Raw genomic sequence first — 144,179 nt, forward strand, 5'->3', positions numbered from 1 at the left:
GTAAGGAGCACGTCTACCCCATCCCAGTTCCCCAGACAGAAAGAGAGCACTAGAGAAAGTACTGGAGGATGTGCCGGTATCCAAGTGCCTTGCCTTAAGCCTGGGAAGTTTTTAAAAAAAATTTTTATGTAGGCTCCGTGCCCAATGTGGGGCTTGAATTCAGACCCTGAGATTGAGAGTCTCGTGCTCCACTGACTGAGCCAGCCAGGTGCCCCAAGCCTGGGATTTTAAAGGGACAAATTAATTCAGCCATTCTGTCCAAACTTACCTGGAGAATAAAATGAAAGCATTTCTCTAATAAGCAAAGGTGTGAAACATCTTATTTCCCATAAAATTCTCATTCCTCCCACCAGTTTTTTTCTCAGTTTCAGTGTTTCACCCCATTTTATTTTTTAAATAAGTTTGAAAGCTCTTAAGTATTTGACTTATGTTTTTTTATCCAATCAAGGAACACTTATGGGCTTGTTTGCTGTCTTCTTAAAGTTATATACCCTTACTTCTGAACTAACTCTCTAGGAAGTTTTAAGTGATCTCTTATCTACATGTGGTATTATTAAATCACCCAATTTCACATTTATAGATTTCTTAACCAAAGAATTCATAGGCAAGTTTTCAATTTTAACATGTAGAGCTATACGTGCCATATGGCTATTTGTTCCAAAATAAAGTTATAATAATGGACGCCACTCCTGGATTCTACGTTACATCAGTGATATATAGTAATATATGCTTTATTCATACTCAAGAGTGGATACTTCCATTTTTCTAGTAAGTGTGGAAAAGATTAAAATAATCAATTTGGAATAATGGAATTCAAATTCTATTTTTGAAACTTAAAGACAACACTGGAACTTAGCCAAAAGTGGTAGATAATATGGTTGTTAATAGAATTTATCAAAAGGTAGATAAAGTAAGCATCCTGAAGCTATCTACTTCTGAAAACAATAACAGGCAGACTTTTGGCAGGTGCTAATTTGTCTTACTATGTCGATTCAAGTTTTATTAAAATTCTGTTGTCTCTTCAAGGATGAGCATCAGTGGTATATAGAATAGTGAAGCCTTATTCAGGGTGCTGTTTACTCATGAATCACAGCACACACTAGCAGCACTGCTTTGACAACGCAGAACCTAAAGCATCTTTTCCAAATATCTTAGCCAACGGTACCTTTGTCTATATTTCTCTGTATATGGAAGTTGACACTTGTCTTGTGTATTGCTCCTTAGTATAATCACGTCTGAAAACTTTTCAATGAACTCTACTATTTTAAATATGTTCCTTTATAGCTGAACCTCCCACCAGTTTCTTTTTTTCTTTTTTTAAGATTTTTATTTATTTATTTGACAGAGAGACAGCCAGCGAGAGAGGGAACACAAGCAGGGGGAGTGGGAGAGGAAGAAGCAGGCTCCCAGCAGAGGAGCCTGATGTGGGGCTCGATCCCAGAACGCCGGGATCACGCCCTGAGCCAAAGGCAGACGCTTAACGACTGCGCCACCCAGGCGCCCCCTCCCACCAGTTTCTTAATTGCAAAAAAACCCACAAATCTTACCACTGGTTGAAATACTCCTTTTCAAGGCCATGTTTGCAATGAATTTTTCCTCTTCCTCTTGACTAGTAGAGACCTAACAGCTACTTGGCAAGTTTAACCTTGCCCTCCATCTCCCTAGAGGACCCTGAGGCACCAGTCCCGGGAATGGTAGTTCTGCTAAGATTTCCTAGCCACTCCTCCTCATTTACAAATCTTATACTTGGTGTTTACACCTGTAGAAAATTATTCTTTGAAAGCCGCTTGCAGTTATGAGCCCCTTTTATAACTCATTGGGTAGCAAAAGTGTTTCCTAGAACTACCAACGGTCTCTGCACCCCAGCCTAGTATATTCTCTCTCAAAGGGCTAAACCCAGGTCATCTCTAGGCCAGGTAAGGGGCAGTGATGGTCTATAACCTGCAGCATTTAATTCCAAATTTTCCCCCTTACTGGATGTGACCATTTTTCTATTTTGTTTGTCACCTTTTAGTATACAAATATTATAATAGAAAACCTCCTTCAACACATTTATCAAATTGGTATGCTTTTATAATAAATTTGTGGTTCAAACCCTGACTTAATGACATACTACCTTTACAAAGTTTTGCAAAGGATCTTTTGTATAATGTTTTATTTAAATAAATGTCATGAAACAAATAGTAATTACATTCTTGTTTACATTAGGCCACTTTCAAATAATTTCCTTTAATGTCTCTTACAAACAAGAAAAAGGTGATTTCTCTCAATAAGTTCTAGAAAACATTCACAACTTGCTTCCAAATGCATGTGACAGCACAGCATGAGGAAGCCCAGCAGGCTGGTGGCTTCCCAACCCCACTTGTGAGTAAGGACCACCACCAGCGTTTCATTATCTAGACAGCAGAGTGTCTGATTATCAAGAATCCTTTGAATTCTTAAAGGACTCAGTACTGGGAAATATCTTTTGGGATAAGGTTTGTGGAATGTCACAATCTGTTTTATGGAAACAAGTGAGGGTTAAGGTTTCAATACATAACTAGGTGATAGATGATCAGTCAACTTAGAAACGTCCTAAAGGGGCTTATAAATTCGCAACCATCACATGTGTTTTCCAGAAGCAGGAACAACTCAGATCAGTTTCTGACCCTTAGTCTTTTTTTTTTTTTTTGTCTGCAATTTTTTTTTGAAGTGTTGTTGACATACAATATTATATTAGTTTCAAGTGTATGACATAAATTGTGAAAATGTAGTGATTTGGCAATTGCATACATTACCAAATGCTCACCTTAGTCACCATACAACACTGTTAAATATTACTGACTATATTCCCTATGCTATACTTTTCATCCCTATGACTTATTTATTTTACAACTGGAAGTTTGTATCTCTTTATCTCCTTTGCCCATTTCACCCATCCTCCCAACACTCCCCTCTGGCAACCACCAGTTTATTCTCTGAATTTATGAGTCTGTTTCTGGTGTGTTTATTTGTTTTGATTTTTAGATTCTGTGTATAAATGAAATCACATGGTATTTGTCTTTCTGTCTGACTTATTTCACTTAGCATAATACTGTGTAGGTCCATCCATGTCATGAATAGCAGAATTTCATTCTTTTATGGCTCAATAATATTGCATTGTATATATGTGTCACATCTTTTTTTTTTTTAGTTTTTTTTTTTTAGTATAGTTGACACACAATGTTACCTTAGTTTCAGGTGTACAATAATAATGATTCAGCTTCTTTATACTTTATGCTGTGCTCACCACAATATACCATACCTTTATCCATTCATCATCTATCAGTGGGTACTTGGGTTGCTTCCATATCTTGGCTGTTGTAAATACACTGCAGTAAACATAGAGATGCATGTATCCCTTTGAATTAGTGTTTTTGTTTTCTTTGGGTAAATACCCAGAAGTAGAATTATTGGATCAAATGGTATTTCTGTTTTCCACAGTGTTTTCCAGAGTGGCTGTACCAATTTATATTCCCTCCAACAGTGCATGAGGGTTCCATTTTCTCCACATCCTCATCAACACATATTGTTTCTTGTCTTTTTGATACTAGCCATTTTGACTAGTGTGAGGTGATATCTCATTGTGGGTTCAATTTGCATTTTCGTCATGAATAGTGATGTTGAGCATCTTTTCATGTGTCTCCTGGCCATTTCTTTGGAAAAATGTCTATTCAGGTACTCTGCCCATTTTTTATTTATTTTAATTAATTTTTTTTAAAGTAGACTCCATGTCCGGTGTGGAGCCCAACGTGGTGCTTAATCTCACGGCACTGATTTCAAGACCTGAGCTGAGACCAAGAGTTGAATGCTCAACGAACTGAGCCACCCAGGGGCCCCCTTCTGCCCATTTTTTAATTGGATTTTTTGGGTTTTTTGGTGTTGAGTCTGATCCTTATTCATTGTTAAAGAGTTTCCATGTATAATTTATATCCTTACCAGTTAGTTTCTGAAGGACCTGCAGGCTTGCCTGGGATCTTTGCCCTACCTCAAAGCATGTTCTTAGCCCTTAATACTAGATTAATCATCTTCTCAAGAGCATTTGTGGTTTTTAAGCTAGATAATTGATAAACCACATTTTGTCTAGATTTGGGCAGGCCTACATCTCACCCCCTCCTTGCTGACATTCCTCTCACTCCCCACAACTGGTATAGGAATTCAGCCTGTACCTTCTAAGTGGAGACCATGTCTCTCCAGTTAGAAAGGTGCCCATTTCTTCAGGAGCTGGACGTAATGCCTGAGCTTTGATCTGGAGCCTGCTGTCCTAAACCCTAGCTCCAATTTCTCCCACCCTTCCATCCGCCCAACTCAGATTTTCCTGCTTCCCAGGAGCCACCTCTGTAGGAACTATACAAAGGGAATTCTGCACCTCATGAATGACCCAAATTATGACTTCTTGGCTTTTGAGACAGGAAGAGCATGGTTGCATTTTTAGGCTAAAAAGCAAACCAGAAGATACCATGACAGCCTTTGGAAATTGCACAGAGGGTGTAGATTCCCTCGAAGAGGTGAGCATGTGCACCCAGATGGCGTGGGTTTTTATAAAGTCTACACCATAGAGCCAGAAAGACCTGAGGGGCCACCTGCCTTTTCACAGACAAGGAAGCAAGCATAGCCCATGACCTTGTTGACCGACAGAACCACAGGATCATCTGCAGAACTTCCTCCAGCAATTGATTGACAGCTGTTTAACTTTTAAAACTTAAAAGCTGCTGTGCCATCTCTTCACAAAACCAAGATGACAAGAGTCCGTCTGCTCTACTTCCACAGGTCTGATCTCCACACTACCCGATCGCTGTAGCCGGCAAGAATCTCTGGGCAGCTGGAAGTGCGGGAGTCTCTGCCATCCGGTCAGCCGATGGGACTGGCTTGGCTGCAGAAACGAACCCGCGCAGGCTGCACTCCGCGCGGGGCTCTTTCAGAGAGAACCCGCAGCTCCCTCGCTCACCTGGAGCACCTGAGGGTGAAAGCAACCCGGCCAAACAAATGCAAAACCCTCCTCATCCAGCCCTCCCGCTAGTAGCACCGACTCCACCTCATGCTCATTTTCAATGGATCTGCTGTCGTGTGTGTGTGTGTGTGTGTGTGTGTGTGTGTGTGTGTGTGTGTGTTATTTTTAAGGAGAAAATAAAGTACAAATGTACTTGTCACAGACCGTTTGAATTCACTCATGTCCCTGGTGGGCCCCATCTGGTGTTTAGACATCCTCTGTGCCTGTGTAGCCTCCTGGTGTGAACTTCTGGGAGCGTCACTGCCACAGAAGTGCTAGTCATGGCAAGATTCTGCACCGCAGGGTGAACGTGAATGGACTGGTCTTGATGTCCCATGTCAAGTCTGTTTTGGGGGCGCCTGGGTGGCTCAGTCGTTAAGCGTCTGCCTTTGGCTCAGGGCGTGATCCCAGAGTCCTGGGATCGAGCCCCATATTAGGCTCCTCCGCCGGGAGCCTGCTTCTTCCTCTCCCACCCCCCCCTGCTTGTGTTCCCTCTCTCGCTGGCTGTCTCTCTGTCAAATAAATAAAATCTTTAAAAAAAAAAGTCTGCTTTGTAGGGTTTGAAGAAAACTCCCAACTGGCAATGCACGTAAACTTTATCCATTGTCAGGGGGTATTACTGAAGCTAGGCTTCATGTCTGTTTGCCCCGCTTATGTGAGTGCCTACCTCATAGGCGTAATTAGGACAGGAGACAAAGAGGTAAGGACAAGTGAGAGTGGGACGGGAGATCCAGCATGTCTCTCTAACTGTTTAGAGATGTCATGTAGTGCTGTGCCATTTCCACGGTGCCAACGTGCACATCTTCAGGGATGTTAGGGGGTAGTGGCTCACAGGACATCTAACGGTTTGCAGAAAAGCTCACAAAGAATCAGAACATAAGTGTTTTAAACCAAACCATTTTGGGGGCGTCTGTGTGGGGGATGGGGAGCATAAGCACTCATTTACGGTGGGCTGCGATGGTTTTAGAAAGGCATCCAGGACTGGGAAGAGTCAGGTATGGGGAAAACCCCAAACTGCCTAGAGGAGGGAAGCTCACCTTTGCTGTCTGTCTCTACTACACCTGAGCTCTTCGCTGGATATGTCTGTGTCTTTTTTGTCACTTTCCACAGCTTCTGATTCAACAATTACTTGCCAAACTGAACACTATAAAAATCCAGCAAAGAAAAGCATATGGAAAAGAAGTACATCAAAGAAAATGATACCTAAAAAGCTAAAGACAACAGGAAAGGGCAGGTAGAGCAACAGGGATACTATGCTTTAAAAAAATACCAATCACAAAACATAAGCCAGAAAAAAAAATCAAGGAGGAGGAGGCATGTCCACACTTCGTTTGGGTTTGAAGAGAATTCACGTTGGAAGCGTGGCTCAGATCTCCTGAGAACGTGTAACTCTATTGAAAGGTTTCCCAATCTGGTTGAATAAGGGAGATTTACAAAGAAGAGGAAGAGAAAATGGAGAGTCAATTCAGAAAACAAGACCACTCAGAAGATGTTCCAGGAATATGACTTGTTGCCAGATCTTCTCAGGTTCCAATTCTTTGGGAACTCGAGATTTTGAAATAGTGGGAATCAAAAAAGAATGTTTCACTCTGAGTAAAAAACTCATAGAAAGCTTCATTTGTGCCTGCTATTATGACTCTCTTAAAGAGACAGTAAGGGGAAAGTGGGGTAGACTACAAGCTTTGGATTTGAAAGAAAGAATCTCTGTGACACCCTGGTTACTTGCCCTGGGACCAATAAGGATGGAGTGCTCTACCAGCAGGCCTGCAAAGCTTATAGAGAAGGGAAGAAGGTGTTCCCTAGAAATATGGCAGTGTCACGTTGGTGGGGCAACTGTTTTAGGCACCAGAAAGACTTTGACCTCTGAGCCCAAGCTATGTGGGGCTTGGTTTCCTCAATGTGGTAATTCAGTGCCTCAGGAGATCCTGAGATTAATAGTTCGTGACTCCTGATGTTCACAGAGCAGAATTACTATGACATTTTGTCCAAGGTCGATGTCACGTTAGGGAAAGCTTAGGTACTAGAAGTTTCAGATTCATAGAACCACAGGTTTGTGGAACTGCAAAATACCTCAGTGCTCAAAAACTAAGCCCTTATCTAATTGTTTTGTTTTGTACTGTTTTATTGGAAAAGGAAACCAAGTCCCAGAAAAGATTAAAATACTTGGCTGGCCCTGCAGCCTTCCCCGCAGGCCCCACTCTGGTCCTTCTCCAGTTAGTTCATTCCCATGTCCAATGAGACATGCCCATCAGACCCAGAACTCTGGAATTCCCTCCCCAAATGTTCTAAAGTCTGCTCATAGGGCCTGTGTGGGCCTCTTTCCTGGGTCATAGGTGGTCCTTGATCATGTGGGCTCATGTCTGTCCTTGGCACATGAGGCCCTTTGGGAAAGCAGGAAAGGGAGGTGAGCCATGGGGCAGCTGGCTCTGTGCCAGCGTAGCCCAATGGGGAGCTCCATGGAAACCAAGAAGTCAGAATTTCAATCTACATCATTGTGAAGGTCATTATTTAGTAGTGTGATAGCTTCATTGATATTCTTAAAGAATTGAGACATATATGGCATAAAAGGTACTCTCCTCAGAGCCTTTCCCAAAGCTCACCATGACATACACTCAGCTTTCTGGGCAGGTGCCTGATGTTAAGGTTCAGACGTATATGTCTTGTGGGGCTTTGCCTAAACTAGTCATCCTCTTGATCTTGTACGTGTGTAACTTTCATAAGGATCACAGCTTACTGTCACCAAATCCCATAGTCTTGGGTCATGGTGAGTTTCAGGAAGCACATTTCATCTATAAGCACGGATAGCACCTGGTCAGAGAGCATTAGAGGCACCCAGTTTAGCAGTAGTGCTATGTTTGTTTTCCACCAGATCCTGGCAATCTCTTTGGTCTTGAATGATACTGACTGCTGCCAGAGAGGCAAAGGGGTAACAGAGAAGAGAAAGAGGAAACTGAGGGTGCAAGAGGAACAGAAAAAATTCAATATTCCATTTTCTGGGAATTCAGCTGCAGAGAAGACACAGCCTCTATCTTCATGGTGTTAACATTCTCACGCAGGGGTCAGTGCACTTTCTGTAAAGATAGTCAACATTTTCCACGTTGCAGGTCATACAGTCTCCGGTTGAAACACTCAGCTTGGCTGTTGTGGCACAGAAGCAGTCGTAGGCAATACCTAACGGAATGGGTGAGGCTGGATTGGCCCACAGGCCATTCTGTCCCACCCATTCCAGTGAGTAAGCAGAGTTAGGATTAGAGGGACAGGAAAAGAAGCTCCTGATGCCTTTTAGGGACCCCCCCCAAACCACTTGTTGCCTTTCCCCTCTTATGCAGTAGGGACTTAACTCCAATTGAGCAAAGATAATTCTTAGGATGGAGAATGGGGAAGATTTTCAAGCTCAGAAACTATCATTTTAGATCTCCAGTCTTGATCGATGCTCCAAAATACAAGATGATCCTTATCGATACCAACCGACAGCAGCCAGCCTGCAGGACGGTGTCACTGAGCTTGGCTTTTTACCTGCTTCACATCCACTGCGTCTCATGCAACAAGATACCAATTCCTGCCTCAAGCAGTGTCTAAGGGCCCGGCTCCACATATCCGTGTTTGTTCCCTCAGCTGATGAAAAAGCTCTATAGAAACAAAATAGAATGGCCAATAGATTGTTTAATTTTTAAATTTGGGCTCTCAGGCAAAAATGTCAGGGAAGAACCAGGAAATCTGCTTATTTTTAGTCCCCTCTTTGGAGAAAGTTTCCCTTTCTTGGAGCACCCAGTGTTTTTTACTACTATAAAGATATAAGCAATGAGAACTACTGAATGCTAAGTAATTATAAGGCAATTTTATACTTTTTAAAAATTTTATCATCACTCGCTGAGATTCTGACCTGATCTGTTTTCCTCTATTATAGCCATGACTTTTCTCCTCATTCTCAAACTCAGACTCAAAATCTCAGAGTCACCCTCCTCCTCCTCCTTCCTCTCTTCCTTCACACTCTGCATTTGGCCAGGTGAAGACGCAGCTTCCAGCATCACTACTAGGTCGTTCCCAGCTGTCCTTCTTGTTTTGCTTTTATCACTGCCCTTTCTCCACTACCTTTACTACTTTTTGCCCGAGTGATATTCCAGCTCTAACTGGGCTTGCCTGTCTTCTCTTCCACCCATTGATACTATACTCTGCTTCCTAAAATTGAGCTCTCGAATTCTGTTCAGTAATCACTACTGAGCCACTATTTTGAAACAAGCACTGGGAGACAATTACTGGGAGACAAGAACAAAGCTCCAACACCACTGGTTGGGAAGCTGTCCCAGAAACAAATCAGGTCAATGCAGTAGGGAGAGAGTGCAATAGATCGAATGTTTATGTCCCCTCAAACTTCATATGATGAAATCTAACCCCTAGTGTGATAGTATTCGGAGGTGGTGGGGCCTTTGGGAGGTGATTAGGTCATGAAGGTAGAACCCTCATGAATGGGATTAGTGCCCTTACAAAAGAGACCCTAGAGAGCCCCCCTGCCCTCCTACCATGTATGGTTACAGGGAAAAGACAGCAGTCTGTGAAATAAGAGGTGGGTCTTGACCAGACGCTGAATCTGCCAGCACCTTGATCTTAGACTTCTAGCCTCCAAAACTGTGAGAAATAAATTTCTGCGGTTGCTAAGCTACCCAGTCTGTGCTATTCCATAGTAGCAGTCTGAACAGACTGAGATAGAAGGAAGAGGGAAAAAGAAGGAGAGAAAGAGAGAGAGAATATGAATGAATGACTTACAGGAGCCCAGAGAAAGCCCATTCAGTCCTGACAGGCAGAAAGTAGGAAGGAATAGGGAAGTCTTCCCAAAAGGACCATTCACCTATTCAAGTTTTCAGAGATTCTCATAACCCTCATAATACGGTTCAAAACCCTCACCTTGGCATTAATAGCCTTTCTTTTGTCCCCAGTTCACCCTTTCAGCTTTATCTCTTGTCAGTCCCCATTATATATGTATAATCCAGCCAAACCAAATCCCTACAAGGTCTTCATTTTCCTATCTCCCTGTGTTTGATCACTTCTTCCCTCCTAGTATCCAGATATAAGGAACTCCTAAGATTCAATAAGATAAGACAAACAGCCCAAAAGAAAAATGTACGGGGCACCTGGGTAGCGCAGTCGTTAAGCATCTGCCTTGGGCTCAGGGCGTGATCCCGGCATTCTGGGATCGAGCCCCACATCAGGCTCCTCCGCTATGAGCTTGCTTCTTCCTCTCCCACTCCCCCTGCTCGTGCTCCCTCTCTCGCTGGCTGTCTCTCTGTCACATAAATAAATAAAATCTTTAAAAAAAAAAAAAGAAAGATGAACAAGGAATATGAATAGGCGCTTGACAGAAGAGGAAACTCAGATTGTCACTGAACATATGAAAAGATGCTTAATCTCACTGGTCATCAAGGAAATGGAAACCCAAATAACAGGATATGACTTCACACCTATCAGGTTGACAAAAATTAGAAAGTCAGATAATACTGCTTTCAGTCAGTTTGGGCTGCTGTAACGAAGTACCACGGACTGGGTGACTTATGAACAACAGAAACGTACTTCTCACGGTTCCAGCAGCTGGAGGTCAGGCGCCAACATGGTCAGGTTCTGGTGAGAGCCCCCTTCTGAGTTGCAGACTGCTGACTCTTTGTTGTATCCTCACAGGCAGAAAGAGAGTGAGCTAGCTTTCTAGCTTCCTCTTATAAGGGCACTCATCCGGGGCGCCTGGGTGGCACAGCGGTTAAGCGTCTGCCTTTGGCTCAGGGCGTGATCCCGGCGTTATGGGATCGAGCCCCACATCAGGCTCCTCTGCTGGGAGCCTGCTTCTTCCTCTCCCACTCCCCCCATTCTGTTGAATAAATAAATAAAATCTTAAAAAAAAATAAGGGCACTCATCCCATTCATAAGAGCTCCACCATCAGGACCTAATTACCTCCCAAAGACCCCCACCTCCTAATACCATCCCACTGAGGTTAGATTTCAGTGTATGAATGTTAGGGAAACACAAACATTCAATCCATAAAAAATATCAAATCCAGCAAAGTCATGGGGTTATGGGAACTCTCACTACTGGTGGGAGTATGTGGTGGTTGTCCCCAAGGCCACCCCTGTGTTCAGAGATTGGCTAGGAGGACTTACAGGATTCGGCATATAGTTGTAGTCATGGCTAAGGCTTATTATGGCAATGTAGTGTCCATTCTCTTCTCCCATAATGACAGAGTCATGGCGTGGTGTGTGGTTGTCCAGGTAGGGACTGCATTCCTCAAGACTTATAGTAAGGTGTGGTCTTGTCACTGAGTTCACTCTAGCAGAATGAAGTGGAAGTGATCGTGTGCGCCATTGGAACAGGAGTGCCCCTCCATGCTCTCTTCCCCAATCTGCTGTCTGGGCTTGGTTTTGTGCTACCCCAGCTTCAACCATGGAAACAACCTCAAGGGCTCAGGATGGTAAAGCTACAAGACAGAAGGACTCTGGGTTCCTGAGTGTGTGTATGTGTAAGGGAGGGGGGCGGAGCTACCCAGCAATGCAGCACACACTCCTCCCAGACCATGAAGTGGCCCAAATTAGTTTACGTCTTTGTTATAGCAGCCTAGCTTGGTTGACTTAAGTAATGTGATAGAAATATCATTTTTTACTCCCCCAACAACCAAAACTGAGCCCTTCTAAACTCCAGCCAAGAAGCCAATGCTGTAACAGGCCCCTAGGCCCTGTGCATTGGCAGCAAGTGGTCCTGGATCAACTGCAAAGGAGTTTGCCTTAGAGGGGAAGTTAATGTGCTCTCTATCCCAGTGGGGAAGCACGCTCGCTCCAAAGGAACTCAAGCAGCTGCCTGAGTTTGCTCTCAACAGAGCAAGCCTGGAAACCCTGGCTTAGAAGCACAGATGTCCTCAGGAGAACCCAGAACCCTTCCTGCAAGCCTGGGGTGGGCTGCCAGGAGCTCAGCAGCCAGCCCCACACTAACCACTTGGAACTTTTTCTCTAGGAGACACAGCAAGCAAGATCACTGGACCCAAAAACCAGCTGGGCTGTGTCAGATGGACCAGGGAGAGAGATTGTTTATCAAGCGGGATTGAAACTCCATAGGATTATCTTGTTCCCAAAAAGGCTACAAACAGCTCCCAAGGCATGTGAGTTCCAAATCCAACCAGCTACTCACCAGATAATATCTAGGGATCAAGGATCAGTTGTTACACAACACACACACACACACACACACACACACACACACACACTTTTCTTTGGCAACAGACTTTGGCTTTTATAACCACATTGTACTTGAATTTGCACAGAAGTGTTTTTTTTTATTTTTAATAACTATAAATAATGAATGTCTATTTTTGATGTTCTATAAAAAATAGACCAACTATCTGAGGTGCTCAGGCAGAGGGAAACTAGAGTATCTGACCCTGGACCTTGCAGAAAGGAATGTGGAATTTGCCCAAAGATGCAACTGTGAAGATATTTTCAATGATTAGCATTTTCAACAATTTTCAGCCTGTCCCTAAGACACAGCCTGGACTCTTCGTTAGAGCCAGTAAAAAAGAAAAGATTTAAGAAACTTGCCCAAGGCCAGAGGGAAACTCAATGTCAGAGCCAAAATCAGGCTCAAGTCTTGACGGCCCCCCTCCCGTCTTCAGCCCACGCTCACACCTTCCGCACTTTTAATTAAAAAGAAGAGCAGAGAAGATGGGTATCAAGCAAAGGCCAAAACTGCATGTGGATGCTTGTCAGACTCTGCTCAAAAAGCATAGTATTTCTATAATTACCCGAAATTACTGGAAAGAAGGAAAGAAGGAAGGAAGGAGAGGGATATGTTGTGGTGCTTAAAACACTAATGAGAAGCAGAGCTTAGGATTCGACAGTAGACTAGGTGGAGACAGGATTTGAAACAGTGCTGTAACTGTGACCAGGGAGACCTGGTGGCCGAGGTCATGCACAGAGCGGGGCAGGGAGCATCAGGCCCAGGATAGAAGCTGGGGCACATGGGGACAGTAGTGGCTCATGACACTCCCCAACAGCATGGCAAACCCGATGAACAAACCTTATTTCATTCAACTCTGTGATGAGGTGAAAAGCATGGCAGATACTGACCAAACTTGAAGTGAAGAGACAAAAGGATTTAAGCACAATCAAGAAGTGGAAGTGGTGAGACACTTGGAATAAACACTCTGGAGCTGACACACCCTGGGGCTCCGGGAACAGACTCTATCTGCATGGGGAGGCTGCCCAGGGCCTTCCTGTCAGGCCACAGCTGAAAAAGGCAGGCGGAGGGAAAGCAGGTGGCGGGTGTTTAGGAACCCACGTCTCATCTCAGAGACACCTGCAAAAGGAAAGAGGCTCACCGCCTTAAGAGCGTCGAGAAAGTTTCAAACACGCAAACGCACAGGCCTACCGTTCCGTGATCTGACTCCACATGGGGCACAAGAGATAAAGAAGATGTACGGTTGGGCAGAGCTGAAAGAGGGGTGGTGGCCTCTTTTAAACTCTCACAAAGCCATGGTCAGTAGCAGAGTCCGAGAAGGGAGGCTGGAACCAGAAAGCTTGCTTCCTCTCTCTGCTCTCAGCTATGTGAGATCACAAGACAAGTCAGCAGTGTGCACCCAAGAAGAGGGTCCTCACCAGAACTCCACCCTGCTGGCACCATCCTCTGAAACTTCCAGCCTCCAGAACCGTGAGAAATACATTTCTGTTGTTTTATTTAAACAGGGATGGGGGGGTGGTTAAGACTGTTGTCAAGGGGCTTTTTGATGCCAGGCCCAGATGCCCACCCTCCCGTGGGTGCCATGTTTCCATGAACACACACACAGGGCCCACAACTAGTCTTCAGTGGACTGCCCAAAACAAGGCCTTCATTGTCAAACCTCATCACGGAAGCCTGCCACCCTGTCCCCAGAGCTCCGGGAGGGTGATGCTAGCCCTACCTTTTCCAAACGCCTCACAGTTCTTGGCCCAGTTTTTGTCTGGTTCCTGACTCTTGATGATGGTGGTGTTCACAGTTGCTGCCTTCGGGACTTGGTGACATCACTTGTTCTTAGGAGTGCCAACAATTGGTGTGCCTGCCAAGACTGACCCAGACCTCTGACTCCTTTCTCCTTGATAGTCCTGGGGTACGGCCTCTATCTTAGTTTCAGCCTCTAGGTTCCTGACTCCCAGCTACAACTTACCACCACCACCCCCGCCCCAGTACCCTACCAGTCCAACCCCAGACCTGTAAGCATGGTTTTGCATAGTTTAACCGGACAGGACCACAGTGGGACTTGTCATCGTACCTCCATTTGTAGTTTGTTGTTCATGTGATGCCTGACAATCTCTACTAAAGTGCACATCCTTAGTCTTACTGCCCCAGCTTCTTCTGCATCAATCCCTTTGTTGTCCTTAAGAGAATTCCAGTACCACTACTACTATTTGAGTTCTGTAAGATGTACTCAGCACAGTAGACCCACGTCTCTGGCACCTCTAACTTTAGAACTTGATTCATTTGCAACTGTTCCTGAGCCTCTACTCAGGGCCAGGAAGCATAGTAGCAAACCAGGGGCAAGAGTTGGCCCCCATCGTCATAGTCCAATGGGGAGAAAGACGAGTACCCAAATGGTTATGAGTCAGCATAAGCCCCACAAAGAGGTAAGTACAGGAGGCGTGCCTAACCCAAAGGAGACATGACTGAGTACCTTGTTAAAAGGAATAAAAGAATAACAGAGGGAAGGGGGAGGGGGATTGGCAGAGAGCATGTTCAAAGCAGTGGGAGCAATATGGGGTGAGAGACCCTAATTCTCAGCAGTGCATCAGTTTGGCTAGAAGCAGGGAGTGCAGGGTGGGTGGGTGCTTCCAGGGAGATGAGAAGATAGAGACAGGCAGATCCACATTCTGGTGGGTCTTATACTCCAGGCTAAGCGGTTTGGACTTTATCCTGTAATGTACTATGGTCTCAAACTTTAGTGTACATAAGACTCTCTGGGGGAGGGGCATCTTTGTGGTCAGTCGGTCGGGCATCTGCCTTCGGCTCAGGTCATGATCCTGGGGTTGAGTCCTGTATCGGGCTTGCTGCTCGGTGGGAGCCTGCTTTTTCCTCTCCCTCTGCCCTTCCCCTGCGCCCCCTCATACTCTGTCTCACTCTCTCTCAAATAAATAAAGAAAATATTTTTTTAAAAAAGAAAGAAAGAAAAAGAAAGACTCTGTGGGGGAGTTTGTTTTAACTGTGGTTTAACTGTGGTCCCAAACACTGCACAAAGAAATTCGGATTCAGCAGGTCAGGGAGTGGACCCAGGAACCTGCATTTTAATAATCACTCCCTGTGCTGGGTGAGTTTGTTGAGAGGATGACTGGGCAACACTTTCCTAAATACAGCTGTAGGAGATGTAGAGCCATAGAGGGGTGGCGTGATCAGATCTGTTTCAGAAAAGTCACTCTGGCAGAAAGTACCCCATCCATGCTCACTCAGCAAAGCCCCCTAATCCTCTGATAATCCCCCAGTAACCTCCTGCTGCCCATGGGTTGTAGAGCTCGGAGCTGGCTCTGAAAGAGACAGACTCCCGACAAGAGAGGCCGCTGGGAGGGTCATGCCTGAGTACTCCTGGACTGTTTTCCTTGTGACATCTGTAGCCCCAAAAGCCAGGCAACGAGGAGTGCTGGCTGTGAAAACAGGAAAGCCTTGGGCCCCACATCCACTGAGGGATTTCTAGGTTCTAGAGAATGCAGGCTCTGCTGGGGGCTGGGGCCTGGAGTAAGTCCAGGTCTGATTTCCTCAGTGCTCCAGGAGCTCTGGACAGGACAGGGCCTGTGCTCACTTGGTTAACAAAGGCCCAGGGGAAATTTGGGTGCAGGCCAGGTCAGCTATTTACCTGAAATGCCAATTATATCATTTCAGAGAATGGAACCCACCCTGATTCGTGTAGCCTCGTTTCCTGCAGCCAGTGGTGATGAACACATTGATAAATATTTTGTGGTGGCTACAACAATGACATTCCAACCAAGAGCCTGCCCACTCGCTCCTTGGAACTGCCTGATGGATGGAGCCGGATTTCTGCACAAACTGCCTTCTCATTATCTGGTGATTCTGAGCCTGGTAAGAAACCCAAGCTGACTGATGCTGGCTGACAGCACAGAGGGCTGGGTAATGCTCCCATTACCTCGGTGCTCACTGCCCCCGCGCACCCCGGGATGAACCTTCGGAGCCCAGCACCAGTCCCATCCTCCCTGCCTCTCCCTCGGCAAAGCTGCAGCTCCCCCAGAGTTGCACAATGCTGTAGTCAGTAACATTTCCTTTCATATTCTACCATCTCAGAGGGCAAGAACCATACGTCTCAGGCTTCTTTTTTCTGACTCCCTGCACCAAGAGCAGCCGCTCAGAGGAACAGGTCTGAAACAACCACGAGGCCTCTGTCTGGGCCCGTGTTCAGCCCCTGAGCCAACGTCCTGACAGCTCAGCTCTGCAGCCACCTAGTCACCAGCCTCTAGACCAAGACATCTGTTACCTGAACACTCCCTAGATTTTTTTAATTTTTTTTTTCTTTATGCTTAACTGGATTGCCCCATCACTAGCTGAATCCTGACTGGCATTTGCTGAGACTAAACCTCAGTGTCACTCTGGTGGAACACCATTGAGGATCTAGAGAAGAAAATGGAAAAATAATCACCTTCAGTTGCTTTAAAAAGGCAGCGGGAGATGATTCCATTTATAGCAGCTGCAAGGTAACTAACTCAAATATTTTGGCTTTCTGTGTCAACTTGTCTGTCAGTTTCTAGGCCATAAACATTTAAATATCATTTGCGTGTGATCTAATGATGTTCGTGAGTGTGTTCTCAATACCTAAAAAAATCTAAGAAACATCAACCTGCTATCATCAATCAAAGGTAAGTTTCACTAAAGGTATCAAAAATATTTATCATTAACAATGAGTCTATAAAGAGTCAAGCGTTCGTAACCAACTTTCAATACCAAATAGATAGAGATGGCTATCAAAGATACTATTCTACTCTAAAGAACTAAAAGAATAATGTCATTACAGTTCATTAACATGTGAGTAGTTGAGTGGTTGACCTTAGTGGGACCTGGTCAAGAACCCTATGTCTTGGTACAGAGGCCAAGAAGTCAACACAATCCAGTGATGAACGTCTCTCTGCTGTCTGTGATGTCTGGGGACAGGGGTTTGTGACTCACCCAAATGGCGGTCACTGTCACCACCCACTGTGATCAGGAATAAAGACACCTGAAACCTCGAGAGAACTTTAAGATTTGGGATTCAGGAATTTGTTTATTCTAATTAAAATAAACCTTTAAGTAGTCTTCAGAATGCAGTCTTTAAATGCAGTCTTTTATAGATAGCTATTTTGTCAAAAATAAGGACATGTATGTCAGATTCTTTCACATACACAAAATTCATTCCATGTCATTTAATTCTAGATATTATTATCCCAACTTTTATTAAGAGGATTGACCTGAGGCTCAGAGAGACTCAAGATCATATAACTGGTAAGTCGCAGAGTTGGGATTCACCCAGATCTGTCTGCCCAATTTCCATATTCTTTCTGCTACTCTTTCTATTACACCACACCTATGATACCTAGGTTTCCTCCTTTATCCAGAAGACACAGTTGTTTCTCGGTCTTATGGTCAAGAGTTTCCACCTGGTGTAGACCAAAATTACAAAAAAAAAACTCTACATATTGGTCATATGTGTCCTACTGGTCTAGGATATCCCTAGCATATTTATACCAGTGCCATTAAGGGCAGAACCAAAGGTCAAGGGGCCCCACTGCCACACCTGTATCCTTCCCACGTGCCCTCAGCACAGGGACACTACTAGGAAGCACAGGACAAGCTTTCAGACACCAATGACATAAGTGAGTCTCAGGAGATCAATGTTTACTCGTGTACACAAAGAGCTATGTTGCCCTTCGTCTTACAGCCATATAAAAGGCTTTATATGCACCTGGCTGCTTCCTCTCAGAGACTATATTACCAGACAGGTTGGGCTGAGTCCTTCCCATTTCAAATTGTCCCTCCACTTATAAATTCCAATTGCCCCAGACTGTAATAATTGTATGGCAAAGGCTGTGACTCCCTAACCACCCCACCCCATGGCAGACAGAGCAGGCTAAAGAGACATAAGAGGAATGACGGGCACACGAACATTTGTCAAGTTCCCATCATGAGCCAAAGGTTTCAAAATAATCCTGTGAAGTAGTTATTCTTGCCCTGCTTTTTAGAGGAGGCCACCCAAACTCTGGGAGATTGAATTATCTATCAGGCTCATAGAGCTAATGAGAGGCAAAGCTAAGATTTGAACTTAAGTCTGTCTCTCTTAACACCCATAGGTTTAGAGGACTGTGTTCAGGGCTGTGTTTTGTTGCATATGGGGCAAGCTGAAGAATCACTGTAGACCACCAGGACTGTGTTTCAGAGGGGGCCAGGAGTCTCCTGCCCACGATGTCTCTCCGTACCCCAGGGGGCTGGGGGGGAATGAGTTATGAGTTGCTCTGAGCCCGTAAGATCATTGATGTCTCCTAGCTAACCTCATCAGTGAGGATACCTTATTCTCTTTCTTTCTTTCTTTCTTTTTTTAAGATGGAGAGAGAGCAAGAGAGGGAATTGGGGGGCAGAGAGAGAGAGGGAGAATCTTAAGCAGGCTCCACATCCAGTGTGGAGCCCAACATGGGGCTCAATCTCATGACCCTGACATGATAACCTGAGCTGAAATCAAGAGTTGGATGCTTAACTGACTGAGCTATCCAGGCGACCCTACGTTATTCTATTTCATTAAATGGTTGTGTCTTTAATGGTTTTGAAGTTACCTCATTTCATTTCATTTAATGTAATTTACTCTTCCTCACATTGTGATGAAGGTATTCTTATTCATAACATACATCTTTCTGACCATAGCTAAATTTATGCTGAGGTGGTGACTAGTGGTAGGGCCCTACATAGCTTCAGGATGGGGGCTGGTCACCAGAGGGAGGAGAGATTAGATCTGGGGAGGGGAGAATGGCTGAAAATCAAGTTCAATCACTAATTGCCATGATTTCATCAAGCATGCTTATATAGTGAAACTCCATATAAAAACTCTAAACAAGAGAGTTTGGAGAGCTTCTAATTGTTAAATATAATCACATGCTGGGAGCATGGTGTGCCCTTATTCCAGCAGGAAAAAAACTCCTACACTGGAGACCTTTCTGGACCTCATCCTATATACCTCTTCAGCTGGTCCAGATACATTCTTTACAATAAACTGCGATACCAAGTTCCTGTGATAAATTCCTGAGTTCTGTGTGTTGTTCTAGCAAATTATCAAACTTGAGGGCATGGGAGGATCATGGGAGCCCCCAGTTTTGTAGTCACCTGGGAAGAAATGCTGGTAGCCTGGAGACCCCGTTTGTAGTTGACATCTGAAGAGGGGGGGCAGTCTTGTGAGACTGAGCTCTTAACCCGTGGGGTCTACACTAACTTTGAACAGTGTCGAAATTGAGTTGAACTGTTGGACACCCAGTTGGTATTGGAGAATTGGTTGTTGATGGAAAATGACACACTTATGCTCCTAGAAAAGTACCTGGCACATAATAGGCACTCAATAAATATTTGCTGAATAGATGGATGGAAGGAATGTCATCTCCCCTACTCAGAACTGCCATTAGTGTTCTCCTCTTTTGGCCATCACCTTCTTGGGCATCTGTACATCCTTCCTAATGGCTCTCTGACAGTCTGACAAGTAAATATTTTTGAGGCCCCAGCAAGTGCCAGGTTCAAAGAGGTACCATGATTGATGAAGTTAGCCGAGAGTCATCGAGGATCTTAGGATCTTAGAGCTGCTCAGAACTCATAGTTACTTGCGCACTCCCCCCCAGGGAAGGGCTGGACCTTGTGGGCGGGAGAGTCCCGGCCCCCTCTAAAGTGTAGTCCACAGGCAACAAAATGAACACATCCAAACTTCTGAAGCCTGGACTAACATCACACAGAAAATACTGGCTCTAAAGACACAAAGTTTGAGAGTCATTCTCAGCGGGAAGCAGATGGAGCCACAAGCTGGCCAAGAGCAAAATCCTCTTTGTTTTCAGCAAACAAGCCTCTCCTACACAGGGCATCCAAGAGCTAGCGAAGTCTCTTGGTCTATCTCTTTTATCTTTCAGCTTCTGCACCCAACTTTTTGGGGGATTTTAAAGATTTTATTTATTTATTTATGAGCGAGAGCACGAGAGGAGGGAGAAGCAGAGAGGGGGAGAGACAGAGAATCTGTAGCCGACTCTGTTCTGAGCATGGAGCCTGATGCAGGGCTCGATCTCTCAACCGTGAGATCGTGACCTTAACCAAAACCAGGAGCTGGATGCTTAACTGACTGAGCCACCCAGGTGCCCCTGGGGAATTTTTAAGAAATTCCACTTACCACACAACATTCACAAGAACAATTTCCAGATAGGTGAAAGTGTTTAACTTAAATATATAACTCCTACATTACTAGAAAAGAATATTATTATAGTCTTGTGGTGGAAGAATCCTTAACACAGAGGTAAAAAAGGAAAAATTAGGTAGATCAGACTAAATAAATTGTGAACCTTCTTAAGGACAGAGGATAAGACTAACAATGTTAAAGATAAACTGATACAAATATTCTCAGTGTAGATTAATAGTGATCATACATAAAGGCTAATAACATGCAATACTGATAACACAGAAAGAGATGCTGCAAATTAATATAAACCCTTTGAAGACAAAGAACAAGAAAGAAGAGACTTTTCTTTGTGAGGGGGGCCAGGGGCCAAAAAAAGGGTAAGGAACAGTAAAAAAGAAGAACACCTCCCCTTCCACTTGATGCCCAGACCAACTTTGAGGCCCTTACTGGAGGCATTAGCAGCAGAAATTGATGGGACCATTCGGGAAAGATGTCGAGACTCGGGATTGAAGAAGAGCAGCTTTGGGGCCCCCAATGACAAAGGGTGGTTGGCATGTGGTGAGCAGATGGTCTTCTTCCCATATCTGCTTGAAGCTCAGTGTCCTAAGTCTGCCAACCAAGGACTGGAAACTTTGGAAACATGCAACCCATGACAGGGACTTTGGTGTTCGGCTTCTGTGAATTTCTTCAAGCTTCTCTGAGCAGTGGATACACAAGAAACAGAGAAATTGCTACATGGAGGGACAATTGACAGGTTTATGGACCCAGGTGAGGCACCCTTTTGGGGACTTCCAAAAAGAACTGGAGGACAGTTTAAGGGGCCAGAGAGCCTATTTTTGCATGGGATCCTACAATAGAAGCTATCTGGAGATATAGATATATATACATAAACACACACACACATTCTTTTTAAAGTCTGGAAGGATAATGGTTTTCTTAGGGAAATGGGATTATAAGACGAAGCAGGAAATTCCACTTTCTATTGTATACACTTATGGGATGTTTAATTTTTTGTAAGGAACATATATTACTTTTGTAATAGTAAGATAAAGAAGACAGTCCCATTTAGAAAAACAAACAAACAAGCAATACACTGGACACAGCCCTCGGCTTTCCAGTGCGCTGGTGACAGACGGCACGAGCCTGCAACCACGCCACCGAGTGTGTTGCAGCCTGTGGCAGGGAATAAAGCACAGGGCAGCGGGATTCACGGCAGCTTCCATACCCCAGTGTCTGCAACTGAACCATGTCCAAGGGCAAAAGCTGGTTTGGTGGCCAGCGTGGAGTGGCAGGGTTAGTTATTATCCCTGGCGTAGAGGCCCTGACTTGTTCTGCCTCCATAGTTTAAAAAAAACAAAAAACCACCTTCTTTTGTGGGCAGTCCCCATAGGGTCCAAAGGGTTCGTCTCTCGCACACGCTTAGGCTGCAAGCAAGAGATGGAATCCAGGTCCCACACGCTGCTGCTCTCATGAGAATGTGAGACGTCTTCATCAAGATTCACGAGGCATGGACCCTGACTTCCTCTCCAGCCTATCTCTCCCCTCTTCCAGCTCCTGCTCCAGGCAGTAAACTAAGTGCTGCCCCCAAACCGTCACCTCTCTAACCTGGAGCCCCTCACCTGCCCCTTCACTCCATCTTCCATTCCCAGCTGCACTATTACCCCCTTGCAGAGAGTCCTCCCAGCAGCCCCCCACTAGTGCGATCCCATCAGCTGTGCTCCTGGAACACCCTGGGTCATCCCCGGAAACATTACCACTCTGCAGAATGATTGCTTGATGACATGCCCATGGCTCCCACCAGCCCGGTAGCTGTTGTCCTGGCAAGGGCGATAGACTCACCACAGTAACCTCCAGGTCTGGGCGTCAGGCTCCATAAACATGTGCTGAATGAGTAACCTGCTGGCCCAGCCTGACCTTCCAGACAGCCTCAAGGCAGGCGCCACCGTGCTCTCACCGGCTCATCCGTAAGCTCCTCGGACTCGCCCAGGGGGAGACGGTGGCAAGACTCCAACAAGTAAGCGCACTTCCTAAGGCATCTCGCCTGGAAGAGAAACTGCAACACCAAGAGGGAGTTATGCACCCACAGAGGTGACGGCACTGCGGACCTTCTCCCCAAAGTTCTCCCTGTGTCAGTTTACCAGGAACAAAGAGGAGTTACAGGGCCCTGGCCAGGCAGAGGAAAACATGTACCAAGGGACTGGAGCTGGGATTCTGACTCCACCCCACAGCACTGTAACTTCGGGCAAATCCCTTCACCTCTCTGACCTGTCCCCGGGCCTGTGAAGTAAAGGGCTGGGTCAGGTGCTGGCTAAAATCCTGGGAGGAGAGGTAGGAGAGAAGCTGACCGACCCAAAAAGCACATCAGTTGGGCTCCAACCAACTTTGACCTCAGCCCCGGATACAGCCCAACTCAAATCCTCCTCCCTAAAACCAACCACCCTACAGTCAACATTTATGGTCTGGGCCACCGGGCAAAAATCCCACCAAGGCCCTGCAGCGGCTGCTTTTTACAAACAAGCAAATCTAGACCAGACGGGTACCTTTCCTTTAAGAGGAAGGACACATGCCCCCTCGCACCCCATTCCCCACAGTACAAATTGTGCTCGGACCTTATTCCTACCAAAACCAGGCAATTACCAGCCCCACAGTGCTGGGCTGGGTTACCAGCCTGAGCCTCCCTCCGCGAGACACCTCTGGAGGCAAATTCACGCCGCCTTTCCAAGGCACTGGGGTTGGGAAGCTGCTGACCGCATTATAAAGAAGAGGGGAACACATCTATTCCCACGGATTTCCCCAAGCTGGGGGGCAGGGAGGAAGGAGAGTGTATGCTGATGTTCTTCCTCTGTCCTACCAAATGCACCACTTGGGTGTTGATCGGACACGAGTTCAAGTCCTGATTCTGCCACTCTCTACTTACTTAACTTTGGGCCAGTTGCCAGCCTCTCTGCATCTGTTTCGCATCTGTGGAGTCGGGATATAACGCCCACCCGGAAGGCCTGTCTGCACAGGCCGTTGCAAGCATTAAATGAAATGCCTGTCAAACATCCAGCTCAGGGCCTGCCAGGCGCACATAAGTGCTTAGCAAACGCTAGCAGCCTGGAAATGTCTGGCACGGAGCAAGGGGGCTTAAGTTTCTAAAAGAATTTCCCCCATGAATCATGGTCAGGACCAAATCCTGATCCCACAGCCCGGAATTCAGGGCCTGTCCTGCCCCCTCCCTTCCTGCCCCCTGGTTGCAGCTACTTGTGATTACACAACTGAGCTCAGAATTGTGACAATGAAAACCCCCCTGCAGAGACCGGCTGCTGCTGACCACAGCCGCAGGCCCCCAAGCTCAGGAGTCCCACCGCTCAGATCTGCCCCAGGCGGCACAGCCCTGAGATCAGGCCGCCCAATTTCAAGTTACTGACTTGGAGCCTGTGGTGCCTCTGCCCCAGTGAGCTTTCGCTTACTCACAGCGGAACCTTCAGAATAGTTACTTTTTAACCTCCTGAAAAGTCCCTGCAGCCTGCTTTGTGGGGGAGTGGTGAGTACCCGGAAGTTAGGAACACCTTCGGGGTGCGTGATAACGAATGGCCCTTGGACAGAGAGGTGAGTCCTCAGGCGCCTCTGCCAGCTCTGGGCCAATAAATCTTTTTGTTTTGTTTGGGTTGGCCTCAGTTTCCTATATTTAAATAAAACCAAAGGATCAAGATGGGGGCGGGCAATAGGGCGAATAAAGACTAACGCCCCACAGGTCAGTGAGGGTCCTCAGCCAAACCCTCCTTGGCTTGGTTAATATATAAGCCAGTGATTAAGCTGCTCTAGCACATTCTATTCTGTAGCTCAGAAGGGACCCTCCTCATTGCAAGGGACATGGACATTGGATTAGTAGCTTCAATCCCTATCCAACTTCCCTGTCTCTGTGTCTGCTCTGTGTGGTAGGTGACAGGACCACCCCCGACCCCACAGTCACTTCTGGGACACCTCCAAGATCAGAAAGGATCCAGCGGCCAAAAGAAGTCTCTAGGGCCCTGCTGAACCAAGTTGGCCCATGAGGGCATGGTGTATGCCTGGCAGTATGCCAACCACTTTCCATGTATCTCCTCAGTTAGTCCTCATAACGCCATACTGTGGAACTGTTATTAGTGTGAAGGCTCAGAGAAACCGGCAGAAGGCCTGCTCAAGAAACCGGCAGAAATAATCTTAAACCCCTCAACCTGATGCAGGAGGGTATCCTATAACACTGCCTTTACCATTTTACTACAAATTACAAATGATGTAGTCTTTCCAAAAATTAGGTACTCAGTGAGCAGTGGAGTTATTTGGGAAGGCTTGGAAAAGGGGGAGGATTTGGAGGGCCCCAGGGGAAGGAGAAGAAGCAAGCACCCCCATGTTGGGAAGGAGCCCTACATGTGCAGGAAGCAGGGATAAGACCAAGCACAGACTTTTCTACAGCAAAGTTGGATCTAATCTATAAGTTAAAGGCTACCTGAACGTGTATGAATGAGGGCTATCAAAACACCTGTTAATTTGAGCAGCTCTTATAAATGCCTCGCCCTGGCACCCAGGATGAGAGAGCTGTGGAGCAGGCATGTGTCTTCCCAAGCAGTTCTCCTCAGCCAGCCTCTGCTGACATTCCGTTCCCTCCACAGATGCGCTGCAAAGTGGGGTGGCTCATGAGAGCTTCCTGTGCATAAGCTCTTTAGACTCAAAATCCTTTTTCAAAAAAGTTCCTCTTTCTTTGCTCTTTGGACATTCCACTGTTTAGATGGTTCTGCAAGTTTAATTTCTTCAATTTTTGGCTTTGACAGAAAGTTTGCTTTTGTTTTTAACAGACTTCTACGAATCAAACTCTTCATATTTCTCTTAAATTGAGGTCATCTGGGTGACAAGTTCAAGATTCAGAACAAGACATGTTCCAGGTTGTCCTGACACAACCAGAGAGGACTGTCACTACGTGACTGAGCCCCCAGCTCCCTGTGGGGAAATGTTGAGCCCATGCAGTCAGCCTCTACCTCCCACATAGCGTGAGTCCCTCCCTCCTCAGGCCCTCAGTCCGAGGTCTATGCCTCTCCTGAAGTCTCTGCCTCTGACCTCATGTATCTCTGTGACCAGACCACATGCATGGAGTTTCTGGAGGTGAGTGTCATGCTTCAACCACTCTTCCAACAAGTATGCCTTATTCCCTCTAGGGCAAGGAAATTGCTGGGCCCTGGAATACAGCTGTGAGCAGACTGTCTTGGTATTATTGGAAAGGCATCTTACTTAGGAGTATAGACTCTGGAGCTAGACTGCCTGGATCAGAATCCCAGCTTTCCCCCATGCTAAGGATGTGACCCTGGGAAAGTCACCTGCGTCTTTTAGTTTTCTCATGTATACAGTGGTGATGACAACAGTACCTACCTCAGAGCAATGAGAGAGTTAAGTGAATTCATATTTATGTGGATTCATGTGTAAGTGAATTCACTGCAGACACGTGGGTGGCTCAGTCGGTTACACATCTGCCTTCAGCTCGGGTCATGATCCCAGGGTCCTGGAATCAAAACCCACGTTGGGCTCCCTGCTCAACAGGGAGTCTGCTTCTCTCTCTCCCGCTGCTTCTTCCCCTGCTTGTGCTCGCTGGTGCACTCTAATAAACAAATAAAATCTTTTTTAAAATGGTTAAAAAACTAAGTGAATTCCCTGTGTTCATGATTAGTAGCCAGTGAGTCCTATGTAGACGTTATTACGACAGAGCGTAGTGCTAATGAAACAAACCTATACAATAACATGTAAGGGCTCTCTACAGCAAGGGTCAGGACAAGATGCTTTAGGAGCACACGAGAGGGATGCAGAACCCAGACAGGAGGGCTTCCCAAAAGATGTCACACTTTAAGCAGAGACTAAAAGAATCAGATAACCTCAATAGTGAGGGGATGTGAGGACAGGGAGAAGAGCGCTCCAGAGTGAGGGAAAAGCATGGATGAAGGCATGGAGGCAAAAATCCATGCTTTCATTGGCAAGTTTGCTTCATTTAAAGAAATAAACTGTAAGTCAGTCACTAAATGACCGTTATTACACATTTGTAATGTGTCTTAACCATCAAGGTACCAACAGCAAAGAATTCAGACTCAGATGAGGAAGAGCAAGTCTGAACTGAATTTGTCTTTGAAGGTTATGCTAGTGAGGTCAGCATGGCTCACGAGGTTCTCTTTATTTTCAATAGGAAACAGACATTTGTGGACCTCACAATTCTGGGTTAATTGGATCATTTCTTGGCAGATTTCTGATCATAGCAGAGTCTTGGTTTTTGCTCCCCACCTCTGTCCCCAGCACAGCACCTTGCATGGGGTAGTTACACAACAAATGCCTTTTTTTCTTTTATACCCAAATGCGCTGAATTTTAGTTTGTATTCTAATTTTTTTTTTAACAATGCTTTTTAGATGGCGAATGTTACGAAGAATTTTGCCAATGCCCAGTGCTTCTCTTCCTACTCAAGTCACAGGAGGCGAGTTCGGGCCGGCCTCTGATCTCTTGGAGCAGCAGGCTGATCTCCAAGATGATCTCACTGCAGAGCTGTGTTTTATAATCAGCGAACAACTCTCAGCATGAACTGACAGCGAAGGTTAGAAAGACAATAAAAATACAAACAAGCCATGATTGTACAAGTCAAGTCAGTTCAGAGAACCAGCTGGACCTATGATTAGATTTTAAGAAAACTATAGGAGGACAAACCTTCCCAGTAGGTAAGAATCCTTCTCAGAAGGCCCGCAGTCTTGTCTTGTCTTGTCTTGTCTTTTCTTTTTTTTTATTTTTAAAATTTACTTATTTCCTTATTTGAGAGAGAGAAAGGGGGGAGGGGCAGAGGGAGAAGGAGAGAGAGAATCTCAAGCTGACTCCACTGAGCGTGGAGTCTGTTGCAGAGCTCGATCTCATGACCACGAGATCATGACCTGAGCTGAAATCAAGAGTCAGATGCTTAAACAACTGAGCCACCTAGGCACCCCTTCTTTTTTTATTTTTTTTAAGATTTATTTATTTATTTGAGGGGGAGGGGCAGAGGACGAAGGAGAATCCTCAAGGAGACTCCCCACTAAGCACTGAGCCCGATGTGGGGCTTGATCCCAGGACCCTGAGATCATGACCTGAACCAAAATCAGGAACCAGCTGCTTAACCCACCGAGTCACCCAGGCGCCCCCTGCAAAGCCTTTTTCTTATGAACAAATAAGAATTTGTAGTTCCTGAGATAATAAACAAAGAAAAAGGATTTTAAAATTCATCTAACCCACGGATTTTCAAACAGGTTTTGCCTGAGGGAACCCTTTGTTCAAACTAGATATTACCAACATGTGTAAACAAATAAAACACACCAAGACAGAGCTGCTCTGGTGAAAGGCAGGATCCAGGCCCCAGTTCTAGCTGTGGCCTCGCTACCCTTGAGCACTTCTAAAACCACTCATTGTATTCTAACCCACTGCCCTGTCATTTTTTCAGAAGAAAAGCCTGAGGCTGAGAAGAAAATATTTGACTTGTCCTAGGTCACACAGCTAGTTGCTAGCAGAGCCAAGATAAATTCCTATGTCTACTGCTCCAAATACAGTGACCCTTCCACGACAGCACGCAGATGGCAGGGGAGAGCAGATGAGTTCACTGGGAGCAGCAAAGATGGCCCAGAAGGCAAGACACCTGCGCAGTGTTTCCAAGGGTGAGTTTGTCACCAGGCTGACAGGATAGGGGAGGCTTCTCAATCAGAGTACAGAAACAGGTTTTATTTATTTACTTTATTTTATTTTAAAGATTTTATTTATTTATTTGACAGAGAGAGACCACAACCAGGGGGAGCGGCAGGCAGAGGGAGAGGGAGAAGAAGGCTTCCTGCTGAGCAGGGAGCCCCATGCGGGGCTCGATCCGAGGACTCTGGGATCATGACCTGAGCCGAATGAAGGCAGACGCTTAACTGACTGAGCCATCCAGGCGCCCCTAGAAACAGGTTTTAAATGGAGGCAAAAGATGCCCGTTTGCTGTTGAGAAAGATCACCAAGGTGGCACTGTGGAGAGCCACAGCACGAGGGGGCTTCTGCACAGGATGAACAGAGGGGACCAAAAACAGGGATGGCAAACAGGGGTGGTTTCCACAAAGAAAATCAGCATGAGGGTAGGAGCCATAGAGGAGGACCCAAGGGCTCCCCTGGTTTTCATGGGCCCTGGGGAAACTTCTAGAAAGTGGTGGACCAAGTGAGATACAGAACAGTTTAGGAGGGAAAACAGGGAGCCAGCTTTAACTGCCAAGAGTTGGAGGTGCCAGTCGGCCCTCCAAGGGATGGTGTCCAGCCAGGAGACGGGTGTAGGAATCGTACGATGTGGCACACAGCACAGGGCTCTAATTTCTAAAGGACGGATCACTTGCCTCTTTCCCCTTGTGTGTACAGAGCTTGTTTTAGCCCCCTCTCCAAGGGCTTTTAATAACTAGAATTTACTGAAATTGTGTGTTAGGTGTTTTCTTTTTCCCTAAGCTATCTACCAGAATCCAAACCCTATCAACTTGTACCACAAGTTAGCTGGAGAATGCAGCCAGCCACACCCCAGAGAAACCACTTCTTCCGTTACATCGAAATTAGCAAGCACATTTATTTGAAGCAATAATAAAAACACACAACACTGAAAAGTGTAGAGTGTCCAATTTCGCTTTGTCCCATTCTTTTATGGAATAAAATTATCACCATGTTGCAAGCAAGAAAAGTAAGATATAAAGAAGGTAAATATATAGCGGCCTGAACCAGGGAATCCTGCAATTACTCTGAACTGGATTAAGTAACACCATTACTCACTCATTCTGTCGTGTCCTCACCAAGTAACCTACTGCATTCAAATGGTCTGAAACGCCAGAGGATGGGAGAGATTAGGACAGAAGAGTGTAAGAAATAGCACCTCAGCTCCAGGAGCTAATAATTGATTGGCAAATACAAAAATGAGAATTGAAGAACATACGTGACAAAGGTTAATAGAAATTAAATGTCACAGAAGTTCAGAAGTAGGAAATGGGAAGTTTGGGGGTGGGGTTGAGATCTTATTTTTAAGTCGTCTCTAAATCCAATGTGGGGTTTGAATTTACAACCCGGAGATTAAGAGTCACCTGCTCCACCAGCTCAGCTAGTCAGGCACAAACGTCCCCACCCCCCCCCGAAAGTTTAGCCAGAGTAATGAGGAACCGGTCCATCGAGAAGAGATTCCATGGAAACTTAGTGTGAAAGGAGGAGCTGGGTTCAAGCGGCAAATAAAAGGAAGGGCAGCTAGGGTGGAGGGGAGAACAGACTAGGTGTTGCAGGACACAGAGAAGAGAGTCTGGTTGGAACAGGGTTCCCATGGGGGACTGACCTGGGACAGGACTGGAGGGGGTCTGAGGGCCTTAACCCTCTTGGACATTATCACGGAGGTCATAGGCAATCCCGGAACCAGCTTGGAGCGGAAACGGCACGCGGCCTCGGAGGAGGCTGCTAACCGGTCCTACCCGCGGGGAAGAAAAGAACGGGACCACGGGCAGAGTGGCGCAGCACAGAGGCCAGGCTGGCTTCACGAAGAAGAGGCGTGTGAGATGGCTGGAGGTGGGGCTTCTTTGGATGTTGAGATGGGAGAGCCAAGTCGGGAGGCTGCAAACGTGCACAGAGTCCAGCCGCCTTCGAGGTAGGGTGCACGGAGGAGTCAAAGATGCGGGGCCCGTAGAGAATTTGGATTTGCCCAACAGGCAGTGAGACTCCCTGGAAGTGGGTGGTGAGAGGATTTACTGCATCTGAATCGGTGTGTGTGAGCCACCCTGGTAATGGGGGCCCCACTGCCGTCCCCAGCGGTGGTCGGGCGGTTCAGCTCGGTAGTCAGGAGGATGGTAAGAAGGGCCAAGACAGACCCGGGAGAGGCACCTTGCTGGCTCGCTGGGAAGAGCGTGGGACTCTGGATCTCGCAGTGGTGCGTTCACTCCCCACCTTGTGTGTAGATATTACTAAAGAAATAATGAATGAACAAGCTTTAAAAAACAAAAAACAAACAAAACAGACAGACCAGGGAACGCTACTGAGGTTGGGCAGAAGGAGTGGAAGGAGCTGGACACCAGGCAGTGCTTGCCTAAATCAGAGTGTGGATACCAGGAGGAATGGGAAGGAGGGTTGTGGGGGACATCTGAGGGCCTGACCTGAAAGTCTGAATGTGTTGTGGGAGAGGAGGTTTGGAGGTTTTGAACAAACACCCTCACAGACCTTCTGCTTCTGTGAACTATGAACCATTCCAGAATAATATAATGTTTATGTCCATCTATGCCACCCAGCCTTTCCAAGGACAGTTGACCCTTGAGTAACACGGGGTTGAACTGCGGGTCCGCTCATATGCGGGGGGGGGGGGGGGGGGGGTTCAATAAATACAGTATAGTACTGTAAATGTATTTTCTCTTACGATATTCTTCATAACACTTTCTCTTCTCTACTCACCTTAAGTAAGAATACAGTATATAATGCACAGAACATACGAAATATGTGTTAATTAACTGCTTATATTATTGGTTAGGCTTCTGGCCAACAGACTACTAGTAGTTCAGTTTTGGGGACGCCAATGGTTATGTATGGATTTTCAACTTTGTGGGGGGTCAGCACCCCTAACTCCCCTGGTGTTCCAAGGTCAACTGTATAAGGATCCACTACTCTGGCTATTTTAAAAATCCTCTCTGAAAAAATGCTTGAAAGCTACTCTGAGTGCAGTAAGAATTTCTAAGATCATTCCTAAATTGTGAGACATCTTTACAGAAAAAGTAAGTAAAACATTGGTGTGGCTTGAATTATTGTAAGGTGAACCCCTGTGTAACCTCCCTCAGGTCAGAAAGTAAAATGTCCACAGCATTCCAGAAGCCAGTGGTGTGCACGAGAGCTCTCCATTCACAACCTTGCCCTCACTCTCCGAAGTGACCACTGTCCTGAATTTTGTGACGACCGCTTCTTTTCTTTACTTCCTACTTTTGATACGTACGTATGGATCCTCAAATGGTATGGCATAGTTTTTTTTTTTTAAGATTTTATTTATTTATTTGACAGAGAGAGAGACAGCCAGCGAGAGAGGAAACACAAGCAGGGGGAGTGGGAGAGGAAGAAGCAGGCTCCCAGCAGAGGAGCCCGATGCGGGGCTCGATCCCAGGATCCTGGGATCATGCCCTGAGCCAAAGGCAGACGCTTAACGACTGAGCCACCCAGGCGCCCCATGGTATGGCATAGTTTTATCAATATTAGTGAACTCATACTATGAGATTAAAATAAATAAAATAAAGTAACATGATCGTGTGCCACTGGATGGGAGACAGATAAATAGAAGAGAATTCAAAGACTAGAAACAAACCCAAGAAACAAACCCAAGTTTATGAATTAGATGATACCTATTTTATATACTGTATCCAAAAAAAATCCGAACGAATTAAGATTTTGTGTAGAAATTGTAGCAGTGAAAGTACTAGGAGAAAATAGAAAGAGATATTTATGTTACCTTGTGGTACAAAGGCCTTTCTAAGCATAACACCAAAGGCTGAAGCCTTAAAGGAAAAGAATGTCAGATTTGTTTATAAAGAAACAAAAAGCTTCCATAAATCAATAAACACCGCAACCAAAACTAGCAAGAAAATGCCAAACAGGGGAAATTATATGTGACACAAGACTAACAAAGCAATTAGGTCCTAGTTCTTACAAATCAGTAAGAAAATAATACAGTAGAAAAGTGGCTAGGGCATTGCATCAGTTAGCTTCTGCCACCAAAATCAATCATAAATAGGCCCAGAATTCACTGGCAAAAAACAACATTTATTCTCACTTCTGTTGTGTAGCTCACTAAAGTTGTTTGGGTACTGGATGTAGCTGGGCCTGTCACAGGCTGCAGGTTGGATTGGGTCTGTTCCACGTGTTTCTTATCCTTTTGGCCAGGAGGCTGGCCACGGCGTGTTCTTCTCACAGTGATGGCAGAAGACCAACAGAGCACTCCCCACCACGCAATCACATTTTAGACCTTCAGTCACATACCTTCCACCAACATTGTATGAGCAAGTCACATGCCAAAGCCTAACCTTAGTGGGGTGTGGAAACAGACTCCACTGCTCGGTGGAGGGAGAGCAATCAATATCTGCTGAGTGATCCAAACCGTGCCAGTGCCGCAGACTGAATGCTGTGTCCTCTCCAGATTCATATGTATCCTAACCCCCCAGGTGATGGTATGAGCAGGCAGGGCCTTTGGAAGGTGATAAGTCATGAGAGGGAAGTTCTCATGAATGAGATGGATCAATGCCCTTATAAAAGAGATCCCAGAGAGTTCCTCACTCCTTCTGTCCCCTGAGGACATTGAGAAGAGGGCATCTGTGAGCCAGGAAGCAGATCCTCACCAGACACTGAAATGCTAGTGCCTTGGTCTTGGACTTCCAGCCTCCAGATCTGTGAGAGATAAATTTCTGTTGTTTATAAGCCCCCCCAGCCTATGGTAATTTGTTACAGCAGCCTGATTGGCCTAAGACAGCAGGTATCAATAAGGGACATTAACAGGATACAGAATTATGTGATAAAAGCAAGAATTAAGAAACCTTTTGAAATTGGAGATGATGAAAGAAATGATACTAACCAGTGTTGTCAAGAATATATAGTAAATTTTATGTTGTGTATGTATTACCACAAAAAACAAAAACAAAACTAAGAGTTAAGCAAAGGCTTGGCTACAAAGATAATCATCAATATAACAAAAAAAAAGTCTTCACAATATGAGATTGTTTAAATCAATTATGCCTTCTCCATAAAATAGAATATTATACTATTCCATCACTAAAAATATATAGATGAATATTAACATAAAAAGACTTGCAATATAGTAAATACAAATAGATTACAAAACAGTTCAAAAGTATGTTTTGTTTTAAAAATAAATATGTACAAAAAATAAGTATATATATTATATATGTGCAGAAAAATGTCTAGACAGAGATATATCTTAGTACAATGGTGATTTCTGGAGGATAGGATATGGACTTTATTCTCTATTTGTATATTTTTTCTATAATAAATAGGCATTAATTTTGTCATAAGAAAAAATGATGGTTTAGAAATGTTAATGACGCTTAAAAGTAGGTTTTCAAAAAAGATTTACTTACTAATTTTATATAAAGAGAGCACGTAGGGCAGAGGAAGAGAGAGCCCCAAGCAGAGTCTGAGATGAGCACAGAGCTGGACGCAGGGCTCCACTCGGCACTCGATCTCATGACCCTGAGATCACTACCAGAGCCAAAATCAAGAGTCAGCCACTTAATTGACTGCACCACCTACGTAACCCTGCTTAAAAATTGTTTTAATAACATGGGGAAATGTCTTCTATGATATTAAGTTTTTTTTTTAATAAAGGAAGATAGTTGTTGACAGTATGAATGGATGTCAGGTAAAAAAAAATGTATTTAAAAAAACAAAGTAGGTACCTTTGAGTACTATGATTTTTCTTCTTTCTACTTTTCTGCATAGCCCAAATGTTCTGCAATGAAATTACATCCTTTTTATAACTAAAAAAAAATAAAGAAAAACACTGGCAAAATGATTTGAATTCCTTAACAAATTGAATTGTCTCTGTGGTCAGTTGTCAAAATACATATAGAAGACCAGTGGTTCTCAAATTGCAGGGACCCTAGGAGGTGTATGGAAGACTAAGACAATCCTAACAGTATAATGTGAATACGAATCGCTCAACACAATATCTTCTAATAAGGACCAATTTCTCATTATATCTCTAAGTACTATAATACTGTTCCCTTTTTTATCTCTAATTTTCAACCCTTATGATAATAAACCTTTGTTTTCTCAGTTGCCAGTTACTCAGAAAAGTCCTTCTTTTGGGGAAGTGGCCAGTCCTTGGGAAATAGCATCATTCCAACCCGTTCCTTTACTTCACAAACAAGATTCTGACAATACCTGCCTGAGCTCCCTCTGCTGCCTGCTGCTGAGGCCCCGGCTCCTGCTCCTGTTCCCCAGGCCCCAGAATCCCCAGCAGCTCCGGGCGTTCTCCAGTGCCTTCAGTTTTTCAATGGTAATTCTTCATTTAATGGTAACTCTTTTATTCTGACTGTGGTCTGTGCTCACCTTGGGATGGGGTCATTGTCTGGGACAGTTCAGACAGAATCTAGGTGACCACATTCAGCCGGGCGCTGGCAGCTTAGACTTGACCCTCAAGCCCACGGGTCCCCAGATTTACATCCCGCAACTTAACGAAAGCCCAGAGGTGGCTCAACACTACTAGTCAGATTTTAAATATAGCTTGTACAGAATTAGCAAGTATTAGTAAGTTTTGAATACATTTGAAGGTAATTTCTTTCATCATCTAGTATTTCCTCAGGGATTTTGGAGGAATCTTTGAGGAAGGCAGCCAGCATACCATAGATCATATGAAATAATATATAGAAATAACTAAAACTAGGGGGCGCCTGGGTGGTGCAGTCGTTAAGCATCTGCCTTCAGCTCAGGGCGTGATCCTGGCGTTCTGGGATCGAGCCCCACATGGGGCTTCTCCGCTGGGGGCCTGCTTCTTCCTCTCCCACTCCCCTGCTATGTTCCCTCTCTCACTGGCTGTCTCTCTCTGTCAAATAAATAAATAAAATCTTTTTAAAAAAAAGAAATAACTAAAACTAGAAACCAGTAAGTATGGTTTCCTTGCCAGAAAATTTTAGAATCCTTGTCCTAATCGTCTTGTGTTGTCTCAGTACATTATGCAAATATATGTATGTCCCTATGATTATCACCATTTATTAAGCTATATATGCCACACATCATGCTAAGAATTTTACATATATTATCTCATTTACATAACAACTGTATGAATTGAGTGCTAGTGTTAGCCCAAATTTCTGGATGAGGAAACTGAGGCTTAGAGAGAACAAAAAACTTACTCAAACCTCTGCTGTGGCCCAGTGTTGGAGCCAGGGTTTGAACCGAGCTTATCTGATGCAACGTTCTTGCTCTCCTAACAATTCTACTAGAATGTTTCTGTGGCTAGCTATTGTCTATCATTCATCTATCTATGAGTATAATCCTCAAAATGCACATCAGAATTAGGAGTTTTCCCCATTTTTAATCTTCCTAGAACTTTGCTCTCATATTTTTATATAAAAATATATTTAAAGTATGTGTGTCATACTTATGGNTGCTCTTCCGAGTACACAATTTTGAACTAAAGTTGGCACTTTGCCCAAATGTGTAAACTCTTATATCAATGGACACTTAAAAATTATAGAATGATGTTTATCAGAGATGAGAAAAAAAATTTATTTTACATTTTCAATGTAGTAATACAATTCAAATGTGATTATAAGAACAGAAATGGTATCAGCCAGGGTTCACCTGTGGGAACAGAAACCACTCTATTTTAAGCAGAAGCTATTTCATACACGGAGTCGGGCGCTCACAAAGCTGAAGGTTGGACAAACGAGCTCTGCACTGGGCCTCTAGGAATGACTCTGAGATCAATGCTGCTAAACGAAGTGTCCTGCTAGGAGAGCTCATCCTGTGTCATAATAAGAAGGGTGAGCCATCAGGAGATTGCCATTGAATCTGCTGATTTGGAGAGAGTATTACTCTTGCTTTGATCCAAGGATCAGTAAGTGGCTGAAACTGCCTCCTGACACCTGTAAACCTGGGGATAGGACATCAGAGCATGGCTGTCACAAAACTCAACAGCTGAAGATGCAGGAAGGTGCTCTCCAGCACACTTCCACCTTCGAAATCTAAAACTAGCACATGGAATTGACGTAACCTGATTTTTACCTAGAAGGAGAGCTATAAGGGATGCTGAGAATTACAGTGTTTAGCTTCCAGGCTCTGTCGTACAGGAAGGCACCCTAGAAGGAATTTGGGGATTGAGTGCCAACCGAAGATTTCTACCACAGAGCACATTATGAAATAGTGTGGCATGGAGTTCCTACAGCAGTGAGGCAGACTACAGTCTGTGTCCCACGGGCAGACCACCACCTCAGTAACTGAACAGCAGCCTCTAGCCCTTCACGGAATGGTGTCTAACACCCCGACTGGAATTGCTACAGAAACAGGAACCAAGAGAGAGGAACCTTGTCTTATGAATTTTTTTAAACGTCTAAATTACCTCTTGCTAAAAGCTTGTTCGTCTCCAGGGGTTACATACTGGCAACAGCTGTCTTGATGAAACAAGTTTTATGGCAAAAAAAAATTGACAAGAATTAGCAATGTCCTTGTGTGTGTGTCAACAGAGACTGGAAAATAATTCAGTATAATAACACGAGAAAAATACTTATGATACAATATTAACTTTAAAGGCATGCAAAATCACAGAGAGTATGATCACATTGTATCATAAATAATGAAATCTTACCAGTAATCAAAGAATAACAAGATACACTTACCCATCGGCTTGGCGAAAATTGAAGAGACTGATAATGTCTAGTGTTTGTGATTGTGGGAGGAAATAGGTAGTCTTATGCAATTTAGATTGGAGTGTAAATTGGTTCAGCAATAGCTATTAAATGTGCACACCTTCAAGATAGTAATATGTAACATGTAGTTATTGGAGAAAAATGTTCCCCCATGTACAAATAGGCAAGTACAAAGAATGTGTATGGCCACAGTGTTTATCCTAGCAAAAGCCTGAAAGCAACCTACCTGGCCATCAGATACAGAGAATAAATAAATTCTAGATATTCATGTAATAGAGTATTAGGTTGTTTTTAATATGGATGAGATAGACATCTATGTACTATATTTTCTGTTATGGAGAATAATATAATAATTATTATTAAATTTAAAATCGATTGCATAAAATATTAAACCAAAATTTGAGAACTTAAATCCATTTTGCATCATTAAGAATAAGATGCACCAGGTGATCTCTTAATAAGATAAAATGAATTCTAATTCTCACATTTTATTTATTCTTGTATAAAGTGAAAACAAACTATGAATAAAAATGTGATCACTTCCTGTAACAATTAATTCATCCATGAGACCATTTTGGCTATTTGCTTTAAATTTAAACGTTTACAGCTTATAAGCTCCTGTTGGGCTTCCAACAGTTCATTATGATTTTTTAAATTGTTCTGTGATCAAATATGTTGAGGAAACTAGGGTGCAGTATATTATAAGCCAGTTGAGGAGAGTGGGTCTCAAAGGGGAGCATGGACAGTAGTATCAGATTTTGGAAAGGTCAAAGAAAATGAAAAAAAGAGCGGTGGATGTTAGTGACTTTTATATTTACAAGAATTTTAAAGCACATAAAACCAAAGTCACACTATTCTCAAAGATGGAAATGTCAGCAATATTTACTCCTCCTCTATAGAAGAGATTCCTTCAAAATAACTATATATAATAAAGTCCTGATTTTTCATTTTTTTGTTTTTGTCACCAAATAAATTTAGAAGATTAAGTTTGCCTTTCTTAAAACTATGGTGCTATGACAACAGTATCAGTAAGTACAATATATAGTTTTACAAAAGCTGTACAGGCATAAAAAGCATATAAATCATGCACACACACATACAAGAATTAAAATCACCTCAATAAATTGTAGCATGCAAGAGTAAGGAGTTCGAAGATAAGGGATCTAGGTTTTGATTGGGGCCCCAACACTTACTAATGAGATTTTCAATAAGTTATTTATCTGAGTTGCTATGAAGAGTAAATGAGTTTACATAATGTAAAATTTAAAAACATAACACAATGCTGCTGTGATTTCATGTCATGAATTTGCCACTGCTTTGAGAACTGGATTGTAAGGGGGAAAGGGCAGAGGCATTAATAATAGGAGCTCTCACTTACTGAACCTTTACCATGAGCCAAATACTCTACTAAGGGCTTTTGGTAAGCTCTCTAATTCCTCACTCCTACTCAGTGTGGTAGATACTGTATCAGGTGGAACCATGGCACCTAGCCATTTCTGTAGGTCAAAAATGGTCAATTATCAGCAATTTCCTATGGTTTAAACTAACATCTGGCCCAGACTGCAGAACGTGAAACAGAGACTAAGTGACCTAAGTTAAACTAGCCAGTACCTGGTAAAGTCAGATTTGCAAGCCACACAGCTTTATATCCGTGAGCAATATGCTACATAAATTCCCAGCAAGAAAGCAGGTCTAGTAGTTTAAGAGGTTCAACCTCTAAGTTTAAATCAAGAATTATTTGTATGGTATTAGAGAATATACAAGAAGACAAGAAATGATGCACCAGGAAATTCAGCATAAGGATCAAATGTTTACATTAATTAAAATACCCTATGCTTGTTCCTGCTTCTGGCATTACCCTTCTCTTCAAAGAATTTTTACCTTCATTCAGCCAACGAAGATTTACTCAAAATCAGGCTCGTCTCCAGCCACCTACTAGAAGGAGCTGCTTTTCCACTTCACCCTGAATTCTTACCAACTGGAATTTATCCTTTATAATAGCATTTTGCCTTTTAATATATCTGATTTCTTTTAACAAAGGAAAGCTCAATAAATGTTCAACTTGAGATTCATACCAAGTCTACCATACATGAAATTCAATAGGAGTAAAGAATCACAACCATCTCTAACGGAATGGCTGATACAATCTTCCCGAAGAAGTGTTCTCTTTAATCTGAACTCATGTGGAAACTGCCCTAAACTACTCTTTCATATGCTTAGGCCTTAACTTTGGAACTAGAGTTTTAGCTTCTCAAAGGCAAAGATTAAGTCTTACTCGCACACTGTCCGGCAAAAGTCAGTAGATCTGTAATGAATGAACATGAAGAAAAACGCGCAGTTCCGGGGATGGGGGGAGACCTGGAGAAAGAAAATGAACTAAAAGGGTAAAAAAGCAATGAAGGGGCACTTTGCCTTAACACCCGCCTTTGAGAACTAAAACCAGCTAGGATTTCAAAGCCTTGGTAGCGGCTTTCGCTGTCTTTTTAAAGAGGTGTGGAAGGAAATCACCAGCGCGACCGCCCATTGGCTGGGAGGCGAGGCCGCGGGCGCAGCTGGCGACGCTAGGCGGAGCGGACCCGGGCCGGCGCGCCGTCATCTGACCGGCAGGGGGAGCCCTGCCGAGCGCCGGGTCCCACGCCGCGCCGCCCCGCCCAGCGCACCCCGCGCTCTCCCCGCCGCGCGCCCGCCCGCCGCCCGGCGCCACGCCCGCCACAGGCCAAGGGCCAGTCACCCGCGGGCGGGCGTCCCGCAGCTCTCTCGCCGCCCCGCCCCGCCCGGCCCGGCCCCGCCGCGGGACGGGTAACGGTTACCAAGCACTTTCTCATCCGCGGTTTCTGCTTAGTCATTGTCTTCCAGGAAACGGTCCCTTCAGTTGGGAATCAACTCTCCGGCGGCGGCCGCACTAGCAGCAGCCGCCGCGGCCAGAGCGTCCTTCCCGGGCCGCCGCTCCGCCACCGTCCGGCCTCCCTCGGTCCCGAGCACAGGCCGAGGTCCCGCCGCGTGGGGCGGCCAGTCTCGCGCTCGGCTCTCCGGCCTCGGGCTCCGCGTCCTGCGGGGCGGCCTCCATCCCCGCCTGCGGCCCCGTCGCCGCCTGGCCCCCCTCCGTGGGCCGCTGCCATGGGCACCGACAGCCGCGCGGCCGGGGCGCTGCTGGCGCGGGCCCGCACCCTGCACCTGCAGACCGGGAACCTGCTGAACTGGGGTCGCCTGCGGAAGAAGTGCCCGTCCACGCACAGCGAGGAGGTGAGAGACGCGGGGCTCCGGGGCCGGCCGCGGGCCGGCCGGCCCCCAGGGGGAAGCAGCGCCCGGAGGGGAGGGCGGGCGGGCTCGGGGCGCCCGGTGAGGCGCGCACCTGGGCTCCGCCGGCGCGGGGAGGCTGGGGACACTGGGGTTGCGACGTCGCCTCCAAACCTGCAGCCGGGGGCCGCGCGCCTTAAAACACTTGGCAGGTGCAGCTTCATCCCGAAGGACGCCTCTGTCGATGCTCCCAACTCTCGAACGTACTAGACCCCTCTTCTTTGCGGGGCCCAAAGGGGTGCAGAGAGGACCAGCACTTCCCTCCCACCCTCCCCCAGCCTCTCGCCCCCTGTCCCCCACACCGCGGCCAGGTGAAGACATAGCTTAAGAGATTCGCTTTTCCAGGATTCAGGTGAAGGTAGTAGTAATAATCCACTTAGCTCTGAGGCTGTTAACAGTAGTTTTTCTGTTGCTGTGAGGCACAGGACTGACTCAACGCTCAGATTCGGCTTGGGAATAAGGTATGCATTTTTCTTGCTGAAGATGAATCTGCCTCAGTTTATTTGCCTGAAGACTAATCACTAGTTTGAGGTGGCAGAGATTAATCTGGAATTATACATGTGATGCATATTTGGTCCGCAGCTGGTCATTCCTGGGTGGAGAGTCAGGGTGCCCAGTGAATTGCGGAGGCATATAGGTGGTATAGGACGGCTTTGCTTTTGAAAAATAACAGTGAATAAAAACAAACCTTTAATTTAGGAGCTGTGTGACTTTGGGAAAGTCACCTTCTCTGAGTCTGTTTACACAGCTTCGAAGTTGGATAATGATAAGATCTTCATTAACTCACTGTAAGGATTTAAAAAGATAATACAGGACAGTGCTCACCGTGGAGGCATTTATCTACCTTTTTATCAAGATTTTTTTTTCAAGATTCTATTTATTTGTTTGATAGAGCGCGCACAAGTAGGCAGAGCAGCAAACAGAGGGAGAGGAAGAAGCAGGCTCCCCGCTGAACAGGGAGCCCAACACGGGGCTCCATCCTGGGACCCTGAGATCATAACCTGAGCTGAAGGTGGAGGCATAACCGACTGAGCCACCCAGGCACCCCTTTTTATCAAGATTTTAAACCAATCTTAAATAAAAGAAAAAATGTCCCATGCCATATTATATGATACGATGATTATGATATCAGCTGTATTCCTAGGCAGTTTTTGCTCTTTTATATAAGATGTTGGTGATATACTATGCAGGAGCACATGGCATCCCTCTGAGTATGCTCTGGGCCTGTGAGCACCCATCAGATGAGAACTCTTGGTTATAACTTTAATAGGAACCAAAATCTGTACTGTATTCTGTGACCAGGTTCCATCTATCTCAGTTTGTATACCTTTTTTGTTTAAACCACCCCACTTAGACTATTTCTCCCCCAAATAAATATTTCTGTATTTAGTTCTATTCTTTGAATTTCCTCCCAGAGCTGCTGGTTCAATACACCATTTTCCATTTTTATTGACAATATTGGGTGAAATTTTTGCTCTCTTGTTTCACTACAATACACTTTAGAGTAGTGGCCTTCGAAGTTTTTTGACTGCAAACCCAGTAAGAAATTTTACCTTGCAATCTAGTGCATAGTCCATAAGGACAGAAAGTAGGATGAGTGGTTACCTTGGGCTGGGGTAAGAATGGGTAGTGACTGCTGGTGGGCACATGGAGATGTTCTAGAATTGGATTGTAGTGATGGCTGCACGGCTCTGTAAAACTCTTTACAAACTTTCTAAAAAGCATTGAATTGTGCACTTAAGTGAATTTTGTGTATAAATTATACATCAGTAAAGCTGTTAAAAAATCTATCTCAAAGGTTTTATGGAGAGATTAACTGTGTATTCTGATATTTTTCTATCCTATTTTAATTTTTAAAAACTCTATTTCTTAATGTAACGAGTCACACTCCACAGTTTGAAAACCCTGTTCAAAGGACTAACCTCTAGTTTTTTCTTTTTTGGGGGGAGGACTGCTACATAAGAGGGACAAAATAAACTAGAAAACATTTGAAGAAAACTTGAAGATAGGGCAGCATATTGTAGGAAAATAGGACAGTTTAGTTAGGAGAGACATATTTTGTTTCCATGTAAAAAAAAACACACACACAAACCCAAAACAAAACTTTGTAACAAACGGAACTCCAGATTGGGATATGCTACTTGAAACAGTTTAACCTTGTAGAATAAAGAAACTGAATAAATCATTCATTATTAAGAAAATGTACACATTGAGTAGCAAATTAGATCAAGTTTCCTAAAAGGTCTCTTCTAGTTCTTATGTATATGTTTTTTTTAAATTCCATTATCTTTAAAAAAATTTTTTTCACTAGAACTTTATGAGATCAAATTTTGTTTTTTAAATGAGCCATTATAGGACTGTTTTGCTCCATTCTTTGTTGTAAGAGTATTTGGCCATATGAATCATGTAGTATATTTAAAACTCTTATATGACTCCAGATCTAATGATACCCATTATGATGATACTTACTTCAATGATCCTATGCATATATGATAAAAATGAACAAAGAACAAAATACAAGGTTAATGTTCAGTCAATATAGATAATATATAAAAGATTAGAAATCATTAGATTTGTGATACAGTCAGTGAATTTTTCATCGTAACATTGACTGTTCTGTGATTTGTCCTGACATTTTGCAGAATCCAAGATTAATTAAAGAAATGGTTTCAAGAAGGGGGTGAATATTCTGAAGATATACTTACCTTCCCGAATTGGGCTTCTTATCAGGAAAACCTTTAGTATACAATTGAGCCATCCTTCCAGAGGAAATTTTCTTAAAATTCTCCTATGATTTGAGCCAAAGCGTTCCGATAGAATTGTTAACTTCTAGTCCTGCTCCCCCAACTTTTACCAATTTTGAAAAGAATATTGACGTGTAGTAATTATCAACTAATTTTTATTTAATATCTTAAATTTGATTATAAATATATTTTCCATGAAGGTAGAGACCTTGTAGATTGAATTCATGTGGATTATTGTGGATAGCACATAAGATTTTTGTTGTGGCTTATGAAGCTTAATGTAGATGACTCTGAGTTCTTAAATTGATAAACCAGTTGTGCCTTATAATTATCTGTACTAAGATAAAAGCAGTAAAGTGCTTGTGTCTGTTTTTATCATAAGCAATCATAGATAAGTGAGTTCAGAAGTTTAGTCTGTGTTATTGCTATTAAGAAAGTGCTTTTGCAGTTTAGGGACTTGCTCCCAGTTATTCATTTATTTTTTCATTGATTGCCCACAGAATGCAGAGCACTGTGTCCTTGGATATTTATAAGGTAGTGATTTCAAATTGCTAGTGTTGCCCATTAGTGGTCATAAATCAGTTTGGTAAGCCATAGAACAGCATTTTTTTTTTTTTTCTAATTAAGAGACTAGAAGCCATCAGAGTGCCTAGCATGTAGTGAACATACCGTTTTGCAAATGTTTTGTTCTGTTATATGTATTTAGGTCCTTACTCTCTATGTGAATGTATGTAGGTCTTACTTTGGAGCTCTGTCAGACAAGTTTGAAATACACCGACATAAGGGATGAAAGATGCATGAACAGTTTAATGGATTTAAATATACTATAATGTTAGTGTAAACAAGATTTTTTTTTTCTTTGTATAAGGAAACATTGAAGACTGGTTGGAGGTATACCTAAGTGGTAGGCAATGACATGTGGGCTGACATTATGCAGGTTGACTTGTGTAAGATAGGACTGTTGTAGATCTCAGACTTTACATTTTGACTCCTTGGGATGCTTGTTAAAATGCATTTCTGCTGCCCTTAGAGCAGGTCTAGGATGGGCCCAGGAACTGGAATTTTTAATGAACACCACAGGTGAATAATGGAGTTCCTCTGGCCACATTTAGACAATCATTTATTTGTCTTTGAGGATTATCTCATAGTGGTTAATATTAATTTTAGTCAGGCTTCCTGAGCTTGAACTCACGTTCCTCTGTTTATAAGCCTTATTCTTGAAAAATTTTGTTTCTTTGTAAATGCTTTTATGTCTCAAAGGCTTACTTAACCTTTCATTGGTACAAAAACACTTTAAAAATAGATTACTGTTTTACATCAACATTCGAAGATTAGGATAAAAACAGAGCTAAACTTGTTTTGTTAAAACAAAAACCTTGTAGAACTAAAATTTTGTTTTTTTATGGTTTTTCCTATTGACATCTTCTTTTTCCAACTTATCAAACTAATATATTCTTATTGTAGAAGTACAGAAAAATGTATAGAATTTGATTGACAGGTTCAAAATGCATTCCTTTTACAGCTTCGAGATTGTATCCAAAAGACCTTGAATGAGTGGAGTTCCCAAATCAGCCCCGATTTGGTCAGGGTGAGTAAAATGTTAATGAAGAAATCTCGTAGGTCGAAAGGGAAGTGCAGTACGCAGAAGATTAGATTTCCCCAGTTTTGACAGGGAAGTCAAATAGGCAATTAGCACAAAATTCCCTGTGGCTGATTTACTGAGATGGCTGTCTGACCCAGTATACTTAAGCATAAAACAGAAAATCCAGGATGTATCACCAACTCTCCAACTAGACTAGATAACAGATTCTCTGTGCTTAATTCCCATCACAGTTGCTTCACTGTGTTCCAGTTTATATTTGGTCTAGTAAAGAAGTGACTATTTAACAGTTTTGGTTGTTAAATTGCTTTGGCAGAGTATCATAATAATATAGTCACTAGAAATAATTTAATGTCTGTTTCAAGGGAAACACTGGGTATTTCATTAAATGTTAATAAATGACTTATAAATGTTAGTATGCAGACCACCTGTCTGCAAACCACTCTTTGGAATCCACCTCAGCCAAAGGCTCATAACAAATTACATCGACTACTTTAAAACTATGAGAGGACATGCGCTGGAAACAGTTGTTGCCATGGGCATTGTGCAAGTTTAAACTCTATAGCTGCTAGGCAGATGTTGATTAATGTCTTCTATCAGTCTCTGTTTCTCTGAAATGACCATTTGCTTCTATTTATGCATGACTGACAAACACTTATTAAGCCTTTGATATGTGCCAGGCATTGTAATATGCCCAAGAATTGTGGGAAAGGCCTCACTGTTTACTTTGTTTTAATCTTGTAAATGTGAGTTAGTATATTTCTGATTTATATGTACTAACATTTTACCATATTCTTCATAAATTATTAATTATAATGCATTACAGTTGCCTTTACTTTTTTATTGCACTCAGAAAAAAAGTCTTGGTTTAAAATGTTTGTGATTAATATAAGAAGCTTTTAACATGTCATTATGCAGAATGGGTAAATATTTATTATTTTTCATTGGTTTCATTTTTAAGTTAAATTATATACTGTGTTAGCGGTTCTAACTCCTCACATGCTGCCCCCCCCCCACCACCATGTGTTGGGGTTTTGGTCATGCATTCCTCTGAGTACCTGATCAAAAGGAGATCCTTTTTCCCAGAAAACGGATACACACACAGCATTTTACCTTTGTTTCAGGGCTTTACAAACCTGATGAAGCCCATCCAGACATCAGGTTAAGAACCCTGTTATCTTATGGGTTCCCTGTTTCTAAAGGACATTACGGGATAATAGAAAATATATAGCTAATTAAAAACATTAATTTTATATTTATTGTAAACATTGTTTATTATAGGAATTTCCAGATGTCTTGGAATGTACTGTATCTCATGCAGTAGAAAAGATAAATCCTGATGAAAGAGAAGAAATGAAAGTTTCTGGTAAGGTCCAGCCTTTACAACTTATTTTGTTATACAGTGGAAATGATAGCTTTTGTCAGGCAGGGGGAATAAGCCTTTCTTTGGTTCTGGTAATGAGTGACTCAGTCACTAAGTGTGAGAAATATAAAGATTCTTTTTTTTTTTAAGATTTTATTTATTTGAGCAAGTGAGCTAGAGAGAGCAAGTGAGCGAGAGCATGAGCTGGGAGAAGAGGGAGAAGCAGGCTCCCTGCTCAGCAGGGAGCCTGATGTGGGGCTCGATCCCAGGACCCAGAGATCATGACCTGAGCCAAAGGCAGATGCTTAACCAACTGAGCCACCCAGGCGCCCCTAAAGATTCTTTTTAAACATAATGTAAACTCCCAAGAGGAAGTTATAGAAGGTCAGTTTTGGCTACTTAAGTGGAGTCAGAAGAGGACTTCACCTTGCTGTTCTTCACGATGGTCTCATTAATTTATATGTTGGACTTCAGGAATATTAAGGTGGACGAAATGGAAAGAGTAAAAGGAAGGCTTAAGAGCAGTGTCATCCAAAGCAAGCATAGGCCCTCCCTTCCTGGTGGAACACTGCTAAGCAATGGCTGAAGTCACCTGGAAGTGTAGACTGAAGTCTGGGCAACAAGTTGCATGAAGAGAAATAAAATCCATATTCTACCCATTCAACAAATGTACTGAGTGACTATTTACCAGAGACCATGCTAAGCTCAAGGAATGAAAAAAATGAAGAGATGGGCTGTTCTTGCCCTCAGCTTACAGTCAGCATAGTACAGTCATTAAAAGCTTGAACTTAACTAGATCGAAATTCCTCAGTATGCAGATTACTGACTGGTATAATCTTGGGCTAACAAGTTATTTGACCTCTCTGAGCCTCATTTTCTCATTTGTAAAATAGGGATGCGTCTGTTTCACAGGCTTCTTTGTAAATTAGATAAAATAACAAATGCACTTAGCACAGTGCTTGGCAAAAAGTTAAGTGCTAAGTAGCTGTTATTTATTACCATTTGTAGTTTTGTGTTGGTTGTTATTTTTTTATTAGGATGGACAAGTAAGATGAGAGAGGGTATTGTTTTTTTGACTCAATTACTACCATTTATTGAGTCTATTTTGTACCAGGCACTGAACTTCGCACATTTTGGTTATATTTCTTCACATGATTCTCAAAACAGTTCTACAAGGTAGGTATATTATCTGCATTGCATAAGTGACATTAAATAACTTGAAAGTTGTCATATAACCAGTAAGTGGTTGAACCAGGAATCCATCCAGGTATGCCTCATTCCAAATCCCATTTCTTTCTATTAATTTCACATTGCTGTTTGTGTTGGAAAGGAATTAAAAGCAACCTCTTCTCTGTGGTTGATTGCAATTCCTCATGGTTTAGGTCTATCTTGTAGCTCTCACAGGTTGTCCTCAGTTCCTAGAGGGCTTGAGATTTTTGATAGGTATCAAAATTCTCCCTCTATGAAGAGCTTTCCTTTCTCTACTTACCTAAGAATACCTCTTGTTTCGGAGAAAGGAGACCGTTTCAAATGGCACAAATTCATGGCCAGAGGGTTAGTGGTAGGGAGGGTTTCATGGAGTATAATTATGGGAGCTCTGGGTGGATTAAAGTGGTGAAGATTGACTCTCACCTGGTTGGTAGGGGAGTGGTGATGACTTTTAAATAGAGAAGTCGAGTAAAGAAAGCAATGCTTTAGGAAGATTATCTAGCAGTAGAAAAGAAAGGACAAATAAATGTATAAGGTAAATTTGTTATATTTGTTGAATACCAGGCAATTTACACATAGATATTTCATGAGCCCTCGTTTCTCTCCATTCCCTTTTCTGATTTTCTGTATTACTACTCTACCTTTTTGTCTATTGAGTAAATTTAGATTTTGAACAGTGAATTTACATAAAGTAAATCTATGTAAATAAATTTGAGTTTGAATCAAGTTAAAGCCTCAATTTTAATAGAAAACTACTCAGCTTTCCTGGTAACCAAAGAAATGCCAATTAATGCAGTCCTGGGCAGGTATATATTGTACATACTAAATTAGCAAAAACTATATTTTTGATAGTGTCATATATTGTTAGAATAATTCTTTTAGTTGGCTGGTAAACTGGTACAAATCTTTTAAATAAAAGTAGGAAATAAATAAAATAGGACAAGATTCAGGGTGCCTGGATGGCTCAATCAGTTAAATGTGGATTTTGGCTCAGGTCATGATCTCAGGGTCCTGGGATTAAGCCCCACATCTGGCCACGTTCAGTGGGGGTCTGCCTCCCCCTCTGCCCCTCCTCCTGCTCTCTCTCTCTCTCTCTCTCTCTCAAACAAATGAAATCTTTAAAAAAAACCCAAAAAACAAAAAAACCTAAGATTCACAAAAAAGATCATTCCCTTTGCCTCATACACATTTCTGACAATTTGTCCTTGGGAAATGCTTCAGCAGAAAGTTAACAAAGTTACCAAGATGTTTATTTTAGCATTGTATGTGATAACAAAAAACTGGAACTAATGTAAATGTTCAAAAAGTAGGAATTCATTTGAGTTATACCCTATCAAAATTACAGAATAATGTTTAACCACTAAAAATGAGTATGTAAAATTATTCATTAAAAATAGAGTATACAAAAATCTAAACAGTGACTGCTTTCAGTGATGAGACTATTGGCAATTTTTTTTAGTCTTTCTACTCTTGGGTTTTTCTCATTTTTATTTTTTTTCCAGTTTTTAATTTAAATTAATTAATGTACAATGTAGTACTGGTTTCAGAGGTAGAGTTCAGTGATTCATCAGTCTTATATAACATCGTGCTCGTTAACATCATGTGCTCTTCTTAATGCCCATCACCCAGTTACCCCACTCCCTAACCCCCTTCCCTTGGTTTTTCTCATTTCTAGAGTGAATATGTTACGATTTTTAAAAATGTTAAGAGAACTAAATACTTCATAAAGATATAAAAAAAATATTACAGAAAGATAAACTAAATAGAAGTAGAATAAATGTTATACCCTGCTTCATATGACCAAAAGCTGGACACTAATGTCTAAAAATTAAAATGATTGTATTAGGAAGGTGGGATTGTGGGGTTTTTCTTTTCATTTTTCTTCACATTACAAGCAATTTGTTTATTGAAGAATGTATATAATATGTTCCATTAATATTTAATTCATAAAAATGTATCTTTTGAGTAATTTATGTTTGTATATTTATGTGACCTGCCTTCTAACAAATGGAAAATTAATATTTGCTTTTTTGTTTTGACGAACGGATATTTTTTGGCAATTGGCATGTGATTTAAAAAGTCCAATGGAAAGGTACTTTCATGTCTTAAAATGGAAACTATACAATTATGTGCCTAGAAAAGGAAAAATAATTCCTTCAGGATTCTCTGTCAACTTAGTATTGTTGGCAGTGTTAATACTGTTTAGTAGAATGTTACCCAAATGTAGTGATCAGTTTTGTCTTCTTTTGTTACCCAGCAAAACTGTTCATTGTAGGATCAAACTCTTCATCATCAACTAGAAATGCAGTAGACATGGGTAAGCAAAAAGTTAACTTTTTACCTTCATAACTTTAAATTAGTGTAGGTGTATTAGTTATATCTTGTGTTCAGGACCAGGTGAAAAAGAAGAAGAGCTCATTCCAATTTTACTTTTTAAAGTTTTAGCCTAATTTCTTAAGGCTTCTGTCAGATCATATCGACTTATGTAGGTTCATATTTTGATATAGATAAGGAACGTAAAAGATGTAACGTAATTAAATGTTAACTATACGTTTGGAGATGAAGTTCTCCTTAACCATATTCTTAGCCCTTGTAGTACTACACATGAAACACCATGACCATCATCACCACAACAACACAAGCATTTTCATCTTTGTTTGGCACTTGGTTAGATTATTGTGATAATACAGTTATTCAACATTTTCTCTTTTAAAACATTCTTCCAATATTATAGGTGTTGAACGCTTAAATAATGAGCTCTTTGATATAACTACAGAATGAACAATAATCATTTAAAATAAACCCTTTAAATTATTTTTACAGAAATCAAATTATCTACCTCTATATAGATTAGTACCATAAATTTAGTTTTTCAGAGTCTCAAGACTATTCTTTGCCATGACTACAAATTACAGAATATGAGGTCAGAATTCTTGTGATCATCCATACAAGAAAACTAGTAGAACTGGAGAAGAAAATTTTATGAAGATAAAGAAGCTACCAAAAAATTCCTGGGGCCTAGGAAACAAGGAGGCATGTTCCCCAGAAGGACTGTCGGAGCTGTGAGTCCCTAGGAAGGAGGCAGGTCAAAGAAACTGACCTGTCTACCATACAGACCAAGCAGACAAACAGGGACTTCTGCTTTGTTAAGAGATGCCAGTGTTCTAAATGATAGGTAAATTATGAAACTGAATGAAACAATCTGCTATATTAGAAAACTAGTGAACTGTATGGACAGAATTTACTGGGATACTTGAAGGACATTAGAAATACTCGTTTTCATTATGTAACAAATATTTACCTATTGTGTTTTCCTTCACATCAGCCTGTTCAGTCCTTGGAGTTGCACAGTTGGATTCTGTGATCATTGCTTCACCTCCTATTGAAGATGGAGTTAATCTGTCCTTGGAGCATTTGCAGCCTTACTGGGAGGAATTAGAAAACTTGGTTCAGAGCAAAAAGATTGTTGCGATAGGTACCTCTGATCTAGACAAAACTCAGTTGGAACAGCTGTATCAGTGGGCACAGGTAAAGCACAGCTAGATCACAAGTGCTCTGGGAGGAGCCTGTCGTTTACAGTCTTTGCTTCACACCGTTTAGCATCGTGCACAATAGTGGACACTCACGGCGGGGCGGCGGGGGGGACTGTTCCCAGTGTGGGAGTTTTGAGGCAAGCTTTAAAGCACCGGATTTTTTCATCTCAAATATATACCCAATTTACCTTAATATTAATCTCATTTAAAAGGATGGACAAAAACACTAGAAAATGTGTGCCAAAGTATTTATAGCCAAAATGAATTCAGGTTATTTCCTTCGGTTTTACTGTTGTGATAAAAATATTACATTTTTCTTCAGATATGATTAGGTCTTGGTTCTGATTTCTTAGGTAAGGGAATATCATATGTAACAAATATTTTGCTGTTATTTAAAGATATAAAAGACTTCCGGTTCATAGAATTTGCTAAGGAATAGGTGTCATAAATTAATCACCACCACTTTCTGGCCTCTAATAACGTACAGTATTATTAGGGAAGTTGCTTACCAGTATTTTACCCTTACTCTCTGTATTTTTCTTTACTCCTTTTACTTCATCCCCAGCCTTCTCCTTTGCAGAGCTTTCAGTTTCTTATAGACAGGAAGACCTTAGAGAAAGTATTGCCCCTTCTCCCTTTGATTTGGTGATAGCCAGAATGTGGCTAAGATTTAGTGAGAGAGACTTGGGTCATCTGGAATGTATCTGTAAATTAACCAGAGTAGCTATTAGCAATTATCTAATTCTTTTGCAAAATGTGTCTAATTTATAACCACATTTTATACTTTAACACAAAATATTCTTATTGTTTCTATTTGATCCTTTACCTTTAAGACCCATTCCCTCTTTAGCTAGAATCATCGCACTTAGAACCATGTTTGTTAATGAGGCAAATCTAATAAATAAGCTGTATTAGATTGCAGGAGCTTAGAAACTGTATTGGCTTTTCCAGTAGCACTGTAGCTTCCCCCGCCCTCCCCCCAAGCTTTCCTTTCCTTGTTACCGCTAACATGAGTTAGGAAAGCATACATTAGTAAATATATTCATATAAAAATGTTTTATAAATTTTAAGCAGTATAAAATGCAGTCTTTCGTATTTTCTAAAATGATGTTCTTTTATTGCTTTCCACTTTTTGTAGTACTTAATTTAGTGCAATGTCATGATTTTTTTCACTTCTAGGTAAAACCAAATAGTAATCAAGTTAATCTTGCCTCCTGCTGTGTGATGCCACCGGACTTGACTGCATTTGCTAAACAATTTGACATACAGCTATTGACTCATAATGATCCAAAAGGTAAGACTGAGGTTTTCATTTGTTGATTGATCATGAGCTTTTATCTTACAAGAAGCTACTTGTTAAAATTTAATTTTTAATTTTGTGCAGTGATAAATGTTACCTAGAACTTTTCTTAGTAATCCAAAATATATATCCATTTAGTTTCAGAAAGCTTTGTCTATCAATGAGAAAAAAATGGAAGGGATCATTTTCTGAACATCCAGTCTGTTGAAGTTTATAAATATTAAGCTACACAAAAAAGATCTTTTAAGATACTCTAAATAGTATCATATAAAATCTTGTCTAGTATGGCAAAAAATTGTACCAAACAGCCACTTTGTTAAAAAGGGTAAATATCTGGAAAGAGAGGCAGATAAAATTTAATTTGAAATTTAAGCATCTTAAAATAGGTAATTGAGGGGCGCCTGGGTGGCGCAGTCGTTAAGCATCTGCCTGCAGCGCAGGGCGTGATCCCGGCGTTCTGGGATTGAATCCCACATCGGGCTCCTCCGCTGGGAGCCTGCTTCTTCCTCTCCCACTCCTCTACTGTGCTCCCTCTCTCGCTGGCTGTCTCTCTCTGTCAAATAAGTAAATAAAATCTTTAAAAAAAAAAAAGATAGGTAATCGATTAGGTATTTTATTAATCATTACTATCAAGACCTATATGTTTGGCGTCAATCAGAAACATTATTTGATAAATGAGAACAGCTTGTCCACCTTCTGTAGTGTGATGTTTTATTAACATTTTACAGGATAAGTAGGAAAGCTAGGAAGAGAATGTTTATACTTTATAATTATTTATTTAGCAGTCTGCTCCATTCTCATTTTTTCACTGTTTTATAGGAAGAGGAGGAGCTTTAAGAGTTATTGCTCCTCACATGCTAGGAATCAAGCTAAATACCTTAGAGGGATGATCTGTAATTCTCACAGCAACTGAAACTAGGCATTTTATCATTGAGGAAATAGAGCCTCAGAATTTAAGAAATCAGCCAAGGTCACCCAGTGGGCATGGGACAAAGTTTAAACTTGGACTTGGTCCTGGCTGAATTGAGAGCCTTTCCCCCTATACTGTACAATCTTTTTTATTTGAAATATTAGCATTGTAGTATTTCAGTCTGAAAATCTTACTTACTTATCAGTTACCATTTAAATGATACCAGAATAGGAGATAATGACTTTTGCCTCTCCCTTCAGTAATTACTTTCACAAGTAATTAGATTCATTAAAAAAAAAAAGTCATCTTAGTGAAAATCTAACAAAGAATTTCTATGCCGACTTATTCTGAAACATAAACCATTTAAATTCCAACTTTCTATATGTTGGCATATATCATATCATTTATCTGTTTTACTTCTATATGTTGGCATATATCATATCATTTATCTGTTTACTTGGGCTCTTCCAACAGTAATTATTATCAACAGCTGATGGATGAGCCTGCACCCCGTTCTAGCTCCACTTGAAAAAAACTCTTTCCTTTTTCTGGTAGGAAAAGATTAAGGTGTCTGGTATTTTATTTCCATGGTACCTAAATGTTGACATGTGGATATGTGCTAATGTATCGTTCTTATGGCAAACTAAATTGCATATGTGTATGAGAAGAGAGATTTAATCCATTTTTGGTATGTTTTTGCTTTACTGACATAACTTGACATTTGAATGTCTTTCTAAATTTAATCCTAAACCCTTTGATTAGAATTTATAGGCTGATCCTGCATATAGCATTAATGAATCTTCAGACACTTTGATCTGTAATGAAGCAATCTTTTCTTAAAAGATTTATTGTGTTTACTGATTCTAAAAAGCTCGCATAAGTATATTTAAAAGTATGTAGTTAAGTTGATGAATAGCATAGCTCTCTGATTATGTGTCACATTTTATTTTTTAAGCAATCAAGTTGTAAAACATTTAACTCTGCTTGTCACCTGCAATAGTAGAGTTTTGTTTATAAGTCCCCTCTAAAGCCCTTCACCTGTTCTAAAATTACCCTATTCTTCAGAAAGTGCTTATTTTCCATTACTCTTTGTCCTAGAAGTTGTGGTAACAATTTAACTACAGTCAGCGTGAAATTATGAAGTAGGTGATCCTGACTCAGAACCTTCCCCTTTTTATTTGTTTTATCCTTCCCTCCTTCCCATTAAATCTGATCTGCCTTATGCCTCATTCCCTCCAGGTCTTGGTCTCTGTCAGACAAACTGATAAACAAATCCACGTTCATGTTACCCTCCCAAAGAGATATTTGCCTTCCATTTATGAAAGCTGCCATTTACTGGCTGCATGACCTTGGGCAAGTTACCTAACCTATCTGCCTCAATTGCCGCCTGGAAAAGGGGAGAGTATTATCTATCTTGTAGGGTTAACAGGTAGATTAAAGAAGCTAATACATGTAAAGTACTCAGAAAAGTGCGTGGCACATGATAATAGCTAACACTTACAGAGTTTACTATTGATGTTACTCAAAGATCACAGCAGTTCTTTTGGGACAGGTGGGTCCTTTAGCACACTCCCCAATCACACTGTATAGTTGGTCACTTAGTCTCTGTGTGGTTGGTTCTGACCCTAGTAGAATCTTTCCATATTGATTGATTGATTGATTCAGCAGACATTTGAGTACCTACAATGTGTCATTGTTCAAAGTACTAGGGATATAAGGACCAAGTCAGATAAATTCCAACGTTCATGGGATTTATATTCTGTTGGGAGGAGATGGACAATAAGGTAAATGTTAAATGTGAGAAATGGTGGTATATGCCATGGAGAAAAGTTGGCTGAGGGAGAAAAGAGTGCCCAGGTTAGGGGGTGTTTTATGTACGGTAGTAAGGGAGGCCTCTCTGCTAAGATGATATTAATCAGAGACCTGCAGGAGGGATGATAGTCCTGTGAGAATCTGGAAGAAGAGTGTTCAGGGAAGAGAGAGCAGCTGATTCAAAGGCCCCAAAGTGTGAGTGTGTTTGAGGATTTCAAGATACAGGTATGAGGCCAGTGTGGCTGGAGAAGAGGCAGTGAGGAGGGGAGTAGTACGTTGGAGCCAGAGTAGAGGGCTTGGAGAGCAAACGTGGAATTAGAAAATAATTATTTCATCACAGAGATGCAAATAAAAACCATTTTTATTTGGCAACAACCATTGCCAAAGAGTTTTTTAAATGATTGCTGGTGCTTGTGAGGATATGGTAAGATTGGCACTCTAACATTATCAACTGCTAGTAGAAGTAAAATATAGCCTTTCTGAAAAGCAATTGGCAATATACTGTCTATCAAGCCTTCAAAATGTGCTTGTACTTTGACTTTGTCATCCTGTAGCCAGGCATGCATTTTAAAGATGTTCAGCATAACATTATTTTTATTAGAAAAATACTAAGAAAAACCTAAATTTTTTGGTCAACAATGAGGAAATATATAAATTATGATATCTATATAATATAGTATCTGGGTAATTATTAAAAATGATGCTTCCACAGAATATTTAATTACATGGGAAGATTCGTAATAAAAGTTGAAAAGATAAGTAAATTAGGTTGTAATTACAGCATGATTTTTAGTTTTTGAGATATGGAAAGATACAGAAAAGTTGGAAGGATATACATGGCAATGGAAATAATCTATCTCAGGTTGATAGGATTATGGGTACCTTTCCTTTTTCTTCCGTGTATGCACTTTGCTGTATTTTCACTGGCTCTACATTACAATTGCCTGGAAGTCTTCAAAAACAAAAAAAAACACATGCAGGCTCCACTCACCAGAGGTTATGAATTAAATAGGCTGGGTTAGAGGTGTAGGGACTTTCTAAAGAACTGCCTGGATCTTTTTAATATTCTGGTTCAGATTCATAGCACACATGAAAGAAAAGCATATATTATATTCAATTTCGAATTGTTAGTTTTTTTGTGTTTAAATGTTTACCTACATGGTAAAGTGCCGTTATTTTCAAATTTAACACTTTGGGTTTTTATTTGTTTGTTTTAAGAACTGCTTTCTGAAGCCAGTTTCCAAGAAGCTCTTCAGGAAAGCATCCCTGACATTCAAGCACATGAGTGGGTGCCCCTGTGGCTACTGCGGTATTCGGTCATTGTGAAAAGTAGAGGAATTATCAAATCAAAAGGCTACATTTTACAAGCTAAAAAAAGGGGCTCTTAACTACGACTTAGGATCATAACCTACTGACTTGTATTTTCCTTGAATATAAGATAAAATTGAGATGTATAAAAATTAGTTACTGCCTGTAAATGGTGTCATGGAGGCAGATAGTCTTCAGTTATATTTGACGATATGTTATCTGTCAAGTTCTGAATACTTCTCTTGCCTCCATATCAGTTCATTCACATGAACCACTGTATTGTTTTCATTAAACTCTTGTTTTCTAATTGAAATTGTCTATAAAGAAAATACTTGCAATATATTTTTCCTTTATTTTTATGACTAATAGAAATCAAGAAAAATTGTTAGATATATTTTGGGCCTAGGTATCAGGGTAATGTATATACATATTTTTTATTTCTGAAAATTAATTAATGGCTTCTTATCTATAGTACCACTAAGCAATTTAATTATAATTGTTAAAACTGAAATACTGGAAGATATTTTTTCTGTTATTGATAAGATGATTATATCCCAGAGTAACTGGAGTAGCTGAGATCTACTAGTAGTGTAAGTAAAATTCATTTCTTCAATACATGAATGAAAACTTAAACTTAATTGTCCTTGCTTGTAGTTTACCTATAATGATTTAATCTTGTATTCTTGTGCCATATTTTCCTTGCTACTATTTCCAAGACAAACCAAAGTAAATCTGAAAAAGGAGACTAGAAACTTCGAAATTTTTAGGGGTTTTATAAAAACAACTATTATCATCTCCAGATTCTTCTTAATACTTGATCCATCCTTAATATTTTGCTATTCATTCAAGAATATTCAAAAAGTATTGAGTGTTTATCATATGCTGGGCACTGTGGGCTCTGGGGAGAAGGGGGGGCACAAGGAGTCAGAATCAGTTGAGTAAAATATGTAATATTTGCTCCCCACTAATAACTGACTCGGAGGGACTAACAGCCAGAAAAGGAGTGAAAAAATCTTTAATTCAGGGTGAACATTGTCTATTTAGACAACTTTTTTTGAGATACAGTCTTAACTATTTAAAAGCAAATGATATAATCAAAACTTTAGAGCTAGAAGAGGTTATAGATTATTTATTATATTCCTCATTAGTTTAAGAACCAGAAAATAGCAAATAAATACGCTGTGGCCATTGATATAGACTACAGGTCTCCTTAGTTCTATAAATTTTTATCTGTAAACCAGATATTTTGAAAAGTTCTTCAAAAATCTCTTGAATGTCAGTCAGTACTTTTAAACCATGCGTCTTAATACATGGTTTATAAAAAAACTAATACAGGGTGCCTGGGTGGCTCAGTCAGTTAAGTGTCTGCCTTTGGCCCAGGTCATGATCCCGGGGTCCTGGGATCGAGTCCCACATCAGGCTCCCTGCTCAGCGGGGAGTCTGCTTCTCCCTCTGCCCCTCCTCCCTGCTCATTCTCTCTCTCTCTCATAAATAAAATCCTTAAAAAAAAAAAAAAACTAATATGTAAAACTAATTTTGCCCAGGCTTTTTCAACTTAGAGAAAAGTGGTTCCATAGCCAAAGTAAATACACTAGGAGCGCCTGGGTGGTGCAGTTGGTTAAGTGTCCGACTCTTGCTTTGGCTCAGGGTCATGAGATCAAGCCCCACGTAGCACCAGAGTCTGCTTGGGATTCTCTTTCTCCCTCTGCCCCAACCCTGCATGTGTGCGTGCATGCGTGCACTCTCTAATAAATAGATCTTTAAAAAGAAAAAAAAAGGTAAATACACCAGACTCTTCCTATCCTAAATAAGGTTTTGTAGTTTATTGGTTAGATAATTTGATCATTAGAATTGTAACATGAAATCAGCTGATTTACTTGCTAAAATTCATTTAGACTTAGAGCTTCCTAAAGCCTTATATAGCCTCTATATTAATCGTATATAATGTTATTGAATGTATATAGTTAACTTTTTTCTTTGGAAATGTGCAACATTTTTTTCATACAACATAAGTCTTTAAACAAATGCTCATTTTAATTTAAGCCTAAACAGTGAATTGGTCAAGATATCTTAAGAGGGAACTTAATATCACATTTGTTGCTTTTTAAAACCCTAGACTTATAAAAATGGATTGTTTGAAGGGTTATTTTGAAAACGAAAAAAAAAAAAAAAACCAAAAACTTATGTTTCTAATTGATCCAAAACTTCAGAGGAGCTTTTTTTGTGTTCTTTCTCCCTGCCTCTCTTGACAAAGAAGCAAGATTGTAGATTCATTTTGTGAAGGGGATTGTGTATGTATGGAATTTTAAAATGAGTTTTTTATTTCACTTCTGTACCTTTAATTTCTGTTATTGAATAACCATTTTTTTAAAAAAACTGATTTTTTTTTTAAGACTTGGCAATTTTCCAGTCTGGTGTTCACATCTATTTTTTTTTTTTTTTTTTGTAAACTATGAGAATATAGTGAGTGCTTTTCAAGTATTTAAGGACTTAATGTTTAAAAAGCCATAAAATAAAGAACAGTGATACTACCAAATAATTGCTTAAAGCTGAAAGCTAAGTTATCAATAGTGTATATAACAGATATGTTTTCTGGGGAGAGGTGTATCCAATGACTCAAGGTAGAAAGAATTTATATAATTGTGGTTTTTTTTTTTCAGTAAACATGAGAAGAAGCTACAGTTTATTACATTTCCAAGATACACTGGAGCCTTACATTAACACAATGTACTGTAACTTAGAATTTGTTCTGTGATGAGTCTATCTTATATTCTCATCCAAGAAACTGTAGTCACCAGAAGGACCAAGATGTCTTATAAAATCTGTTCACATGGTGTAAATTCTGCAGGCCACACTGTGCTAGTACGCTAGCAGAGTGTCCTCTTAGGGATAGCCAGTGCTGGATTGAATCACAAGTAGCTAATAATTTTTCTGTTCTCAAAGAAGATCACTTAAACAGCTATGTGTGGAATGGAAAATAAAGTTACTCTATTTTGAATTAATGGTCAGACTTTCCCCTACCAGAGCCAAGTAAGTAGTAACTGAAATAGAATCTCAGTTTTCAGTGATAAAAGGTATAAGATTCATGTAATTACAACTCATTTTTTAACAGATTTTCTTTCCAAATTTTCCACCCAGCATTTTCAGTATTGGGGAATGAAATGATTGACAGTTCATCTCTCTGACAATTGTACATTTAGAGAAATTTGAAGTTGTTTTAATGAGAATATAAACCATTTGTTTTCATTATCAAATATACCAACTTATGATTCTGAAAATATTTTTTTAAGCTAACTTCCTGATGTACCAGAACTTGTACCTGTCATTTCCTTATAAAGTTGTTGATGGGATATGTCAGTTTTGTTTTTGAAGAGTATGTAACATAACTTTCATTAATATTTTTTATAATTTTCAGAATTAGAAATACATTTAGGGCAGGAAAATGTTTTCATTAGATAATTCTACTTTTATGTGTCTATAGTGGTGTATTATAAAATACAGACAAAATATAAAGCATTAATAAATTTTTATAAGTCTTTAATTTCGCCTATGAGTATTATGAATTATCTAATTAAAATAAAGTATGTTGTATACTGTTTGAGTTGTTTGAAATAGTTGAAAGCATCCTAGAGTATTATATTGATTTTGACCTATTTGAACTCAAACTGAGTATGATTTGAAAATAAATTATGAATAATTTTTAAATATCCAAGCCATAAAGCTATTCATGCATTCATTCATTCAAAGATTTATCAAATGCCTGCTATATGCCAGCCACTCTGTGTAAGGTATTGGCAGATAGACACAGAAATAAACAACCTCTGTCTTCAAGGAGCACATAGTATATGTGGGGAGGGGAGAGATCTGTACACGAACAAGAGCAGTAGAGTCCATCTGTTAATGATCAAAGTGGGGAAAAGGGATTGGGGGCGTATAGAAGTGGGGCTACTGCAGAAATTAGCCTTAGAGTAGGCTGAGAGGATGGCTGGGCATTCTGGCAGAGGCCTGTGTTTGCCTTGTTTGTAAATAGGCTTTTATTGAATGATGAACAATTTATATGTAAACTTTAGAAATTCAGTGAAAACACTTTCTTAAAGAGCTTGCCCTTACATATAGAAAGGAATGGCTTCTGTTGAGACAAGAGTAAGGTTGGAAACGTAATATTTTATTTAAAAAGAGGCTAAAACTTGCTCAAATCCCCCAAATATATCAGAATATTGCTGTTAAAATTTCACTACCAAAAAAGGCAAACAAAATTTTAATATGTATCTCTCAGCAATGAATAAATGCATAAAATGTCATACAAGATTTTTATGTGTCTGTTGGTCCATTATTTTAGAAGGATTCATATTTTACAATATGCATTACTTACTTTGACTCAGCTCTGTTTTCCTTGTTTCTTTCCTCACTGTTGATTCTTGCATCCTACTCCATTTAAGTTCGCTTTTTTCTTAAGCATGTCATTAGTAATTCTTTCACTGAAGGTCTTTGGGCAGTAAACTTTCTAGGTCCTGTTTGTCTGAAAATGTCTTCATTTTGTTCTCAATCTTAAATGATCATTTGACATTATAGAATTCTAAGTTTCTAATGCTTTCCCTGAGCAATCTGAATATTCCATTGATTTTCAGCATATATACTCTTCCTGATGAAACTCTGCATTTCCTTCCCCTAGAAGTAATGTCTTTTTCTCTAGTCTTTTTTTTTTTTAAGTTGAAAATTTCAACTTATTTTGATGTGTATGGAATTGGAACAGAGCAGAAAAATTAAAACTGGCTGCAAAACTTTTTGATAACAAAACATAAAACATTGATAACTGGATTTAATCAAATTTTAAATCTGTCCCTCAAAAGACACTTAAGAAAGTGAAAATACAAGCCACAGACTGGAGGAAAATATTTCCAATACATATTTCTGATGAAAAATAAGACATAATCAAATTATTTTTTTTAATTGCACTTCAAAGGACACTGTCAAAGTAGAGAGACACCCCACAGAATGAGAGAAAATTTTTGTAAATTGTGTCTATAATGGCCTTGTATTCAGATTGCATAAAGAACTCTTACAACTTCATAATAAGACAACTCAATAAAAAATAGGCAAAAGGTTAGAACAGATTTTTCTCCAAAGATAACATATGAATAGCCAATGAAACATTAAAAGATGCTTAACATCATTATCAGGGAAATGCAATTTAAAACCACAAGGAAACATCACCAGAATACAAAATAGCTACGATTTTAAAAGACTGACAGTACCAAGTGTTGACAAGGATGTGGAGCAAGCAGAACTCTCATAGCGCTGGTGGGAACGTAAAATGGTATGACTACTATGGAAAATACCTTGGCATTTCTTGCAAAATTAAATATTCACTTACCATATGTCCCCATAATTAGTCTCCTAGGTATTTACTCAAGAGAAATAAATACAGATGTCCAAAACGGACATACATAAATGTTTATAGCACTTCACTCATAATAGCTGAAAACTGGAAACCACCCAAATGCTATTAACATTTGAATGGATAAATGAATTGTATTATAATCATGCAATGGAATGCTAAGCAATAAAAATTATATATAGTAACAGATGAGTCTCAGACACATGCTGAGTCAAAGAAGCTAGACATGAAAGGGCATGTACTTACATGAAATTTTACAGCAGACTAAATTATTTAATGACATTTATTGCTGTTTCTGGGTACCTTAAGGTGTCTCAAAAGGTTGCAAAGTATCAGTGGGGATTACAGTCTCATCTATATGCTTGATTGAGGTGGGTCTATTTCCAAGCTCGCTCGTATGGTTGTTGGCTGGATTGAGTTCCTTGTTGGCTATAGGCCAAGAGGCCTCCCTCACCGCCTTGCCACAGGGCCCTCTCCATAGGACAGCTCACAACATGCAACTAGCTTCCCACAGAATGAACAGGTGAGAGAGTGCAAGATGGAAGTCTGCTTTTTTGGTAACCTAATCATGAAAGAGATATCCACCACTTTTGTCATTCTTTTCATTATCACCAGGTCCAGCTCCCACTCAAGGGTTTGAAACTGGGAGATGGGATTATTGGGGGCCAGCTTACAAGCCAAACGTTGTTTTACATGTAATAATGCAGAATAACTTCAGGTAGTATTTATTTTTAGGAGGCTTATGAACTAAAACTCATCTTTTGGTTAATGCTTGAAATTCCAGGGAGAGATTCAACCCTTCAGTTTAAGAGTCTAATTAGTAAAATATTGACTATCAAGGGAGTTTCTCTTTGGGCCTGAGTGAGAACTACTGTATTTTCATACTATATCTACCTAAAACTGGGTATACTGTATTTGCCCTAAATCCACATTGGGTAAAGAGGATAGGCAAAAAGGCAGAAACAGAAACAGGGCAAACCTGGTAAGCCCACATAAAACAAAAGCAGATCACATTGCAGTTTTGCCTATTATCAGCCTACCTGTTGTTAGACCAGCTCAGTCTTCTCAGATTGCGAGTATGTACTGACATTTTAATTTTTGTGTTTTGTTTCTTAATCTTTTAGATTGTAATGATTGGGAGTTTTTGTTTTACTTTAAAGTGGCAATGCTTGCAAGTGAATATTGCATATTGATTTTCTAATATTCCCCAATTTTCTATACCCACTCCTGTGATCTTAATTTCATTTTCATGCATCTGCTCATGTTAAAGTTGTAGAGTTAATGAGTTCATGCATGTAACCTCCAATAGGTTCACTTTCCTTCCCCTACACCATTCTACCTTCTCTTAAAATCTAACCTGTTTTATGTTCCTCCTCTTACATAGTCTCATTGCTATGTGGCCATACTAAAATTCCTTCTTTGGGGCCCCAGGGTGGCTCAGTCAGTAAAGCGTCTGCCTTCGGCTCCGGTCATGATCTCAGAGTCCTGGGATCGAGTCCTGCATTGGCTCCCTGCTCCGCGGGGAGCCTGCTTCTCCCTCTCCCTCTGCCTCTCCACCCTGCTCGTGCTCTTTGCTCGCTCTTGCTCTCAAATATATAAATAAAATATTGTTTATTTTTAAAAAATAATAAAATTCCTTCTTTTTGTTCCTTACCACATTCCCCACAAGGTTCAATCTAAACCTTTTTCCATCCCTCTAAGCAGATGAATCTTCTATTTACAGAGAAGATTGAGGTTATCTATACAAAAGCCCCTCTTTCCTTCCCTCCACTTCAATTTCCTTGCATTCACGTTCTCTACTTCAAATATTAACTCTTCCCTCCTGCCTCAAAGGAAGGACCATTCTTCTCGGCTAACTCCATCTCTATTTTTTTATTCCATTCTTCAGTTGGATTTGGCTCAGCTACAATAAGAGAAAATCCCCCCAAATAACAGTGACTCTAAAAAGACGGGTGTTGTAAGTGATGAATCACTAAATTCTACACCTGAAACTAATATTATGCTGTATGTTAACTAACTGGAATTTAAATAAAAACTTGGGGGGAAAAGCCAGGTGCTACAGGTGAAACAGATCTAGAAGTGGGCTATTGAGGACAGATATGGCAGCTCCATCAGTTGTCAGGGAATCATGTTTTCTTTCTCACTGCTCTCCCATCACTAAAGAGTGGCCTTTATCCTCATTGCACAAACTTGCTGCTTGAAACCTGAGAATACAGCTTTCCAGGGAGGAAAATGAAGTTAAAGAAGGTAGGGAAGACCTCTTTTCCTATGTCCCTAAAGAACTACACAACAACTTATACTAATTGGCCAAAATTTAGCCACATTTGGCTGGAAAGGAAACCATCAAAGGACCTGCTTAGCTGGGTGGCCATGGGCCCAATGAAAAATCTGTGTTTTATGACAGTAAGAAAAAAAATGGTTTTCTGTTATAAAGAATAGATTCGGTAAAGCACTCATACTTTCTCACCTCCAACAATATCCGTTTCCCTACTTCTTCAATCCCTTTCCATTCTCCTCAAATATATTCTAACTCTCCATACTTCATCCTAAAAGAACACCAAACACCTTCTCTTGATTCTGGTCATTCTCTTCACGGCGAAAAAAATTTTTTATCGCTCTCCTTTAAAATTTAACAGTTCTTTTCTGCTTATTTCCGATCCCTAGTCACCATCTCCCCTTTAAATTAGATAGCTTCCTAGTCTCTTGTGTTTCTGGAACATTTAACAAATACATCTTTGCCCCAAACGAGTCTTTCGATTTTACTTATTAATAAAAAATTCAATTAATATTTAATTTCACGAATAAGACAAGAGTACGTCGTTACCAAAAAAAAAAAAAGTATTATAAATAATGCAAACGCCTCCTTCGGTCACACCCATGAAGACCAAACATATGAGAGGATGGTTGAAGTTGGAAAGAAGATGCGATTTTCCAATTCGTTTGTGTGAAACTGGAACGAGGGCCCTCCGTCACTACGGGTTCGCCGCCCCCACGAACGTCTCTCCCTGCCATCGGCCGGCGGGTCTGACTTTCACCGCACTGGAGTGAACGCCAGAAACCGTTGCCTTAACAATCTCTAGGTCCGAGCCGCCTGACCTAGGTCGGTGGGCTGGAGGCCGGTACGAGATTCTCGTTACTTCCGGGATCCTCGCGGAAAATGAGAGCGAGACGCTTCTTTGACGCATTTCCGGTGCGCTGGAACAGAGGCAAGTCGAGGTGGCGGCGAGCCGGGAAGATGGTGGTGACCAGGTCCGGGAGGCCTCAGGCCACGATCCAAGCCACGTTGGCTGAAAACTCCCAACAGAAGGTAGGAGATCGCAGAGCGCCTTCATCTCTGCCGCTGCTTCACAGAGCGGCGCTCAGGGTGGTAGGGCGGCGCGAAGGTCCGGCGCAGCAGCGTGACGAGAAGCGGAGGAAAGGGCCTGAGTTTGTCGCGCGCTGCAGTGTCAGACCCAGTGCTAAGCCCGTAGCTTCCTCTTCAGTCCTCGCTACGGTTGCTTTAAGACAGTCCTTAGCCTGGAACAGAGAGGTCAGGTAACTTGCTTTGGGTAGTTCACGTTCGTAACGAAAGATGCACAGCCGAGGCCTTTTAACCTGTTACAACCGTACGAAGAAGGTTTAATTTCGGCCGCCAAGTGTGAGTCTAATTATAATGAGCAGGGTTGAAGAGAAGGTTACCGTTGTCACGTGGGGAGCTGGTAGGGGCCCCACAGCCCTTTATACTGGAGTGGGGAAGGCTGCAGTGACGCCGCCTGGCGGCTGTTAGTGGCTCTAGCCGTCCGCTGGCTCTGATTCTGCGACGAAGGGAATAGAGCGTTAATTCATTTATGTATGTAAAGGTAAGGGCCGCGACTGATTCCGTTGATGTGTGTGTTCCCAAACACATCTGTGCTCATAGTTAATATTTCCTTTCTTCTCTCTTCCCGTGTGTCAGAATGTAGGTCTACCAACCATATTTGGCATTTGATACTTTCGTGCAGAAAATTTTCTTTTCAGTTAATTGTTTAGCTCCCTCAAATTAGATCTAGGTCTTGGGTGAGGTGACTGAAGCAGGGTCCTGCAAATGCAGAGTCAGATCCAGTATATGTTTTTTGTTCTTATTTTAAAAATCATGGGTACTGGTGGTTGTGAGGCAGGGTCTTGCAAATGCAGTGTTAGATCCGGTATTTAGTATTTACGTGTTTTTTTTTTTTTAATGGGTGGTGGTTTTGTATATTTACTGAGTTTTGTAGTACCCTCTTAAAATGTGCTCCAGAGAGGAGTGCCCTAGTTCCAGTCCTCCCTAAATTACAGTGTATTTATTCTGGCTTACAGAATTCTGCTAAAAGAATTCAGGCACATCCAAAAGGCAGGAAGGAATGTCTGCCTGTTGACCTAACTACTGCGGAATCACAAACCACTAGGAAACAAAGTCCAGTCTCTAGAACTCCTAAAACCAGAAAGAGGAAGAGCGGAACTACAGTTTCATTATCAGAAATGAACAAACCATCTACTGATGGAGAGACCTCTGAAGCAGAGTCAAATTGTTCTGTGTCTGAGCTCCAGGATCCCATTTTAAGAGTAACTAGGAGACGGCAGATCTTAGTTGCATGCACTCCAGTGTCCAGTGTTCGGAAAAGGCTGAAAGTAACTGCTGTAAATCAGTCTCATACTGAAGAAGACAACTGTGACTCTGAAGCTGAATCACATGTCTCAGGTATTTCTAGAATTGTGCCGCCCACAGTAATAACTACAAGGACCAGAAGAAGTAAGGCTAAATCTGTAAGAGATCCAAGCCAAGAATTACATGCAGAAGCTACTTCTGATGCTGAGTCATCATACTCAGACATTTCTTCAATTTCTGGAGTTGCAACAATGAGAACAAGGAGTATGCAGAAGAAATTACATGCACAAACTGAGGAGAAAGATATTGATATTGTACCGGAAAATGAAAAACAAATCATAAATATTCCTGTGAATTCAGAGGATTCAGATACCAGACAAACAACTTGTTTACTAGTAAGATCTCTTTCTCAGATAAATAAGCCAAATTTCTATAATAATGAAATTTATAATGACTTTGATGATGATTCCTTCCGCAGCAATTCAGAAAAAAAACAAACAGTGCAAAAACGCCAACGTTTTAATGTAAGAGAGGAGAAAAAGGCCAGTGTTGCACCTCTCAAAGAAATAACAAAGGAGAATTGTAAGAATTTAGATGAAGAAGCCAAGGGAATAGTAGATGAGGAAAAAGAAATAAATAAGAAAAATTCTCAGTTGGAGAGCCTTTCTGAACCTCGGGATACTGGCATTCAGCGGTTAGTTTCTCAAAGGCATTCAACCCCCCAAAATAATAAGACCACATCAGAGCCCTCAAATCTGAACTGTGAGGCTATAATGAAATCATTAGCTCAGACATTTGCTGTGGTGGAAGTGGACAGATGGAATGAAGAAAGAAAGAGCACCGTAAAAACAAGTGACTTGACAGAATTTGATGATGGTGGTAGTGATGAAGAAGAGTGCGCAGTTACAGGTATCAGTGAAGACAGGAATGAAAGAAGGGATGTAGATTTTGAGTGTGAAACCAAGCTGTTCAAGTCTGAGCTCCACACAGCCCTGGACAAAGATGATTCTGTTTTATTAGTTCTCAGCAGTGATGAAAGCCAGCAGTCTGAAAATAGTGAGAATGAAGAGGACACTGTGTGTTTTGTTGAAAATAATGGTCAAAAGGAGTCATTACATGGAGAATCAGAAAATAGGTCATGTGACAATGCATTGTTTGTAATTGACACAACTCCTGGCTTGAGTACTGATAAACATTTTTACTTGGATGAGGGAGACAAGGCAAGTGAAGCTGCTACTGAGGAAGAAAAAGAGGAGGAAGAGGATGAAAAAAGTGAAGAACCATCGGACCATGACGGAAACAAAGATAGTGAGTTTAGTGATGAAGACGACTTACTAAATAGCACAAAGTCTAAACTGTAAGTTGTACCTTTATTTTTAAAAGTAAGTTTTTGATACATATTTCAAGTGGCCGATTTACCTTAATAACAATATAAAATATTAGAAACCATGGGAATTGAGAAAAGTACTGCCTCAGGTTCTTTATGGTAGAGCTCTTTTATCCAGCATTTCCCTAGTCTGGGTGCCTTTGTTAGTCATATTTCTCCCACCAGTGTCTATTTGAAATCATCTGTTAAGATTTTTCCTGCAAGAATTTATTTTTTTAAAGATTTTACTTATTTGTCAGAGAGAGAGAGATTGAGAGAGCACAAGCTGGGGAAGCGGCAGGCAGAGGGAGAAGCAGACTTCTTGATGAGAAGGGAGCCCGGTGTGGGACTCGATACCAGGACCCCAGGATCATGACCTGAGCCAGAGGCAGACACTCAACCAACTGAGCCACCCAGGTGTCCCTAGATTTTCCTGCATGATTGTTAAGAGCAACAAAAAAGCGAAGGAAAGGAACTTTTATCTTTTCTCCATGCTAATTGCAGAGAAGTTGAAAAATAGAGAAAAACTGGAGAAAAATAATTATAATCCCATCGATCAACCATTGAAAAGCGCTAACTTTTGAGGCTATTTCTTTAATTTCTTTTTTTCTGTTTTAAATTTGTTTTTCTTAGGCACAGGGCCCTGGTGGCCCCATATCCACTGGAAATACATCCCTTTTTTTTTTTTTTTTTTTAAATATTTATTTATTTATTTATTTGACAGAGACAGCCAGCGAGAGAGGGAACACAAGCAGGGGGAGTGGGAGAGGAAGAAGCAGGTTGCTAGTGGAGGAGCCCGATGTGGGGCTCGATCCCAGAATGCAGGGATCACACCCTGAGCCGAAGGCAGATGCTTAACGACTGCGCCACCCAGGCGCCCCTGGAAATACATCCTTGGCAAGGGTCTATACATTAACAGATGCCCAGTTTTCACTCTAAACGAATGAAATAAATTTCTGAGGCTAGCCTCAAGCATGCTTATTTTTTAAAAGCTACACTCTTCTCCAGGATAATTCTAATGTCTCTTTAGGGTTGAGAATCACTACAAAACCACTGCAGTAGAATGATTTCACTTTCCAGTAGAGGTTGATCAAAGCTTTCAACTGTTCAGTTTATATGAATAATTAGGCAAGAAAGTAACTGGAAGTCCAAATGTATTTGTTTTATAAAAAGGACCTTTCAGTAATACGAAAGTAGAAATTCTAATTACATAAATATAGCAGGAGCCCAGACCCAACTGATTTGGTAGATATGGGGTATGACTTCTGTATTTTGAAAATCTCTGGTGGGAAATACAGGTGTTCACCGCTGTTTAAAACTCACTGATTTAGAGGCACTACCAAATTCCCTTATTTACCCAGAAAAACTTCTAAGCTTGGATGACCTGGAAGTTCAGAACCTGTTTTTCTCATTGGTTTTAGAGATAGAGGTACATACATTTGTTAACTCAACTACCTGTATATGAAGTTGAGCTGAATTGCCAGATGTATCTCCTCATCTCTGTAATTTTCTTTGTAAAATCCCTTTATGAAGTCTAGTGGCATATTATATAGTCTTAATTTTCTTTAAGTTAATCTGAGGAATAGATTTAGATGTGCTCCCAAAAAACTTTTTTCATTCATTATTCATCCCGGAATTTTGTTCTAAATTATTTTATTAGATTTAAAACATGTGTTTCAGATTTTCAGAAACTCCATTGTAAAAATAAGACTTCCTTTTGTGTGTGTGTGTGTTTGTGGTCATTAGCAAGCAGTAAAAGGGGAGAGAAGAGAAAAGTGATTTTAAAAATAGTCTCAGGGGGCGCCTGGGTGGCACAGCGGTTAAGCGTCTGCCTTCGGCTCAGGGCGTGATCCCGGCGTGATGGGATCGAGCCCCACATCAGGCTCTTCTGCTATGAGCCTGCTTCTTCCTCTCCCACTCCCCCTGCTTGTGTTCCCTCTCTCGCTGGCTGTCTCTATCTCTGTCGAATAAATAAATAAAATCTTAAAAAAAAAAAAAGTCTCAGGACGCCTTGGTCTTTGCTCAGTCAGTTAAGTGTCTGCCTTTGGCTCAGGTCATGATACCAGGGTCCTGGGAATGAGTCCCGCATCAGGCTCCTCTCTCTCGCTCTCTCCCTATGACAAATAAAATCTTTAAAAACAAATAAAAATACAGTCTCCGTTGTGTCCATTTTGATCTGATTACTTGATCTTTAAGTGATCATTTCTCTTTCAGTCTGAAGTTGACGAGCAGCAGCATAGACCCTGGTATGAGTATCAAGCAGTTGGGTGGTTTGTATATTAATTTCAATGCAGACAAACTACAGTCGAACAAGAGAACCCTAACACAGATCAAGGAGAAAAAGAAAAATGAGGTAAGTTACATGGAGTGTCCTGTTGGTTTTTACAGAACTAACCAATCACTTCTAGACATGATTAGTCCTTGGTAAGAGACTAATTTTCCTGCAGTGAAACCACGTTAGTCTACTGTGCTCCTTTTTTAACACTTGAAAAATAAATCAATACAGGATCAGCGTTCCTCTTGCACCTACGAGTTGTCTTAGGGGTTGTGCTTTCTTCTCTTTTCTTGCTGTATTTTTATTTCATAACTGTTCTGGATGCTGTTGAGAATCTGAAAACTGTGGGTGCCACTTCTCACCAGGAAAAATATACATATGCACATAGGCATAAAACTGTACATATAATTTCAGAAGGGAATTACAGAGTAGGTAACCTCATCCAAACCCTCAGCTTTAGTCAGCATGGCATGGCTTCCCCAACTCTGTATTCTCCAGCCTTGCTGTCCCTCCAGGTCTTTAAATCCTGTTGTGCCTGTTGACTGTGTATTCAGATGTGCTCATCTTAGCACTTGACCTCCCTAATTGCCCTCCTTCGCTTCCCTTCCTGAACCAGCTGCTACTTTAGTATCCTCTGGCTTGATTAATGGTGCCAAACTCTCTTTCCCTTTTGCAATCTCTGAACCTGGCAGATGCTGTTGCTTACATACTCTGTTGCCTCCTTTTCACCCCATTTTTCATCTAGACTACTACAGTAGCCTCCTTACTCTTTTCTCCCCCCAACCTCTGTACTTTTGATAGATTTCTCTTTTAAAAAACAAAAAAGAGTACCTGGCTGGCTCAGTCAGAAGAGCATGTGACCCCTTGATCTCCAGGTTGTGAGTTCAAGCCCCGTGTTGAAGGTAGATATTACTTCAAAACAAAGCAAAACACAAACCTGACTGTGATATTCTCCTGTTTAAGTCCCTCAGAACGTTCAAGATGCTTTTGTTCCTTCAGCTTTGTCCACCTGCTGTGTTCTTGCCACTGAAGACTACTGTAGTTCCCTGAACATACCCTGCTCTTTCCAGGCCAGCGCAGAGATCATAGATCACTGCCTTTGGGAAAATTCTCTGACTCTGGTCCTCTCCACTCCTCCTCTGTGCTTCTGCAACACCAAGTATAGATTTGACTCATTATTGATCATATTGTCATTTTACTGTTTTTCCTAAATCAGTTCCTGAAACAGGATTCTCAGCCTCAGCAATACTGGTATTTTGGGCTGGGTGGTTCTTTGTTGTGGGAGGATGTCTTGTAGGATATGTAGCGGCATGTCTTGTAGGATATGTAGCGGCATCCCTTGTGTCTACCCAGTAGTTGTCAGTAGCATCCAGGACCCCTTAACCCCTCTGCACACACATGCCCCAAAAGTATCTTCAGACATTGCCATTTGCTCCCAGTTGAGAACCACTGTCCTGAAGCCCACTATAGTACCTGGCACACAATAAGCTCTTAAGCTGCTAAATATCAAGCTCTCATTTCTGAGTGAAAGGAAAGTCTAGACTGCTGCCCTACTATCTAGAAACTTCTAGGGGATTTGGGGATTTCTGAATTGATAATTTCAAATGTTACTGACCAAATTAGTGTTTCTGTGAACTATCTGACAGCTAAGGAGCAATCTTTAGTTCATACCCTATGGGAGATGACTAATTAATTACCCTGAGGACCTTTTAGTGACATAAACAGTATTATGACAATATTGTTCATTCTGTGCAAACAAAGAATGCAGTAGTTATTTAGGAAAAGATTAATAGGTTTGACTACACAAAATTTAAAAATTTTCACAATTAACACCTTAACAAAGACAAGTGTAAGAGACCATAGGTTAATAACACCAAGATACAAAGTACATTTCTACAAATTAATAAAAACAACCATTTATAAAAATGAAAAAGAACCCCAAAAAGTACAGGCGTCTCCCACAGAAGACTTATACATAGCTAATAAAAACACAAAAAGATGATCAACAGCAAATGAAAACAGCCACGGGCACCAGTGACAACACACAAAAAGATAATACCCAGTGTTGGTGGCAATGTAAAGAGAAAGGGCACTGATTAACTGTTGGTAGGATTTAACGTTACTTGAATGCAAGGCAATTTAGTAGTACCTGTCAAAATTTAAGTGATGCATTTTGGAATCTTACAGAAATAATCACAAGTGTGCATAGATGACGTTTACAGTGTTTAATGGAAAAAGGTTTGATGGAGACTTAAACTAAATGTCAGAAGAAAAATGTTGGTGCATAACAGCTATTAAAAAGAATGAAGTTGATCTGTGTGAACTGATATTGAAAGAGCGTCTAAGATGTATTGTTGAAGCAAAAAGCAGGTTTATCTAGACAGATAAATATGTTGTTTAATCAAACCTGTAACACTGTACTTATTAATAATACAGTCTCCTCAAATCAGAAGAAGCTTTTTTTCCAACATCAAAAGAACTTATTAAAAACCAGTTAGTGTTGTTTGTTTATTTGTTTTCAGAGATTTCAAGAGCCATTGTGGCATTTGTTCCTGTGACTGTTTTCCAGTTTGGTGCACATGGCTGGTTGTAAACCAGTAAATACAAATTCAGCACATTAATGTAAATCTGATACATGCTGATTCAATTTAGAAAAAGAAATTTAAGATGAATGAAGTTTCTTAAAATAATCCTTCAGTTTGCCTTCTAAAGCATTTTTATTGTGATATAATTTATAAACTTAAGGACTGAAACAACTTTGCAGTAGTATGGTTGTGTATAAAGAGGGTTAATATATTTGGAGTAGTCTTCAGTGTGGGAGATGTTTCTCTTATAAAGCAAAAGATGTTGGGAAAAATTATGTGATATTCTGATATTATTTTAAAACCACTTGAATATTTTTATAGCTTTTGCAGAAAGCTGTCATTACTCCTGATTTTGAAAAGAACTACTGTGTCCCACCTTATAGTGAATCAAAGCATCAACTTCAGAAAAAACGCAGAGTAAGTATAGTGACTCATTATTTAGATTGTTGAAGTATGTTTGATTATATACATTCATCCTATACAACATGGTTGTATAATTTAAAAATACGTATTTTCGGGGCACCTACCTGGCTCATTCAGTAAAGCATGCAACTCCTGATCGTAGGTTTTGAGTTCTAGCCCCACATTGGGTGTGGAGATTACTTTAAAAAATAAAATCTTAAAAAGTAAAAATAAAATATTAAAAAAATAATATATTTGCAAGTAAAGTTTTCACAGAAATTTAAGGACCCATAAAATACAGTTCCATAAACACATTTTATATAGATTTTCGCAGTGAAAGTGCACCGAGTGGTGCACACAGAAAACAGCTTTTTTTCCCCCTTTCATAAAAACAGTAACAGCCAGCATATAAGGTCTTTGTCCACACTTCTTGGCTTGTAGGTAGTGTTCACCAAGAGCTAAGAGCTCCATTGCTGGCCTTTCTGGGAACTTAACGTAGCCACCTAAAAACCCAAGTCTCTCTAGTCTGCCCAGTGAGAGGGTAGGAAACTCTTCTTTTGTAAAAGTTAGGGGATTGTTTCCGTCTTCCATTTCAACTAATAAGTGTAAAGAAGTTACCAAGAGAATTTGAAGGAAATTTGAGGGTGGTGTGCCAGTAACGTCTCATCACTAATATGGAGCATGCTGGCACATGGTAGACACTCTATGATGTATGAATGAAATAAGAAATAAAATCAAGTAAATAAAACTTGCTTAAAAAAATACAAAGGAGGGGCGCCTGGGTGGTTCAGTTGTTAAGCATCTGCCTTCAGCTCAGGGCATGATCCCAGAGTCCTGGGATCGAGCCCCACATTGGGCTCCCTGCTCTGCTGGGAGCCTGCTTCTTCCTCTCCCACTCCCCCTGCTTGTGTTCCCTCTCTCGCTGGCTGTCTCTCTCTGTCCAATAAATAAATAAAATATTTTTTTTTAAAAAATACAAAGGAATTTCCCAAAAAATACAACTTTTTTTTAAATTTTAGAAATAATATAGATTTCTGGACTGGTTGGAGTGACTTTGAGTCAACTTGGTGAGTGAATAAAATTGTTAATATTTACATATTAGCTCCAGAAGTGAAAATGTTTTTATACTTATCTCTTGTGTAGGATATATTGCACAATAAAAATTGGAGCTGTGTATTGTTCTCCCAGCAAGTCAGCAGGGTTTTTTTAAGATTTTATTTGTTTTACTTGAGGGAGGGAGAGAGCACAAGCTGGGGGAGCAGCAGCGAGAGAGGGAGAAGCAGACTCCCTGCTGAGCAGGGAGCTGACACGGGGCTTGATCCCAGGACCCCAGGATCATGACCGGAGCCAAAGGCAGACACTTAACCAGCTGAGCCACCCAGGCACCCCTGCAAGTCAGCAGTTCTTACTAAGATAAAAAAATTAATTTTAAGGACCCTTCATTTATAAAACTGATAATACTATGCCCAAATTACCAAAGAAAACACTGTGATTTAATTTATTTTGTGAAAAGTAAATCTGGGAACTAATATATTCTGCTAAGTAATGTCATTTGTTTTTAATTCATGAAGTTTTCTGTATATACAATTTTGGAGAGAATGAGGTGTAGTTTATACATTGCTTATTAAAGTTAGAATTTTATGTTTAATTTTTGAAATCTGAATTTCAGAAAGAACGACAGAAAACAGCAGGTGATGGCTGGTTTGGTATGAAAGCTCCAGAACTGACAGATGAACTAAAAAATGATCTCAAAGCACTGAAGATGAGAGCTAGCATGGACCCAAAAAGGTTTTACAAGAAAAATGATAGGGATGGCTTCCCCAAGTACTTCCAGGTATAAAACAAACAGTAATGGCGTTGATGTTCTGTGGATTTTAGTTTGGAAAGCACAATAGTGTTCTTTCTGTTTACTCTTAACATAGGTGAGTATTTGTAGTGCATATCTGCTTAGGCTATATAATAATGGGCAGAACCCAATTCGGACAACCTTTTGGCCACCAGCTTGTAATGGTGTTCCATATAGAGAGAAGGTGTTGCAAATGATAACTAAGTTTCCAGGTCATACTTCTAAAAGTTACGGAACCTCTAAGTTGGGTATACCATATATGAATAGTATTAGCCTAACAGCAAGAATCCTTACATGATGGAGGAGGAAATAGGCAGTCATTTGCACCAAACTCCTCTTCTCCAGATAGAGGGGCATCCCCAGGCAAATGCTGAAAATAAGTTAAAGGTTGGTTTTCAAAGTGTTTCCAGATGAAAATCCAGTTGAGAACCTTCTGGGAGCCGTCAGCTTCATTTGGTAGCTGTCAACTTCATTCTGTTCTTCTTTCTTGTCACTTATCTGAATTACTCTAATAGTCCTTCACCTCCAGGTCTGCTCTCCCTTCTAGTCCATCCTTCACATTGTAGCCAGTCATCTGTTCTTTTTACAAAAGGGCAGTATGTTCATGATACACCTCTGCTCAGTGATATTACAGATAACATTCAATGACAGCTTTGGTGATTTTTTATGACCTGTAGGGTAGAGTCTATACGGTCTGCTTCATACCAGCTCACCAGCTCTTCTGTCACATAGCCCTCGTTAGCTCTAACACACTTGGAGGAGCCTTGACCTCCCTTAGGTAGAGTTGGTCACTTATTTTTTTAGGGCATCTATAGTGTTTTGTTCAACATAATAATTATGTTATGCTTTAATCTTTTAGTTACTTGTCTGTGGATTTTCCTTAAGACTATGGGCTCCTTGCTGGCAAGGACCAGATATTCTTTATCTTTATTTCCCAAACACTTAGCACACTACCTGGCACATAGTGGACACTATAAATTTCACTTGGTTGAATGTATGAACAAATGCAGAGAGGTTACTAAGAAGGTTCTATGCTGGTAGCACTTATGATAACCTAGGAGATCAAATAGTTGTATAGTAGAGTTTATGTGTCAATTTTATTAAATTAGGAGACAAAAAAGAATTGATATTGTCTGTCCGACTTTTCTAGTTAAACTGTTCATCAAGAATTTACTGTCCTGTCTAGCACTAAATTATATAAGGATTTTTGGCTTTATTATAAATTCTAATGAAATGTCATTAGTAGGACCCAGTGCCAATTGAATAGGTGACTTTGCTTTAAAAAATGGCAAAACCAACTTTAATATTGATATCCTTTAAGTTGGGTTTCCATTCCTTTCTACAAAGATACTTTGTTAGAGCTACCCTGAAATATGGAAGCAACTTAGCATTCAAGTATTGCATGACTTATTTCAATCAATTGCTCATAGATTGGAACCATTGTTGACAATCCAGCTGACTTCTACCATTCACGAATTCCCAAAAAACAAAGGAAGAGAACTATAGTGGAAGAATTGCTGGCTGATTCTGAGTTCAGAAGGTAAAGGAATTTATGTTTCACTTTGTATTGTGTATGTTTTCCTTTAGAATATACATAAACTTTGGGGCGCCTGGGTGGCACAGCGGTTAAGCATCTGCCTTCGGCTCAGGGCGTGATCCCGGCGTTATGGGATCGAGCCCCACATCAGGCTCCTCTGCTGTGAGCCTGCTTCTTCCTCTCCCACTCCCCCTGCTTGTGTTCCCTCTCTCGCTGGCTGTCTCTATCTCTGTCGAATAAATAAATAAAATCTTTAAAAAAAAAAAAAAGAATATACGTAAACTTTACAATTTCAGGTAATTTTTAAATGGCTTTAGCACAGTATCTCAACAACAGCACTGTTTACATTTTGGATGGAATAATTCTTTATTAGGGGGAACTGTCCTGTGTATTGTAGAATGTTTAACAGCATCCCTGTCCTCTACTCACTAGATGCCAGTAGCACCCCATCCCCAATTTGTGACAAAAATGCCGACATTTCCAAATGTCCCCGTGGAGCATAAGCATTCCCAGTTTAGAACCACTGCTTTAGATGGAAGCTTGAAAATATTTGGCTAGAGGAGAATGAGCCTGCAAAGGAGATTAGGAAAGAATAGCTAAGGGGCCATTAAGAAAACCAGGATGGCATAGTGTCACAGAAGTCAAGAATGGAGAATGTTTTGAGCAGATACAAATGGAGGGAGTGGTTAACAGGAATAAATGCTGCTAAGAGATCAAACTGGGTGATGGGCATTAAGGAGGGCACGTGATGTAATGAGTACTGGGTGTTACATACAACTGATGAAACACTGAACTGTACCTCTGAAACTAATAATGCACTGTATGTTAGTTAATTGAATTTAAACAAAATTAAATTTTTTTAAAAAAACCTAAAATTAAAAACTTCCTTTGGATATACATGGAGGTCAAAACATTTTTGCCAGGAGTTTTAGGGGAGTGATGAGGAGGAAACCAGACTGGAGAGGACTGGAGAGTGAGTTGAAAATGAAGAAATGGAGGCAATTCTTTGAAGTTTGGGAAGAGGGAGAGAGGCAAGGCTAGTAGTGGGCATGGAGTTGGAGGATTTTTTTTTAAGAGGGAGCATTTGGGAATATGTTTAAATGTCCTTGAAGCAGCTGTGTATATATAATAGGAGATTTAAAAGCATACCTCATGTAGAAACCCTTGTTGAACTTCCGGATTGATTTAATAGCAAAAGTGAAGAGATGTGTCAAGGGTTTTAAAAACTTTGTCATCATGGAAAACAGATTTAACACAAGTGTTATGTAAGCTATTTAATTAGCCTGGGTAATGGTAAAAATTGTAGAAATGAGCAATGCTCTTTTCTCGCTTATTATTCTGTCCTTGGAAATCTCATCCCCTATAGGGCTTTAATTATAATCTATATACTGTTGGCTTCCAAATGTAGTATGTCTAGTCCAGATCGCTCCTGAGTGCAGACCCACATACCCAGCTGCTGCCTCAGGAACATCCAGTGGGTTTCTCATAAGCATCTCTAGGAGTTAGTTAACTTGGCCTTTCCTGACTCCACCCTTCCAGTAAAAGCTAATCCTCTCCCAGTGCTCTATATCTCATGACTGAACAGCATCACCATCCACCCGTTAGCAGGTCTTGACACCTCCTCCTTCAGTCCACATTCATAGGCAGTCTCTCCCATTTTCCTAACTCTCTCGAGCCTGTCTTTTTCTCCATCTGCACACAGGCATGGTGCAAGCTGATTAAGTCTTTGTTTACCACGTGTTAACCATATGTTCTGGTTAAAAATTGACCTGTATTTTGTAATATTGATGATAGCAATTTCAGAAATCACAGCAGTGTTGATAGTGCTTTCACTAAAAAATAATAGCATGAGGAAGTTGGGGGAGTAAACTGGAAATTTCGTAGAATGAATCTCACAAAATTGTGGGTTAGAGGTAGTGTTCTTAGTTCATTGTTACCATACTTCAGTCACTGAATACCATTTTCACAATGTTTGCATTATCTGTATGCTGCCTGCTTTATTTTAAAAGGAAACTTTATATTGCCTACTGTAAATGGGTTTGCTGGCTTATAATTTTTGTAATGTGCATGAAGATAAATACATTGCTTAAAGTGAATATTGTCTGTCACCTAGATTTATGTATCACACTATGTGAAACACTCTACTGGCCCATCTCCACGGAATGTTTTAATTCCTTCTACAACATTCTGTTTAAGAGGTTTCTGGCCTCTGAACACTTTGGGATAGGGAACTTCATTGAACGTATTTAATGCGTCATATGTTCATTAGTAGGTATATCTTGGGACAGAAGAAGTAAGCGTAATATACAGGAGAAAATGTGATTTTCTGTGTTGTGTGTGATTTTTGGTATTGTTTGTTGAGGTACAGTTGACTACAGTGTTACATTAGTTCCACGTATGCAATGTAGTGATTTGATAATTCTGTACATTACAAAATGCTCACTAGTATAAGTGTAGTCACCATCTGTCACCATACAATGTTGTGATACTGTTGACAGTGTTGTCCTGCTGGGCTTTTCATCTCCATGACTTACTTTATAACTGGAAGTTTATACCTCTTTATCCCCTTCACCTATTTCACCCATCCCCCACCTCTGGCAGCCACCAGTTTCTTCTCTCTTTTTGAGGAACCTCCGTACTGTTTTGGCACAAGCATAGTGGTTGTGCCAAATTACATTCCCACCAACAAAAGCACAAGGGTTCCTTTTTCTCACATCCTCACTAACACTTGTTACTTCTTTTTGATCCTAGGCATTCTGACTAGTATTTGAGAGTCTGTTTTTTGTTTGCTTTTTTAGATTCCGCTTATACATGAAATCATATGGTATTTGTCTTCCTCTGTGTGACTTCTTTCACTTAGCTTAATACCCTCTAGGTCCATCCATGTTGTCCTGAATGGCAAGATTTCATTTTTTTATATGGCTCAGTAATATTTCTCTGTGTGTGTGTGTGTGTATCTGTCTCACATCATCTTTATTCATTCATCTATCAATGGGACACTTGGGTTGCTTCCATATCTTGGCTATTATAAATAATCGTGGGGTGCATATATCTTGAGTTAGTGTTTTTATTTGGGTATATACCTGGTAGTGGAATTACTAAGTCATATGGTATTTTTGTTTTTAATTTTTTGAGGAACCTCCATACTTTTTTCAACAGTGGTTACACCAATTTACATTCCTACAAACAGTACTTGAAGGTTCCCTTTTCTCCAAGTCCTTGCCAACATTTGTTACTTCTTGTATTTTTGATACCAGCCATTCTGACTGGTGTGATGTGATGTCGCACTTTGATTTTGATTTACATTTGCCTTGTGATTAGTGATGTTGAGCATCTTTTCATGTGTGTGTTATCCTTTTTCTGTATGTCTTTGGGGAAATGCTCAGGTCCTCTGACCATTTTTTAATCAGATTGTTTGGTTATTTGGTGTGAGTTGTGTAAGTTACTTATATATTTTGGATAGTAACTCCTTTTTTTTTTTAAGATTTTATTTTATTTATTTATTCGACAGAGAGAGAGATAGCCAGTGAAAGAGGGAACACAAACAGGGGGAGTGGGAGAGGAAGAAGCAGGCCTCCCACGGAGGAGCCTGATGTGGGGCTTGATCCCAGAACGCCGGGATCACGCCCTGAGCAGACGCTTAACGACTGCGCTACCCAGGCGCCCCTGAATAGTAACTCCTTAACAGAGAGATCATTTGCACATAAATCTTCTTCCATTTAGTAGGTTGCCTTTTTGTTTTATTGGTTTCCTTTGCTCTGCAAAAGCTTTTTATTTTGGTGTAGTCCCACTTGTTTATTTTTACTTTTGTTTCCCTTGCCTGAAGAGACATATCCATAAATATTTTGGTAAGGGTTATGTCCCAAGAGATTGGTGCTTGTGTTTTCTTCTAGGAGTTTTGTGGTTTCAGGTCTTACATTTAGATCTTTAATCCATTTTGATTTTTGCGTATGGTATAAGAAAGTGGTCTGGTTTCATTCTTTTGCGTGTAGCTGTCGTGTTTTCCCAGTACCATTTATTATTTAAAAGACTGTTTTCTCCATTGTTTGTTCTTGCCTCCTTTGTCATAGATTAATTGGCCATGTATCTGTGTGTATTTCCGGGCTCTCGTCTGTTCCATTGATCTGTTTTTGTGCCAGTACCTTACTGTTTTGATTACTATAGCTTTGTAGTATATCTTGAAATCTGGGTTTGTGACTGTTTTTTAAAAGGTGGGGGGTGGGGGGCAGAGGGAGAGACAGAGAACCCTAAGCAGGCTCCACGCCCAGCAGGGAGTCCAACACGGGGCTTGATCGCACTACCCTGAGATCATGACCTGAGCCAAAATCAAGAGTCTGACGCTTAACCAACTGAGCCACCCAGGCACCCCAACAAATGGTGGGGTTTTTTTGTTTTGTTTTTTGATCACCTGTTGAGATGATCATATGGTTTTTCTTCTTTTTCTGGTCAATGTACATTGATTTGCAAATATTATACTGCTTTTGCATGCATGGTTTAAATCCCACTTGATCGTGGTAACTGATGTTTTTTAATGTATCATTGGATTCAGTTTGCTTATATTTTGTTGAGGATTTTTGCATCTGTGTTCATGGGGCATATTGACCTGTAGTTTTCTTTTTTTGTAGTGTCTTTGTCTGGCTTTGGTATGAGAGAAATGCTGGTCTCATAGAATGATTTTGGAAGTTTTCCTTTTGTATTTTTTGGAATAGTTTGAGAAGAATAGGTATTAACTCTTCTTTAAACGTTTGGAAGAATTCAGCTATGGCTCCATCTGGTCTTGAATTTTGTTGGGAGTCTTTTGATTACTGATTCAGTTTTTTTAGTAGTAGATCTGTTCAAATTTTCCATTTTTTCCTGACTTAGTTTTAGAAGATTGTATGTTTCTAGCAATCTATCCATTTTTTTCCTAGGTTGTCCCAATTCGTCGGCATATACTTTTTCATAGTATTTTCTTGTAATTTTTTTTATTCCTATGGCATCTGTTAATTCTTCATTTCTGATTTTGAGTTCTTTTTTTTCTTGATGAGTCTGTTTTTTTTGCCTTTTTATTTTATTTCTACTCTAATCTTTATTTTTTTCCATCCTTCTACTAACTTTGGGCTTTGTTTGTTCTTTTCTAGTTCCCTTAGGTATAAGGCTAGATGGTTTGAAATTTTTGTTTATTGAGGTAGGCCTGTATCACTATAAACTTCCTCAAATCCTCTTTTGCTGCATCCCAAAGATTTTTGACCATTTTCATTTGTCTTCATGTATTTTTTTGCTCTACTTTTTGATTTCTTCATTGACCCATTGGTATTTAGTAGCATGTTGTTTAGCTTCCGTGTTTTTATGTTTTCCTTATAATTCATTTTCTTTCATATCATTCTTTAGAAAAGATGCTTGGTATAATTTCAGTCTTCTTAAATTTATTGAGACTTGTTTTGTGGGCTAGCATATGGTCTGTCTTGGAGAATGTTCCATGTGCACTTGAAAAGAATGTGTATTCTGTTGCTTTTGGATGGAACGTTCTCTACATATCTGTTAAGTCTGTCTGATCCAATGTGTCATTCAAAGCCATTGTTTCCTGGTTGATTTTCTGTTTGGATGACCCATCTATTGATGTAAATGGGATGTTAAAGTCCCCTACTATTGTATTACTGTCAACTTCTCCCTTCATGTCTGTTAATTTTTGCTTTATTTAGGTGCTTCTATGTTGGATGCATAGAAATTTACAGTTATATCCTCTTGTTTGAACCCTTTATTATATAATGCCATTCTGGGTCTCTTGCTACAGTCTTTGTTTAAAGTCTATTTTGCCTGATGAAAGTATTGCTGACCCGGCTTTTTTTCCCCCACTGCATTTGCATGGCATATCTCTTTTCACTCCTTCACTTTCAGTTTGTATGTGTCTTTAAGTCTGAAGCAAGTCTGTTACAGGCACATGTAGATGAGTCTTGTTTTTTTATTCAATTGGTCCCCTATGTCTTTTGATTGGAGCATTTAGTCCATTTACATTTAAAGTAATTGCTGATAGGTCTATAGTTACTGCCATTTTAATTGTTTTTTGGGGGTTTTTTTGTAGTTTTTCTGTTATCTTGCTCTCTTCCCTCGTGGTTTGATGGCTTTCTTTAGTATTGTTTGGATTCCTGTTTTTTGTGTATCTATTATGGTTTTTGATTTGTGGTCACCTTGGATTCATATGTAACATCCCATGTGACAGCAGTCTATGTTAATTTGATGTCACGTTTGAACACATTTGATTAGGTTTTATTTCATTTTTAATGTTATCTTAGGTGTGTTAGAATGTGTAAATTGGGGGGCGCCTGGGTGGCTCAGTCATTAAGCATCTGCCTTCGGCTCAGGGCTTGATCCTGGCATTCTGGGATCGAGCCCCGCACTGGGCTCCCTGCTCTGCTGGGAGCCTGCTTCTTCCTCTCCTACTCCCCCTGCTTGTGTTCCCTCTCTCACTGGCTGTCTCTCTGTCAAATAAATAAATAAAATCTTAAAAAAAAAAAAAAAAAGAATGTGTAAATTGTGCTGCTGACTTCTTGTAGGATTGAGTGAGCTATAAAGTTGTAAAAGGCTTAAATAGCTTTAGAGTATCAGCTAATTATCATCTTAAGTAGTAACAGATTTATGTAACACAGTGAAAGTGGTCTAGAACAGTTTTATATGGTTAAAGAATTTTTAATTTTTCCTAATCAAACTGTACTGATAAGCCTTTCTTTTGAACTTCTGTGGACTACATTTATCACTATTTACCATAATGGCAATTAAAATTAAGAAACTTTAAAAATATTGATTCCTTTTAAAATAAAATATCCCATTACACATTGGTATATATTTTCATGAACAAAACAAAAATGATTTAGTGCAGATCTCTTTAATGTCTGGCTTAAAGATAGTTGGAACCTCATACCTGCTGCTGCATCAGTCTGCTATTTTTACATTTTCATCCTACAGAAATGTTTAAAGCATTTGGTATCATCTGGTAACTGGATGTGGCATATGGGTCTCCAGTGGTTGAAAGTTTTCAAAAGCCCTCCGTTATAGTTGCCATTTTTTTCTCACTAGACTGCAGGCTCTGCAAGGGTAGGGACTATGGTTGTCTTGTTCACTGCTCAGTCCCCCAGCTCCAAATACGGTTCCACATGGTGGAATTGAGTACAAAAATGCTAAAATAGTGAAAATACAAACAATTTTTTGATATTTAGAAGTTACACCACCACATCACCACCCCCATTACATTAAGTTCTGTTGTCATACTTTAAAACTTAAAAGTTTGGTTTTCTTTTTAGGTATAACCGAAGGAAGTACTCAGAGATCATGGCTGAAAAAGCAGCAAATGCAGCAGGAAAGAAGTTTCGAAAGAAGAAGAAATTTCGCAATTAAGATTCACCAAGCCACAGTATTTTACATCTCCTTTTATTTGCTCAAGATGTTTTGAAAATTAGCATCATCACACAAATTAATACAGACTGGCCCTGTTTGAAAAAAGTTGACTTGAGGGAGAATCAGTCACATACCCCTTGGGATAAAAAGATGTGTCTACTAAAGACCCACCCATGTTTAGACCCATTGAGGAAGAAAAAGGAAAACCTCTACCATTTTAATATGATTAACATTTTTGTAAAGTTTTCAACACTTGGTTATTTAAAGAACATTGAATTAAAAACATTTAGAAGGTATAAAGTTTGTTAACATATACAGAAAACTTTAAAATTACGCAATCAAAGCTAAACAATACTATACAGCGTGTGTGTGTGTGTGTGTGTGTGTGTGTGTGTGTGTGTATGTAGAGGGGAGACGGTATACCAGAAATGCCCTTTTCTAAGTTCGAGTCCAGAAAATTGGTGAAGCTGGGATACAGAAATCTGCTTGTTGCAAGCATAAAAGTCATAGTTGAGACAAAAGTATTCTTGGAGCAAATGTTAGTATATGACAGAAGAACTAAATGAAGCTATATAAAAAGAACTTAAAAAGGTAATGAAGACTTCCTAGAAAGTTTGGGTTAAAGGTGGACGAAGCAAGAGAACTGTTTTCTTTGTTTAGCAACTGAAACAAGAAGATAGATTAATTTTATCCAGAGTCAGTGTTGTGTTCCAGGTGAATTAGGATTAAATCAATATAATTTTAACTTGGCCAGGAATAATTTTAAAGTGGTTATTTAATACCTCTCCAGTGGCAGTACACATCCTGACCAATCTACTTGTGCTACCTAAGGAGTGTTGGCTGTTTCCCGTAATGCTTCTTAGTGGGTTCTTCCTTTAATGTCATTTTTTAAGGAACCTCTGTTTTCCCAGCAAACTGCTTGGGATTTCAGTAAATACACAATCTCATATTTTGTATTTATTGCTTGGGATCATAACCAACCTTTTGATTGGTTAATAATAGAACTGACAATGACATTCATATGTGGATTTAGGCAAGTATCTGTATCTGTTCTCTTTTACAGAAAAACTTTTATTCCAAGAATATTAAGTTTTGCCTTCCATTGGGTAAAATAAGGACCCGCTATGAAAGAATTAAATCTCAAAACAAGAAGTTAGTTTACCCTTTGCACATTCTTCCAGAAGGAGTCGTTCTCAGAACATTGCTTCAACTCATGCTACTCTGCCATAAGAATACTCAGAATTGTTTATCATTTGGTATGATGTCTCTGCACAGAAAGTTGAGGACTTACCCAGTTTTTCTCAGGGTCAAAGTGTGGATCAACAACTTTTTTTTTTTTTTTTTTTTTTAAGATTTTATTTATTTGACAGAGAGAGACAGCCAGTGAGAGAGGGAACACAAGCAGGGAGAGTGGGAGAGGAAGAAGCCGGCTCCCAGCGGAGCAGGGACCCTGATGCGGGGCTTGATCCCAGGACCCTGGAATCACGCCCTGAGCCGAAGGCAGACGCTTAACGACTGAGCCACCCAGGTGCCCCAGGATCAACTTCTTAACCTACCACATGATTTTGGGGATGGTTTCTGACTCATGAATGCTCCTACAGGTTGAAATATTTGGTACTTGAAAACTGCAGTCATATTTGTGATGTTACAGTTTGTATTACAAGTAAAACATTACTGACCTCTAATCTTTGCCACACATAAAAGCAGCATTAGAGCTTTCTGGATTAGAGGGCAGTGCTAAGGAAAGAGAATTGAGCCTAAGCGCTAAGTCTGGCTGTGTCCTTAAGCCACCTTAAGAGATGTTTTTTTGAGCATTTACTTCTAGTTAAATTTTAACATGCTTTCTTTTGTCTCCACAGATTCATTTTTAATTTTATTTCATTATATGCATTTTTGTAAGCCACTTAAATAACTTGGAACAATATAGAGAGTTTTTAACAATTACAACGTACTTAGTGAAATAAACTGAAATGATTCAACTAGAAATCACTTAAAGTCACCTCTATTAATGTTTAAGGAACTGAAACTGGTAATACAGCTTCTTTATCTCAAATGTGATCTTCAAAAATTTATTTTAAATCTTCAAAACTAAAGAACACTATCAAAGTATAATTACAGGTAAAGGTCAGAAGGAAGTCTTCGTGTTCCCAGCCTTCTACAAATATCTGGATATTTGAATAATGGATGTATTTTCCTTTGTTTTTTAAGCAAAGCAAGTCTGGTTTTAATGATTTTTGGCTTGTGTCACTGAAGGTTCACTTACTGGAACTCATCTAAGGCTTCCCGTCTATGAGAAAGTACCCGACTCCTCAACTGAGAAGCAACGAAGTGCTGACATGGTAGAGTGTGCGGATGAAAGAAGGGCCTTCAAAATACTGTAAGAGCTTGAAAGATTTCCGAAACACCCCATCTCTCTGCACAGTGCCTTTAAGACCACTTACTAAAAATGTCTATAACGCAACTAGTTTGTTAAGTGAGGAAATTAGGGAGAGGAAAAGGAGGGGGTGGAAGAAATCCGATGGAACCAGGCTGAAGTTAGTAAAATGATGCTGTGAAATGGAGTGTAACAGTCGGTAAAGGGGTGGAAGAAATCCGATGGAACCAGGCTGAAGTTAGTAAAATGATGCTGTGAAATGGAGTGTAACAGTCGGTAAAGGAGGGCCCTGAGCTTCCTGGTATCTAACACAAACACCAGTTCTGTGTTTGCTGTTGATAGAAGATAAAAACTAACTGCTCTGGAGAAACTGCATTATTCCTTATTAAGACCTGAGAAACTGTCTCATGGGTCCTCATAACAGGGATGTCTGGTGAGAGGCCATACTTGGCTGCCCAGAGGACACATGGCAGGATTTTAAAGAAAAAGAAAAGGGGGGTTCAATACAACCTTGAGTAACTGGGATAAACTTATGGGATCCCACTCTTAGTTACAAGAAAACATCAAATGACATATTAATACCATTTCTGAGGTATGTACATTTTCAGTTCAGTCTCTCCATCGCTGACAACTGTTGTTCAGAGTGATAACCTAGAACATTTTATTGAAAGTTTTCAGTAAGGGTTGAAGCAAAAAATGCTTCCAGTTAGCTGTTGCCCAAGCATCTGACCCAATTGAGATATAAAATGCAGGTCTTCTCATGATTACACAAGTTAAAAGTGAGGAAGAAGTGTTTCTAGTTTAAAAGTGAAGAAGGAATGAATGCTTCCAGTTACTAATAGCTTCCAACTAGCAGGGTTAATAGCATGACCTGTAATTAAATGTCATAGCAGATCAATGTTTTATCAAAGAAATGAAACCCCAAAATGAACTTATGAAATGTGAAGTTGGTAGAACAGTGGAGAAAGGTCCTAAAGTGGAAAAAAGTTCTCAGTAAAAACTTAACATGAATGGTGAGGAAGGCAAATTATTTTAGTTACGGGTGATGGGTGGTGGACAGATGTTCCAGTTATCAGTGCATAACAAATTAACCCCAAAACTCAGTGACTCAAAAGCACCACCATGTTCTTATATATCCTGATTTGGTGGGTCAGGGCTCGGCTGGGTGGTTTGTACTCTACAGGGTATCAAATGAGGTGACTCAGCTAGTAGCAGAATCGATCTGGAAGGTTCAAGACACTTCCCTAACATGCTTAGCACCTTGTAATGTTCTCTTTTAAAAATAGGACAACGTGAAATTTTTCTTCAGGATAGCACGGAATTGCTATAAAACCAAAAGACCCACACGCTTTATGTGGCACTGAGGGGTGTGGCCTGGTTAAGTGGACTGAATGCATAGTCATTTAGGAAATTCTACTCCCCACCCACCTCTTCCCTTGTCCTGAGGGAGGAGGAGTTGCTAACTAGATTGAAGTGAGCCCAAGATACACTGGGCTCTATTTCTACAAATGAAGAGAGTTGCTGTATTAACAGGTCAAAAAACATGTGCCGTCACTCTTCCTGTTAGGGCGAAGGCCTGTCATCCTCGCTTCCAACAAAGGAGGTGGGAAACTGGACTTGGAGCTTTCCTGAGCTGCACTTTTTCTCTACTAAAGGTAGGGGATGATGGGAACATACGTTGTTCCAACAACTTAGCTGAGAAGCCATGCAGTCAGGGGGTCTCTTCTAGCTATGAGCTGAGTGGTGCTTTCCTTCCTCGGGGCTCTTAACAGTTATAACCAGAACTGCATAGGAGGGACCGGTAAGGCTCAGGCACCAAATCCTGACCTCATACCCCATGCAACATACTGAAATTCTGAGGTCTTGTTCATTAGCTCTTTTCCTGACCTTTTTAAAATAATAGGAAAGTGCTTATAGTCATCTATGTGAGAAGAAATGGATGAAGCTTTGTTCAATCTCTCATTCCTACCTACACCTACCCCCCCCATGCCCCATAACTCAGGGAAGTTCAGAGGCGTAACATTAAAGAAAAGTACAAACAGGACACATTGTGGTTAACTAGACTTTTTCTATATCTTAAAGTCAGTGTGTTATCCAGTAAGACTTATTTTTTTCCTTAAATGTGTGTGCGTATTTACACATACAGAAAAATAGCAATGAGACGATGAGAACAAGTGATAGCTTACTTCTGGAATGTGAAGCTCATTAAAACCTTTGCTAATTTATCTGCCAAATCTGCCACTTCTCCCCACTTGAGCTTCAAAACAGGTCATCTCAGCTCCTTGATGTGGAGGGGACCAGATACGAAAGTGAGATGAAATGGTACTAGACAACTGGGCCAGTGCCTTCTCCATGCCTTGGTGATTGCAACTACTGCCCTTTTTACCTTTAGAGAGACTCTTGATTTTTTTCCTTTAGTGAAATCACTATCCTGATTAAATCAAAAGCATTTCACTCAAGATGACCCTACAGTTGCTCAGTCTCATTCAATGTCATCAATTCCAGCCACCCTCATTTCCACTCCACTTCAGCCAACTGCTGTCATTGCCTTAGACTTGTTACTTAAAACTGTTCAAAGGTCAAGGTGCTGAACTCTCAGGGTACCCCAATCTGTTAGCCTTCTTCCTTTTTTTTTTTTTTTTAAAGATTTTATTTATTTGAGAGAGAGAAAGAGAACCAGTGGGAGGAGGGGCAGAAGGAGAAGCAGACTCCCTGCTGAGCAGGGATCCTGACCTGGGTCTCAATCCCAGCATCCTAGGATCATGACCTGGGCCAAAGGCAGACGCTTCATCAACTGAGCCACCCAGGCTCCCAGCCTTCTTCCTTCTAATCCAGCCTTGGCTGCACTTTGGAATTACCTGAGGCAGCTTCAATAATACTGATGCCTGGGTGCCACCCCCAAAGATGTCAAGTCCTGATCTCAAGCATTGCAGCCACTCAACTCTCCCAATCCTCCATCCCATCAAGATACATTTTCCTCCCTAATCAATCCGGACCCAATTGGTCAGACATCTCAAAAATTCTTGGTTTATCCCATTGTCTATTTTTTTCTGTTTCTGTCACCTATGAGGCCCAGCCAGGGAAGCACCTACTATTTCTTATTTGTGCAGCTTACTGAGATTTGGGAAACTACCATAAGCTATAGACTCTCAGCTGGGCTTGCACAGCTGCTCCATAGTTCTTCTATTCAATTCTGATTACTTTATACCAAATTCAGTCTGAAAGTCAGCCAGTCACCACAAAATTGAGTCCTATCGATTATTTAAGCACCAGGGTACACCAGTAAAGACCTAGCCCCTAAACCCAGATTCACTTACCAGCTGGCTTCCCAGTAAGGCACTGACACAAGATAGGAGGGCAGGAGAAGGAGAGAAGTCAGAGTATTTCTCTCCCTCTGCTTTAGACTGGGTTGGGGCTCTGCCATTTCCCAGTCCCCACCAGGCAGCCCTCCACCACTGGATGGCCCAGGCTTCTGGGTTCTGGTAACATCATCTCCCAATGACCCTGTGGCACTAAGAGTGATAGAGGTTTCCTACTTTTCCAGTCTCTGGGTTGCCCACACTTTGAGCACTTCCATCACCTGTATAACAATTTCCTATATTAAATTCTCTAGAGTGATGCATTTTTCTGCCTGGACCCAACTGATACATTTCAGCCAAACCAAACTAGTTGATACGGAGTGTTCAGTGAATATATATTGAGTTCTATGCATGCCAGCTACTCTGCCAGATACAGTGAGTTTTTCACCTTTTATGTCATTGTTCATATGGTTAACTCCACCTAAAATATTCCTTGCTTCCTTCCCACCTAACAAAAAACTTGACCTTTCAAGCTTATAAGAAGCCAGTATTCTGAGCATCTACTCTGGGAAAGGCATGCTGCTGGGGGTACGCCCCAGGCATCACAGAACTGACAGTCTACATTTCTTCATAAAATGTTTTATCAGATTTTCTCTACTGATGTGTACACTCTTAAAATTCCCATTTGACTGCTTTAAAAAAAAATGTATTTAACAAACACCTGTGTAGCACTTACTACTAGGCACTGTTCTAAAAACTTATAAATACAGCTGGTTTTTATGTAACCGTTCATGTATCTAAGTATGAAACATTATATATGTACAGAACAATGTAGGTAACCTTAGGTAAACCTATACCTATGTAGTAGGTGCTACGATTACCCTCATTTTATAAGTGAAGAAATGGAGGCACAGAGAGGTCAAGTAACCTAAGGTCACAGAGCTAGTAAGTAGAACTCACGCTCTTATTTTAACCTTGCACTGTGGCTGTCTGCATTCCTGTTTCCACATCACCAGCAAAAACTGCTGAACTTTTTCCCTTCCTTTACCAGTTACAGAACACATGCTTTTTAGCTGGGAATGTGGCTACCTGGAAAAAAAAAGCTATGGTTCTCACCTTTCCATGGGATGTGAATGAAAGCAGTATGTGCAACTTCTGGGAAGTGTCCCTCAGAGAAGGGTGAGCTTGAAGTGGGGTTCTCTTTCTTCTCCCCACTAACTAGTATGTTGACCTGATGGCAGGGGAGGAGCTTTTAGAACATCAGGAAAACTGCGTTTTAAGGTGAAAGAATAAAAAAGAGCTTGGATCTCTCATGATCAGGTAGTTGCCACTGCCTGAACTTTCACATGAGGAAGAAACCTCCATCTTGCCGAATCCATTGTTATTTTGAGTTTCCTGCCACTCACACCAAAGCCAATCCTAAATAATGAGATTATCCATCCGTGGCTCCCTGCCCCACACGAGGGTGAACTCTTAAGAAAATGCACTTGATCTCACTCACCTTTGTATTTCTTTCCAGTGTGGTTCTTTGAACAAAGCTCGTACTCAAAAATACATATCCAACTGAGGATGAATGAAATTATAAAATATTTTTAAAATGCTGATGGATGTAGAAAGCCTCAAATCAGGAGGAAGCTGGAATGCAACCACCGCTGGCCTCTGGTCCTAGAGTCTGTTCCGACCACAGGCAGCAATAAGATGGGAGTGTCTCCACGCCCTGGGGCAACTCCCTCTTTGTCAGTACCTTCCTGGAATCCTGGGTATGTGAGGCGGAGCTGTAAAAGAACACAAAGGAAACAGGTCTTCAAAACGGAACACCTTCAATTTTTCCTTCACTTTCATGCTTTTATCCTTGCACTCTTCCTACCTGCTGAAGAAGAGCAGACATTTTCCCATCATTCGTAGGCTTATCTTCTCACCTTACTCCCATAACATCTTTGCATCTTAAATGTTCTCATCTGTAAAATGGGGATAATTATTCCTTATTAGGACTTGGGGAATAATTAAATGGCAAGGGCTAAATAAACTTGTCGGCGTTTAGAAAAATGTTAGATGTTTCCCTTTTCCTCTTGACTCTCTTCTAGAGGCAACTTGCTTCGTCAGGTTTTGGAGAGAATACTTTCCTAGTTTTCTTCCTACCTCTCTGGCTGCCGTTTCTTAGACTCCAAAAAACTCATTCTTTGCCTATCCTTCAAATGCATGTGCTCTGGGTTTCTCCATGCACTACCTCTCTAGTTCCAGCCTCCATCATTTTCTTACCGAGACAACTCCAACTGCCCTGAACGGGTCTCCCAGCTTCCAGTCCCGCACTCTTCCAGTCAGGCATCCACACTACAGCCAGAACGGGGACAGAAGGAACACATCTAAGCACACTGCTTCCACCTAAAAACAATTGATGGTTTCCTATTGCCGTTTGAGTAAAGTCCACAGACATTAACATGTTGTACAAGACCTTCAGGACATGCTGCCTGCTGGAATCACTATAAAGAGAGATTTTGTTTACATTTCTGCACGTTAAGGGTGGGGGGGGAGTTAAAAGGTATACTTATGGCTGAGACCCAGCATATAGTAAAATGTAAGGAGTCAATAAATGTTGAACGCAATTCAGAAAATCCTCAGTGGATAAGCAGTATCAGAGCTGCCCATGTGAAAGTGATCTAGCAACAATGTTTGTTTGAACTTCATCATTAATATTGGGTTTTGTTTTCATTTTTTTTTAAACTTGACTTTTTTATTACAAGGATAAGATAGGCTTATTATGAAAAAATTCAGACATTACAATGAAATATAAAGTAAAAAATGCCTTCCCTCCCTTCATATCACTGCTCCTTCTCCCAGCACTGTTAACTGTATATGCTTCCAGAAAGTTGCTATGCACAATCATAGTAATGCACATGTTATTACTATTATTAGCATTATTTAACACAAGTAGAATGATACTAAACATGTTCATTTTTATATCCGCTTTTTTCATATAATCTTGGATATTTTTCCATAGCAGTATACATACGTCTTCCTCATTTTTTAAAGGTCTGTATTGTATTCAATTATATGGCTCTACTATACTTTCTTCAAATAGTTTATTATTTTTTTAATTTTTTAACTGAAGTGTAGTTGGCATTTATTAGTTTCAGGTGTACAACAGCGATTGACAATTCTATACGTTACACAATGCTCACCGTGATAAGTGTAGTCACTATCTGTCACCAAAGTTATTACAATATTGACTATATGCCTGATGCTGTACTTCTCATCCCTGTGACTTATTTTAAAACTTAAGTTTGTACTTTTTTTTTTTAAGATTTTATTTATTTGACAGAGAGAGCACACAAGCATGGGGAGAGGCAGACTCCCCACTAAGGAGGGAGCCTGACCCAAGCCAAAGGCAGATGCTTAAATGACTGAGCCACCCAGGCATCCCTGAAGTTTGTACCTCTTAATCTCCCTTACCTATTTTGCCCATCCTCCCACCCCCAGAAACCACCAGTTTGTTCTCTGTGTATTTGAGTCTGTTTCTGTTTATTTTCGAACAGTTCATTATTGATAGACATCTAGGTTACTTCCAGTTTGGGGCCATCCTAAATAATGCTGCATTTATGGTAGATAAATAAATGTCAATTTTTCTAAATATACAAAAATGCAAAGTATTAGAATACTAAAATAAATATACATCACAACCAAGTAGGATTCACTTAAGAAATGCAAGGGTTAAATGTTAGAAAATCTGTTCATATATTGCATAATATGAACAGATCAAAGGGGGAAAAAACATCCTTAGGTTACTGACAACTAGGGATAGTTTCTTAATGTGATAAAATGTGTGTGTCTATGCATGCATGCGTGTGCACCAACCCCAAAGCCAGCATCATGCTTAGTGGAGAAGCATTCCTATAATGGTCAGAAACAGGACAACTCAGTCTGTCACCATTATCACAAAAATTAACGTTTTCTGGAGATACTAGCAGATGCTTTATAAGAGAAGCAATGAGGCATAAGAATTAGAAAAAAGCTAAAATTATAATTATTTGTGAGTGATAGATTTCCAGGAAACACAACATAGTTAACTGAAAAAACTTTTCCTTTTAAAAAATTGAGATGTAATTCACATACCATAAAATTCATCCCTTTAAAAATGTTTAGTACAGTGGGTTTTTGTATATGCAGAGTTGTGCAATTATCACCACTTATTCCAGAACGTTTCTGTCACTCCCCCCAAATTAAATACCCAGTCACTTCACATTCCCCTTAGCCCCAGCACTTGGCAACAACTAATTTCTGTCTCAATAGATTTGCCTGTTTAGGATATTTTATATAAATGGAATCATACAATATGTGGTCTTTTACGACTGACTTCTTTTACTTGGCATAATGTTTTCAAAGTTTATCCATGTTGCAACCAGAATCAGTATTTCATTCCTTTTTATTGCTGAATAATAATATTCCATTGTATGGATATACCACATTTTGCTTATCCACTCATCAGTTGGTGGACATTTAGGTTGTTTTTACTTTTTATTAATAATGCTACTATGAACAATCATGTACAGATTTTTGTGTTAACATATGTTTTCACTTCTCTTGGGTATATACCTAGGTGTAAAATTGCTGGGTTATATAGTAATTCTGTATAAATTTTTGACTAATTGCCAAACTATTTTCCAAAGAGACTACCATTTTACCTCCCCACTGGCAGTGTATGAGGGTTCTAACTTCTCCACATCCTTGCCAACACTTGTTATTGTCTATCTCTTTTTTTTTTAAGATTGTATTTATTTATATGAGAGAGTGTGCATTACGGGGTGGGAGATCAGGACCTGAGCCAAAGGCAGACACTTAACCCACTGAGCCACCGAGGCACCCCTGTCTGTCTGTCTTATTATAGCCATCCTTGTGGATGTGAAGTGGTATCCCATGGTTTGGAACTGAAAAATCACTTTAAATAGTAAAATAGTTCAATTAAGATGGCTGGATATAAATTTATTTTTTAAAATATCAAAATCACTTAGAAAATATAATGGAAGAAAAGATCTCCACAAAAAAAAAACTATCTAGGAATAAAGTTAACAAGTCAAGATACATATACAGAGAAAAAAAATTTTTTTTTTTTAAGATTAGAGACAGCCAGCAAGAGAGGGAACACAAGCAGGGGGGGTGGGAGAGGAAGAAGCAGGCTCACAGCGGAGGAGCCTGATGTGGGGCTCGATCCCATCACGCGGGGATCACCTGAGCCGAAGGCAGACACTTAACGACTGCCCCACCCAGAAGAGAAAACTTTTAACATACTTTTGAAAGGAACAGAAGGACTGAATAAATGGAAAAGCATATGTGTTCTTTCTCCACCACCACCCCCCCGCTGCTGCTCTTAAATAGGAAGAGTCAACATAGTTAGTTCAATTCTCCCTATATTAATAACATGACTCCAACACAAAAATATCTCCTAAAATGAGAACCAGATTAGCTGTAACTAAAGCTCATGTGAAAAGACAATATAGAATCATGGCTTTACTCAAAGACCCAGGCATTCTGGCATGCTGCTTATTAGCTGTGTATTCCTGGACAATTTACTTAACCTCTATGTCTAGATGCCCCTTCCATGAAAGGGGATAATACCAACCTGGTAGGGTCGTCAGGAGGATTAAATGCCTTAAAATGCAAAAAGCGCTTAAAACAGTACCTGGTATATAAAATGCTAAATAAATGCTAGTTGTTAACATTATGTGAGAAAAACAATTCAAGAATAGATGAAAAAATCTTCCAAAAAAAGTTATGAGAAAGGATTGGCCCCACTAGATATAAAAACAGCACAGTTTTGGTGAATCATAATTAAGACAGATCAATGGAACAGAACAGAGAATCCAGAAACCCAAATGGAAATTTAGAAAATGATAAAAATGGCATTTCAAATAAATGAGTAGAGAAGAGAAGGGTGTTCATTACCAGTGATTCTGGGACCAAATTCCCACTTCACCCCTTATACAAAAGTATATTCTGGATGAAATAAAGATTTAAGTACAAAAATAAACCATATAAAGCACTACAATAAAACAATAAAATTATTTAATAATCTTAGTGCTGTATAACCCCAAACCTAGAAGCCATAAAGGAAAAGATTGATAAATCCTAATATATGAATTTCTGTAAGGCAATAAAATAAAATATATATGAAATCAAAAGGCAAATACATTGAGAAAGAATAATTTTATCACATATCATAAACAAAGGACTGGTTTCCATCATACGTAAAGAACTCCTACAAACCAATAAGATAATGACCAATTATGCAATAGAAAAATGAATAACTCAAGAACAGATAAATCACAGAAAAGAAATACAAGTTAGTCTACATATGAAAAAATGCTCATCTTTCCCTCATAATAAAAGACATAAATTGACACTACAACTAGAAACCATTTTTCCCCTATTTGATAACACATGGGCTGTGAGGAAATGGGCAGTCTCATACACTGCTGGTGAGAGTAAATCAGGTATAATCTCTGTGACAGCAATGTGGCAATATCCATCAAAGAATGCACAAACCTTTGACCCAGCAATCCAACTTCCTAGGAATCTATCCTATAGATATACTTGCACTTGTGTACAATAACGTAAGAACAAGCATGTTCACTGAAGCACTGTAACAGGAAAATATGCCTAAGTGTTCAACTATTGGGGACTGAAATCATTACAGTACATATATGTACACTGGAACAAGGCAGCTCCATTTCACTTTATCAATAAGTGAAAAAGTATAGCATATTACCAATTGTGTATTACCTATATCAACATCAACAAACATAGAAGCAATATATGTAAAAATGACATGAACATAAGATAAATCTGAAAACATTTCCAAGAAACCATTTTCACTAATATAGAGACAATTGCAAGGTTAAGATATAGGAACAACAACGACGCTTATTTTTCTCTGTACCTTTGTTGACAATTTTGGGTTTTGGATTTTTTGCAGCAAGTTTGTTACAATGAATTTTGAAAATTCCATTCATTGACTCATTGGTTCGCATTTAGTGAGGTGGAACCCGAATCTCATGCAAACCCATGAGTTGTCAGGGGAAGAGAAGTTAGCAACCCCTGCCTGGAAATGCTGACGGGCAGGATGGACCTCGGACCTCTTCGCCCTGGAATCATGGGAGAGAACGGCAGGCAGTCTTATCAGAAATGCAAATTCCTGGGCCCCATCCCCGATCGACTGAATCCGAGTTCCGCGCTGAGGCCGGGAAATCTGCATTTCTTACAGGATCCCAGTGGGGATTCCCTTACGTGACAATTTTGAAGCCTTCTGGGCTGGAACGGCAGTTACCCAGCACAGCGCAGGTCAGGGTGTAGGCGTGTTTTCTCATCCTTCCCTCGCCCTCCCTAGTTGTCACGGTCGCGATCCGGGCAAGGGAGTGTCAGCCCTGGAGCGTGGGGGCAGCTCCTCGGAACACCCAACACCCGGACCAGCTTTGGGCCGAAACAGCGAGGGCCCGCTTGGCCGCCGCCCGGAGCCGCTGCCCGCGGTTCCTGGATCAGGCTCCGCTGTGAGCTGGGCCCAGACCCTGAGCCACCGAGCTGAGGGAGCGGGGCGGGGGCGGGGGCACCCGCGCGAGCTGTTAGAGGTGGAACGGCCGCAGAAGCCGCATGCAGAAGGAAAAAGGGCAGAGAAGGAGAGGCAAGTCCAACCGTCTAAGAAAAAAAGAGGGAGGAGAGAAATGACGGGGTCAGAAAATATATTATGGGGAGGGAAAAACTGCGACTCCGCCGGGACTCGAACCCGGAACCTTTGAATGTCTTCAGCCTCTAGAAGTCCAATGCGCTATCCATTGCGCCACGGAGCCACCTGTTGGAGTCTTCGCGCATCTGCTGTGTTAAGCCAGAGGCGACGGCCCCGCGCCCTTCCCACCGCCCCCTTACCCGTCCCCGCAGCCTCCCGTCTGTGTCGCCGAGGCCAGGGCATTGCTAGCCTGGGCAGCAGCCACCGAAAGCGAGCCGCAGGCGCCCGTGCTTCGCCGGCAGCCGCCTCTCGCAAGGTCGACGAGCCCGGCGAATCCGCCGGCCCCGGTCGGTCGGTCGGTTGCTCTGAGGGCTGCCACAGTCCCGTCTCCGGCCTGCCCAGGGCGCGGCCGCGCAGGAGAAATCACACCCGCGCTCTTTCCTCCCCGGTCCCTTCCTGCCCCGAGCGCCCCCGCCTACCGGGTCTCTCCGGCGGCCGGTCCCGCCCGGCCCGGGCCCCGGCCCCGGCGCCGGCGATGCGGAACCAGGCCGGCCGTTGCGCCGTTAAGCCGGGCCGGTAACGCCGGGCACTTACGTCGCACCTTTTAGCGGCCGATCTCGAACGGCGGCCCCTCCCGGGTCCCGGACTCTTCCCTGGCGGGCCGCGGCGGCGTCTGTGTGCGTGCTTGTGCGTGTTTTATTTGCGCAGGGTTCAGTAAAACGGGGTTTAGGTTGCATTTCGCTCCCCACAGACCCAGAGCCGAATTTCTGAGGTATCCGGGCTCTGGTGGACTGAGGGGGGCGACGCGCCCCGCGCCACAGCATCCTCTGAGAGCTCATCCAAGTGCTGGGACCTGCCTCCGCGGGCGCCGCGCAGCCGCCCCCAGCCCGCGCGCCGAGAGCACGCGGCTACGTGGGCGGCAGCCGCGAGGGTGGCTGCGCGCGTGGGAGCGCAGGGAGCATGCGTGTGCGAGTGCGTGCGGCTGCAGGGCGCGCGCCCGAGCGCGGCCGCGGGGTTTCTCGGCGCTGGCGAGCGGTGGCCGAGCCCGAGGCTCCTCAGAATGGCGCCTTCGCCAGGAATCAGGTGGGTGATGAGGTGGGGGGTGGGGTCTTCAGTGGCCGGGTAGTCCCCCCTCAGCACTGCCCCGAAGCCACTTGAAATAAACAATCTAAGTAAATACCGCGTGGTTGCTATGCAACCGCAGCAGACAAAATCCCTGGCTTCCCGTTCCAATCAGTTTGCGGCTCTCCGACCCCGCCCACGTAGAAATTGCGGCGCTGCCGCTGTGCGCGCTTTCGAGGTGGGTCCAGAGCCCACTTCTGCACCAAACCACGCTCAGCCACAGCCCACACCGTGTTCCACGTCGTTCGTCCCTGCCTGGCATCATCAGGCTTCAAAGCAAGGTGGTCTCCGTCAGTGTTCTGAAGAGTGAAAGGGAGCTCCCAGGAAGAATCTAGTGTGGTAAGGACCTTCCCATTCTCAATCTAACCCCACAACAGTGCCATGAGGCAGGTACTATAGTCCCTTTTATAAAGACGGGACACTGCAGCTAAGAAAGGTTAAATTAATTGTGTAGGGACACCCAGCTAGTAAGTACCAAGAACTGTGAAGAATCTGAGATTTTACCCTCCTTGCAGGGTAACAGGTCAGCTTGTCAGTTTCACGGATACTGACCGAGCACGTGAGAGAATACTGGGTCAGAAATGACTGTTACAGCAAAAGCAGCAGCATGTTTGTGTTGGTTTTCCGGACCCCATTCTCTCAGGAATGAAGCAGATGGGCCCAGATGGATACTTGCACACAAAACGGGTTGCGTTACAGGAGAGGAATGTTAAACTTGGGGAACCCGCCATTATAGAGCAAGCAGTAAGCAAGCCTTCTCTTTGTCCCATGGGGAGACACCCTCATCCCTCAAGTTTGCTCACTGCAAGCACAACCCTGAGAAATGGCCTAAGTGAGCAGGGCCTTGAATTCTTAGCGTATGTGGTAGGAGTGTGCAAGGGGACCCATGGTAGATTGCCTCTCCAAACAGTAAGTGGCAGAACCCTGATAGCTGCCAGGCCTGGTTCATTCCACTGTAATATAAGTAACATTCCTTGACAACGAACATTTCATGTATAGTATTGCTATGCCCCCCTTAAGATTTATGAAATAAAACACATCTTGGCATACATCAAGGAATTCTCACATATGCAAAACTAGCCCACAAAATAGAGTATGACTTTTAATCATTTTTTTTAAGATTTTATTTATTTATTAGAGAGAGACAGCCAGCGAGAGAGGGAACACAAGCAGGGGGAGTGGCAGAGGAAGAAGCAGGCTCCCAGCAGAGGAGCCTGATGTGGGGCTCGATCCCATAACGCCGGGATCATGCCCTGAGCCGAAGGCAGACGCTTAACGACTGAGCCACCCAGGCGCCCTGACTTTTAATCATTTTTATATAAACAAATCTTTATTGAACTCTGCAGTTGAGCTCTACCAGCCACTGGCAGCATTTCAGTCTTCACTGGTCCTTGGAGGCGAACAGGACGGAACAGGAGAAGAGAGGCCTCAGTACCCGGTGGGAACACCATACAGAGGAATTCTGCGTGGGAGTGTTGGAGCCAACTCTCCAATGGTCAGTCATTGACGCAACTAAGTGACAATTTATATAAAAGTTCTGGGAAGGAGGGTATGGGGAAAGACACAACGTGCTAGGGANGTGTTCCTAATTCCACTTGATGAATTAAACTAAGAATTCTGGATATTTGATTCCTCTCACTAGTTGAGACCAAAACGCCCTTGTCCTGTCATGGAAAACATTACCAAGATACAGGGTTAACAGACAATATGGGAAAAACGAGGCTTGTGTGACAAACCCTGCCAACACACAAGGTTCTACTTTTAGAAGACTGGGACAGTGGAACAAGCTCTATGTGTGTTCTGCGACAATTAGTAAGCGGTTTATAGTGAACCTAGCTTCAGAGGCAGCAATATTAGCGTGTAAAAGGAATTAAAATATGTATTTAGTTGTCATTGGAGGAGAAAGAGTAAATTTTCCTAAACCTTTTCTAACCCTGAGACTAATCTCAGGCAGTACATGCAGTAAACAGCGGCCATTATACAACCTGGACTAAGAATTTCTCCAAAAAAAAAAAAAAGTTTCCTGCCGGCAGAGGGAGCCAAAGCACGCACTATAACCACCGCCAAGCCGGCTGATTGCCCAGGGGCAGTTTGAGTTTCCTGGACAGCAAAACCCTAATTAAATACAACTTCATTTTGGGGTTTTAAAGTTCAAATCCACTATACACCTCTGGGAGTCTGCAGTAACACTTTTCATGTTTGTACAGAAGAATTACTTTTAAGTTACTATGTTGTTGTATTTGCAGTGCTTGGTAGCAGCTCCAGCCTGCCCGAGAAAGTCTAGAAATCGATGTGCTGTTATGTATTTTCACTAGCTTTGCTTTGCCTCAGAGGGAGAAGGTTGGAGTATCGGTTTAATTCAACTCAATGCGTATTTAAGAAGGATATACGTGAGCCTACTGTGGGAGACACAGTGAAAGTTTAAATCACAATCCAAAGAGACTTCAAATTCCTTGGGAGAAATACGACCAATGAAAATGAAGCAATAAGCAAGTAATGCAATACAGCATATGAAAGCCAATGGCGAAGTGTGATGGGCACTCCCAACCAGTAGGTTTTTGAGTTTGCACTCCCAAGTAATAAGTATGTATGACTATATTCATTATAAGCATACCCCAAAAAGAAGTTTTAAAAGCTTGAGATTTTTTACAAAATAAAGATGCTGAGATGTGGAGCACAGATTGTGGAGTCAGACTCCTGGTGTGCACATCTTGGCTGGGATTCTTCCTTGCAAGACATGCTCAACTTCGCGGAGCCTTCTTTTCCTCATCTGAAAAATCCCAAAGTTGTGAGGATTATAGGAGTTAATCCTTGCAAGGTTTTATCTCAGGCCTTGCATATCGTAAGTATGTAACAACTGTTTGCTGTTATTAGCAAGTAACTCCCAATGAAGACATCCCGCACCCTGCAGGAACAAACCAAAGTTCAGATACAACATCAGCTAAATTTGTTGCAACCCAAGACCCATTATCCATCTCCCTACCCAGCTCCCACTGGACTGTAGACATCATTTATGTTACCAAACAGAACACCCGGCCTCTCAGACTGAAAACTGCAAACATTTACCTTCAGCTTCATGATTTCCTCACTGCTCTGTCCCAAGAACCTTGGGTGGATTCTTGTTTTCACGTGTGCCACTGCACGGTTTTCCAAAACAAGGATTTTTTTGTCAGACAAAAATCTCTCAACATTTAAATGATGGCCCTTCTCATCCTAAAAAATCTTAGCACCGAGTTATTAGCCAGACCAATAACCAAACTACATAGACGGCAAGACGGAAAGGAGGAAAGGAAATGAAATTTTCCAGGATGAAGAAAGCTAGACATTAAGATAGAAAAGAGGGACAAATTGGCCCTTACAGAAGTACTGTTGGGAGTGAGGAGTTGAGTCAGGAGACGAGGCGGTACAGGTGGGATTGAAGCCACATGTGGCAAAGCCGCCCAGGGAAGACTTGATTCAGGATGAGGAATGTGGATTTAATGCTGCGGGCAATGGGGAGCTTCTAGTATCTTCCGCATGTGCTTTGGATGACAGTGCTTTAGAATGATTAACTTAGGGGGTGGCATGCAGGCTGAGTGGGGTGGGGCCCAAGTGTCAGGGAGACCATCGAACTTCATTTCATTTGTGCTCGGTCTTTTTCTCGGCCGCTTCACCTCTTCAGCAAGCAGTGACTGAGGGCCTACCTGAGATACAAAGAAAACACGTTTGAGCCTGGTTTACAGCCTAACGGAAACGATCACAGGCACACGAACACTGTGATGCAAGGTCAGGAGTTCTCCGAGTGCGTGCAGGCAGTCTGGGACTTCAGGGGGGAGAGAGCTTACAGTCGGAGAAGGGGAATGAAGGAGGAAGGCTGCATTTGAAAACACTCTAACCTGGGGCCGACCTGTGCAAGGCTACTGGCGGGCATGAGGAAAGGGCCTGGGGAATGTGAGGGAGAAGGCAGGACAGACGGGGCGCGCTAGGAAAACGACGGAGGCTGAGCAATCCAGGGCATGGTGTGAAGAAGGGTCTGGCTAACCCGGCCTTGGCTGCGGTGCTAGTGCAGAAGGTGCTAGCGGAGAAGCCTGCGGTCAGGTCTGTGGTTCTGTGCCATCAGCCTGCTCTCGAGAGGACAAGAATCACAGCTGAGGAGAAACGGAACATGATCCAGTCCCCAAAAGGGAGGGCTCGGGAAGAGCTGGTTCAAAGTCTCAGACTAGTAGGCTGGTGTGCAGAGACAAAGGGTCCCGTCACAAAGGGAAACTGGGGTAGCAGCAGGTATATTGTGTCTGCGGGGAGGCCGCATCAGTTCTGGGCCTTGTGGCTGGGTTGACTGGGCGGCCAAACAGGCTTCCCAGCAGAGCTCTGGAAGGATGTAGGACCATCCTGTAGGGGGCAGTCACCATCTGCTGGCAAGATGGTGGGATAAAGGCCAAGCCTGATCAGTCTTGGGCTGGGCACTGCACTGGTCTCTGGGGACGAGAGACACTGGTGAAGACAACAGATGGCATCCTGTCTCCCATGTACCGTGCAATCTTGAGCGAAGTCAGACAGGAGAGCATGGATGGGTGCAGGAAATGGGCTTGACCTGGCAGGAGAGACTTCTGAGTCAGTGGGGAAAAGACTCTGAAGTGCTTCAAATGTGAGGCTGTAGGGCTTCAATCTGTCAGCCCACATCACTTCAAGAACATTCCTATACATTCTTCTGTCTGGGGTGGAGGGTGGGGGGACTCCAGGGTTGGGGGTGATGTGGTTTTGTTATATAGGTGAGGTTTGGTGGGGTGGAGTCCAGGGCCGAGGACCAAGAAAGAATTCTTGAGGCGTCTCTGATGCAAAATGGTGGTTTATTAAAGCACAGGGACAGGACTCGTGGGCAGAAAGACCCACTGCCCCGGGTTGTGAGGGGTGGCTGATTATATACTAGGAGGTTGGGGGAGGTAAGGAAAAAGGGAGGTTTAGAAAGTACTTTCATGTGTTAAAGAAAACTCACAGGACAGAGAGGCCTTGCCATTGTCAAGGTTGTTTTTCCTCTAGCAAGGCATTAGCATTAAGATGGCTGGGGGCTTCCTGGAAGAATGTCACACATGTCCCACCCAGGAGTGGGGGGTGGAGTGGGGGGAGGTTGCAGGGTGTCAGCTTATGCTTTGTCTTCAGCTACCCTTCTGGTCCCTCATCATTCCCCCCCCCCCCGCCCCCGAACAATTTTGACCCTTAAATCTTTAAGGTCGTTGAAGGTGGAAGGTCTCATCTTTTGTAATGTCTTCTTGCTGAATAGGGGCGTAGAGATGTCCCTACCTATGGGTTAATATTGGTCAGTTGGGGAACGTACAGGGGAGTTATGAAAGGGGAGGCAGGTGAATCCAACGCGGGTCAACATATATGAACGTCCTTGCGTAGAAAAATCGTCTGTTAGCTGGAAGTTATGGCAGTGAGGGAGTCTTGACACGAGGCAGGGAGACACAGGAAATGACAGCAAAATAAGGTTAATATCAGAAAAAGTCAGAATAAAAGATCTTTGATAGTTGATCTTTGATAATTTTCTTCCAGTCCAGGAGTTTAAAGCAATCACTAAAGGAAAGAGATCATTTAAAGCATCAATTTGAGCATTCCTGTCAGGTAGAAACCCAGAAGTATTTTCGTGGTAATCTGGAATGTATACAGAGCTTTGTGCAACAGTTAAAACATCTAATGCCATTCTGTTTTGTAAAGCTGCTTTACATATTTGTATTACTTAGTATTTAATAGAGAAATGCTATTTATTCTGAGTGTCATTTAGGGCTTTGACCATGTACTTAAAGAGTTTCCATGTGCCAAACATTCTCCAGTCTCAGGTAACAAAGATAGATGCTAGGTGGTCATACCAATGAGACACAGAACATGTCCACCATGGTTTTAAATTTGGAAGGCTGGCTGGGTTGGTAATGGTTTTAATAACGCACCCGTGCATCCAGCAAAACCCAGAGTACAGTGGCTTACCCAGCAAAGGGGAAGTTATGGATACGGGTTAGAGTCGCATAGCCATTGGGTCCTAGCCAGGAGCCATTCATATAATACTGGGCCTCCTTGAACTGCAGTCAGGATTTCAAGGGCTACTCAGTTTGAGGGCCATACGTGCAATAATTTCAGGCCCGTATTTGATAAGAGTTATGGCTTGATAATAATCCCCTTTTCTTCAAAATGCTCGATGGGCACGTTAAGACTAGAAAGGAATATTTGGAGTCACTATATTTAAGGCTTTTGCCAATTGCAAAGCACGAGTGCACACTACAGCATACCCAGTTTTTTTTTTCTTTATTCCCTTTTCCATGAAACCATTGCCATTAGTAAACCAACCGTCAATTTGTATTTTCAATAAGGGCATCTTAAATCTGGTCACCTAGAATAAGCAAGATCAATAACCTCTGAACAGTTATGCTCTATAGAAGTACAATGGTCAGGTCCAGGCATAAGAGTAGCTAGGTTTAAAGTCTGACAGGTTTCAAGTATAATTTCAGGCATATCTATAAGTGTAGCCTGGTATTTAATAAGTCGGCTTCCCATCATCCATTGGTGGCTTCTGGTCTTGGACCCGATGTGAAGTCATTACAGTCAGAGACTGTCCCATAGTGAGCTCCGAGGCTCCTTTTACCCAAAGGGCTATTGTATGCTTGGCTAAAGCCTCTCCTTGTAATTGTACATCCATGGAGGTGGCTTCTAGGGTAAATGTAACTACACGGGATGAAACCATTAAGAAGCCCTCTTTGAGGTCTAGCCTTAGTATCTTAAAAGTATCAATTAATAATGGCAAATGGGGAAGACTTGTTAAGAGATAAGGGCATCCCCAAGTCATCAGCCAATCCAATCACAAGGAAAGTGGGGTCATCCGTTACTCCACAAGCCCATAGGTAACCCTATAGAGTGGGGTATGCTCTGGCTTTTAAGGACCAATTTCATCAACCCAGCCACATAGAATTGGTCAGGGTGATAGTCAAGTTATGCAATTGTTGGGGAATCTATCCCATTTCTCAGTTGTTCAAATAATTAATTATTTGCCCATGGGGTCTGTTATTAGCCCCACAGAATAAAAAGCACGAAGATGATCTATATGTGAGCCACTGTGTATAAATAGAAAAAGCTATTTCTCTGAAGTTTACCTCAAGTAGTCTAGCTTAAGCAAACATTTAAGGACAATCAGGTCTAGAATTTAACATCCAAAAAGATGGGTTATTTAAACATAATTTTTCTCTCTAAAGTAACCTTCATTTCCAGAGATAGCCAAATCAGGACGAAATTATTTGAAAAGCGAGTCCAGTTTTAACAAACTTGGCCCAACTATTTACATAAGCTCAGCAAGAATAGGATTGATCACATAGATCTTTTAGAATCTGCTTTTCTGGAGCTTTATTTAAAAGGAATCTCCAGGGCGCCTGGGTAGCGCAGTCGTTAAAGCGTCTGCCTTTGGCTCAGGGCGTGATCCCGGCGTTCTGGGATCGTTCTGGGATCGTTCTGGGATCGTTCTGGGATCGAGTCCCACATCGGGCTCCTCCGCTGGGAGCCTGCTTCTTCCTCTCTCACTCCCCTGCTGTGTTCCCTCTCTCGCTGGCTGTCTCTCTGTCACATAAATAAATAAAATCTTTAAAAAATATAAAAAATAAAAGGAATCTCCAGGTTGAACTTTTAGTAGCCTCTCCAGGCCAGAAGCCAAGCCAAGCACTTGGCATCAGACGTGCCTGCAATACCTGTAGATTTGCAGGGCGCCTGGGTAGCGCAGTCGTTAAAGCGTCTGCCTTTGGCTCAGGGCGTGATCCGATCGTTCTGGGATCGTTCTGGGATCGAGTCCCACATCGGGCTCCTCCGCTGGGAGCCTGCTTCTTCCTCTCTCACTCCCCTGCTGTGTTCCCTCTCTCGCTGGCTGTCTCTCTGTCACATAAATAAATAAAATCTTTAAAAAATATAAAAAATAAAAGGAATCTCCAGGTTGAACTTTTAGTAGCCTCTCCAGGCCAGAAGCCAAGCCAAGCACTTGGCATCAGACGTGCCTGCAATACCTGTAGATTTGGGCGGATTCCTCTTCACAAGGTCCCACATATATCTTGAGGTTCCTGCGCCTGCCAGGAAGTGACATTCTTTACTCACCTGGTGAGGCTGCTGAAACTCTGTAACCAAAGAGTCAGGCCAACAGTTCCAAAGCGCTTTATGGCTCCAGGTTTCATAAAGTCAACCTTAGTTCCTTAAAGCTGTTTGGTCATATCTGAGTCTATGCATGTCTCCTAAATATGACATTCCAGTCAAAGCCTGGGTAAAATAACCAATGTTTCCAATGGTGTCCTGTTACAAGGAGCATAGATTCTTAATGAACTTACGCAAATGATTATGATTGCCATGGAAGAAAGAATACTTACTGAGACCTTTTTAATTTCAGAGGTTTCAAGTAGAGAGAAAAGTTAAATGCTTTAATTAGCTTTCTTATTATTATTTCTCTGTATCACTGATGTCTTAAGGGAAAGTTTCCTCGATCTGGAAGAGCAAACATTAGAGAACAAGCAATGTTTCAAACAAGTCACAACACCGTATCTTTTAGTTCATTTAGTCCCATGTTACTAATTCTTGTTAAGTCTGAATGCAGCTTTAGTTAGTTCTAGAAATTCTTACCCATTTCAGTTTTAGGATTCTATAAAGTCTAAAAGTAATTTATATGAATCTCCTTGAAGATGAAACTCATTTTACCAGAGAATAAGAACAATTATAAATGACAAAAACTCAGAATGGACGTGGTTAGAGATACAGCTGGCAAGGAAATCATGTTATTTCTGTGACCCATAACACTGCGACAGCCAGAATATCGAGTGATGACGACCTTATACTAGAACATTAAACTTTCAGGAATCGCACATTATCTCTAGAATAGTCACAGCATTTACCCAAAGGTAACCCAAGGCTTATCATTTGTTTAACAGTACTTCCCAAGTAACTTAGCACACCAAAGAAAAAGGCCTAATGAGTTAGACTTCACTTACAATTTAAATCTTGGGAAGTTTGTTATAACCTTAGAAAAGTTTAAAGCACATACATGCCTGAATAGGACTACAGATTACAAAACTCTATTTTTATTTCACCAACGTGACAATAATATTTGAAAGGCAAATATGTAGGGTTCTACAGTTGTTAGCAGAACTTAGCTCCTTTAATACTGAGAAGTCTTAACCAAGTGATCAAAGACCTGATAATGACAAAACATAGAAACTGGTTTTCTGGACAAAGAAAACAACTGTTTACATTTCTTTTTAAGAGCAGATAAATTAATTCAAGAAAACTTTGTCTTTTTGAACAGAAGCAAACTTATGTATCTTATACCACTGTACTTCAAAAATCCATTCATTTCAATCTTAGTCCGTCCCGACCACACCTAAAATTCCTTTCCAAGGATTTCCCTTCACAAACGTCTACAACCTTATTTTGCATTCAGATTTTATTCCATGCCATCTTTCCAAACAACCATCTTATTTAGAACAAAATTACTTTCTTTTACCTTCAACAAAAATCTACTTTTCTACATTGAGTTGCTTCTCTTATTTCCATCAGTCTTCATTACATTTAGTAGAAATCTGCATTCTTTGGAAACCTTAGTCTCCAGAGAAGATTAAGTAGTAACCAACTGTGAACTGTTAAACCAAAGCCTTTAGATGGCAAATTTATGAATCAATTAAGCACAAAACATGTTTACCAACAGATTTAAATATCCTTAGTTTCTTTGCAGTAAGTAGTCAAAAGCACACACCTACATCCAGTAATCATTGACTCAACACTGTATCCCATTTGGAAAAGACCTAGATGTCCCAGTTATCACCCAAGCAAAACTTTAAGGATTCAGGTTACCAAAGACTTTGAAAGCTGTTTTAACAATTATCCACGAGAACTCTGAGACAATTAACCATCATTTTAGTCATCTTTTTACTAACAACTCGCAAGAGAGATAACACAAGTTTGACCTTCAGTAAACCTCAACAGAAAAAGAGTTTCACGTTTAGTGCTGATAACTTTAAAGACATGTCTATTTTAATTAAACTGACCAACTTAGATACTGAATTATGTTCCGCCTGGATCCTCCCCATTGTCAGTTTTTACCTGAGACACTGGTGGGGAATCTGGAGTGGTTGGTGTTAAGTCCACGGGGTGCTCTTCTTGCTCCTGGACAGTGAGAGGAGGAGGAGGAGCCATGGTGCCTGAGGCACCGAGGATGGTACAGAAGCCAGTTGTGCAGGCCGCACCCCAGGTGGTGCAGAAGGAAGGAGGAGGGGGAGACAGAGGAGACAAAGTGCCACCAGAGGGCAGAGAAGGGGTTTCCGGTTTTTGAGCTCATCAGCTCCAACAGAGGAGCAGACGCCGTGTTTTCCCGCTAACAAGGGGGAATAGGCAGTCCATGTCCGGCCAGAGAAGACAGGGAATTTCCCGAAACAAAGGAGTTTCAGCAGCTGCTTGGGAATGAATATTCAAAGTCCCCGTCCTGGTGCAGACTAACCGCAGATGGCCCCAGTTATAGCCATTAACCTGGGAAGCGAGTGAGGGAGAAGCCCCCACATCCATTAGAAGAAGCAGTGAAAGAGAAGAGAGTCAAGAGTCCCCTTTGGGGTGGCCTGTGTTTCCTCCAGCAACCTACCAGGAGGAGGCCTACTTAAATAACTACCATCCAATGTCAGGGGAGTTTACTAGCCAAATGTGTTCTGCAAGAGGCCACCGAGGTGCTGGTGTAGAGCAACGAAGGCCTAGGTACACGCAATGAAGGTACCTTAGGTCCATTTGCCCCAGAAGACACCTAACGATGGATCCCACTGAGGCCATACAGTGTTACAGGAGATCGGTACTTTCCTAAGTTTTGCAATCCGAATTTGTTTCCAGTGGGTTAAAAGGCATCCCAAGAGAGAATCCTTGGGGACTAAAGAAGCTCCCATCCTTGAAGAACCTGCCGTTTTAAACCCATGGAGAACACTAGAAAAGTTCTGCAAGGGAAAATTACCAAATTTTATAGATTTAATAGTTAGTAGAGGACATTGATGGAAAACTAGTAAAGATAGAAATCCATCATGGTCTAAGCGACATTCCAACACACATGGTCCTTACAGCCAGCTTCCCTAGGAAACGGTCCCCGGTTGGGTTGTAATTCCATCGGGTACTGTTCAGCTGGCTCCGAGTGGAGGTCCCGCAGAAGTGGCTAGACTGGGGATGTGGAGGGGATCACATTAGATCAATCAGGAAGAAATCTCACACAAGGGTCTTAGGATTGGCAGCCGTGCTAGTCACTTAGGTGGCTGTCCCGTGCCCAAGACAGATGACTTTGTGTAAGGACAGGAATAAAGAGAGGGCATCAGGTTTCTGGGCCTTATTACCATCCCGGCCAGGGTACTCACTTCCAGCCAGAAGGCCGACTTTCTCCTCCCCATAGAGTAGCCACGGGCTAGAGGATTGCAGCCTGAGCAATCGATATGTAAGTGTTCCCGTAAGACCGTACTCCTTGAAGAGCCCCTGGAATGAGAGTAAAGGAAGCATAGAGAAACTACTCACCAATTTTGCACCAAAGCTCAGAGTCCAGATGTAAAGACTCAAAGCCCATGTTTGGGCACCGTATGATGTGGTTTTGGAATATTGGTGAGGTTCGGCAGGTTGGAATCCGGAGCCAACGACCAAGAAAGAACTCTTGAGGCGTCTTTGGTGCAAAATGGTGGTTTATTAAAGCACGAGGACAGGACCCGCGTGCAGAGAGACCTGCCGCCCCGGGTGGTGAGGGGAGGCTGATTATATACTTTGGGATTGGGGGAGGTAAGGAAAAAGGGAGGTTGAGAAAGTACTTTCATATGTTAAATTTAGAAGAATCACAGGACACCTTGCCATTGTCAAGTTATACTTGTTTTTCCCTCTAGCGAGGCATTAGCATTAAGATGGGTGGGGGCTTCCTGGAAGAATGTCACAGATGTCCCACCCAAGAGTGGGGGTAAGGGGAGGTTGCAGGGTGTCAGCTTAGGCTTTGTCTTCGGCCTGCCTTCTGTTCCCTCATCATTAGCACAATGCCCTGTACACAGTGGGCACTCCATAAATGCTTCCAGAACAACCGTGTGGAAGTAGGAGTTGTCCTGCAGTGTCCTAATTCTGCTTTCAGTGACCCAGTTTGGGGGAGCAGGTCTTGAACCTCCCCCCATCTCTTCCTTCCAAGTTCTCAACAAACAAAGGCATTTCCCCACTCCTGGGCACAACAATGGAAAACCATCTACTAAAGTTTAACTAATTTTAATCCTTCAGCAGTTGAGCGTAATAATGAAGTGATAAATCATGCCAGGCCCCATTCTGAGGTCTCCATGTGTATGCGGACGGGCCTCATCCTTACAACAACTCTGCAAGGGGCATTGCCCCTGTCCGGATGGGAAGGCAAACATGAGGAGAGCAGCAGGACTGGGTCAAGCCCTGTCCCCAGAATCACAGTTATTCTGCGCTGCAGCCACTGCTCCTTGGAAAGGAATCAGGAGGGAACCAGCAACTGGAGCCAGGCTTGTTAGACCAGGGGTCCTGAAATCCTGCCACATGCTAGAATCCGATGCCCAGGATGCTCCTGAGACCAAGGAAAGCAGAGTTTCTGGGGCCGGGGCCCGGGCATCTGTCAATTCTCATATGTAGCCAAGTTTAAGAACAAATGCTTTCTGCCCATTCCTACTACAGCAGTGACTGTGGCCCAGGAGCATCAGCAGAGCCCGTGAGCTGGACAAACATGCAGGCTCTGGGACCTTCCCCAGACCAGACCTGCTGGATTCAGAATCTGTAGTTTTCTTTCTTTTTTTTTTTTTCCTTCAGGGAGGGTGGAGTGTCGGGTTTTTTCAGGGAGGGAAATAGAGCTCACAGGGTGCAATTCATGGCTTGGGGTATGTGTGGGGGAGTTGGGGGTGCAGGGAGAGGCTGAACTGGAGTGCACTGAGCTGGAATCTGCATTTTAATAAGGTCTGTCAAGTGATTCATTTGCATTAAAATTTGAGAAGCGCTAGCTTGGGATTTAGGCGTTCACACTCTTGTTAGTCCACTTCATGGCTTCCCTTATCTCGGCATTAATTTGAATCCTTGAGCAGATCTCAAAGCTACATCAAAAAGCTCAGAATTGGGGTGCCCGGCTGGCTCCGTCGGTGGAGCATGACTCTTGATTCTGGGGTTGTGATTTGGGCTCCATGTGGGGTATAGAGATTACTTAAAAATAAAATCTTAAAAACGAAACAAAACAAAACTCAGAATCAATCTGATTTATTGGCCCAAAACATTAGCGCAAAGGAAATTATGCCCTTTTACTTCCCACAGTGTGGGGAATTGAGGAAGAAAAGATACATTGCTAATGATGTCCTGCAGAACCTAGGTCGGGTCCCTTCTCGAACAGGCAGAAAAATCCCTCCAGGCTGCCTTTCTCCTGAGTTAGATGGAGGGACAGGGCTTAGGACCTCAGGTCCTTCAGGACAGCACCTGGGCCCTCAAGATGAGTTGAGAAGGAAATCCCTCCAGCCAGAGGTGTCCAAGCTTTTAGGGCCTCAGCCGTTTCCCCATGGTGTGTCTGTCATAGACCCACTAATGACACCAACAACCCTTTGTCTCAGTGGAGGTCTTGTTATTTGTCCACCAGATTTCTGATTCTAATTAGAAACATTGTCCATTTTTTAGTTATTTCATTTACTTGTCATTGTTGTAAAGATTGATTGATTTTAGAGAAAGAGAGTGCACACACGTGGTGGGGGGGAGGTGGAGAGGGCTGAAGGAGAGAGAGAATCTGAAGCAGACTCCCTGCTGAGAGTGGAGCCCAACGTGGGGCTTGAGTTCATGACCCTAAGATCATGACCCTGAGATCATGACTTGAGCCGAAACCAAGAGTCAAACACTTAACTGATTGAGGCACTCAGGAGCCCAATTTTCATTGCTTTAAAATGCCATTTACTTCACCTTGTCTCCACCAAGTTCTCAAAATTGCTTCACAGGGTGTGTAAGAATAAATTTTTGTAGGCAGGGGTAGTTTTCAAATCCTCACCCACCCCCACCCTGTGATGGTATAATCTCATCATTAAACCTGAGACCTCGCTTGGTAGGACAGCCTGGCTCATCTCTGGAGGTCAGTGAGAGGGGGAGGGAGAAATTCTGAGAAGTGTGACTGAGTGAGGCAGCATGGTTTAGCGGGCTTTGAGGCAGTTTATGACCCTGGGAAATTACCTCTCTGAATTTTCACACCTCAAAAATGGAGAAAATAATTTCTGTTTTACAAGATTGTCGTGGGAATTAACTGAGTTTCTAACATGCACTGACATGACAGTAAGGGATATAATAGTTGTCTTTTGCTGCATTAACATATCACCCCAGCCCTTAGCAGCATAAAACAATAAGAATTTTATTACCTCACAGTTTCTGTGGGTCAGGGAGCATATGCTGAGTGGTTCACACTCAGGGTCTCTTGTGAGGTTGTTTAGGGTTGTGATTATCTGAAGGTTTGACTGGGGCTGGAGGATCTGCTTCCAAGATGACCCACTCCCATGGCTGGTGGCAGCAGGCCTCAGATCCTTGACCTCTACACAGGCTGCATCCCCCAGAGGGAGTAATCTAAGGGAGAGAGAGAGCAAGGCAGAAACCACATGTCTTTTATGACCTGGCCTCAGGTCAATCCTGACCGTCACTTCTATTGTATTCTATTGGTCACACAGACCAACTCTAATACAGTGTGGTAGGAGACGACACAGTAGTGTGAATACCAGGAGGTAGGAATATTGGGGGTCTATCTTGGAAGTTGGTCTCCCCGGCATCTATAACATTAGTTCCTGCCACTTTTTAACATGACAGCTATATTCTTGCTCCTCTACTTCAATCAACAAAGACTCTGAAAAGGAAGACAGTTGAAATGATTCACTTTTCTTCTTCTCACACTAAATTACTTTGACTGAGCTGGAAGTTTCCACCCTCACATCAGATTTGCAGTCGACTCAGAAATTTGGGACTAGATTCATTATATCTCCCAGTTCATCTGAAGGACACGGAGGTCCACTGGGATGTTCCTTGTTTTACTATTCTTTGGTCCTTGCACACTTTCCCCTAGAAATGATTCATTCTATGCATTTTATTATATTCTCAAGATGTCTAAAGTAGACAGTCTCAAGTAGTAGCAAATATGCTGGCTGAGTTCCCCTCTTTGTTCTGGAATATTTGCTCTTGAATACAAATGATTTACTCTTGGATCCCTGACACTGTGATTATAAAACTGTGGATTCATTTGTATAGTTGTGGAGTCATTCTCAGCTCTCCAGTAGCAGACTTGAAATTCCCAGAAAGGAAAGGGCTAATAAATACCAAGTTCTTCAACACTAGCAAAGAGGAGGCACAAATGATATAAAAAGAAGGGCAGCTCTTCCCCTCTGTTTTTCTGGGTAATCCTACTTGGTTGCTAAGGGTTTGTCATTTTTAAGCCTGTGGTAAACAATAATGATAAATACAAAGGCCTCCGGGGTATTGTCATGGCAGATTCCGTGCTAGCGCCTTGAACATGACTCATGTAGGTGTTCAACAAATGGATGCTTGGATGATGGATGAATTCTTCCAGTGCAATATGCCCAGGGCTGATACCCCACTGGTAGTGCCTGTGTGGAGTAAGGGCCAGGGTCCATTCCCATTGGTCAAGCCTCCATTCAGCTGGGCTGACACACATACTACACTGATCATTACAGATAGCGCCTAGTCTGGGAGAATGTGGCTCCATGTTGAAAACAGGGTTACAAAGAAATGTTTAGAACCCAAATGATATGGCTGACGCATCGTACTGGTTAGAGCCTGATTCTGGGAATCTGGAAGGAGCAGGACCTGATAGTCTCAGAGTTGCAATAAGATGAATCTTGGAGCAGGTGTCAGAATTCGAAGTAGATCAAACTGCGAATGAATGAAGATAGCTGTCACATAAATCTGGGGGCAAAACCTGAGGAGTCCAAATGGAGGAGAGACAAGGAACAAGGGCTAGGTGAGCAGAGGCTCACTGCAGTTGACACGAATGGAAAAAAGAGCAAGAGGGAAAAGTATATTAATTAAGTTCAGCTGTAAGTGACAGAAAAGCAAAGCAACAGAGACTTAATTGAACTAGAACTTGATTTGGTTGTAGGTAATAAAGAGAGCTGTCCACAGCTGGGATGGCAGTTTGGGGATCACCAGGAATCCAGATGACTTTTCTCTTGTTGCTTTATCATCCTCAACATGTGACTTCCACCTCATGGTCAAAGGTGGCAGTTCAGACTCTGGCCTTCACATCTACAGTTCAGTCAGGGGTACCGGGGAAGGAATGAGATGAGCCTGACCTGTCCCTTTGAGATGGGGTTTCTCAGTCTTGGTACTACTGGCATTTTGGGTCAGATATTTCATTATTGGAGGGGCTATCCTGTGCATTGTGGGATGTTTAGCGGCATCGTTGGCCTCTACCCGTGAGATGCCAGTGTTAACTTCCTCCTTCTCAGGTGGGACAAACACAAGTGTCACCAGACATTGCCAAATGTCCCCTGGGGGCACAGTCTCTCCAGCTGGAGAACCACTGCTTTCAGTTGACTTTCCGAGACTGCACCTGATCCCTCTGCTTACGTGCCATTGATGAGAACTTAGTCACAGAGGCAGCTCAGCGACAAGGAGCTGGGAAATGCAGTCTTTATTCCAGGCAGTCACGTGCCAGCTAAAACTCAGGAGTTCTCCTAGTAGAAGGAAGGAGAGACAAGAGATATGGGAGGTAATACAAGTGTGAGGACTCAGACAAACCTTGGCTATTTTGTTCCAGATCCCAGCTCCTACCTCCTGGCTAAGGATGGAACAGCCTTAAGTAGAAGGATGTGTGGTCCCATCTACAGCCAATGGCATCCTGGATCTAGGCGGCGGACACTCTCCTCCCAGAGCTGAGCTTCTCGCTGAAAGATGAACACTGGGTTCTCTTACTGCCGTTCGACAAGTCGCCTTTGCTCAGGGTAGGAGCGTGTTATAAGACAGTGTTTCCTAGTCACTCTTCTGCCCCCCAACCCCACTCTCCTCTCTCCCTTTCTTCCCTTTAGATGTGCTTATAAGAGGCTCAGAGCCAGCCTGGAGTGTAAGTCGCTCAACCTCTCTGGCTTCAGTGTTCTCATCTATAAAACGAGGGGCCGACCAGAGGACCCCCAGAGTCCTCCTTGGCTCTGAAATGCTTTGATTCTCTGAAGTCCCCAAGACCGCAGGGAGTAGCAGAGGAAGCCCCTCTCTGATGAGTAGCATCAAGACAGCCCCTGGCTGGGTCTCTGTGTGCCAGACTTCCCTGCTGCGTCACGTCCCAGCCTGGCAGATGTCACTTAGGTTCCCCCCAACTGGCTCCAGAGAGCTCCAGTGTGCTTTGGATCCCGGGCACACTTGTCTTGCGAAATCTGACCCAATCAAATCCTGCCATATGGGCTCATTACAAACGTCCTTGCGTCAGTCAGACGGATGCGGTGCTTCCTGGGCTCCCAGCGGAAGGTCGAAATGGCTCTCATGGTAGCACAGCCAGCCTTGAGCGGTGGTTTTGTTTCACTTGTCATATCTCCACGTCCCGTTTAAATTGTGTTTCTCTAGTTAAAGTGTTTTCCTTTATTTAATAAACACTTCTGGAGCACCTGTTACTCTGTGGGGCCCCAGGAATACAAAAAACAATGGAGACCCTCCCTTTCCGGAGCTGGCCCTGAACGTGGCCTTTCCACGTGTTCCCTGATGTTTTCCTACCTGACTCTGCAGTCTGTTTTCCTCCTGGCTGCATGTTCTGCACGTGGTCCTCCCGCCTGGCACATTGTCTCTTTCCCTGTGGAGGTTTGGCTCCTGCACCTGCTCAGCGTGAACTGGGACCCCAGCCCTGTCTCTCTCTCTCTCACACACACACACCCCTACCTCTCACTCTGGACTTCCTCCTTCTCTAGGTTTCAGCTGAAATGTTCTGTCTTTAGGGAGATGGTCCCTGACTGTCCCACCCCAACCCCAGACTAAAAACTCCCCTCTTATATATTCCTATAGCACCCTGACCCTTCTTTTCTTTTCTCTTCTTTTTTCTTTTCTTTTCTTTTTTTAAGATTTTATTTGAAAGAGAGAGTGAGTGCGCACACCCACAAGTGGGGGGGTAGGGGCAGAGGGAGAAGCAGGCTCCCCGCTGACCATGGAGCCTGATGTAGGGCTCAATTTGGGGCTCGATCCCAGGACCCCAAGATCATGACCTGAGCAGAAGGCAGATGCTTGCTTATCTGACTGAGCCACCCAGGCGCCCCAACCCTCCTTTTCAATACAGTCACCATCTCATAACTCCTCCTTAAGTCTGCTCCTCCATCCCTGGCCTGGGAGCTGCCTAGGGGCTCTGGGGAGCCTCGTCTCTCTCTCACTGCTGGGCCAATTCCAGGATGAACAAGGAATGAATGTGTACATGGATGAGCAGAGCTGTGAGGCGGAGAAACGTGGAGACAAATATATTCAGTTAAGTGCTACTCCAAGAATGTGGACAAGGCTGATGGCCAGCTGGTAGGAAGGGCCCCAGCCACTGGGACTGGGGAAGGTGGTGGGAAGGTCTTGCGGGACATTTATAGCTGATGTTGAGGGACTAGGGATGGGAAGTTTGAAGAGGAGAGGAAGGCGCAGCCCAAGTAGAAGAAACAACAGGAGTGAAGACAAGAGGTGTGGCCCTGGTGTCCCCAGGACCAGCGCAGAGGAGCTGAGGGGCAGACGCGGAGTGGCCAGCCCTTGGCCCACCTTCTCGCCAGAGCATGGCAGCTTGTCCCTTCTGCTCGGCCTCTCTCCCCCCCGCCCCGCCTCCACCCACCCCAGACACTTGGCTTAAGAGCTATCAGAGTCTCTGGGGTCCTTCGGGTAGCAGTACACTCCAGACAGCAGACTTCTGCCTCCCTCCCCTCTTCCGTCCTTCCTTCCCTTTCTTCCTTCCGTCACCCAATTCAGCTTATGTTTACTGAGTTCCTTCTATGTGTCCAGAGTTAGAGAATTTTCTTTCTTTTTGGAAGCTTTGAAAAATGAATCCAGCCAAAACCCAGCAATGGTTCCACTGGGCTGGAACTGTGGTCAGGGACGCTGAGGAAGGCTGGCACATGGGCAAAGAAGGGTGGAGACAGGCTTCTGGCTGGATCCCAAAGTAGCTACAGATTTAGAGGGGGCCGGTTGCTGAGCTGCCCAGAACAGAAATGGGGCAAAGAGAGCCAAACAAGCCCCCTCGTGTTGCGTGCCCCCTGAATGACTCTCCTTGGCTCCCCGCAGAAGTGCCTGGCCAGTGGCTGCTGAGGCCAAAGCCTGGGCCCTGGGGAAGAAGGGAGGCTCGGCTCAGGAGAGAGAAGAGGGCCATCTGAATCTCCACCAGAAGGGGAGGGCAGAGAACGCAGAAAGGCAGGGAGCGGGGCTTGTTTGCTTTCCACAAAAGAAGTATTACTTTCTCCTGCTGGATGACCTCTGGCTCTGTCTCTTAAGAGACCTTGACCTTGGTTGCTTTTCTCTACAAGGGGGAGGAGCTTAAACCTGCAAAATGCCTTACCTCCCTGCAGGTGGGAAGGAGAATAGGCCAACCAAGGCCGCTACTTAGCTCCTGAAAGCTGAGCGGAATGGGCCGGGCAGGACGAGATCTGGAGGCCGGGCTGCCTGCGGTGAGTGTGTGGGTGGGTGGGTGTGCGCACACGCGTGTGCACGTGTAGCGTGCACGCTGGCGGAGCTGCCAGATAAGGTGGAGGCAGGCAGCGATGGCCCTGGAAATGAGACTGTAGCCCTGAGGTTGGCTTGGGGACATACATTTAGCTCTCAGGTATTTTATCTTGTATTACTGAGTGGGGTGGGGTGGGGTGTGCACGGGCTCCCTCACGGGCCCTGGGTGTTGAAATACTGTCATCCACGTATAGGTCACCCGGGAATCCGTCCCAGAGCTGACTGAAGCCGCTGCGGGGTCTCAGGCGGTAGCTGGGAGTTGGGACGGGCTGGAGGGGTGAGGGAGGGAGGACCCGAGCGGACTCAGGCGTGTGGCTCGCAGGGCGCCTGTCCCAGAGGCCGCCCCCGGCCGGCGGCGCTCCCCTGGCAAGGACTGCGCCTCGGGCGCCTGCGCACGCGGAGCCACGGGCCCGGCAGGCGACCTTCAGTCCGGGTTAGGTGCCTTTTTTTGATGAGAGGTGGAAGAAACGAGGAGGAGGAAAGGCCCCGGCGGACAGCTTCGGGCTTACAGAGGGCACACGCGCGCGCACGCACACAAGTGTCATCTGAGGAACGGGGAGGGAAGACAAAGAGGTTAGTGTGGCGGGAAGGTTGGGAGGAATAAAGCCAGGAAGCAGCGTAGGAGGGAAAGAGGGCCTCCGAGAGAGGCAGAGGACCCTTGCCCGGAGGAGGCAGAGGAGCAGAGGCGTGAGGGCCGGAGCGTGGAAGCACGCGGGGAGAGCGAGGGAGGCCGCCGCGGGAAGGGGGAGCGGCCGGCTCCGGGCCAGGGTTTCTGCCCACGCGGGGCCGGGGAGTCCAGCCCCGCCCAGCCTCCGGAGGGGCCAGCCCGGCCCTCTCAGGCGGAATGCCCTGCGCGGGAGGGAGCTCGGCCCCGTAGCGGAAGCCTCGGCCGCCGGCCCGCCCGCCATGCCCGAGTCCAGCCGCCTCGCGTCCCTTCCCGGAGACGGGCCCGGCGGCACCGCGAATTCTGAGGGAGAGTGTGGCGGGAGGGTTATCTCCGTCCAGACTATTTTATTCTTTGGGAGTCCTCAACAGACTGGCGAGGACAGTTCCCAGGGCTGGCGCAGGACACTTTAGGCAGGGAGGACGCAGGGGCCGGGGCTGCAGGTGTGCGCCGGGCCTGGGGTGACGGCCCAGGGGTCACTTGTTCATTCGACAAACGTTTGTTGAATCTGAGAACAGAGCAAACAAGACAAAGTCTCTGTCTCTTGGATTCTAGTTTACGTTCTAGATTACATTCTAGTCAAAGGTGAGAGACAAGTGAACAGTAGGACGGCTCTGTAGGCATGTGAAGCAAACTCCTCGGTTCTTTTGGTCATCTTCACTCCACTTCACTTCACTCACTCACTTCACACCTTCCCTAGAACCAGGTCTTCCCCACTCCAGTGGCAACAGGCCGGAGCAGAAACCCAGTCCTTTTGTAGGTCACTGCTAACTTGATTTTGTAAACCCTGTTTGTATTTTTCTTTTCACTCTTTTCAAGATAGTCTCACCTTTCAGGGGTGAAGAAGAAAGGCTCCTGAGAGTGGACGCCTCCAGAAAGTGAAACAGCTGCCTCCCAACTGGTGTTACTTCCGCCGCTGTCTTCCCCTCACTCACCTTCCTGTACTCCTCGAGGCAGCCCTATCACATGCTAATGTCCTGTGACTCCTAAGAAATAGAAAGCCCTGACTCAGCTGGCATAGCCAAAAGATGCCAATTGTCTCACCCAACAAGGAAGCTGGGCAAGGTGGCCCCCAATAGGCAAATTCAGTGTCTCCAGCCTGGAAGCCCCAGCACTTCCCTTCCTCTGCTCAGCCATTCCCAGGCTGGCTCCCTTCAGGGTGCACAAGGGTTGCTGCATGCAGACCCTCAACACCCAGTGGCAGGAGGCTGTGTGTCTGTGACTGGGAGGAAAGCCTTCCCAGGGCCCCCCCAGGACTTGCCCTCAGGACTTGTGTGTCTCCTCCTAAATCACTGGCAAGGGACTGGCATTTCCACGGTTATCTCTGAGAAGCACAGGACCATGTGGGAAGTCAGTATTCTGACCAAAGAAAGGGGTTCTGTTAGTCAAGAGAAGAGTGTGAGTGGAGACTGGTTGACACGTAGGTCATCACAGGTATGACTTCCTCCTGCTTTCAGGAGAAAACTCGGACTCTGTAGCTGGACATCAAAGGTGCTTCCTGAGCTGGTGCCTGGCTGCTCCTTTAGTCTGATCTTTGTCAAAGCCCAACTGCCTTTCTCGAGCTCTATCAAAGCATGGTGATGATCCGAACCCTCTCGGTTCTTTGGTGACTCAGTGCCTTTGCCTGGACTGTCCCTGGCCCTTCCCCCCCTTGTTCTCCCAGCCAACCCTTCCCCAAACCACCCTGGTCAAGCACACATATGCCCACAAGCCTTCCCTGGCTCCCGCCTCAGGTTGAGTTAGAAGCTGCTCCTTTGCAAGTGGCTTAGTTCCAGCAGTCGGGTATGAATTGGTTACTCATCCAACACGGACATGTACAAAACAACCTAACATACACTGATAATACCTAATATCTAACAACCACTTAGCACTTACTGTGTACCACGCACTGTTTTAAGTGCTTAAGTTCATTTGATCATTTAATCATCACAGCATCTTATGGGTCTCTGTTCCAAGGTCATCTTAGCATGTTATTTAAAAACCACATTGTCGGGGTGCCTGGGTGGCTCAGTCGGTTAAGTGTCCAACTCTTGATTTCGGCTCAGGTCATGATCTCAGGGTCGTGAGATTGAGCCCCGTGATGGGCTCCACGCTGGATGCGCATGTGTTCTCTCTCTCAAAAAAAACCCATAAAAACAGCAGTTCCTCACCCACCCATTTTGTTCCCATCCGTAGCGCTTCTCGCTTTCCAACATACTGTATGTTTACTTCATTACTTGTCTGTGTCTCTCCGCTAGAGTGTAAGCGTCCTGATGGTGAGCACTTGTTTTATGCCCAGCACCTAGGACAATGCCTGGCACATAACAGGTCCTCAAGAAATAGTTGTTGAATGATTGATAGTACTGTTATCCCTCTTTTACAGTGAGGACACAGGGGCCAGGTAAGCAGCTTGCTCAGATCATAGCTAGGAAGTGGCAGAATTGGCATTCAAACCCAGGCAATTTGGCTCTAGAGACACATAACTCTAAGAGTAGACTGTGAGCCCAGGTACACAGCCTCACGAGTCAAGACCTCCTGAGTTACCATCAAGTCACAGCAGGGATTTCTATTATCAGGATGTTGTTGCTTTAACAGCATGTGAAGGGACCAGGAAAACAGATGTGGAATGATCGGGAAGGTATTGCCCTCCTAGGTTCAGGATAAACTACTTTTATTATTCTAACTTCTTTTTGGTTTCTTAATATACTGTTTGCTCACCTGCCCCTCAAGGCAGTTTCAGGACTTAGTAAAATACAAGTTACTACCTGTTTGTATAAGTATAGCTGGGATAGTTTAGGGGATTTTATTTTGTCCTGTCTTCATTTTTGTGGCATTCCTGACTANTTTTGGCCCTAGCTGCAGTGGTGGTTTTGACATTGTCAATCAGGAACTCAGCTGGCAACAGCTTAAATGCTGTCAGTATTACCATCAATCGCTTGTTTAAACAGTTTGAATTTCTAAAGGATTTTATGAATTACCAATTAAAACAAAACTGGAAATTGCAGCATCATTTCAAACTATTGCTTGGGGCATATGGTCACGAGAAAACATGAATTCTATTGTCCTGTTAATTCCTGAGAAGTTACATTACGATGATAGAATAAAGTAGGTCATGGTGGGCTTCCACTGCAGCAAATTTTTTTTATGTGCCTAGTATCAGCCAGGTGTGGTCCTAGGCTCTGGGTGTAAAGTGATGAACAAGACAGCATAGTCCTCCCCCTCATGGAATTTTCTAGTGTACTTTCCCAAATAGCATTCAGCCCTTTGCAGAGCAGGATGACCTAATTATTCACCCACTTGTTCTTTGAGATGTAATGATGCTTTTGTGAATGCCACATTCACATTCTTCCCCAGCATCCTTTGCGTATGGAGCATACACACAAATGAGGAGGCAGGGCAGGTGTGAACAGACCAGTATAAACAGGCCCTGACCATGGGTGTTTAATAATCTGCACTCTGTCCTAACCTGCCCCCATCCAATTGGAGAAAAGCATGTTTGCTCCCTAGTCAACCACTGCAAAATTACATTGTAAAGTGATTCCTTATTCATGTTTCTGGCCCCAACATTTTCCCTGTGCATCTGTTTGCATATAGGGCATCTTTACATAAATGGTACATGGCCCTTTCCATGCTTGATTTCATTTTTCCTGAGAAGCAGCCTGTGAGGCAGATGGGTCAGCCAATGGTACCTCTCCTGTACATGAGAGGTGATTTTCCTTCTGATGAGGGGGAGCTGGGCAGGCTGGCCTTCCCTCCTGCTGGGGCTGCTTTCCTGCCCACCAGTGTCTTCTGGCCTGACCTCCCACAGCCTAACCCGGGCACCAGCTTTACCAAGTGAAATTCCCCTGTAAGTCAGCCTACACTGAGTGCTTGTCTGTGTGACACTCATTCCTCTGAGCAGGCTCAGAACTCCGTTCATTGACTCACTGGTTCCCAAGAATCCTAAGACCCCCCTGACCATGAAGAGCCCACAGATGGTCCAGAGAATAGCTCAAGTTTCCTACTGCATGCAGATGCCTCTGCTCCAGAGAATAAATTTAAATAAGAAAAGAAACAACTAATTGATTCCATGCCGAGAAAGATTTCTCTCCTCTCTCTCTTTCTTGATCTACTTATTTCTCATAATTCTCCTTCTCTGAGCTTCTCCTTGGGGCCTACGAAATGAATCTCTCTGGTGGCCTGGGAGAAGACTCAATAAAAATAAAGCCCTAACAAGGAGGCTCTGGGCCACGTGGGAGGTACTAGGTGTGGCTCTGCTTCACATGGGACACGAGAGGCCTGCCTCAGAAAGCACGGGGATCTCATTTGCAATGTAATTACTGCTCTGCTTTTCTCCATTACCCCATAAACTCTCAGCTCTGTGGGGCTAATGTTCATCCTTCTCTCTATGTAGTCCCAGGGCAAAGCCTAGAATACAGTTGGTGCAATAAATATTTCTTGAAATTAGGAAAGAAGGCAGGCAGTCAGGAGGGAATGTGTGTGGGGTTACCTAAGCTTCTCAGAAGGACCCAACGAAAATATGGAGCGAGACCTAAGGTCTGGGTAAGAACAGAATTTGCGGGGCGCCTGGGTGGCACAGCGGTTAAGCGTCTGCCTTTGGCTCAGGGCGTGATCCCGGCATTATGGGATCGAGCCCCACATCAGGCTCTTCCTATGAGCCTGCTTCTTCCTCTCCCACTCCCCCTGCTTGTGTTCTCTCTCTCACTGGCTGTCTCTATCTCTGTCGAATAAATAAATAAAATCTTTAAAAAAAAAAAAAACTGTTTGCACAATTCCCCAGGGTTAGCGCAGCTGAAAGCCTAGAGTCTATGGTGATGAGAGCACAGGTTTGCTGGGTTTGATGAGGGTAGGAGGGCGCCTGCTCCAGTGGCCATGAAGGGGAAGTGCTCACAGCTCCCTCAGGCTGAGAGCAGCAGCGTGGCAGCAGCCAGTGAATGTGGCTGTAAGGGCTGGCGCACAAACCAGCAGGGGCCCCCGGGTGGACCCACGGCACAGGAACACTGAAGCCCAGGCCTCCCCAAGTTCGCAACACGATTCGTGGGAACCTGTTGTTCATGGAAGCCTCAGGTAAGGAGGCAGCTCTGCAGACGATACCCCCTGGGGGCTTTGCAGGCAGTGGATGTGAGTCTGGAAGAGCAGCTTTGGCACTCAAGGACCTCCTGGCTGGGCCTATGGAGGAGTAGTAACAGCCAGTATAGATGTTAGCACGTGACCACATTTAGGGACCCTTCATACTCAACCACCTTGTAAGTGAAGCAGGGCAGGGACCATCACCCTCTTTTTACAGATGAGGAAAACGAGGTTTAATGAGGCTGAATAACTTTCCCAAGCTCTCACAACCCATAAAGTGTCGGAGTCTGTGTTTCAGGGCTTCGGGCCTCTTGTCCATCCTACTTGCAGAGGCATAGCAGCTGTGCTGTTGGAAATAGCCAGCAGAGGGCAGCCTTCACAAAGAAGCCGTGTCTTGCCTTTCCAGAGCTCAGAGCCGGCATTACTGAGGCCGGATCCCCTGTCCTGGTGAGCGACACTGAGAAGGGGGCGGAGCATGACCTGGGTGGTTCAGTGGGTTAACCGTCCGACTCTTCGTCCCAGCTCAGGTCTTGATCTCAGGGTTCTCCACACTGGGAGCGGAGCCTGCTTAAAATAATAATAATAATAAATGTCAGGGTCAAAAAACTCAGAATGGCAGAGGAACCATTCCAAATTTAAAAAGACTAAATGGACATGGCAACCAATTGTAATGGGTGACTGATTCTGACAGGTTTCTGGGCTGGGGAAAAAATAGATGTAAAGGACATTTTTGGGGACAACTGATGAAATTTGTTTTAGATAATAGTATTCTATCAACGTTAAATTTCCTAAAGTTGACAATTGTACTGTTTATATGAGAATATTCTTATTCTAGGAAATAGTTAAGGGTGAAGGAGCACAATATATCTAACTTGCTTTTGAAGTTAAGAAAAAAACAAAGGGGGGTGCCTGGGTGGCTTAGTTGGTAGAGCGTCAGTCAGACTTTTGGTTTTACCTCAGGTCATGATCCCAGGGTCTTGATCTCAGAGTCGTGAGATCGAACCCCTCGTTGGGCTTACTGCTGGCCGTGGAGTCTGCTTGTCTTGCTCCCTCCCTCTCTGCCCCTCTCCCCCCACTTCGGTGTGCTCGCTCGCTCTCTCAAATAAATAAATAATAAAATCTTTAAAAAAAAAAAACCAATAACACAGTGAAAGAACAAAATGTAAGTGATGGGTGAATCTGGGTAAAGGGTACATGGTATTTCCTTATACCGTATTTGTAATTTTTCTGTAACTTTGAAATTATATCCAAATAAAAAGTTACCACGAAAGGAGAGATTGGGCCATGTGGTAGCTACACCTGATTCCAGGCAGAGAGAGGTCTGTCCTCAGGAAAAGTGGCTTCAGCCTCTTTGCAGCCCCTGTCTTTTGCCCCGGGCTGACCACAGTGGCTGCACACAAAGTTGACCTGATGACAGAATTGCCTGAGGTAAAAGTTGGCCTTGGCTGTGAATGTTCTGAGAAAGAGTGAATGTAATCCCTGCCTGTATGTGGAGGAGGGACAGCTGAACGCAGAATGGAGCTCCGGGCTGCACATGTCAGTAGGGCCTGAGGACACAGGGGGCATTCCCGGGCCTGTGGAATACAGAAGAGGCCCGTGTTTGGGGGCAGGTGGAACCTACAGCCTTGTTGGGCAATCCTTCCAGAAGGTAAGACTTCTAGAATCTGAATGAGCAGGGAATACATTAACAGTAAACAGATTCTATAAGGAGCAGCCATAAAAAAGGATGTTGGCTAGAAGAAAAAAAAAAAAATCCTGGGAAGGGTACAGATCGATGTGTGTTAGAGTCACCTGGAGGAGTCCCTCTCCCACCCCCCCAAGCCCCCCAGAATTCTGATTCACTTAGGCCTGGGATGGGGATGGAGAATTTACTTTGCTAAGGGAGTGTCAGGTGCTGCCAGTCTGAACCACATGCTGAGTTCAAGGACGTAGCAGATTGTGTCCAGCCCACCTTACAGTCGTCACCTGTGAGGGAGACCTGTGGGAGCCACAACTGAGTGTTCTAACAGGTCCGGCGGCAACCGGGGTCACCTCTAGCTGGACCGTGGGGATTAAGGACAGACAGTATCATGGATGAAATGACACAAACTGGGTTTCAGAGAAGATGGGCTGAAGGAAGGCCTTCTAGGGAGAGGGAATGCACACGAGCCAAGACCAGTCCAGTCCACATTCATGATTTGAATTCCCTGGGAAATAATGGGCCCAAAAATAGGCTGGGGGGGGGTGGTTCTGAGCACCAGGTCAAGAGTGTGAACTATGGGGAGCCATGACAGAGGCAGGGCTTTCAGAAGATTGACCATGCAGAGATATGGAGGGGGGACAGGGAGAAGGGGAGGCTGGGGGGAGGGAAACCAGATAGGGGTCCTAGCAGCAGGCTCCACCAGAGATAAGGACCTGAGGTAGAGACATGGCAGCGTGTGTGGAAAACAAGGACATTTAAGCATTAGAGCTAAAGGGCTGGTGGGGTGGGGGATGTTGAGTAAAACAAAGAATCTGTTTGTTCTCTTAGGCATTTGGCCTGGAGTTACCACCGAAATTGATATGAAGCATTCATGTTCACAAAGATATTTTAAAAAATCCATTAAAGGATGTTTAGAGCTGAAAATTAAGTGTGAGCTTTCACATGAACATCTTCAATAGTCTTGCAGGCAGGAAGTGGGCAGATGGAGACAGTGATGTGCTAGTAAATATTTAACAACCGACAGGGAGTGCGGGAGAACAGTGATTGGTAGCATTTGTCAGTTTCCACGCTGTAAAATCCTCCCACAATGGCTAATTTCAAGCAACCACCATGATGTCAGCCAGCTTGTGAAATTCCAAAAACTAGAGCAATTGGCTCTTGGGAGCTGGGATGAGCTCACCCTAGCACACTCCTGAATGGAGACCAAATGCCAGGAGATGGATGGAGCCTCTAACGCAACAAGCGGGTAAAGTCATTTCTCGGTGTTGTTCCGAGGACCCAGAGGAGCCCACAGGCCTGGTGGCTTTAAGCGGCAAGCTCTGAGCATCGCATAACTGTAGGTCTTCCCAAAGAATGGCAAATACAGGAGAGGTGGGATCTGTTCCCGGGCTCCCAATGCCAACGAGAGAGGAGGAGCATAAAGGAAAGTGTCTTATGCTAAGACTCAGGAGACTCACTTACAGTCTGCTACTTAATAGCCATGTGCTTTGCCCGGAGCCTCAGTCCCTTGCCTTTAAAATGAGGACAGTGCCTGTACTAATAATGTCTCCAGCAGGATGCATAGCCAGGAGCATTCAACACTTGTCAGAATTTCCCTCCCTCCCCCTGCAACAGAGATATTCCAGATATCCCCCTTTCCCACGTCAAGTTTATGCTGGCCCAAGACCCCTGTCTGCCCAGCATGGTCCATCCTCTCATCTGAGGAATATCCATTCAGGGATGGGTCCTGGGAGCCGTGTTTGCCAGTCAGCCCAAGAGAGACAATGGCAGAGGGAGAGGAGCTGCCTGCAGGCGTCCTCCACCCTGCTTCCATCCTTCAGGAGCTGTCCTTCATGCCCTGGGATTTTAGTACTTTTCTGATAATTTTTTCTTTTGGCTTAAAATTGAGATTCTGTTACCTATAGCCCAAAGAACCTGAGCCATCTTATTTATCTTCCTTTTAAAATTCTTCTATAGGGGCGCCTGGGTGGCTCAGTCGTTGGGCGTCTGCCTTCGGCTCAGGGCGTGATCCCAGAGTCCTGGGATCGAGCCCCGCGTCGGGCTCCTCTGCTGGGAGCCTGCTTCTTCTTCTCCCACTCCCCCTGCTTGTGTTCCGTCTCTTGCTGTCTCTCTCTCTGTCAAATAAATAAAAATGAAATCTTTAAAAAAAAATAAAAATAAAATTCTTCTATAGACAAAAGACTGGGAATCAGATCTAGGTTTTGACCCTGGGCAAGTGACTGAGCCTCTCGGGGCCTTTACTTCTTGTCTATAAGATGAACAGATGAATGAGATGCGTGTAAGTGAATTCCATGTCTGTTGTATAGCCGTGTGTCTTTATCCTAATATGAAGGATCTTACAGCAAAAGGCCCACCCTGTTTCATTAGCCACAAATGAATTTGTTTTGTAGACCGGAGACCTTCATATTTGAAGTGAGCTGAGTAACTCCCTGACCAGTTCTATCTGGGCCCAAGACATGGGTGAGAGCCCAGTGAGCTCAGCCCAGGTGGTTGTAGAGGGTTCTGGAACCTGTGGAGGGTGATGGAGGGCTGCTGGCTGGCTGGCCGGCCCTGACCTGGAGAAGGGTGATACTGTAGGCAGGCGAGATTTGTATCAATATGTTTGCAGCCATGCAGGAATCCTAGCGTTCCTTACCCTAACATCAGATGGGGCTGCTCTAGGCCAGTCGCCTGCATCTGAGAAGGGGAGGAGGTTGGGGAGAAATGGGCACTTCAGATCAGGCATCACCTCCTGGAGTATTCCCCCACCGCCTTAGATGGTTTGCCTGTGCCCCCGGGAGAAACTTACGGGGATCATCTTTAAAAGTTATTTTTTATCATAAGAGTCAAAAACTAATTGTTATGGAAGATGTGTTTATGTATAATTTTTAAAGAAGAAAATGGGGACATCTGAGTGGCTCAGTCAGTTACGCAGTCGACTCTTAATTTCGGCTCAGGTCATGATCTCCAGGTCCTGGGGTCAAGCCCTGCATCAGGCTCCATGCTCAGCCGGGAGTCTGCTTGAGATTCACAACCTCTCCCTTTGCGGCTTCCCCTGCTCGCAGGCATGCACTCACTCTCTCTCAATAAATAAATAAATATAATCTTTAAAAAAAAAGAAAATGAAACATTTTCTTATCCAAAGACCCAGCGATGACTTCAGCACCAGTTTGCTTTATATCCCTCTAACTTTGCATGCCATCGTGTTCCACGCAGTCTTATAAACTGCTTATCTGAGAAATTCTTCATTAAGGATTTATTTTTTAAAGATTTTATTTATTTATTCGACAGAGATAGAGACAGCCAGCGAGAGAGGGAACACAAGCAGAGGGAGTGGGAGAGGAAGAAGCAGGCTCATAGCAGAGGAGCCTGATGTGGGGCTCGATCCCATAACGCTGGGATCACACCCTGAGCCGAAGGTAGACGCTAAACCGCTGTGCCACCGAGGCGCCCCTTCATTAAGGATTTTAATTAGGAATGTATGCAAATGGTTTAAGATCAAACAATACCAAAGACCTTACAGTGAACACTGAGAGTCACCTGCTGTACCCCTCCCCACCCATAGTCCTGCTCCCCTGGGACACATGTTCACTCTTCCTGTTTAGAATTCATTTGGTGGTTACCTCCATGTTTCTAAATGAGATGCTCGTTATTTTGCAACCCCAGTGCTTTCTATTGATCTCCTACTGTAGTAGCTGAGGATCAGCTCATCGACATCCCACTCCTACCTCCTCCCCCCACTCTTCTCAGTATACGGAAGTCCTCATTAGCGGAGCTTCCCTGGTCCCTGCAACTTCAAAGAAAACAATTAACCCCCATTTCCTGTTCAGTCAACTGTAGATAGTATCTCTTTACTCTCCAGCTTTGTAAGGTAAGGACAGGGCACTCCCTCCTACCTTTCCTTCCACCTCCCAACCTCGGTCAGCCTGTTCTATACTTTCACGTTTTATTCAGAAGTTATTATTGCTGTTTACATTTGTCTAAGGTTGATTCTAAGAGTTGAAAACCAGAAAATGATGTTTATTCCATGTTGGCTATGGAAATACAGTTCACAGCAGATCGAAGTAGTAACTAGGTTTACATTTCTTTATGGGACTGATGTCCCATCCTCAGAAAAGAATGTTTCTGGAACAGATTAATTAATTAATTAATTAATTAATTACGTTTCACCAATTTTCTTCATCTGATCTTCACATCACGTTTTCCAGGCTTTCAATCATGCGACTTTTCTATTGATTCTCTCTCTCCTTTCCACCTCCTCTCCAAAAACAAAGCAAAACAGAAAAAGCCAGGACCCTCTCCCTGCAGCTCTCTGTGGATCTTTCTGCTCTTGTTTCTCTTGGTCTGTAGGTGGTTCCCTTCCGGGCTCTCAGTGAGTAGGGTCACCCTTCTCACCACCCCCAGAACCTCCTCGTTCTTCATGTCCTTTCTCATTTTGCTGGAGTGTGTCCTTAGGTAACTCCCTGGGGTAAACTGTGCCCGAGGTAAAATTTAGAATACTTTCATATGGCAAATGCCTTTACTCTGCTTTTCCCTTGCTTCATGAATTGGCTATGTATACAATTCGGACTTCGACATCAAATCCCACAGAGTAGACTTGGGTTTTTTTCTCTCTGGAATCTTGTAGCATCTGCTCCTTATTCCTGATGTTCTGACGGTTTCTGGTGATTACAACCATGTGGGGATTGTTTTCCACTTCTCTGTGCTGGGCATTCACCGGGCCCAGGCAACCAAAGACATGCCCTTCATCGTTTTAGAAAATTATTTACTATTTTTATATTTATTATTATTATTTTTCTCTTTGTGGAATTCCTGTTATTTAGATCTCAGACCTCTAGATCACCCCCTTCTTTCCTTTGTCTTTTCTGCCATATTTTGCATTTGTTTTAAAAATCTTAAAATCTATACTTGGGAGATTTCTCCAACTTCATTATCTTACCCTACTAATTGTTAGTAGTGGCATTTTTGTCAAACATATTTTGAATTTTTTTTTTTTAAGTAGGCTCCATGCCCAGTGTGGAGCCAACGTAGGGCTTGAACTCATGACCCTGAGATCAAGACCTGAGCTGAGACCAAGAGTTGGATGCTTAACTGACTAAGCCCCCCGGGCACCCCAAACATATTTTGAATTGTAAAGAACTCCTTGTTCTCGGATTGTTTCTTTTTCTTTTTTCTTTTTTTTTTTTTTTAATTTATTTATTTGACAGGGATAGAGACAGCCAGCGAAAGAGGGAACACAAGCAGGGGGAGTGGGAGAGGAAGAAGCAGGCTCCCAGCGGAGCAGGGAGCCCGGTGTGGGGCTCAATCCCAGGACCCTGGGATCAGGCCCTGAGCCAAAGGCAGACGCTTAACCGCTGTGCCACCCAGGCGCCCCAAGGATTGTTTCTTTTTCATGGCACCTTTTCTTGTTTTACCACTGTGCTATTTTCCCAGTTGTCTCTGAGGTTTTCAGAAGTTTTGTTTAATCCTCTTCTGTTCCATGAATTATCTCTATTTCTTCTAGAATCATGTTGGCCTGTTGGTTTATTTTTTTATTTTTAATTTTATTTTCTATTGTTGGCTTTTCTCCCATATCTGTTTACTCTTGGTTTTTCATTCCTATTTAAGACTGAGGCGATAGGAGGCTGATGGGAAGTTTGGAGAGCCAAAGCAGACTTGGTCCACTCCCAGGCTTCTCTCTAGGGAAAGCTGGTAGGAAGACAGGTGGTGGTGGTGGTGGTTCTTGCTATGGGTTCCTGAAGGCAGGACTGCAGAAGGAATCTGCACTCTGGACTTCCAAACTCCCCGTTGGCTGCCCCCATTCTCGCCAGGCAGCCTGTACAATTTGTTCAGAAAGGAGGCCTTCAGTTTTGACCTGGAGAAAGTAACTGGCCCCCGGCTGCTGTATTAGCGACTTCCGTGGTTTTCAGCTCCATCTGCCATGTCTGCTTTCTGGAATCCTTTTCATTTGCAGGCTGAGGTGCCTCTCAGTGTCTGTGGACAGATTGAGCCCTCAATGGGTGCAGTCCAGTCCCCCTGCTGTATTAGTCCATATTCACCCGACCGTGTCTGTGTCCAAGAAATTTGTTGAAATCTCTGACTGTTGATGGCCCCTGCTCTGTTTTCTTCTTTATTGTGGGTCTATGCCATTTTAACCCGCGTATTGTTATTTTAACGGTGGTGTCTCACAAGGTAAAGATGTATGCTAAGTCTTTAACCTGAACTGGAAGGCTCAAATATTCCTTTAAATTGCCATGTGGTACTGCATAACATGGTTGTAGGTTAGATTGTAGCAAATGTGTAGACAATGTTGTGGTAGAGATCCAGGTAGCTAAACGTTTATGTACATCTGTATTATTTATTTAGAACAGGTTGTGAGAAGAATTGCTACATCAAAATGCAAGCACCTATTTAAAAAAAAAATAAAGTTAAATATACATTTACCTTAGAGTCTAGTAATGCCATACTGAGGTATTTACTCAAGAAAAATGAAAACATTCCCATGCACAGACTTGTACACAAATGTTCATAACAACTTGATGCTGTACAAAGGGGCTCAAAACTAGAAACTACCCAAATGTCTATCAACTGTTGAATGGATAAACAAATTGCTATGTATTTCTACACATGTAGACATTTTCTTGGGCTTTAATTCCTAGAAAAATGCTCACGGCTTAACATTTAAGCAGCCCATGGCTCTCTCCAGGGAAGAAACAGGTGTGACTGCAGAGCCATGGGCTGCTTTAATGTTAAGCCGTGAGCATTTTTCTAAGAAATAAAGCCCAAGAAAACATTTGAAAGGGTTATATGGGATATAAATTGGTACAAAATCATCCTCTGGAGAGTGGCTGAAAAATGCCATTTCCCAGACCCCCTTCTAAGAAAGTTGGACATAGAGGGTAGTATGAGAATCTATTCTGGGAAACACACTTACCTAGATGAGAAATGAAAAATGCTTTTTAAACTCAGAAAGGCTTTGGACTGATGCTATGATATGGAAGGGTTACAGTGCCTCCCCCGGTCCATCTGTGGGGCTGAATCGGGGCTCAGAGTGTCCATTCCCCACCACTACTTGTCTCAGTGGGTTCTGTCTCAGCCTTGGAAATCTGGAAGAAAAACACCTTTTCCTTTGGACTTACAAAACTTTGCTTCTGTGCTTTAGGAGGTCCCGAATTGACCTTGGATCTCTTTCTTTACTCTTCTAGGAGTGTCTCTGGCTAATAGTTTATTTTTTGAACCTGATCCAGTTACCCATTACTGTGTTAAAAAACACCCAAATCTTAATGACTTAAAACAACAACATGAATTTATTTTGCTAAGAATCTGCCGTTTGGGCATGTCTGAGCAGGGTTGATGTGTCTCTGTTCTACATGGTTTCAGCTGGGGCTGCTCAGATTAGAGCTGGAGGACCCACTTCTGAGATGGCTTGCTCGTGTTGTTGGCGAGCTGGAGCTGGCTTTGGCGCGGAGCCTAGCTGAGTGTGTGGGCTGGGTGCTCTGGTTCCTGTCACCATGGGCCTCTATGGGCTGCTCGGGCTCCCTCCTAGCATGGAGGCAGGGTGACGGAGCAGAGCAGCTCCAGAGAGCAAGGCAGAAATGCGTGGCATCTTTATGACCTAGTTCCAGAAGGCCCCTAGTATCACTTCTGCCGTCCTATTGCTTCAGGAAGCCTCGCAGTCCTTCTCAGGTTCAGGAGAGGGAAGGTAGCCCCACCGCTTGAAGGAGTGTCAAGATTGCATAATAGAAATAGCACGTGGGATGGCAGATACTGCTGCCGCTGTCTTTGGAAAATATAGTGAACGGACTTTGACCTATTTTTGTTGTTTATAGGTTTTCTGATGCATATTCAGTAATTAATTATCATTGGTTCTATTCTATCTCATTTCATCCTCTTCACAAACCTTCGAGGTAGTTTTTTTTTTTTTTTAATATTTTATTTATTTATTTGACAGAGATAGAGACAGCCAGCGAGAGAGGGAACACAAGTAGGGGGAGTGGGAGAGGAAGAAGCAGGCTCATAACGGAGGAGCCCGATATGGGGCTCGATCCCATAACGCTGGGATCACGCCCTGAGCCGAAGGCAGTCACTTAACCGCTGTGTCACCCAGGCGCCCCTCGAGGTAGTTTTATACCTCTTCACATATCCAAATGCCACTCATACACGTTTGCTTTATAGCAGGCATATTATTTTGGAAATTGTGAGTTTTTAATAAGTGCTGAATTTCTGGCTTCTCTTCACAGCCAGGGGATTGACTACATCTAGGGCAAGCTTTCCTCATCCCAGCAAGAGGCTGAAATGTAGTAGTGGTGGCCTCCTTGATAAACGCTTGTCCTCAGTCTATTTGCTACAGTCCCCACCACTCCCTATCACAGTTCACTCATTTCATTTTATGTCTCACGAGCATTTGACTTTGAGGCTTTCTGCTTTAAAAAAAAAATAGACCCTAGGGGTGCCTGCGTGGCTTACTCAGTTAAGCATCAAACTCTTGATTTTGGCTCAGGTAATGAGCTCAGGGTCATGGGCTCGAGCCCCAAGTTGGGCTCTGCAGTGGGGCTCCGTGCTTAGCTCAGAGTCTGCTTGAGAGAGTTTCTTTCTCTCCCACCTCCTCTTATCCTCCCCCTTGCTGCTCCCCTCCACCCCTTTCCCCTGCCTCTCCCCCTTACCCCTGCAGTGCTCCTTCTAAAATAAATAAGTAAACAAATAAATAAAATCTTTAAAAAAAAAAAAAGACCCAGATTCTACCATAGAAAAATAACAAATAATAGTGATATCTTTTTTTTTTTTTTTTGAATTTTCAAAGCACTTTCTATAGAAAACTACCTTTTGGGCTTGCTTTCTTTTAAAATCTGCTCTCTCTTTGGTGGAGATCAATAGGTCACTGTTGCTGATTTGAAAGGCATCTTCAGCTCTCTGCTCTTTTGAAGAACAGGAATGAATGATATGCCCCAGTTTCCACAATGGTCCTGCTGCTAAGTTCCAACCTCACCCCTCCCAGACTGGCCCCTCTGGGACTCCCCATAATTGAGCAGACCTGCTCTTGAGACCTCTCGTTCGCTATCTTCACTGCCTGGTAAACACTGGATCCGTGTAACGTGGAAATGTCAATAGGAGTGAGGGAGGCTCACGCAGGGAGCGTCAATGTCAGCTTTCCCCCACCACGATCCTGCGGAGAGCCAAGTCTGTGCACAAAGACCTTCTCTCTGGAAGATAAGTGTCCAGTGTTCACACCACTGTTCAGGATCAGTTCCGAATATTCCTAATGGCTCAGAGGCACAGTGTTCACTTTGTCCTTTCAAGGGCTCTTGGTTTTGTTTCCAGAATGTCAACAGATAACTGTAAGTGTTGATTAAACAACCAAAAGAGCATTGCCTGAGGAGAGCCTTCACTGCACAGTCTCTGTCTAGCCCCTCAGAGCAGCTCGGGGCTGCATGTGGCAGCAGGCCGGTGGGGCCCGGCTGTGCCCGCTCCGTGTAATCAAGGCACTGTCTTCCCCTTGGGGCTTTTCCTTCAGCTCTTTCATGCTGCACAGAACTGCTCACTGTCCACACAGCAGGTGCTTAGGAGTAGGAGAGGTCTGTGGTTTCACTCATCTGTGAGGGTAGGCTCAGCCACCAGGCTAGAACGCTCTGTGGCAGGCAGTTCCCCATAGGCCCCTGCTCAATCACATTCCCCATCCTCTCCCATTAGTAACTGTGGTCCTAAATTTTGTTATCACTCTTGGTGTCCATTAGAGTTTTTACCATCTATTCCAGATATCTGATGCTCACCCCAAAGCTTAGTGGCATAAAACAGGAACAATTTTTTTTTTTCTTACAAATCTGTAATTTGGGCAGGACGCTATAGGAAAAACTCATCTCTGCTTCACACAGCATCAGCTGGGGCTGCTCAACTGAGGACTCTTGGATCCACTTCCAAAGTGGCTTACCAGTGGCTTACCGCTGGAGCTGGGCTGAGGCCTGGGGTCTTGCTTCTCTCCATGTGGCCCTCCACGTGGCCCAGGCTTCCTCACAACACGGTGGCCAAGTTCCAAGGGTGAGCATCGCAGGAGACAGAACGGGTAGAAGGTGTATTGCCTTTTGTGACCTAGCCTCGGAAGTCACCTAGTGTCTATAGCTGAAGTAGTCACACATTCCCCCTGAGCTCGAGGGGAAGGACCACTGACTCCACCTCCTGAGGGAGGGGTGGGCAAGGTTCTGGCCGAGCAGATGGAACCAGAGATCTTGTTGCAGCCATGTCTGGGAAGGACAATCTACCACACCATCTATGCAGGTATCCCTAGATAATATACTATTTAATTTCACGTGTTTTAACTTTGTAGAAATGCTCCTACCGAATCTATCCTTCTACAACTTTACTCCCCCAACATTTATGGGAGTCATTTTTGTTTTTGGCAGAAGTTCATTCATTTTTAGAACTGTGTGATGTTTCGGTCAAGCCAGCTTTGGTTGACACAATGCACTGATGTCTAGAGTCCTGAACAATGAGCCTGAGTCATTGCGGGATCCTACAGGGGAGCCAGGACAGGACTGTTTTCAGATCACATGAAATAAAATGTGCAAAAGGACTCTGTAAATGTGAGGGATGTTATTGGTCAGCAAATAAGGCTTAAGTGATATTCATTGAGGTTTCAATATAATTTATTCATCTTTGTATGCTTAATAATGTATGCATGATTCATTTTCTTTATACAAAAATGTTTTATTAACCAAAATGCTCTCATTTCTAACCAGTGTGTTACATTTTTAAACCAAGTGAAATCACCCATAAAGCATGTCAAACCCACCCTCAAAAGGGAGTTCTGAGCTTCCCAGCCATTTCTAGAGAAAATCCTGGCTCTTCCACCATTTTGTTTTTCCTTCCTCTTTGCTTCCTGTTGGCCCATCTTTATTTTTCTTTTCCAGTCTCTGTGCTTTGGACCACTCGATTGCTGTGGGTGGCCGAGTAGAGAACAGATAAAGGCCATTGCATTTGAAGAAGACAGGGAATTTTAAGAGACTCATCAGCCAGATATTCACATTCCCTGAGGTGGCTGGAAGCGCTGGAGTGGTTGGGGACACGATGAGCCAATTCCTCATTAACTGTTATGGGAGACCCAGAATTTGATAGAGGCATCGATGAGGAAGAGCAGAGGGGAGAAGAGGCATGAGAATCAACAGATGTTTTTATGGAGGGGACAAGCAAAGCACCAGGAGAGCTAGGACAGCTGGTCCCCTTGGAGTCCCCTAGATGTGGGAGAATGCACAGGCTTCTCTGGAGAAGGTGTAAAGGGGGGCTGGGAGGGGCCCTCACAGACGCAGAGGAGCACTGGGGGGACAGGTGGAGGTCCAGGGTGTGGGCCCCAGGGGACATGCAGGGGAAGGGCTGGAGGGAGTTCAGGAGCAGTGGGGACAGGAGGTTAGTGGGAAGGATGATGAAAGCAAAGTGGAGCTGAGAGCAGGGGAGGTGTTGTCCTGAGGGGTTTACCTTTTGGGCGGAGGCCAAGGGCAACAGGAACCTGAGTCACCCTAGGATGAGTTGGCCCCAAATTCTGAATGAGAAGCTGGGATAAGGTTGTTCCTGCCCGGGGGTCAGGGGAGGAGGGAGAGGGGCCTGCAGGAGAAGCCTGCTGACACTGTGGGGGAGGGGGAGACTGCAGCTGCCGCACCCGATGCCTCAGTGTAAAAAGCTTCAGCGAAGTGCACGTAGGGGCACTGGGGGGTTTGTCCACCTTTCCGGGACAACTTAAATACTAAGCAGTTACTTAACAGTGCTGAGGGAAGAGGCTCAGGTTTCGAATGACGTTCTGTTGGCATGACTAATCCAACCCAGGAACACCCTTCCCCTAGTCTTCTGTGCAGCTCCTCTCTCCGTCACCAGACTCCTCTCCGAGAGGGGCCTGCCCTGAGCCCTGTACCCACACTGCCCTTCCTCTCACTGGCTCTCCTCTTACCCTGATTTATTTTTCTTCATTCCGCTTCTGTCCCCCTGACGCATTCTGTATTTGTTGATTAGCTAACCGCCATCCCCACTAGAATTGAAGCCCTGGGAGGTCAGGAGCTCCCTTTTGTTCTCTGCCCTGCTCCCCCAAGCCTAGAGCTGTGCCTGACACCAGCAGCGTGCAGCAAATGTTTGTGCACAGACGCATGCACGGCTGGGTGCGTGAGGGGGTGAGCACAGCACACTGGCCTCTGGGCACACACATGGCCCTCGGGAATTTCATCTCTCAGTCGTCGCTGCAATACTTCTGTTAACCATTGGGTCAGGACAACCATCTCTCGTCACTATGCCTCCAAAAAAAAAGGGAAAGGCCAGAAGTCAATACCCACAGTGTCTTTCTCACAGTTTTATACAGCGAAATCTGACTACTGGAAACTCCACGGCTCGCTTTGACCACCCCCTCCCCCCATCTTGCTCTTCTTCCTAACCTGCTTTCTCTGATGTTGGCCAAGATCTCAGAACCCGAGGTCCGAGTCAGAAAACTGGGACCCTACCATGACTCCATATCAAAGCTGGAAGTTTTTAATAACGAAGACAGTCAGAGTTGGTGGAAGGTTTGAGAATTCATGTGATTATGTGGTAGTAGGGTAGGAACGATAGGAGAGGATCAACCTTCCGAAAAGCTTCCCTTGAGGAATGGTATCTGAGTGTAAGCTGAGGGATGGATAGGATCTAGCTGGGCAAGGAGGGGTTGGGGAAAAGTATATCAGGGAGAGTTCCTGAGACTTGAGGAATGGGGCTTGCTGGAGGACCCAGAAGGGCCAGGTGGCTGGAAACAGGACAGGAGCGGTGAGAAGTGGGTAAAGCTAGAGCTGTGACCAGAGACAACCAGGTTGGAATCCCAGCTCCAACACTACGAGGCGTGCGACCCTGGGCAAGCCAATTAGCCCATCTGAGGATCTGTTTCCTTATTGGGAAAGAGAGTAGTAGTATCTAGGGTGGCTTTAGGATGAGGCCACGTAGCTAAAATGCTTAGCAAAGTGCCTGCCTCACAGTAACCATTCACCGCATGTTCTAGCTTGTCCGAACCAGCAGCAGCGCAGTGCCCAGCTGCGGCCGGTGTCCACCAGACGCGTGAGGGAACCGCAGCCCCTCGAGGCTCTGTCCCCAGCCACCCAGCCCTTCACCACCAAGAAACCCACTCCCCTTGCTGCTTCACACCAGGCAGGCTGTCCCCCTGGAACTTGTCCCCACTACAGGCCACCTCACGTGCTGTCTGAGGAAAGCTCGTGCAGTAGCTGTGAAACTAGAAGGATGGGTCATTTTTGACCAAACCGAAGCTTGAGCCCCGCTCTGAGTGCACAGTGAGGGTGAGGGATACCAGGGGACCTCGTTTCTGGAGGTGAGAGCTGTCCCAGAACCCAAGTGAATCCAGTCTCTCTAGAGTTTCTGGTGGCTCCTCGGTTTTTGCTTGTGGTTTAATCCAGGCTAAGATTAATAGACTCATAATCACGAGTCATTTATGGGTCTCCTGACAACAGGAGCGTTACTTTTTCCCCTGAACCTTTCCTAAGACAAAAATTCAGTCTACAGAAAGCCTTCAGGTTTTCTGTAGGTTCATAATACAATGAACATGTGTAACCCTTCACCTAGATTCATTAATTGTTAATATTTTGCTACATTTGTGCACACGTGCTCTGATTTCGTTTGGCTAATTGTTTGTTGACAGCAAGTTGCAGGTATGTTGACTTGCCCTAGAATCAGTGTGTATTACCTGAGGATCAAGACACTCCGTCATATAACCTCAACTCCATTATCACACCTAGGGAAATAAGAATCCAGTAGCATCATCTAATACTCAGTTCATATTGAAATGTTGTACTTGTCCCTGAATTGTCTTTTATAAGTATTTTTTCACCCCAAATATAATTAAGGTACATACATTATATTGGGTTGTTATGTCTCTTGAGTTCATTTTAACCTAATATAGTTCCTTACCTTTCTTTGTTTTTCATGATGTTGAATTTGTTCTCTCCTGGGATGTCCCACATTCAAGATCTGTCTGATTGTGCTCTCATAAGTAGATTCTAGCCAACCATTATTTTTTTTAAATTGTTTCATTAAAAATAGTAATGTGTGCCTAATGAAATAATTTTAAGACTTTAGAAAGACATAAAATACCAAGTAAAATTCTCCATTTCCTTCTCCGTGCTAGGCTTTTGCCCTAAAAGTACACATTGGTATCCATTCCCAGTGTATCCCTCTAGGAAACTAAGGTGTCTTTACTTGCATGTATAGCGACATATAGATCTGTTTTTCCATCACCTAGCTCCTTTTCAGGCTTATACCCAGGTGGTTGTATTACAGCCATTATTTTTTACCTCGCTTTGTCACTTTATCTTAAAGGATGTGCTACGACAGTATATCCAGGTTGTTTTTCTTCTGAACAGCTGTGTAGTTTTCCATTATCTGAATGTTCCACAATTTGGCCCATCTTCTAATGGACATTTGGATTATTACTAGGTTCTCTATCAGTATCATAACTCATGTTGCAATAAACATCCTCAAACATATTCATGGTGTATTTTTTGGTGATATGGTAAACTCATATAGGCGAAGTTGCTGGGCCAAAGGGTGTTTGCATTTAAAACTTCAACAGCTTTATGGCTCCATCCACTTTCAAGGTGCTCAGGGGAAGCAGGTTCACCATGCTGGACACAGAATCCTTTCTGAGTGGCACCCAACCAACCAAGATGGAAAGCCTAATTGCAACATCCTGTGTTTTTCAGCAAGATGACAGCAGTTTGGGTAAAACAGTTATTATTGCTAAAAAATGCTAACCATCATTCGAGTTTTCAGTGAGTTGTAATCTTTTTGCTGGCGGAGGGTCTTGCCTCGATGTTGATGGCTGCTGACTGACCAGGGTGGTGGCTGCTGCGGGTTGGGATGGCTGTGGCAGTTTCTTAAGACAACAGTGAAGTTTGCTGCATCGATTGAATCTTCCTTTCACGAATGATTTCTCTGTAGTGTGTGAGGCTGTTTGATAGCCGTTTCCACAGTAGAACTTCTTTCACAATTGAAGTCGGTCCTCACAAGCCCTGTTGCTGCTTTATCAACTGAGTGTATGTCCTAAATCCTCTGTAATCATCTCAACAATCTTCACCAGGAGTAGATTCCATCTTTAAGTACAACTTTCTTTGCTCATCCATCAGAAGCAACTCCTCATCTGTGAAAGTTTTACCATGAGATTGCAGCATTCAAATATAATAATAATGAAAAAGTTTGAAATATTGTGAGAAAGACCAAAATGTGACACAGAGACATGAAGTGAGCAAATGCTGTTGAAAAAATGGTGCCCATAGACTTGCTTGATTCAATTTGCTAAAAAAAAAAAAAAAGGCAATATCTGAGAAGCACAATAAAGCAATGTGCAATAAAATGAGGTATAACTATATCTTGTTGGTGGCCAACCACACACATAGGAATTATTTCAAGAGACTTGTAACAGAGTAATTTGTAGTATATCCTAGTGGGAGATATCCTAAGGCAAAAAGAACTAAAAAAAAAAAACAAAAAAAAACAAAAAACCTTAAGCCTTCAATATTCATGTTATTGGTAAGAATATGATATTATTATTTTGCAACTATTAGCTATGTATTGTAGGATGAAGCAAATAAGGAATTATGTTAATGTTAATAGAAACCAAGAATTTTATCCTAAGAGATAAGGAGATATAAATAGAAAATAAAAAATTTCATAAACATTCTATAATCTTACATTTGAATAGAAAGTATAAGTATGACCTACGATACATTTTCTTATTTTGAAAAATCTACTTTAAGGAGCTAAAAAAAGAACAAACAAAGCTCAAAGCTGATATAAGGGAGAAAATACTAAGTAAATAGAGACAAAAAAATAGAAAAGATCAACAAAGCCAGGAGCTATTTCTTTGAAAAGATAAATGAAACTGATAAACCTTTAGCCAGACTCATCACCAAAAGAAAAGGGCTCAAAATGAGAATAATTTCTGACACCAGAAAAATACAGAGGATTAGAAGAGAAGACTATGAAAAATTATATGCTAACAAATTGGATGACCTAGAAGAAATGGATAAATTCCTAGAAACATAACCTCCCAAAACTGAATCAGGAAGAAACAAAAAATGTGAACAGACCTCTTACCAGCAATGGATTTGAATCAGTAATCAAAATCCCAACAAACAAAAGTCCAGGACCAGATGGCTTCACAGGTGAATTCTACCGAACATTTAAAGAAGAGTTAATACCTATTCTTCTCAAACTATTCCAAAAAATAGAAAAGGAAGGAAAGCTTCCAAATTCATTCTATTAGCCAGTATTACCGTGATATCAAAACCAGATAAAGACAATAGGAACAACAACAACAAAAAACTACAAGCCAATATTCCTCATGAACATAGATGCAAAAATCCTCAACAAAATATTAGCAAACTGAATCCAACAATACATTTTTAAAATCACTTACCACAATCAAGTGGGATTTATTCCAGGGCTGCAAGGATGGTTCAATATTCACAAATCAATCAACATGATACATCTCATTAACAGAAAGGATATAAACTATATGATCATCTCAATAGAAACTGAAAAAGATTTGATGAAGTACAACATCCATTCATGATAAAAACTTTCAACAAAGTAGGTTTAGAGGGAACATACCTCAACATAAAAAACATAATAAAGTCCATATATTAAGAACCGATCATGCTCAATGGTGAAAAACTGAGACCTTCTCCCTTGAGATCAGGAACAAGACAAAGATGTCCACTCCCACTACTTTTATTCAACATAGTACTGGAAGTCAACCTGCAGCAATCAGACAAGAAAAAGAAATAAAAGGCATCCAAACTGGTAAGGAAGAAGTAAAACTGTCACCATTGGCAGATGTCAAGATACAATATACATAGCAAATGTTAAAGACTCCACCAAAAAAACTAATACTAAGAAATGAATTCAGTGAAGCTGCAGGATACAAAGCTAACATACGGAAATCCGTTGCATTTCTTTACACTAATAAGAAAGTAGCAGAAAGAGAAATTCAGAAAACAATCCCATTTACAATTGCACCAAAAACTTAACCAAGGAGGTGAAAGACCTGTACTCTGAAAACTATAAAACATTGATGAAAGAAATGGAAGATGCCACAAACAAATTGAAAGACTTTCTATTCCATGCTCATGGATTAGAAGAATCAATATTGTTAAAATGTCTATAATACCCAATGCAATATACAGATTTAATGCAATCCCTATCAAAATACCAACAGCATTTTTCAGTTAGAACAAATAATCCTAAAATTTGTATGGAACCGCTCCAAATAGCTAAAACAATCTTTAGAAAGAACGAAGCTGAGGTATCACAATCCCAGATTGCAAGATATACTACAAAGCTATAGTAATCAAAAAAGAATGGTACTGGCACAAAAATAGACCTGTAGATCAATGGTACAGAATAGAGAGCACAGAAATAAACCCACACTTACACGGTCAATTATTCTGTAACAAAGGTGGCAAGAGCACACACTGGGGAAAAGACAATCTCTTCAATAAATGGTGTTGGGAAAACTGGACCACTTTATTATACCACACACAAAAATAAAGTCAAAATGGGTTAAAGACCTAAATGTGGGATCTGAAACATAAAACTCCTAGAAGAAAACATAGGCAGTAATTTCTTTGACACTGGCTGTAGCAACATTTTTCTAGCTATGTCTCCTGAGGCAAGGGAAACAAAAGCAAAAATAAAATATTGGGACTACAAATTTAAATACGTTTGTACAGTGAAGGAAACCATCAATAAGATGACAAGACAGCCTAGTGAATGAGAGAAGATATTTGCAAATGGTATATCTGATAAGGGGTTAACGTCCAAAATACATAACTTACGTAGCTCAACACCAAAAAAAAAAAAAAAACAAATAATCTGATTAAAAATGGGCAAAGGACCTGAATAGACATCTTTTCAAAGAAGACATACAAATGGCCAACAGACACATGAAAACATGCTCAACATCACTAATCATTAGGGAAATGCAAATCAAAACCAGAAGATATCATCTCACACCTGTCAGAATGGCTAGAATAAAAAAGATGAGAAACAAGTGTTGGCAAGGATGTAGAGAAAAAGGAATCCTCAGTGCTGTATTGGTGCGAATGCAAACTGGTGCTGCCACTGTGGAAAACAGTATGGAGGTGCCTCAAAAAATTAAAAATAGAAATACCATAATATCCAGTAATGCCACTGCTGGGTATTTACCCAAAGAAAATAAAAACACTAATTCAAAAAGATCTATGCACCCCCATGTTTATCAAAGCATTATTTATAATTGCTGAGATATGGAAGCAACCCAAGTGTCCATCAATATGAATGAATAAAAGATTTGGTGTATATAAAATGGAATATTATTCAGCCATAAAAGAGAATGAGATCGTGTCATTTGCAACAACATGGATTGACCTAGAGAGTATAATGCTAAGTAAAATAGGTCAAACAGAGACAGACAAATACCACATGATTTCACTCATGTGGAACTTAAGAAACAAAGGAAAAAGAGATAAACAAAAAAATGGACTCTTAAATACGGAAAAAAACTGGTAGTTGCCAGAAGGAAGGTGGGTGTGGGGGGGGGTGAAAGAGATAAAGGGGTTTAAGAATACATTTATTGTGATGAGCACTGAGTAACGTATAGATTGTTGAATCACTATATTGTATACCTGATATAACACTGTTAATTATACTTCAATTAAAATATATTTTAAAAATTTAGTAAACATTTTATCTTAAATTTGAATAAAAAATATTAGTATGAACTGATGATACATTTTCTTATTTTGAAAAATCTATTTCCTAGCTCTATCCACTAAAAAGGCTCAGAAACAACCAGTCAAATATGATACATGCCCCTAGTGCCAGATCACAGTCTTCAAATGGTATTTTCCACTAAGTGGAACCAGGGCTCCTTGGGGATATGAGTGGTTCTGCTCAGACACGATGAGCCTGGAGCATCACATGTACCCGAAATTTCTGGGATCATGCCAAAAGGACTCAGAAGTCAACTTGTCAAGGCTTTCAGTGGCCACAAATGGGACAATTTAAACATGAATAAGAAAAACTAAAAAGGATTGAAACGCAGGAATTGTGTTGAAAATTGACAAGTTCCGGGGCGCCTGGGTGGCTCAGTTATAAAGCGTCTGCCTTAGGCTCAGGGCATGATCCCAGAGTCCTGGGATCGAGCCCCGCATCAGGCTCCTCCGCTGGGAGCCTGCTTCTTCCTCTCCCACTCGCCCTGCTTGTGTTCCCTCTTTCACTGTCTCTCTGTCAAATAAATAAATAAAATCTTAAAAAAAAAAAAGAAAATTCACAAGTTCATAATGATAGAAAAAAATAATGCCATTGTTCATCTTTGGATGATGAAGAACCAACTCGTTGTGAAAAC

The 144,179-nt window shown here is 42.6% G+C and overlaps 3 protein-coding genes, 2 long non-coding RNA genes and 1 other non-coding gene across 6 annotated transcripts in view; 4 read left to right on the plus strand and 2 right to left on the minus strand.

The window, feature by feature from the left end:
* ABCA4 (ATP binding cassette subfamily A member 4) overlaps positions 1 to 5,429 on the plus strand; it is a 133,515-nt gene extending 128,086 nt beyond the window's left edge. Inside the window, exon 52 of the mRNA XM_040627018.1 lies at positions 4,789 to 5,429. Within this exon, the coding sequence (XP_040482952.1) occupies positions 4,789 to 4,794 (6 nt within the window). The 3' untranslated portion in view covers positions 4,795 to 5,429. The remainder of the gene's footprint in view (positions 1 to 4,788) is intronic.
* A 34,305-nt stretch (positions 5,430 to 39,734) lies between these two features.
* GCLM (glutamate-cysteine ligase modifier subunit) lies at positions 39,735 to 60,185 on the plus strand. Its single transcript, XM_040627020.1, has 7 exons — positions 39,735 to 40,044; positions 44,365 to 44,430; positions 45,724 to 45,808; positions 49,272 to 49,331; positions 50,340 to 50,542; positions 51,727 to 51,841; positions 55,788 to 60,185. Exons 1-7 carry the CDS (start codon positions 39,919 to 39,921, stop codon positions 55,955 to 55,957), a joined length of 825 nt encoding a protein of 274 aa, XP_040482954.1. The 5' UTR covers positions 39,735 to 39,918; the 3' UTR covers positions 55,958 to 60,185.
* Positions 60,186 to 64,434: 4,249 nt separating this feature from the next.
* DNTTIP2 (deoxynucleotidyltransferase terminal interacting protein 2) lies at positions 64,435 to 83,839 on the plus strand. The gene is made up of 7 exons (XM_008697693.2): positions 64,435 to 64,582; positions 65,590 to 67,235; positions 69,459 to 69,597; positions 72,426 to 72,521; positions 74,176 to 74,340; positions 75,783 to 75,892; positions 83,167 to 83,839. Exons 1-7 carry the CDS (start codon positions 64,511 to 64,513, stop codon positions 83,258 to 83,260), a joined length of 2,322 nt encoding a protein of 773 aa, XP_008695915.2. The 5' UTR covers positions 64,435 to 64,510; the 3' UTR covers positions 83,261 to 83,839.
* A 4,896-nt stretch (positions 83,840 to 88,735) lies between these two features.
* On the minus strand, positions 88,736 to 92,233 carry LOC121102058. The gene is made up of 2 exons (XR_005834110.1): positions 91,193 to 92,233; positions 88,736 to 90,891 (listed from the first exon to the last, which is right to left on the minus strand). It is a non-coding gene; the product is annotated as an uncharacterized LOC121102058 (long non-coding RNA).
* Positions 92,234 to 96,683: 4,450 nt separating this feature from the next.
* Positions 96,684 to 96,768, minus strand: TRNAR-UCU. The gene is given in 2 exon segments: positions 96,684 to 96,719; positions 96,732 to 96,768. It is a non-coding gene; the product is annotated as a tRNA-Arg (tRNA).
* A 971-nt stretch (positions 96,769 to 97,739) lies between these two features.
* Positions 97,740 to 115,587, plus strand: LOC103669362. The gene is made up of 3 exons (XR_570251.2): positions 97,740 to 98,105; positions 99,113 to 99,261; positions 114,535 to 115,587. It is a non-coding gene; the product is annotated as an uncharacterized LOC103669362 (long non-coding RNA).
* Positions 115,588 to 144,179: the final 28,592 nt, after the last annotated feature.

The sequence above is a fragment of the Ursus maritimus genome, unplaced genomic scaffold (genome assembly GCF_017311325.1).
Source record: "Ursus maritimus isolate PB19 unplaced genomic scaffold, ASM1731132v1 scaffold_12, whole genome shotgun sequence".
In the NCBI taxonomy this organism is placed as follows: Eukaryota; Metazoa; Chordata; class Mammalia; order Carnivora; family Ursidae; genus Ursus; species Ursus maritimus.

Excerpts from the sequence above, each read along its gene's own strand:
- GCLM (XM_040627020.1), top strand. The coding sequence starts at position 39,919 with ATGGGCACCGACAGCCGCGCGGCCGGGGCGCTGCTGGCGCGGGCCCGC. Across the intron at positions 49,332-50,339 it reads TAGAAATGCAGTAGACATGG|CCTGTTCAGTCCTTGGAGTT; the intron begins GTAAGCAAAAAG and ends CCTTCACATCAG. Across the intron at positions 51,842-55,787 it reads GACTCATAATGATCCAAAAG|AACTGCTTTCTGAAGCCAGT; the intron begins GTAAGACTGAGG and ends GTTTGTTTTAAG.
- DNTTIP2 (XM_008697693.2), top strand. The coding sequence starts at position 64,511 with ATGGTGGTGACCAGGTCCGGGAGGCCTCAGGCCACGATCCAAGCCACG. Across the intron at positions 74,341-75,782 it reads GCTTCCCCAAGTACTTCCAG|ATTGGAACCATTGTTGACAA; the intron begins GTATAAAACAAA and ends AATTGCTCATAG. Across the intron at positions 75,893-83,166 it reads GCTGATTCTGAGTTCAGAAG|GTATAACCGAAGGAAGTACT; the intron begins GTAAAGGAATTT and ends TTTTCTTTTTAG.